The sequence below is a fragment of the Sus scrofa genome, chromosome 3 (assembly GCF_054392235.1).
Source record: "Sus scrofa isolate SSC_HxYL_T2T_F1_AM1 chromosome 3, Sscrofa_HxYL_maternal_Yorkshire_Landrace_v2.0, whole genome shotgun sequence".
NCBI lineage: Eukaryota > Metazoa > Chordata > Mammalia > Artiodactyla > Suidae > Sus > Sus scrofa.
In genome coordinates, this window is record NC_139385.1 from 29,001,324 (window position 1) to 29,145,502 (window position 144,179).

The 144,179-nt window shown below is 47.5% G+C and overlaps 1 protein-coding gene across 1 annotated transcript; it reads right to left on the reverse strand.

The window, feature by feature from the left end:
• Window positions 1-8,338: 8,338 nt before the first annotated feature.
• HS3ST2 (heparan sulfate-glucosamine 3-sulfotransferase 2) lies at window positions 8,339-118,731 on the reverse strand. The gene is made up of 2 exons (XM_003124544.6): window positions 117,792-118,731; window positions 8,339-9,748 (listed from the first exon to the last, which is right to left on the reverse strand). Exons 1-2 carry the CDS (start codon window positions 118,274-118,276, stop codon window positions 9,130-9,132), a joined length of 1,104 nt encoding a protein of 367 aa, XP_003124592.1. The 5' UTR covers window positions 118,277-118,731; the 3' UTR covers window positions 8,339-9,129.
• Window positions 118,732-144,179: the final 25,448 nt, after the last annotated feature.

The window sequence follows — 144,179 nt, forward strand, 5'->3', positions numbered from 1 at the left end:
TTTGGGAGCTGAGGTATATGTTTTCTTACTTCCTTTCCTTCCTCCCTCCCTCTTTCCCCCTTTTCCCCCCCACCTTTTCTTGTCTTTTTAGGGCGGCACTCTAAGCATTTGGAGGTTCCCAGGCCAGGGGTCAAATCGGAGCCACAGCTGCCAGCTTACACCACAGCCACAGCCACGCCAGATCCGAGCTGTGTCTGTGACCTACACTGCAGCTCACGGCAACGCTGGATCCTTAACCCACTGAGTGAGGCCAGGGATCGAATCTGCGCCCTCATGGTTCTTTGTCGGATTCGTTGCTGCTGCACCACAAGGGGAACTGCTGATTCCTCATTTTTCACATTTTATCTAGTAAGTGCTTCACTGAAATTTGAGAACCAGACCACACTATGTCCTTCTTGTTCCTGGGAGATGTCATGTCATTGCCCCCACAGTGTCTAATAAAAAGCTGAGCTTTATTCAAGAGATAGTGAGATTTGCTATAAGCGGAGAGGAGCTCCGCCTCATTTTCCATGAAGCCCTCGCTGATTGGGTTAAGCTTCCTCCTTCCCACCGCCTTCCATCCCGCATTCACTCCAGTTACTGCCCTTGACCCACTGTCTCTCAGGCTCCTGTGTCACTTACTCCAAGACTGCTTCCATATTGCAGTGATCGAGGGTGTGGCCTTAAGAGTTAAAGCCTGGTTTGGAGTCCCCATGGTGGCGCATCAGAAATGAATCCACCTAGGAACCATGAGGTTGCAGGTTCAATCCCTGGCCTCGCTTAGTGGGTCAAGGATCCAGTGTTGCTGTGAGCTCTGGTGTAAGTTGCAGATGCGGCTCAGATCCTGAGTGGCTGTGGCTGTGGCACAGGCCATGACTACAGCTCCAATTGGACCCCTAGCCTGGGAACATTCATAGGTCGAGGGTGTGGCCCTTAAAAAAAAAAAAAAGATGTCAGCTGAGGGGGGGTTGGTTCATGGGAACTGATGTCCAATCCACACTCTGTTCACTATACGGTGTACCCCAAAGGCTACATACATCCCAAAGGGGCACCCTTTTCTGATAGATCTGCCAAGAAGGAGTGCCTTTTCTAACGCTCACGAAGATGCTGTATAGGCTAATAATGGCAGTAAAGACCCCGAGAGACCTAGGTGATCTCAGGTGGAAGGCAGAGCTTAGGGAGAGCCTTCTGTCTGAGGGGTGAGCAATGGTCAAAAGAGCTTGCTTTCAGGGAACAGAGCCCCGGTAGTTCATTCATTTACTCAGATAACTAAAGTACCTACTCTATGCTGAGCCCTGTGCTGAAGATAGACTTGGTGTCTAAGCTGATGGAGCTTACAGCCCCATGGAGGCGACAGATCCCAACAAGTAAATTCACCCACAATGCCAGTTGGTGGTAAAGTGTTATAATAGAGGGGAAACAGAATCGCAAGACTGAGAATGACAGGGCCAAGGAGGGGCAACTCTAGGTAGGCATTTGAGCTGAGAATTGGATGATGAGAAGGAGCCAGCCGTGATCTCTGAAGGATCAGCCCCCTTTAGGAGGAATAAGCTGGTGCTGGAGTTCAGGGTAAGATCAGAGGGGGAGGTACAGCAAACCGTCCAAACCAGAGGCAACATAGGACAAGTCAGGTCGGGGGTCAGGCCGGCTTAAGCAGAACATTGAGACAATTTTGGCCTGGGGGCAAGAAGGACGCCTGGGGACTGACCATCCAAACTGGGGCCCTGTTGAAAGCTGGAGGGGCAATGTCAACAGGACAGCAGGTGTACACTGGGAAACCGGGTGAGTGATCACCCTACCCTGGGGTGATGGGTATTGGGTTTCTTGGGCCAGAAACTCTGCAGCTGATCAGTTTAGACTCCGCCACTCTCCACTGGCTCCTGGGTTTGAGAGTGACTTAAGTCCGAGGCTCCTGGGAAGAGGCAGGAGGGAGGAAATTGCTACGTGTTGGGTCTCTTAGAGCTGCAGTGGATCTAAACTGACGGGTGTAATAGCTTCTACCACCAGGAACAAGATAAGTGAAAATAAAGGGAGTACAAATGCACCTACTATGTGTCAGGCATGTCCTTTCTCACCTAATACAACAAACCCATTACCGTAGGTACAATTTCCATCCTCATTCACTGATGACACAACTCCCTCAAAGAAGTTAGATAACCTCGGAGTTCATGTTGTGGCTCAGTGGTAATGAACCCAACTAGTATCTGTGAGGATGCGGGTTCGATCCCTGGCCCAGCTCAGTGGGTTAGGATCTGGCATGGCTGTGAGCTGCAGTTTAAGTCGCAGACTTGGCTCAGATCTGGTGTTGTTATGGCTGTGGCTGTGGCCGGCAGCTATAGCTCTGATTTTTTTTTTTTCTTTTTTTTTAGGGCTGCACTAGCAGCATATGGAGGTTCCCAGGCTAGGGGTCTAATCGGAGCTATTGCTGCTGGCCTACACCACAGCCATAGCAATGCCAGATCCAAGCCCTGTCTGCAACCTAAACTGCAGCTCACAGTCATGCCAGATCCTAACCACTGACTGAGGCCAGGGATCGAACCTGCGTCCTCATGGATACTAGTCAGATTTGTTTCCACTGATCCGCTGAATCACGGCGGGAACTCCTGTAGCTCCAAGTTTGATGCCTAGTCTGGGAACCTTCATATGCCATGGGCGCAGCCCTAAAAAGCCAAAAAAAAAAAGGTTGAGACAATCTGATCAAGCTCATACAGGTAGGGAAGAGCAGAGTTAGGACCCAAACTCAGACCTCCTGGCCTCCCAAAGTTGTGCTTTCCTCCATGATAGAGTGTCTGTAGACAGAGGCAGGGCTGACCAGGTGTAGACAATTCCCAAAGGCACAGGGAAACACATCACAGAGCGACACTCAGACCCAGAGACTGTGATACACCTGGAAGCTTGGATGTGTGGATAAGGTCCTGTGCCCAGGACAACTAGCTCTCCCCCAATATCTGTTTTCCCCTTCTTCTACAGAAGCCCCACACACACCTTTTTTCGCTTTTTAGGGCTGCACATGCAGCATATGGAAGTTCCCAGACTAGGGGTCAAATCGGAGCTGTAGCTGCCAGCCTACACCAGAGCTCAGCTACTCAGGATCCGAGCCGTGTCTGCAACTTACGCCACAGTTCATGGCAATGCTGCATCCTTGACCCACTGAGCAGGGCCAGAGATCAAACCCACATACTCTTGGATACTAGTTGGGTTTGTTACCACTGAGCCACAACAGGAACTCCCCCTTATGCTTCTTTTACAAATGGATATTTTAATTCTTTTTTTTTTTTTTTTTTTTTTTTTTTTTGCTTTTTAGGGCTACGGCATTTGGAGGTTCCCAGGCTAAGGGTCTAATCGGAACTGTTGCTGCCAGCCCACACCACAGCCACAGCAACAACAGATCTGAGCCGTGTCTGTGACCTACATCACAACTCATGGCAAGATCAGATCCTTAACCCATTGAGGGAAGCCAGGGATCGAACCTGCAACCTCATGGTTCCTCATCAGATTTGTTTCCATTGTGCCACGACGGGAACTCCAAGAAATAGATAAAGTTGAGCAGCTCGTAGCCCTTCCTTGTACTTCTCCCTTGTTTGATTACACCCTAAACACAGTCACCTTCCTCCAAGCTAAAGATTAGGCACCTGAGCAAGGTTACCTGTGGGTTAAAGATTATTAGCACATGATGTTTTTCAGGAACTTTCCTAATTTGTTCTAATCTCTGATCAATATGCCCTTTCCATAAATACTGTTATTCCAGGCAATAACGCAGAAGACCACCCTCAGGACCAGGCTGAGAGCTCCTGACTCCAGCTGTGATGACCAAGACTCCCCCAAAGAAAGAAAAATGCATGTCAGCCCCCATCCTGATTCTTATCCGAAACCCTGTTTTTCTCCTTTGAGACTCTAACCCCCGCCCCTGTAATTCTCCAGTGGAGGGCACAGTCCTTAGGGCATTAGCCTCCTGTGACTTCCTTCGCCTGGCAAAGCAATAAAAGCTATTTTTTTCCTCCTTCACCCCAAATCCTGTTTCTATGTTTCTCTTTGGCACCGGTGGACAGAAGCTGAATTCTGGCAACAATTTTGGCAACCCCTACCCTTGCACAACCCTAGGGGTCACCGTTCACCCCTAGGAGGGAGCTGTGAGTACAAAGGATGTGGCAACCCTTTTTTTTTTTTAGGATGTTACAACCTTGAATGAAAAAGGGGTTTGTTTTGCCCGCTTCCTCTTTTGCTGCCAAGAGACGGGATTTTTGAATGGACAGTGGCCAGACCATACATGACAGGAGAACTCTGACCCACACCTTGAAGCGACTGGCCTGGAATGGTCAGGACCTGGTCAATGACTACTGACTAGAAGCAGGCATCCTATGTGATTGGTTTGGGGGCATATCTGACTTTCTCTGGTGAGTCCTGAGTTGGAAACATGGACACAAAAATAGAAAAGCTTCCAGTCTCCGTAGCCAACAACCTTCCTAACGCAAGACTCCTTGCTGGGAGTTCCCGTTGTGGTGCAGCGGAAACAAATCCGACTAGGGACCATGAGGTTGAGGGTTCAATCCCTGGCCTTGCTCAGTGGGTTAAGGATCCGGCGTTGCCGTGAGATGTGGTGTAGGTTGTAGATGCGGCTCGGATCCCGGGTTGCCGTGGCTGTGGTGTAGGCTGGCAGCTGTAGCTCCGATTTGAACCCTAGTTGGGAACCTCCAAACGCTAAGGGTGCCCTAAAAAAATAAGACTCCAGGAGTTCCCATCGGGCCTCAGTGATTAACAAACCCAACTAGCATCCATGAGGATGTGGGTTTGATCCCCAGCCTCACTCAGTGGGTTAAGGATCTGGCGTTGCTGTGAACTGTGGTGTAGGCTGCAGACAGGCTCAGATCCCATGTTGCTGTGGCTGTGGTGTGGGCTGGCGACTATAGTTCCAATTCGACTCCTAGCCTGGGACCCTTCATATGCCACGGGTGTGGCCCTAAAAGACGAAAAGACAAAAAGAAGAAGGCTCTGTGTGTTCTCTTTGAGGCGGTCTGTACTGATCTTCATACTTCTTTCCTGCAGGTGGAATGAACTGTTGTCAACTGTGAGCTCAAGGATAGAAGGAACCCGATTCTATGGCATTTTGGAATCACCATGCACCCTGGGTTGTTAGAGAGAGACACACCACACACACACACACACACACACACACACATGCATGAATGCCTGGCGGAGCCTTTTTAGTCTCAGGTTGAATAGTCAGATTTCATCTATTTAAACTGTACTAATTTGGAACTTGTGCAAGTTTGCCCTCGGGCAGCCTGGGCAAAAGGCTGCATTTGCTCTGGATTAAACATCAGGGTTTGCTGAGCAGATTCAAGTATCCTCCAGATTTCATTCATTTAAAGTAGGAATTTTTTTTTTTTTTTGGTCTTTTTAGGGCCACATCCACAGTATATGGAGGTTCCCAGGCCAGGGGTCGAATCAGAGCTGTGGCTGCTGGCCTTCGCCACAGGCACAGCAATACCAGATCTGACCTGTGTCTGTGACTGACACCACAGCTCATGGCAATACCGGATCCTTAACCCACTGACCGAGGCCAGGGATGGAACCCACATCCTCATGGATGCTAGTCAGGTTTGTTATCCACTGAGCCGTGATGGGAACTCCTAAACTAGGATTTTTTTAAAGGTACTTTAGCCTCTTTCATTTGCATGTGATGATGGATAGGCTAATTATGATAGACTCTGACCTATTCGCTAATACTGAGAGGCCACTTTGTCTGGGAGACCTGAGAATGCTTATAACGCAAAAGGATAAAACTTCAATCGTGCAGGCAATTCAGAATTTTCACCATTCTGACTAGATTCTCCCCAATCAGGATAAACAAGCAAATGACGCAGACTCTTTCCTGTGTCCCCAGGTAATTCTGTCTCCCTCTGGATACAGCTTTGGCCATCACATGGCCCAGGATCACAGGACACCAAATACTTTTGGATGAAGACTGTATAGGGCCATTCATTAATATCCACATCTTTCTTCTGGTGTCACCAGAGTTCAGGGCCCCGGCTTCTGGGTGGTAGCAGCTCCCACTGGCCTCTGTGTCCCTTCTCCATGCCCATGGGGGAAGCACAGAGCGGGCAGACCCCCTTAAACTGGATTCTTAGTATCATGGGCTCAGGCATTTGATTTCCTAAGATGCTTGGACTGGAAGCTGAGCTGAGACACAGAGCTGATGGAAGTCTTTAAAGCTTTTCTAAGTCTTGTTAGTCAGACTCGTGTTTTCAGAAAACTTTGATAATGCAGACAGAGGCGATGTGGCCCCTCGAGGTTCAACAATCCTTTCTAGCCACCTGTGGGTCCTTTGGAGCCATCTGGGAAGGGTCCTAGAGGTGCGGTTCCATGGGACTTTCTATCCATGCCACCAGACCTTCAACACCCATCCGCCCATTCACACATTCAGCCATCAAACTTTTGCCACGTGGGAGTTCCCATCGTGGGGCAGCGGAATCGAATCCAGCTAGGAACCATGAGGTTGCGAGTTCAATCCCTGGCCTCGATCAGTGGGTGAAGGATCCGGCGTTGCCGTGAGCTGTGGTGTAGGTCGCAGAGGCGGCTCAGATCTGGCGTTGCTGTGGCTCTGGCGTAGGCCGGCAGCAACAGCTCCGATTAGACTCCTAGCCTGGGAACCTCCATATGCCATGGGTGCGGCCCTAAAAAAAAAAAAAAAAAAGAAAAAAAAAAGACCCCAAACCAAAAACATTTGCCATGTGCCTAGTACATATCAGCAAGATACAATCTTGAATTCTCTGGTGGCCTAGTGGTTAAAGATCTGGCAATGTCAGTGCTGTGGCTCAAGGTCACTGCTGTGGTGTGGGGTTCAGTCCCTGGCTAGGGAATGTATGTCATGAGTGTATCCAAAAAAAAAAATAATAATAATATAATTTTTTTTTTTTGTCCTTTTAGGGCTGCGTCTCCAGCATATGGTGGGTCCCAGACCAGGGGTCTAATTGGAGATGTAGCCACTGGCCTATGCCACCACCATAGCCACGCCAGATCCGAGCCGAGTCTGCAACCTACACCACAGCTCACAGCAACGTCGGATCCTTAACCCATTGAGCAAGGCCAGGGATCGAACCCACACCCTCATGGTTCCCAGTCGGATATGTTTCTGCTGCGCCATGACAGGAATTCCAAAGAGATATAATCTTGACCCTCAAGGAGTTCATGGTCTGTGTTCAAGGCAGGCATTTACACAAAACAATGACACTCTAGTGTCATAAAAGCTGGAACTGCATACGAAGTACCAAGAGCAGAAGAGCGAGCAGTCACCCAGTGTGGTTGGGGAAGGCTTCACAGATAGCAAGTGAGGGACACTTGAGTGACGTCTTAGGGGACAAGGCTCCCATTAGCCGGGGACAGGTGGAGCCAGACATGGGGGCTTAAGAGGGTCAAGAAAAGGCACATAGTTCTGCGAGGCTGGAACTGAGGATGAGGAAGGACAAACAGCTTGTCCTTGAGGTTGTCTTGGGCACCACACTTTATTCTGAAGCCGCAGCACTCACGCAAAGCAGGGCTGTGAATGCAAAAGCCTTCTGGTGTCAGGCAGAGGATACAAATCAGTGAGGGAGCCAGACGGGGTGTCAAAACCCCAAGGCGTGCAGGTCCCATCCAAAGGTGGCCGCTCTTGTCCCCATGCTAGAACGTAGGCTTCACCTAGCCAAGTTCCCATTTTTTTTTGTTTTTGTTTTTGTTTTTCAAAGAAGAAGCTGGAGTTCTCCTTGTGGCTCAGTGGGGTAAGAACCCGTCAGAGTGTCCCTGAGGATGAGGGTTTGATCCTTGGCCTCGCTCAGGGGGTTAAGGATCCAGGGTTGCCATACGCTGCGTAGGTCACAGATGTGGCTTGGATCTGGTGTTACTGTGGCTGTGGTGTAGACCGCAGCTGCCGTTCCAATTCAACCCCTAGCCTGGGAACTTCCATATGCTGTAGGTGTGGCTGTGAAAAGGAAAAAAATAAAAACATAAAGCTGGAAATCCATACTATTATATGAACACTCCCAAGTTTTTTGAATGTTGGGAATGATCCCAAAGCATCATGCCGGCCAAGCAAAAACACGTCTAACCTCCTACGAGCCTCTAGGTCGGCTTTGCTTCAGAGGTCAAGCTTAAGCAGAGAGGTGACACCATAAGACGATGTTTCAGAAAGAGGAAGTCCCCACAGATCTCCTCGGCCAGCAAGACCCTCTTCTCTGTATTCCACCCCTTGCTTCTCACCCAGGCAGCTGTTGCACCCCTTCCTGGCCTCCCAGACCACGCTCAGGGTGGCCCCATCTTGCCTGGAGGAGCTGGATGAATGAGCCACACCCCAGGCCTGCCCTACAGAGAAAGCCCAGCCATAAGGACACGAGAGAGCCATATTTATTTCACATGGACAAGCATGATTCCGTTGCATGCTGAACATGAAAGCTCGCATGAGGAAAGTACCCGTAACAGCAGAAAATTATGTGCTTTTGTCCACAGGGAGCAGCGAGAGTCACAGACTGCTTTGCAAAGACAGTTCCCCTTCAAGTAGAGTTGAGCCCAGAGGCTTTGAAATCACTGATTTATTTCATTAGCAAAGGGTCTGTCTGCTGGGAATGGCTGGGGGTGGAGGGTGGGGAGGGGGATCCGTGGCGGGGGGTGGGGGGTGGTGTTGCTTCCAGCCCTCCTGTCTCCCCATGAGCTGCTAAGGTCAGGAGGGTGAGGCTGCTCTCCCATCCACCACCCAGAGCAGCTCTGGAGAGTGAGCTCAGAGGGAGGTACGTGCCACTCGGAATTAAACAAGCCCACTCCGGGGTGGACAGGGACCCGGACAGACTGCTGTGTTCATAGCAACAGAACCATCACCACTTATAATATGTATCATAGTCGGAAGATCCACTCTTCCTAAAGCAATTTCCCAGGACCTCTTATGAGCCAAGGGGAAGCCATCTGGAATTGCCCAGGGGTGCCGGAAACAGATCAATTTGCACTGGCAGGGCTAAGTGGCAGGGACCCCCGGTCTCCTGGCCTTCGCTGGGGGCTTCCCAGTTGCAGGATGATGGGACCCAAGATGGGAACCGGGGCTGGAGCCTGGCTTCGCCGGGGACAGAGGCTCTCGGGCAAACCCCATGGAAGAGACCAGCAGACACGCCCTCCCATCGCGGAGGCTCATTCCCATCGGAAGTCCTGCCCGACCGTTTCATAGAATTTAATATTATAAGGTCTATAAAATTCCCGCAGCTGGTCTATCACCTCAGGATCGATCTGTACATGAGTTCTGCCTTTGGATTTGCCCAGACATCGAGGCAGGAGGCTCGATTGGGTTTTTTTCAAGCAAGGGAATCCTTTGGTCTTGTTGAAGTAGAAGTGCTTGTCCGTGATGAGCCTCTTAATGCCCAGGAAGTCCTGGACGCGCCCCATCTCGCCGGCCGGGTCGGTGATGAGCCTCTCGCCGCTGACAAAGTGGATCTGGGCCAGCGGGAAGTACCGCAGCCAGCTCTCCAAGTGCAGCGCGTACATGCCGATGCGGATGGCGTTCCAGGACGCGTCCACCAGGCCCAGCGTGCGGTTGCGGAAGGAGAGGCCCTCGAAGGTCGGGATGTCGGGCTTCTTGGAGAGCGTCTGGGTGTAATCCGAGATGGCGCGGGTCACCGGGTTCCGCACAACCACGATCAGCTTGGTGTCCCGCGACATGTTGAAGATGCGGCGAGGGGCCTCTTGAGTGACGAAATAGCTGGGCGTCTTCTCCAGTGTGATCTGGCTCTCTAGGGTCCGAGGCATCAGGCTCCTGTGGGACAGAAATGCGCATGATCAGCCAGGGCTCTGCGGGGGGGGGGGGGCCTCTCCCCCCGGGGGGACCACGTCCCTCCGCCCCGCTCCCTAGGAGGGCCCCCTCTCTCCTCTGTGACATCTGAGTCTCACCTCTTCTCACCTGATGGAGGACCCACTTTCACTCTTAATTTTTTTTTTTTTTTTTGTCTTTGGTCCTTTTAGGGCTGCACCAGCTGCGTATGGAGGTTCCCAGGCTAGGGGTCGAATCGGAGCTGTGGCTGCCGCTCTATGCCGGGCCACAGCAACGCGGGAACGGAGCCGCATCTGCGACCTACACCACAGCTCAGGGCAACGTCGGATCCTGAACCCACTGAGCGAGGCCAGGGATAGAACCTGCAACCTCATGGTTCTTAGTTGGATTCATTTCCGCTGCACCACAACAGGAACTCCTCACTCTTGCTGATTTTTAAAAAGTCCTGAACAGGTTTGCTTTAAGACAGGAAACAACCTACACGTCCATCTGTGTGGGTTAAATAAATGATGGACTAGCCAATTCATAAATACAGTTTGGTAGATGTGAGCCTACCAGGACGGGAAAGATTTCCAAGATTTAGTGCTTCAATGAATAAAAGGCAAGTTACAACTTGTTTGTCTCGGGAAGGAGTCCAAGAAACCAATAAAAGTAGTTGCTTCTGGGGGAGGGGACGTGAGTGGGAGCAGAGCAGGAAGGTCAGGGATAAATGAGAATTACTTTTTATTGTGTAATCTGTTATGCTGCTTGAAATTTTTATTGCGTTATTACATATTCCAAAAATACAAAGGAAGCCCGCTGAATATTGTTCTGGCAAAAGATACTGCTCCAAAGATATTAGGAAAATCTTTTTTAGGGCGGGGAGGGCGAGGGATGTTTTGTAGGAATAGCAAGTGTTGTAGAAATTAGCTCTGATGTCTTTTCCTGCTGAAACACATCTGAAATACATCCTTGGTATAAGATTGAAGAGGCACAGGACTGCAGGCCAGTTGGGACCTGAGTGGAAGCCCAGTGATGCAACCTCTTGCTCCCCTACTTTTAAATTCCCTGGTTCTGCTTGAGATTGAAGGGGTGGTGGTAGGAGGAACAGAAGGCTCCTTTCTGGGTGTGTCTCTTTCACACCTCGACAAAGAGGAATGCCTCTGGCTCTCAGTCGCTACTTCTTTCTGAAAGGCTGCGCTTTGTCCTTAATTAGTTTTTCTTCATCCTGGTTGACCATGAGATCGCTCAAGAAATTAAAACAAACAAACAAACAAACAAAAAAAACCACAATGGGGAGTTTTCATGGTGTTGCAGGCAGAATCTGACTAGTATCCATGAGGATGCAGGTTTGATCCCTTGCTCAGTGGGTGAAGGATCCGGTGTTGCCATGAGCTGTGGTGTAGGTCACAGACACACAGCTCAGATCCCAAGTCGCTGTGGCTGTGGGATAGGCCAGGAGCTGTAGCTCCAATTCGACCCCTAGCCTGAAAATTTCCATAGGCTGCAGGTATGGCCCTTAAAAGCAAAACAAACAAACAAACAAACAAACAAACACCCCCCCCAAGTCCCCCCATGATGTCTGAGTCCTATCCTAGACCAACTGATGAAAAATACTCAGAGTGGGGGGCACTACTTCTTGGAAGCCCCTCAGATGATTCCAATGCGAAGATAGAGGTGAGAACCACAAATACAGCAACCATCCTTCCCCCACTCCTAGTACCACGGCTTCCCAAGCCCCATAGTGGGCATCCTCATATTTCCCCCAGAATGACAAGAGTAGATGAACTTATGTGTGTGTGATGGTGCATTTAAACTTAAGGACTTTTTCTTTTTTTTTTGCTTTTTAGGGCTGCACCCACGGCATATGGAGGTTCCCAGGCTAGAGGCTGAATTGGAGCTACAGCTGCCAGCTGACGCCACAGCCACAGCCACATGGGATCCGCGCCACGTCTGCGACCTATGCCACAGCTCATGGCAACGTCAAATCCTTAACCCACTGAGCAAGGCCAGGGATTGAACCCGCATCCTCATGGTTCCTAGTCGGATTCGTTTCCACTGCACCATGATGGGAACTCTCCTGAAACTTAACGACTTTCCACATGTGATGGAGGCTATTGATACAAAGGTCTCCAACACACAAAAAGTTGACCCGATAAGCTGTTAAACGGATTTCTCTGCAATAGCCTTTAATAGGCTAAGGAATATCTGAGTGAAGAATGCAGCGTTTCCCAAGCTTATCTGGCTAAGGAGCCAGATAAGCTTTTGCCCGGAGCACCAATTATCATCTCTCTCTGGTACCAGTTTGGAAACGTCTGACCAATCCCAGTGAACGTCAGACTATCTTGTCATTCCCCCCGCTATGTACCAAAGTGAAGTTCCACCTGTCTGATTCCTCATTAGCATATCAGCTGCAAAGCCAAGTTACAGATGCGAAGGAAGATGCAAACACCAGACTATAAAGAATCTTATACACAGGTCATCATACCAGGCGTCCAATGTGTTTGTCAAATGTTCCCCATCCCACCCAAGGACACCCTTACACATTTTCTCATTCAGTCCCTGGAATAGAGGACAGGAGGCCCACGTGAGGATCGTGTATAAGGAGACTATCGTGTCCACACATCTGTCTGCTCTGCACACGCGCGCGTGGCAGGAGGGGCCAATTAAGTGTTTCTTTAAAGGCTCATTTTTCCTCCTGGTGTTATTGCTTGAATGTTGCTGACTTGTTTCCAGCTGCTAACAAACAGCTGAACTTTTCTCTCACCCTGTAACCCTCTTAAGCTCCAGCCTCCGTTCGTTTCTGGGTTCTGCAGAAATGACTGAACAAATGGTCCGCTGCTCACCGTTTGGACGTAGCTCCCATCTGCTATTTTGACCTGCTCAGCAACCAACAATTTCTCCTACACCTGGTAACAGCCCTCAGCTTTTTTTTTTTTTAAAGAAACCACCACTCTTGCTTTGGATAATATCTTAGCAGCCAAGGGGAGGGTGCAAGACCGAAGTTAGGCTAATCAGACAAAAAATGTATCACAAAGACTGAAAGGGGACAGAATCTTCCAACCAGACCTAGGAGCCAGGGAGAGCCTCCTCATCAGTTTCTTCTGTCATTCTTCCTTCGTTTCTTCCTTTCTTGTTCCCAAGCCAGGAGTCAAATTGGAGCTACAACTGCTGCCCTACACCATAGTCACAGCCACACAGGATCTGAGCCACATCTGCAACCTACACCACAGCTCATGGCAACACTGGAGCCCCGACCCACAGAGCGAGGCCAGGGATCAAACCTGCATCCTCAACGGATACCAGTGGGATTTGTTTCCACTGTGCCACAACGGGAACTCCCTCCATCAGTTTCTTTTACCAAATCCCTTCCTCTCTCTTGGGTCTTGCCCTCTCTGAGACCTGGTTTTTTTCATTTTCCTCTGTATTCTGTGCGTTTGTCACACATCTTTCTAATTTTTTTTTTTTTTTTTTTTTTACTACTTATATTGGTCAAAGTCAGTTCCTGTTGCTTGCAACCCAAGGACTCGAATGTGCCTGATGTCTTGGCTTCCTCTCTGTGGAGGCTACACTCACCTTCACTCAATTATAAACCCCATGAGGTGGGCAGGGTGAACCTTATTTATACTGACATCTGCAAAATCTGCCACAGCCACGGCACAGGTAAGCTCTCCATGAATATTTCTTTTTATTTTATTTATTTATTTATTTATTATTATTATTATTATTTGCTTCTTAGGGCCCCACCAGCGGCAGAGGGAGGTTCCCAGGCTAGGGGTTGCATTGGAGCTACAGCTGCCGGTCTACGCCAGAGCCACAGCCACGCAGGATCCGAGCCCCATCTGGGGCCTATGCTGCAGCTCATGGCAACGCCGGATCCTGAACCCACTGAGCGAGGCCAGCAATTGAACCCGCCACCTCATGGTTCCTAGTCAGATTCGGTTCCACTGCGCCACAGGGGGAACTCCTCCATCAATATTTCTGAGGTTTAAATGAAGCCAACAACCTGTCTAATCCAAGCTCTGCATTAACACCTTCATCCCCCTTCACCTTCTCAGCTCTCCCCAGACCACTGCGACCCTTTCCAGAAATCTACCCCCCACTTCTCTTATTATTTTTCTTTTTTAACAGCTGCACCTGTGCCATATAGACGTTCCCAGATCCAGGGCTGAATCAGAGCTGCAGCTGCAGCCTATGACACAGCTCGGCAATACTGGATGCCAGCCACATCTTCAACCTCCACTGCAGCTTACGGCAACCCGGGATTGTTGACCCACTGAGCGAGGCCAGGTATTGCACCTGCATCCTCACAGACACTATGTCGACTCCTCAACCTGCCGAGCCACAGTGGGAACTCCCCACTTCTTTTATCCTACACAATCTTTCTGGATGACCTCATTCCTTCCCCAGGCTTTAGTACCGCCGTGCAGCTGTTGACTCCTCACAGGTCAGTGACTGTGTTTCCCACGTGCCCACACTCTGGGCTGCGATTTCCAACTATCCGTGGACTGAATACCTCATCTCAACAACAGAACTTGCCATTTTCCTTTTTTTTTTTTTTAGGGTCTCACATGCAGCACATGGCCAGTCGAATTGGAGCTGCAGCTGCCCGCCTACACCACAGCTACAGCAATGCAGGATCTGAACCGAGTCTGTTATCTACACCACAGCTCACAGCAATGCCGGATGCTTAACCCACTGATCACGGCCAGGGACTGAACCCGCATTCTCATGGATGCTAGTCAGGTCCATCACTGCTGAGCCACAGTGGGAACTCCTCAACTTGCCATTTTCCTCTCCCAAACTCCTCTTCCTCTCCTTTTGCCTGTTTCTGTAGATGATATCACCACTCCCAAAGCAGAAAAACCTCAGCATCATTCTTTTTTTTTTTTTTTTTTGTCTTTTCTAGTGCTGCACCTGCAGCATATGGAGGTTCCCAGCTAGGGGTCGAATCAGAGCTGTAGCCGCTGGTCTACACCAGAGCCACAACAACGCTGGATCCGAGCCGTGTCTGCAACCTACACCACAGCTCACGGTAACGCCGGATCCTTAACCTGCTGAGCGAGGGCAGGGATCGAACCCACAACCTCACGGTTCCCGATCAGATTCATTAACCACTGAGCCACAAGGGGAATTCCCTCTGTGTCATTCTTGACTCCCTCTCATATCTAATGTCTGTCATTCTTAAAAATTCTCAACACCTCCCCACACACACACACAGCCTCAGGCTCTTGTCACCGTTGCCTCTGACAATGTATTTCTCTCTGACCTCCAGGCTTCTGCTCTCTTCTCCCTTTCTTTTTTTTTTTTTTTTTTTTTTTGTCTTTTTGCTATTTCTTGGGCCGCTCCCGCGGCATATGGAGGTTCCCAGGCTAGGGGTCGAATCAGAGCTGTAGCCACCGGCCTATGCCAGAGCCACAGCAACACAGGATCCGAGCCGCGTCTGCAACCTACACCACAGCTCACGGCAAGGCCAGATCGTTAACCCACTGAGCAAGGGAAGGGACTGAACCCGCAACCTCATGGTTCCTAGTCGGATTCGTTAACCACTGAGCCATGACAAGAACTCCTCTCTTCTCCCTTTCAATCCGTTCCGCATTCTGGGTCCACCAGGGAAATCCTTCTAAAGCAAACCCAATCTCGTCCGCCATCAGTTATTCTTCAGAATAAACCCCACGTTCCTTCACTTGGTCCTCAAGGCAGCTGCCTACCTCTCCAGAATTAATCTCTTGCCACCTCCAGGCGACCTGATGCTCACAGTGTGAGGAACACAAAAACCCACTCCCCCAACACGTCCTGTTCTTTCATGTGCTTTGCACTTGCTGAATTTTTCTGTTTTATTTTTTAAGACTCTGGATCATCTTTCTTGTCTCTTTCACTCCGGGCACACATCTGCTCATCTTTCCAAGTCCAAAGGAAAAGTGAGTGCTTTCTTTCTTTCCCTCCTTCTTTCTTTCTCTTTTTTTTTTTTTTTTTGCCTTTTAGGGCCACACTTGTGGCATATGGAGGTTCCCAGGCTAGGGGTCCAATCAGAGCTACAGCTGCCGGCCTACACCACAGCCACAGCCACCCAGGGTCCAAGCCATGTCTGCAACCTACACCACAGCTCACGGTAATGCCAGATCCTTCACCTACTGAGCGAGGCCAGGGATCAAACCCGAAACCTCATGGTTCCTAGTTGGATTTGTTAACCACTGAGCCATGACGGGAGCTCCAAAAGTGAGCCCTTTCTTGTAATTACATGACACATTGTGCATCCAACGTCTAACACCTCATTCATCCCATTGGGTGAAACATACTAAGTGTGTTTCATCCATTTATAGCCCCAGAGCATCAGCATCGTGGGTGTTTCTTGTTCATTTTTGCCTTCCTAGTGCAATACCTGACATAGTATAGGTGCTGATACATTGGTCGAAGATCCAGTGTTGAAGGTAGGTGGCTGTTGAGAGGGTACCTCCTCTCTTCAGAAGTTACCAGCGTTGGAGTGTCCAACACAGTTGGATCTGGTGTTGCCACAAAGCTTCAGCTTAGGTTGAAGATGCCGCTTGGATCCCATATTCCTGTGGCTGCACCGTAGGCTGGCAGCTGAAGCTCTGATGCGACCCCTAGCCTGGGACCTTCCATATGCCACAGATGTGCCTGTAAAAAGGAAAAAAAAATTTCATCATGACCACACATGCTCAGGCTCAAAGACTGAGGGGGGTCCAAGCGCTGCTTTAACCCAAGGCTCCCAACATAAGAAGGTAAAGTGAGATGGAAAGGAACGCATCTCATGCCATTTCTCTTCTGCCATCTGCACTCTGCCCTTTGCCCGGGCTCCCTCTGATGTTGGAAGAGGACAGGGCTTTGGTTATTCTGAGCGTGGCTGGGAGGCAAGAGGTCGGGAAGTCACACTGGACGCTGGGGCCACCTGGAGGGCTTTGGAGATATGTAAATACCCCCCCCCCTACACACACACACCCGTATGATAAAGTCAGCAGCTCTGGGTGGGTGCAGAGGTCTGGGCACTTGCAACTTTAAAGCTCCCCAGATAATTCCAGTGGGTCCCCAGGGCTAAGAACCATGGGTGAGGACAGCGTGTGTCTTTAGCTGCAGAACCTTCAATCCATTACTCCGGGGCATCTCCTGGGGTGCGCCTCAGAGACGAAAAGTCCCTGTACCTTCGGATTCAGTGGGTTTGGGGGGGCAGTCTAGAAGCCTACACTTTTAACAAGCTCCTCCAACCCCCCCTACCTCCACCATGACCCATGATCAGAGAAGCTCAGGAAATGCAGCCTTAATTTTTTTTTTTTTTTTTTTTTTTTTGGCTCTTTAGGGCCGCACCCATGGCATATGGAAGTTTCCAGGCTAGGGGTCGAAGTGGAGCTACAGCTGCTGCCAGCCTACACCGCAGCTCACGGCAACCCCGGATCCTTAACCCACTGGGTGAGGCAAGGGATCGAACCCGCATCCTCATGGATCCAATGCAGCCTTAAATTAAACGCACCCTCGTAAGTATCACGACGGCGCTCATCACGGCCCAAGATGTTACTTATCCATTGGATGGACGTCTCTGCCCATCCCCGCCTGCCACCACAGACGGAAGTTCCAAGAGAAGAGCACATTGGTATCTGCCTTGTTGGCAGCTGTGTTCACAGCACCTGGGAGATGCCTGGCACTTAGTAGGGGTGCAGTGAATATTTGCAGAAGAGAAAAAAAAATAAAGTGATGTTTTAGTCTGGGAACAGCGAGGAAGAAGCAGGTTTGTGTGTGCTAGCGGAGATCTATGCCTCTTCCCCTACCACAAAAGTCTGTATTTTTTCTTCTCCCTGAGGGAAAAATCACAGATGTCTGTGCCCTTCCAAAAAAAAAAAAAAAAAAAAAAAAAGTCCAAATACTCACTTGTCAGCTTTCTGGAAATGGCATTTTTCTGACCCACCCAGTGGTGTAGAGCCAACTCCTGTAGCCCCACTGTCCACACGGGGGTCATGCTACATGGGTGTCAGGGAGAGGGGGCCGCTGAGCAGGGCCAGCACAGCTCAGATTATCAGCAGTAGGGTTCGCCAGAAGGTATCATTTCCTGCTAAATCAGTGCCCTCCATGTATGTATTCTGGAAGGCCTGGCTGCCTGGGGGACCTCGGTGATTTATGAGCTCCTGGCTGGGCAACCAGGCTCCTTTAAAAAAAATAATAATAATTGCAGTCTCCAGAGGGATAATTAGGAGCAGGAGAGGGGGAAAGAGGCTTTCTTATAAGAAACTGCTTCTTAAAACTAAACCTGCTAAGCCCGCTTACCCCCCAAGGGCTGGCTGAGGCGGGCGCTGCACCTGCGAGCAGAGAAATGAGGCCCTCTGGCATCGTGGGACTGCCTCCTTCTAAGACCCAAATCCTTGCACTGATGCGCCCCAGGAGGAAAACACGAGTCCCAGCTTGAACCCCATCAGTAATTCACTGCCCACAGGCTAAAGACCTTAACAGGATTTACGTGGCTCTTCTTCTTTTTTTTTGCTTTTTAGAGTCCCACCCGCAGCATATGGAGGTTCCCAGGCTAGGGGTCTCATCGGAGCTGTAGCCACCAGCTTAACGCCACAGCCACAGCAACACCAGACCCCAGCTGCGTCTGCGACCTACACCACAGCTCACGGCAACACCAGATCCTTAACCCACTGAGCGAGGCCAGGGATCAAACCTGCCACCTCATGGTTCCCAGTCGGATTTGTTTCCTCTGTGCCACGACGGGAATGACAACGTAGCTTTTCCTGATCTGGCCCGTGGCCCCTGTGGACTCTGGCCAGGCTGGATCATTCAGAGTTCTCCCCACCAAAGTGCATTTTTCATCCTAAGAGACCTCTTGTTGTGCCCTCTGAGTGAAGCCTCTGTAGCCTGCCTCTCTCAGCTCTTAGCTCATAGCCACCTCCTCCGGGGAGCCTTCCCTGACTGTGACCTTCTTATTTCCCCCTTCCCGAGAGCTAGACATTTGAGACCCTTAGATTCCATGGTCCTCACTACAGACAAATCCCATTTTTACCCATTATCTGCATCTGTCATCACTCTAGAAGGTAAGGCCATAGGAGGCTAGAATGACAATGCCTGTCCTGTACCTGGTAGGCGCTCGTGCATTCATTCATTGACCAAGCACTTATTGAGCGCCTGCTGTATGCCAGAGTACAAAGATAGGCATGGTGTGGTCTCTGTCCCCAAGGACAGGGGTGAGGGGGTCCCGTTTTCCCAGTGCGAGGGATGGCACGGAACTCTGCTTCCCACTAGCGCTGTGGCTAACTTCCTCTTCCTGCCAGGAGGGGCCATGCCTGAGCCCAGTCTCTGACAGTGATCAAGGTCCCCCAGGGCTGGGCACCTGGCACTTCCAGATAACTCCTATAAACAGCTGGCACCTCAGCCCAGCCTGCCTAGTGTCCTGGTCATTTGATTCACCCCTGCCCTATAGAAAGGGATGCTGATGGAGGTGTCAGGGCACAGTCCCTTCTCTGGAGCATGAACCCACAGTTGGTCCTGGCTCTGGCATTGTCCCCAAGGTGATGGTGAGAAGACAGAGCAACCCCATGCCTGCCTGTTCTACTGCACATTTCCCCGGTGATGCTGGTCACGTCACCCGTACCTTGTGCATTATGGAATAGTCTTGAGTCCTGCCATTGGACTGGTGGAGACCAGAAAGGGACCCTCCTTGCCTAATACAGCCGCATAAAGATGTTTGGAGGGCAGTGGCTACTTTAGTGGCTGGTTGGGACTGTGCGATGTGGAATCAAAGAGACCTATGTTTGAGTTCTGCCACTTGATAATCAGAAGAAATGAGCACACAGCCTACTCCAGCTCACATAAGGTCCCATGGGTTCATCCATATGCTTGCAAATGGCAGGTGTGCCCGTTTTTGGGGCTAGCACAGAAAAACAGATACTCCATGATTTCGCCTACAGGTGACATCTGTATGTTGAATTCATAGAACCAGAGAGTAGACTGGAGTTACCAAGGGCTCAGGGTTTGGGGGCAAATAAGGAGATATTGGTTGAAGGGTATAAACTTTCAGTCGTTAAGATGAGTAAGTGCTGGGATCTAATATATAGTATGGTGACTATATACTGTATACTTGAAATGCGCTGAAATGTTCTTATCATACACATTCCAAAAAGGTGACTATGGGAGGTGACAGATATATTAATTCATATAATGACCATGGCCATCATTCCACAGTGTAGACCTACATTCAATCATTATGGTACCGACCTTTAAAAAATGGATATAGCACAGGCAACTATAGCCAGTTTCTTGGGCTAGACCATGATGGAAGATCATAGAAGAAAAGGAATCACTTTTTCTGGGTGATTTTGGGTCCCTTTGCTGTATAGCAGAACTTGGCACAACCGCATAAATCAACTATACTCTAATAACAATTTTAAAAGAGCTGGCATTTCAAAACATTGCTAAAGATTAGCAGAGTTAACTCTTTCACACATGGTCCTAGAAAAATTGGCTATCCACATGGAAAAAAAATAAAGCTGTGTCGCCACTTCTCACCAATGAAAAAAGTTGGATAGGTTCAAAAAGCTGTATGTTAAATATGAAGTAAAAATATAAAATGTCTAAATGGAAAAAAAAAAAAGAGCATGCAGTATATGTCAGCCATACACATGGTCTGCTATGGAGTGAATGTTTGTGGTCCTCACCCACTCCTGCCCCCCAGATTCACTGGTTGATGCCCTAAGCCCCAAGGTCATGATATTTGGAGGTGGCGAATCTGGGAGAAATTAGGTCTTGAGAGCGGAGGCTTTAGTGCCCTTCTAAGAAGAGACAAGGGGGAGATCCCATGGTGGCTCAGCAGGTTAAGAACCCGACATAATGTCTGTGAGGATGCAAGTTCGATCCCTGGCCTTGCTCAGTGGGTTAAGGATCCAGGGTTGCCATAAGCCGTGGTGTAGGTCACACAAGTGGCTTGGACCTGGCGTTGCTGTGGCTATGGTGCAGCCCTCAGTTGCAGCTCTAATTCGACCACTAGCCGGGGAACTTCCATTTGCTGCAGGGGCAGCCCTGAAAAGAAGGAGAAGAGGAAGAAGAAGGAGGAGGAAGAGGAGGAGAAGAAGTAGTTCTCATTGCGGCTCAGCAGCCTAAGAACCTGATTAGTCTCCATGAGGATGCAGGTTTGATCCCTTTCACTCAGTGGGTTAAGGATATGGCGTTGCCACCAGATGTGGCGTACATTGCAGATGTGCCTTGGATCTCGAGCCTGGGATCTTCCATATGCTGCAGGTGCAGCCCTAAAAAAGGCAGGAGAAGGAGGAGAATAAGAAAAAAAAAAGGAGAAAAGAGACATGGAAGAGGTCCCCTTCTCCCGTGTGAGGACACAGTAAGAACGCTGAGTCCGTCTATAAACCAGGTTCCCTCACCCAGAACCAAAGGGGCTGGCATCTTGATTTTGGACTTCCAGCCTCCAGATTGTGAGAAATAGCTTTCTGTCCTTTAAGCTCCCCAGACTGTGGCATTTTTGTTAACAGCTCGAGCTGACTGAGACCTGGTCCTTGACGCCCTGGATGTACCCAAGCAAACATCTTGCACGCAGTGACCGGGGGCCAGATTCGGTTCTCAGCTCTGTGTCTGAACCACCTCCCTCTGTCTTCACGTGAACTCCACGAGCCAGCACTCTCATGCTTCCACTTAGGGCCGAGGAATCTGGGACACAGGGAACTGAAGTCAATCACCAGAACAACGCACGTGTTGCAAAATCTGGATGCAAGCCAGTGTGACTCTAGCACTAGAAGAAAACGTGAGAATATAAAATGACTCTTGGCACGAGGACAGCCTTTCTAAGCATGAGACAAAACGCATGCAGGAAAAGACTGAAAAGTTAGAGACATTCAAAAATGTAAGTCTCTGGCATGGAAAAATACCATAAATAAAATAAAAGGAAAGTGACTCACTGGAAAAATATTTGCCGCATATAAGATGGGGAAACAAAGGATGATTTCATATATTTTTAATATCTGTATAAATATTTATGTATTCTTTAAGTTTTTACATATTAATAAGAACTAGCTGGTCGAATAAAGGAACAGAGGCTTTGAGAAGTTAATAGGAAAAGAGCTACCAATGGGAAATAAATATATGAAAAGATAGTCCATCTCTCTTAAAATTAAAGATATGCAAATGAAAGCCAAGATGAGATAATATAATTCACCGGTAGGACTGGCAAATACATATCTTAAAATGATAACATTTATGGCTGGCAAGAATGTGTAGAACTGGAGTTCCCGTCATGGCTCAGTGGTTAACGAATCTGACTAGGAACCATGAGGGTGTGGGTTCGATCCCTGGCCTTTCTCAGTGGGTTAAGGATCTGGCGTTGCCGTGAGCTGTGGTGTAGGTCGCAGACTCGGCTTGGATCCTGTGTTGCTGTGGCTCTGGCATAGGCTAGTGGCTACAGCTCCAATTAGACCCTTAGCCTGGGGACCTCCATATGCCATGGGGGCGGCCCAAGAAATGGCAAAAAGACCAAAAAAAAAAAAAAAAAAAAAAGAATGTGTAGAACTAACTACTCACCAATATTGGAGGGAGGGTTAAGTTAACACATCATGGGACAATTAGATATTATGGACCCAAATGTCAAATGCACATACCCTTTAGCCCAGCAATTCCACTTCAGGAAATTTCATTGCGTAAGCGTGCAAAGACATGCAAGGTTTGTTGCTGTGTTTGTGGTAGAGCTGGGGAGGCAGCCCTCAAAGACCCCTGCCCCTTCCTCCTTAGTGCAGCCCTGCGTCTAGAGAGCAACTGCCCAACCATGGACTACATTTCCCAGCACCCTTTGCATCCAGCTGGGGTCGTGTCCGACTTCCAGGTCCAGGGGCTAACAGAGTAGGTGTGTCCTCTTCCTTGTCTTTTCCCTCCTACTAAATAAATGCAGAGAACTCTGAGACCCTAGAAGGGAGCAGGTCCCAAAGGTAGAAGGGGCATGAAGACCACTTACACCTGGGAAAACAATCCCCCCTTGGACTTTTGTGAGCAAGACACACACTTTCTCTTGGGGTGTGTTTGTTACAGCAGCTGGCAGGGACCTAATCGCTGAAACACTGTAACAGAAAGAGACCAGAAACCACCTACATGCCCATTGGTAGGAGGCAGGTTAAATAAGTTTTAGGGAGGCCAGGCAATCGCTGATTATGTGGCTGTTACAAACAAGTGAGTTGGATCTAGAGATGTTGACACGGAAAGGAGTCCAAGATGTATTATTAAGTGAAACAAGCAAGTTGCAGAACAGTGAGTCCAATATGCGCCTATTTACATAAAACTATACACACAGATGCCAGTACGGATATGCACACACCATCTCCAAAGAGATACACAGCAAACTGTTAACGGTGGTTACCTTGCAGGACTTGGATGGACTGTGCTGTAGTATGGATTTTATTCTCATTTTTATCTTTCTGCACTCAGCGGATTTTTTTTCTTTGCCATGAGCCTGCGTTCTCTTTTTTTCTTTTTTGGCTTTTAGGGCCTCACCTGTGACATATGGAAGGTCCCAGGCTAGGGATCCAATCGGAGCTGCAGCTGCCAGTCTACACCACAGCCACAGCCACAACCACTCGGGATCTGAGCTGCGGCTGCGACCTACACCACGGCTCACGGCAACGCCGGATCCTTAACCCGCTGAGCCAGGTCAGAGATTGAACCTGCGTCCTCAGGGATCCTAGCCGGGTTTGTTACCGCTGAGCCAGGGCGTGAACTCCAGCATGCATTCTTTATAATTAAGAAAAAAGCTAGCTAATCAAAAGGTATGTTAAAAAGTCTCCTTTGATGTTGTTTAGGGAGAAGAGAGCCTGCACGGAAGCAGCTTCAGTTTCTCAATTTCTCGAGGCGTGAGGGGGAGGAAGCGTGTCTGGAGGAGCCCGGGTGTGGGTGGGAGGCAAGGATCTGGGAGGCGGGGAAGGCACAGCTCTGCTCTCCAGAATCTTGGCTCAGAAGAGAGGAAAGGGGACCGTGGGAGTTGAATGAATGGATTTTGAGGCTGCAAGAACAGCTCTGATGTTTCCAGGCAACTGGACCTCAATTTCTCAGGCGCCATCTGTGGCTAGCCTGGCCTGACTGTGGGGACACTCTCAGAGTGGCTTCTGGGGTAACGCCTGGGGCTCCCACCTTCTCTCTGGATCTGGGCTTAGCTCCTCCCCCACAGGTAAGCCTGCCCTCCCTTTTTCCTGAGAGAGGGCCCTTTAAGTCAGCCCTTCTCACACTTTTTTTTTTTTTTTTTGGTCTTTTTAGGGTTGCACCCTCGCACCCTAGGCATATGGAAGTTCCCAGGCGAGGGGTCTAATCGGAGCTACAGCTGCCGGCCTGCACCACAGCCACAGCAACACAGGATTTGAGCTGCGTCTGCAACCTACACCACAGCTCATGGCAACGTCAGATCCTTAACCCACTGATCGAGGCCAGGAATCGAACCCACAACCTCATGGTTCTTAGTCAGATTCGTTTCCACTGCACCATGGAGGGGAACTCCCCTTGTCACACTTGAATGCAACTTTGTATTGCCTGGGGGGTCTTGTTGAAATGCAGCTTCTGACTCTGTAAGTCTGGTGAGAGGGAGCTGAGATACTGCATTTCTAACGGGCTCTGCAGTGAGGCTGACTGGCTGATCCATGGCCCACAGTTTGAGGAGCCAGGTCCTGGCGATCCTGGCACAAATCGCATAGTCAGTGAATGTTTATGCACTGAATGGAATTGGCTAATGGATGTGGGATGTCGAGCTGTAGGTGATGTGAATTCAGGAAACCCGGATGGGAGGCCCAGCTTTTTCATTTCCTGGCCTTGTGCCTTTCATAGCAGTTTCCTCAAAGCAATGTGTGGTGCACGACAAGGTGGGCGTCCCCTGGCTGTTGTGAGATCTAAGCTGGATAAATCTGGGAGGGGCCCATGCAAACTGTAAAGGGCTGTACTCAGCCCTCAGTGGGTTCCTCTTTCTCTACTTAATTTCCCTCCTTTAGTTTAAGTCTTTGCTTTTTGCATTTTTTTTTTTTTTTTTTTTTTTTTTTTTTTTAGGGCCGTACCCGCGGCAGCATATAGAAGTTCCCAGGCTAGGGGATGAATCAAATCAACAGCTCCCTGCCTACGCCAACACCACAGCCATGTAGGATCTGAGCCACATCTGCCACCGACACCACGGCCCAGAGCAACAGCGGATCCTTAACCCACTGAGCAAGGCCAGGGATCAAACCTGCAACCTCATGGATTCTAGTCAGGGCCATTAACTGCTGAGCCATGAAGGGAACTCCTTACGTCTTTTCTTTTTGGTTCTTGTATTTATTCTGTAAAACAATTGCCATGTTACAGTAGTTTCAGGTGTGTAATATATGACGATGACATAGGTATGTACGGTGACATGACCGCCACGCTAAGTCTAGTGACATCCATCAGCACACAGAGCTACACAATTTTTTTTTTTTGTCTTTTTTTTTTTTTTTGCTATTTCTTGGGCCGCTCCCTTGGCATATGGAGGTTCCCAGGCTAGGGGTTGAATTGGAGCTGCAGCCACCGGCCTACACCACAGCCACAGCAACTCAGGATCTGAGCCACGTCTGTGACCTGCACCACAGCTCATGGCAATGCCAGATCCTTAACCCACTGAGCAAGGCCAGAGACCGAGCCCGCAACCTCATGGTTCCTAGTCAGATTCGTTAACCACTGAGCCACGACGGGAACTCCTACACAATTTTTTTTTCTCATGATGAGAATGTGCAAGAGCTACTCTCATAGCGACTTACACATCCATTATACAGTATCATTAACTCTAGTTACTGTGTCGTAAAGTTTGTCTTTCTCGTTTTCAAAAAGCCAGCCACCCACTCTTCCATGCTCTCCTGATCCAGCTCTATATAGCTCTTCTTGTTCCCAAAGGTCTTGACCTAAAGCTCAATGAGTCCTCCCCTCACGTTCATTGTCATTTCACCTCAACTTGTCACATCTGCCTCCCAACCCCTCACTCTCTGAGGCAGCTCTCACTAAGCGAACCCCTAAATGCCAGTCCCATTTTGTCCTGGCCTTGTTTCTGTGGCATCTGAGGCGTCAGCCCACTCCCTACTTCTAAGGAGTGCATTGCTTTTTGTTTTTTGTTTTTTGTTTTTTTTTTGTCTTTTTTAGGACCGCACCCACGTCATATGGAGGTTCCCAGGCTAGCAGTCTAATTGGAGCTACACCTGCTGGTCTACACCACAGCCACAGCAATGCCAGATCTGAGCCCCATCTGTGACCTACACCACAGCTCACAGCAATTCGGGGTCCTTAACTCACTGAGCGAGGCCAGGGATTCAACTCACAACCTCATGGCTCCTAATCGGATTCGTTAACCACTACGCCACCACGGGAACTCCAAGAATACAATGTCTTGATTTCCTTTGTAACCCTCTTATCAGTCCTTCTCCATACATATTTCAGTGACTTCCCCCCCCCCAGCAACACTTACATCTAATCCCTAACAGAATCCAACTGGTAACCTCTCCCCCAGTCACTTCTGACATTGGTCCCTACCAGATCAGGACCCATCATCGCTTCCTCCTTCACAGCAGAGCTGCAGGAAGCAGCTCAGCATCTTTCTCTAGGTGGGCTCTGCTGTCTGGCATCCATCCTGAGCCAGCTTGCTCTTGTATGACACGCCTCGGTGACATCAACATCCAGGAAGCGAGATGGTCCCCGGGGCTATCTAGAGCTGGTCCCGAGTGGTGGCTTAGGGGACCTCCATCCTCCTAACAGTCTCTCAAAGTCAATTTAGGTGGAAACAGATGGAGGGGAGGAAGGGAAAGCGCTGCTGCAGAATTTCTAAAATGGGCAGGATGGCTCCATTACAAATACCTGTTTGCCGACACAAAGGGAGCCTCAGCACAGCCAGCGACTCTGCCGTGTTCCTCTGGCCAACTGGCTCTCCCATTCTGCACAACCACTACAGCCCTTTTCCACTCTCTGCACGTGATCGAAGCCTGCCCTCTTCTGCTGCTCTCAGCAGAGGAGCTCGCACCATAGAGAATAAAGAAACAGTTAGAATGAAACCTCCTCATTATCCTGTTGCCAAATACATAAAGTCTCCCACACGGACCAAGGATGGAGCTAGTTAACCCAGGGGCCTTCTGATCCCAATCCCCCACGCTTGGGCATCTCCACCTCTACCTCCTAGTATTTCCTGCCTGCAGTGTCCACGGAGGCCCCACCTTCCACATGTGCCTGGATACATGCTAAGGACCTGTCAGCCCCCCACCAGTTCTTTATTTATTTATTTTTGTCTTTTTGCCTTTTCTTGAGCCACTCCCGTGGCATATGGAGGTTCCCAGGCTAGGGGTTGAATCGGAGCTGTAGCCACTGGCCTACGCCAGAGCCACAGCAACGCCGGATCTGAGCCTCATCTGCGACCCACACCACAGCTCACAGCAATGCCAGATCCTTAACCCACTGAGCAAGCCCAGGGATCGAACCCTCAACCTTATGGTTCCTAGTTGGATTCGTTAACCACTGAGCCACGATGGCCCCGCCCCCAGTTCTGAGTGCTTCTCAGGCACCTGTAAACTCCCCAGCCAAAGACTGGATGAGTCAGGGAGTTTATTTTATCTTTGAAACCCCAAGCTTTACAATTTCATATTCCACAGTCCCCAGGGATACTAAATTTTTCAGGGTTGAGTTCTGCAAGCCTGCCCCCCACCACCCCGGCCCCGCCCGGGCCCTGCCCCGCCACCGCCCGGCAACTTCCTGCAGCGTAACAGTGCCCCCTAGTGGAAGGCGATCCAACTGCACCTGTTGGGGGCAACACCGCCTGCCTTGCCCTCCCTTGTTGCCACTGGGAGGAGTCCTTTCCATTTTGCCTTCTGAAGAGGCAGGTGTGTCAGAATACATAAAGCCAAAAGGTGGCAAGGGTCAGCAGGGATTGGCTTTCTGAACACACAAGGATTAAGGAGAGACGTGCCGTTGGCTTAAGTACCAGGGAGTGAGCTGCTCACATGTCATCCAGATCAAAGCTACATGTATGGTTGTTGCATCAATAGCACTTCTGCAAGGTCCAGGGCCCACCCAAACTGTCTAAATCTGAATTCTGATCCAGGCTGTGGTGGAGAAGGGTCCAGCTCTGCATTTCCAGTTTGGGGCGATGTGCGACACCCAAAACAGTGTCGCCAAAACAGTTCAGGACACCTGGCGAGATGAGCTCTCGAGCAGACACTCTCAAATCCTTCAGTCCTGCCCTCTCCTGCCTCCAGGCCTATACGGCTCTTTCTGCCTAGAAAACTTTCCCCCGACGCTTCCAAGTCTCAGTCCTTCTCATCCTCAGGTCTCTGTTCAAATGTCACCACTCTCAATTGTCACTGTCACCATGTTTGGTCTCCCTCGTCAGGCTAAGCTGGGAATCTGTAATTCTCTTGCATGTCTGTTGGTTTGTCTATTGCCCTTGCCCCTTTGTCTGCAAACCCCCTCAAGAAGGGATGGCGTCTTCCTTGCTAAGTGTGGAGTCTCCATCCTTGTCACCGGGTCACACCATCGCAGGCAGACAAAAACACATGACTCATGTTTATTGGATGAACAGCAAGGGGTGGATCACAGCCTCAAGCAAGAAGACCTGGGTCCCTTGAGGAAACGAAGGAGCCCGAGATCTTCAGCAAGGGTTTCCCAAAGTGCAGTCACGTGTCATCTCTGGCGTGCACGGGATTCACGGATGAAAATGACACTTTTCACAGTTTTGTGTTTAATACAGTTGAACATCAGTTTTAACAGACTGTATTGCTTAGGATGAGGCTTCTATGTAGTGAACATAGGAAAGGTGACTCCATCTAAGGACAAAGTAAGAAAATATACTAAGTAAGTAACAATACCCATGCTACATGGATATGGAAAAAAGGTGATGCTTACAACGACTCCAGTTTGGGAAGCTTTGGCTCAAAACAATGTTCGTTCGGCCAAAGGGAATCCAGGCGCAAGTAATGTGGACATAGACTCGTTCAACAAATAATTATTAAGCACCTACTGGTTGCCAGAGATTGTGATAACAGGGACTAAGGCCATCACTCTAAATAAAATAGACATAGCGCTTGTCCTCATGGAGCCTTTGGTCTGGCGGAGGAGAGAAGGGATCAGGAAACAAATATACAATTTCAATTGAGGGTGGAGAAAAAGAGCAAGCGTGATGAGGGAATTGAGTGGCTGGAGAAACCCCAGAGCGGACATCTGAGCAGACTGAGCACTGGCTTGGATGAAAGGCCACAGGATGCAATGAAAAGAGAGTAGGATACGACAAAAGCAGGTGTGGATGAAATAAGACGGTCCTGAAGAGAATCTAAAGATGCATTAGCAAACTGCACGGACAGCAGTCAGGACCAGAACTGGCAAGATGGAAAATAAACATCAGAACAAACTGGAGCCTGATCTTGGGCTTCTCAAGGAAAAATCCTCAGGATTGAACTGATGAGAAACAAAGTGACATGGAAGACAGAATAGTCATAGTCAACAGCGAGTTTGAGATGTTATCGAAGAGGGAACCTGAAATCAATTGGACAGAGCTATGGGCAAAGATTTCATGAAAGAGACATTTCCAGAGATACAGTGTAGGTAGATCAAAAGGTCAGCTGAGTCCAAACAAAACAAAACTCACATCCGTTCATCCATCCATCCATCCATCCATCTATCCATCCATCCAACACCTATCTATAAAAACATGCATCAGGACAAACATTTAAAATTACATAGGAGTTCCCGTCATGGCTCAGTGGTTAACAAATCCGACTAGGAACCGAGAAGTTGCGAGTTCGATCCCTGGCCTTGCTCAGTGGGTTAAGGATCTGATGTTGCCGTGAGCTGTGGTGTAGGTCTCAGATGCGGCTTGGATCTGGCATTGCTGTGGCTGTGGTGTAGGCAGGCAGCTGTAGCTCCAATTCGACCCCTAGCCTGGGAACCTCCACATGTCGCGGGAGTGACCCTAGAAAAGGCAAAAAGACAAAAAATAAATAAATAAATAATAAATAAAAAAAATTTAAAAATAAAATAAAATTCTACATAAACTACAAAAGTTCTCTAAGTGTGACAGATACCCCAGTTGAATAAAGGAAACGAAACAGTTTTTCTACAAATTCCAGCCAGACAAGGACTTTGTAGCAGCATGAAATGCTGGAGAGCATAGATCATCACCCATAGAGTTTTGCAGGAAAAAAAAAAGAACGTTGTGACTGCCAGCACTTAGTCCTTAGCCAATTCACTTGTGAAGGCCAAAGCAAAGCATTAAAAGATGTGCAACAGATTGAAAAGCATTCCACTTCATGCGCCAAAAAAGTTTTTTGAAAATAAAAGCAATGACCTGAGCGATGGTGTGAAGGAACCGGGGATCGGAGAAGTTGTTCATAAAAGGACAGTGGCTGGGACTGGAAAGAGCACGGCGTCCAAGTGACTAACACGTTCCGCTCCCAATGTCGAGATTTTTCATTACGAATGAGACACAAGCAAGTAATCATTTCTATCTCCATACACTTGAAAAATTGAATAATTTGGTCAACCAAATTCAAAAGCCCAGATTAAATCGACAAAGACTGGGAAGAGAAGTCAGCAATAGAGGAAGAAAAGGTGGGAAGGGGCAGAGGGAAAGCAAGTGAGATTCTATTTTCTTTTTTTTTTTTTTTTTTTTTTTTTTGCTTTTTAGGGCCCCACCCAAGGCATATGGTGGTTCCCAGGCTAGGGGTTGAATTGGAGCTGTAGCCGCAGGCCTACATCACAGCCACAGTCACACAGGATCTAAGCCATGTCCGCAACCTACACCACAGGTCATGGCAACACCGGATCCTTAACCCACTGAGCCAGGCCAGGGATTCAACCTGCAACCTCACGTTTCCTAGTCGGACTCATTTCCCCTGTGCTGCGACAAGAATTCCCACAAGTGAGATTCTTTACCAAAAGGTCGTTCCTACTCCTTTACTCTATTAGAGAAAAATGCAATGAGGAATTCAAAACAGGACATACATCTTTCAAAATACCGGAAAGTAAAAAAGCAATGTAAATGCAGCTCATACAACAAAAGAGACAGGAAAGGAAAGCAAGGAAAAAAGAGTTGAAATTGCCGGGAAAGATGCTAGCAAAGTGCAGAAGTGAAGATTGATTGTGTTAATATTAAAAATCATTGGAAATAGGCTAAACACCATTATTTTAAAAAATGACAACAATAAAGATTTCTCACTCTAACCTAAAACCTAGCCAGTCATATTTGCATTTACCACCGCAGAACAGAGAGATGGGGACATTTTATAGGAATGTGGAAAGGTTCAGCCACACTAGGAAAATGCCAGCCTAAAGAAAGCTAGGGTTGGGAGTTCCCATCATGGTGCAGCAGAGATGAATCCGACTAGGAACCATGAGGTTGCGGGTTCGATCCCTGGCCTCGCTTAGTGGGTTAAGGATCCGGCGTTGCCGTGAGCTATGGGGTAGGTTGCAGACGCGGCTCGGATCCCGAATTGCTGTGGCTGTGGCTGTGGCCGGCAGCAACAGCTCCGATTCGAACCCTAGCCTGGGATCCTCCATAAGCCGCGGGAGTGGTGCAAGAAATGGCAAAAAGACCAAAAAAAAAAAAAAGAAAAAAAAATCCTGCTGTGTAGCACTGAGCCCTATGTCTGGTCACTTATGATGGAGCCTGATAATGTGAGAAAAAAGAATGTATACATGTATGTATAACTGGGTTGCCTTGCTGCGCAGTGGAAAATTGACAGAACACTGTGAACCAGCTATAATGGAAAAAAAGGAAAATCATAACAAAAAAAGAGGCCAATACCTTAAAACCATCTCGTATGTATACAGACTCCTGTATCAAAACTTCAGGGTAACTGCAAACCCCAAATCTACAATACCTACACACAAAAATAAGAAGAAAGCAATCCAAACACAACACCAAAGATAGTCCTCAAACCACAAGAGGCGAGAGCAAGAGAAGAAGGGAAGGAAAAAAAGAAAGCTAAGGTCACGTTATTAACACCGGAAAATGTAGAGAGACCACGGGGACTATTTCATATTGATAAAGGGCCCGATTCAAGGTAATACTGCCACCTAATTGTGCTTGTGGAGGATCAAACGCAGGGTTCCTCTCTCCTCTTCCTCTGGTCACCACTAAATTGATAATGAATGGATACAAGGTATAAAGCCAAAACATCAAGAGAATGGGTGAAACATTGGTGGCAGACAATGAAGCGAGACTTAATTTTGAAGAAAGGAGGCCACCTTTGGAGGGATATTGGTCTTGGAAGAGGCAGCTGAAACTTAAGCGACTACTGAGAGAAGAGGGTGTCCCTGATGAGAAGAGAATGGAATCTTCCAGTCGCTCTGGAACTGTAGGCACCAGGGACCCTGGTGAGGTGAGAGGTGTGGGCAGAAGCACAATCAATGCCAGAGGTTTCTAGAAGGAGCAGCTGGACCTGCAGTGCTTCCCCCCAACCGGACAGCCAGGCTGGAGCCATTTTCCTAGTGGGGCAAAGGTGGGGACACTAGCCTTTGGAGCTATTGAAGCAGGCAAGTCCCCAGGCACTGGCCAAGGTGAAGAGGCGGGTGAGGCACCTGCCGGAATGCTGGCAGGTGGCTTATCTGCCTAAAGCTGACAAGCGGAAGCTCCTTCTTAGAGACACTGACCAGTCATGATTTCGAGGAATAGCTACCAAAGCATAATTTATTAAGAGAAAAGCTGCTACATCCCATTGAGATCCATATCATTAAATTTCATAGAGTCATAACTCAGTGCAGAAATAGGTCACAAGAAAAAACAGTCCTCTCCACAGCTTCCAAAAAGGCACATAGTAAATTCCACATCCATCGCTAATTAAGAAAAAAAAAAACTTTAAAGAAACCGGGAAGGCTGTCTCTTTAACAAGAAAGAGAGCAGCCCTCGCAAACCCATGGAAACTTGCATATTGATAGATGAAATAGTATCAGTACTAACCTGTATTGAGACCCTTGGGGGCAGGCACGATTCTAAGCATTTTTCTATCTAGCATCTCATTTAAACCTCCCCCCACCATCACTAGGTAGGTATGTGTATTAACCTTATTATTCACATAAGGAAATTTGGTGCAAAGGAATAATTTGCCAAAGACACAGGGTACGGATTGGGGAAGCCAGGATGTAAACCCAAATGTTACAACCCTGGTTCCTGTGCTGTAACCTCCAGGCTATGGGTCTCATTAAAGTCAGGCAAGACAAAGGTGCCTGCTAACACAATTAATATTTAATATTCTTCCATAATTTATAGACAGTTCAATTAAAACTTCAATAAACGGAGAGATGGGAAATCATCACACGAGAAAGACATCCATACTTCTCCAGTTACTCTATAAATCAAATGTAATACCAATCCGAATCCCAAGAGGATGTAAAAAATTGAATTGGATATTGCAATTATAAAGTTTCTTGTGGATGAATAAATGAAAGAGAAGAGCCAACACACTGTGTGAGAAGGAAGCATCATGGAGCAGAAGCTACAGGGTCATGAAATATATATGTTAAAGCCACCGTAATTGAAACGGTGTGGTTCTGGCTCAGGAATAGGCAAACGGATTAATGGAACAGAATATAAAATCAGAACTAAGCACAACTATTAAAAAACAAATGATGGAGTTCCCATCGTGACACAGTGGAAACGAATCTGACTAGGAACCATGAGGTTGTGGATTCGATCCCTGGCCTTGCTCCGTGGGTTAAGGATCCGGCGTTGCTGTGAGCTGTGGTGTAGGTTGCAGACCCTGCTCAGATCCTGCGTTGCTGTGGCTCTGGTGTAGGCTGGTGGCTACAGCTCCGATTCGACCCCTAGCCTGGGAACCTCCATATGCTGTGGGAATGGCCCTAGAAAAGGCAAAAAGACAAAAAAACACAAAAGTTAGAAAAATACCATATTATACATGATATCTGCTTTTCATGTGTGTGTGTGTGTGTGTGTGTGTCTGCTTGAATATCACAAGGGAGAACGTATGATGCCTTGATATGCTGCTGTCCCCACCTCCACCAGCTAGGTGTAAAAATACATGACCTGCTGTTCTTGGTGACTTTTCCTGAAAGAGGTGTAGATAGAACAGCCTGTTCTTCGTTATTCACATAGAACCCTTCCCCACTTTGCACCCAAAGCATTTATAAATTCTAAATAGGAAACGGTAGAGATAGAGTCCATTCCAGCCAAACAACTTATAATAGCAACTTCAAAGAAAAAAAACAAGGTATAGATGCCTAGTTATATTGAATGCTATGTAAGAGCAGGGGAGGGTGGGCTTTCGGGAAGGGAAATGAGGGTAAAGGCTGGAGGGAAACTCCGTTTTTACTATATATCCTTTTCCAATCCTTTGACTTTTAAAAAAAATTTTTTTTGCACCTGCAGCATATGGAGGTTCCCAGGCTAGGGGCTGAATCAGAGCTGTAACTGCCAGCCTGCAGCATGGCCCCAGCAATGCTAGATCCTCAACCCACTGAGCCAGGCCAGGGATCGAACCCGCACCCTCACAGATCCTAGTCAGGTTCCTTAACTGCTGAGCAGCAACGGAACGCTGACTTTTTTTTTTTGGCCACTCCCATGGCTTGTGAATGTTCCCGGGCCAGGGACTGAACCTGTACTACAGCGGTGACCCAAGCTCCTGCCGTGACAAAGCTGGATCCTTACTCCACTGCGCCCCAAGAGAATGCCTCCTTGGACTTTTTCTGTCAAGTGCATTTTCCTTTTTTTTTTTTCTTTTCAAATGAAGAGAGAAGAAGAGGAAAAATACAGCCATTGAAGGCAGACATGCTTCCCTGTTTTGCCACTCACTCCTGTACAGCCCTGGGCAAGTCACTGACCTCTCCGTGAGCCTCAGTTTCCCCATTCCGGGGGAGAAAGCAGACCTTCCTCTGCAGGCTTGTGGAAAGGATTGGAGGTGATGTGTGGAGGTGATGGCAGGTGCTTCGTAGGTGCTTGGTGGCTGTGGTTGTTTGGATTAACCTTGTCCCTGCCTGAGACTGCAAGGAGAGTTGAAGCAGAATGTAATTACCCGTGTTGGCGCAAAGCCAGGATACCTGAGTCGTGCAAAACACGCTGTTGAATGTTCCATCAAGATCTGTAAGTACACAGAGCCTCTGAACATACCCCGTGCTTTCCCCCAGGGTTCGGGAAGTAAAATGCATTTTACCATGGCGCATCTGCTCGTTTTTTAAAATTCCACAACTAATTAACCAGAATCCCCATCAGCCAGCTCTGTGTGGATTAACCAACCATGTCCGCTAACCCTGGCCCTTTTCTGTTCAACACAGGCGGTGTCTTCTCCCCGCCAGGACCTCTGGCGAGATGCGGGATGCCTGGGGCGGGGAACACAGACACCCGAAGTTTCATTAACCCACTGGAAGGCGCTTCTCACGCAACAGGTCCGTCCGACAGCTTTTTAACGTTGGGAAGGCCCAGGAACTTCGTGGTGAAGCCCAGCCTCTCTGGAGTTGGTCTGACCTGGCTTCTAATGCTGCTGGATCACCTCGTAACTGAGAAATCGTGGGTAAGGTACTTAACATCTGCAAACCTCTGTTTCCTCCTCTATTTAATGGGGCCAATGAGGGTGCCTACCTCATTGGATTAGTGTAATCATTAAGGGATGAGAGGTAAAGGCAGTTGGCCCCCCAGGGTTTGTTGCTCAGCAAGGCCTCAGAAAATGATACCCAAATAAAGAAAGACGGAGGTGTTTTTGCACGAGTCCAAAGAAAGATTCTGTCCTCGCGCAGACAATAGAAAAGCCACCTGTTGCAGAAAGATGTACAGACCTGAGCTCTCTTTAAGGATCCCCATTGTGGCCAGAAAAAGCAGTCACAAAGGACAGGCACAGTGTCCTTGGTGTTAAGCCTCTAAGTAATTTGCTTATCAACTACCCTCAAAAGGAAAATGTGGGGGAGGGCGAGCGAGGGGGAGGGACTGGGAGCCTGGGGTTAACAGATGCAAACTTTTGCCTTTGGAATGGATAAGCAATGAGATGCTGCTGTGTAGCACAGGGAACTCTATCTGGTCACTTGTGATGGAGCAAGATGGAGGATAATGTGAGAAAAAGAATGTACGTGTGTGTGTGTGTGTGTGTGTGTGTGTGTGTGTGTGTGTGTGAGACTGGGTCACTTTGCTGTACAGTAGAAAATTGACAGAACACTGTAAACCAACTATAATGGAAAAAATAAAAATTATTTAAAAAAAAGAGAATGTGGGTTTCCCATTGTGGTGCATTGGAAACAAATCCGACTAGGAACCATGATGTTGTGGGTTCGATCCCTGGCCTCGCTCAGTGGGTTAAGGATCCGGCATTGCCGTGAGCTGTGGTGTAGGCTTCAGACATGGCTGAGATGCTGAGTTGCTATGGCTGTGGTGTAGGCTGGCAGCTGCAGCTCCGATTAGACCCCTAGCCTGGGAACCTCCACATGCCATGTGGTGTGGCCCTAAAAAGCAAAAAAATAAAATAATAGTAATAAAAAAATAAAAACATAAAAGAAAAGAAGAAAAAAAAGAAAATGTGAGGAAAACCATTTAGAAGTATGATTGTAATATGGTCAAAAACAGTACGGTTTCAGGGGTTTTCAAAGAAACAAAAATAAAGCAATGCTCCTTTAAGAAGAAAATCCTTTTAGAAAATCCCAAAGTCTGGTTATTAATGCGATTACCTGATAGGATCTCTCATGTGTCAACATTTTTCAAGGGATGGGCTGTCATATAAACGTAACTAATTATTATTTAATTCTAAGCACTTAGGTGAAAAGTAATTTTTTGACTAGCAAGGTGGTCAAAGAAGAGACGTCAGAAGATTTTTTGTTTTTCCTTTCTGACTGTACAAAATTGTCATGGAGGAGACACGGATTTTTCCTCTTTTTTTTTTTTCTTTTTCTTTTTTTAAGGGCTGCACCTGAGGCATATGGAAGTTCTCAGGCTAGGGGTCAAATCAGAGCTTCAGCTGCCAGCCTACATATACCACAGCCACAGCAACGCCAGATCTGAGTGGCATCTGCAACCTACACCACAGCTCACAACAACGCTGGATCCTTAACCCACGGAGCAAGGCCAGGGATTGAATCCAAGTCCTCATGGATACTAGTTGGGTTCTTAAACCAGAGTCACAATGGAAACTCTGATTTTTCCTTATTATATTAAGAATCTTGACCTGGATGAAGGGGATCCCTATGTAGCTGCTACATTTTGAATCAAACCTAAGAATAGCCACTGCTCCAAAAGCTGCTCTTGAGCCTGTTTTTTTTTTCTTTTTAAGAAATATTTTTGTCAAAAGGCCATCATTTCCCAGAAAAAGGTTACAGATAATTTTCCAAATTGCAGGTCTTATCCCACCTCCTAGTTGTGGTAAAACCCTGCGGAATGCATCAAGCATGACCCCACAGGAAACAATGATTTTGGTGCAGTGAAAGCTCAGGCCTGAGTCGTGATCCAGTCTCCACCACACTGAACAAGTCACTTCAACTCAGAGTCACTTTCAGAGTTTCCGTTGTGGCTAGGCATGTGTCCATGAGGATGCGGGTTCAATCCCTGGCCCTCGCTCAGTGGGTTAAGGATCTGGGGTTGCCACAAGCTGCAGCGAAAGTCAAAGATGTGGCTTGGATCTGGCGTTGCTGTGGCTGTGGTGTAGACCGCAGCCACAGCTCCAATTCAACCCTTAGCCTGGGAGCTTCCCTATGCCACAGGTGCAGCCTTCAAAGAAAGAAAAAAAACCCAAAATACAAAACTCTCTGAGTCACTTTCTACACATGTGAAAGGGAGAAAAATATATATTTTCTACAATGGATCATTTTAACCCTAACACTAATTTGAAGTGTTGACAGGGCTTGGTGAAGCCCAGAGAGCTAGTAACACCTGACTTCTAGGTATTTCCCAGGGTGTGTTTCTGAAAGGAGATTAGCATTTGAATCAGCAAACCTAGGGGCCCTCTCTTTACTCTCAAAGTGCCAGGACCTCAGCACATCCCTTGAGGGAACAAAAAGCCAAGGAAAGAGGAATTCTCTCTCTTCTTGGGCTGGGACATCCCTCTCTTCCTGCCCTTGGACTTCAGGGCTTCTGGTTCTCAGGCCTTCAGACTTGGACTGAATTCCACCAGCCATCCTGGTCCCCCAGCTTGCAGACAGCAGACTGCGGGACTTCTCATCTCTGTCACCACGTGAAGCGATGCCTATAATAAATCTCCTCTAAGACATAATCTATATATATCGGATTGGGTCTGTGTCTCTGGGGAACGCTGGCTGGTACAGCCTCTGGCAGGGCTTCTTGTCAGGGCTAAATAGCTTGTCTGTAAAGTGTTGGCACAATGCCCCATGTGGGAGCGATGGAGGGGCTGGAAGGAGCACGGGGACCCGCTGCAGGGCGGGGAAGGGCAGGCCGAGGACAATGCAGGACAAAAGATTTGAGAGGTCTCCTGGGGGGATGGGGGGATGGAGGGATGTAGGGCACAGGCTGACACTCGAACCCCCAGAAGTTCCAGGGGCTCTGCTGACGTGCGGGGATCCGTGATGCAACGGTGGCATCACGGCCATCGGAACAGCTTTCAGATGGGAGGGACAAGCCAGCCAAGGAGAGTGGAGCAAGTGTCTCCTGGGCTTCTTGAGTTTGTTTTTTTGATTTTGTTTTGCAAAAAAAAAAAAAAAAAATCTTCGAAGCCCAGTTCACATTCTGGACAGCGTCACAGTGTCCTCATTGGGCCCACCACCTAAATGAGGGTCCAGCCAAGGGAGAAGTGGGGTGAAATCCACTCACCATGGGTTTTACTAAGTGTCTCCTGCAGCTGAGTTTACTGGGAGTGGTGCCTTTGCCTGTTTTATTTTTATTTTTATTATTATTTTGCTTTTTAGGGCCGCACCCGCAGCATAGGGAGGTTCCCAGGCTAGGCGGTCCCATCAGAGCTACAGCTGCCAGCCTATGCCACAGTTACAGGAATGCCAGATCCGAGCCGCGTCCATGACCTACACCACAGCTCATGGCAACGCCGGATCCTTCACCCACTGAGCAAGGCCAGGGATCGAACCTGCAACCTCATGGTTCCTAGTTGGATTCATTTCCTCTGTACCACAATGGGAACTCTGCCTTTGCCTGTTTTTAAAGAGGCTTTGTGGTGACCCTGCCTTCATACAAAGAATCCCCTTAACCGAAATCTGGGCCAAACGTGGCTCTCCAAAGGCTGGCCATCCAGACGCATGTCCAGTGCCGTGGGGTGACCTCACCCTTACTTTACGGCTCCCCTCCCCAAGTTGTGTGTCCCCAGAAAGGTTTTCTGTCGATCCGTATCAGAGAGAGAGAGAGAGAGAAAGAAAAGCTATATTTCAGTTTGTTTATGGCTCTAAAGCATCTGTTACTTTGCTGTGTTTTGCAGGGAAACTTGGCATCTCATATTCATAAACCCGGCTGCTTTGGGTTTAATTGTGTAGCTAACTCAAGCTATAAAGTGGGATCCGTGGTGGCCTGGAAAGATTTTTGAGGGAGAAGGAAGTGAGCCCCCAGGGCAGCTTGACTAAGAAGATAATCGTGTGTTAACGGCACCCCCTGTAAATGATGCATATGTATCTCTCAGTCTCAGGTGTGAAGAAGGCTGGGTCCCACATAAGCCACAAGAGAAAGGCTGATTTTTTCTTCCTTCCTTCCTTCCTTCCTTCCTTCCTTCCTTCCTTCCTTCCTTCCTTCCTTCCCTCCTTCCCTCCTTCCTTCCTTTTTCTTTCTAAGGCTGTACCTGCAGGACTGGGGGACTGGGGGTTCCATATGCTGGGGGTCACATCGGAGCTGTAGCTGCCAGCCTACACCATGGCCCCAGCAACTCGGGATCTGAGCCACCTCTGCAACCTACACCACAGCTCACGGGAATGCCGGATCCTTCACCCACTGAGCGAGGCCAGGGATCGAACCTGCATCCTCAGGGATACTACTAGTTGGTTTCATTACCACTGAGCTACAGCGAACTCTGGGAAAGGTTGATTTCTGATGACCTGACCCTGGGAGATGGCCAGGCTGGCCCAGAGGTGAGTGTGTTTTTTTTTCGGTGGGGGCGGGGGGAGGTCTTTCAAAATCTCTGAGTCCCTGGCTTATGGTAACTAATGACCAGATGGGACTTGTGTTATACCCAAGACCTCATCATTTCCTGATGCCACCAGGTCAGGTGGGTAGGTGCTACTCCTCTAAGGAAAGGTCTCCACTTTATCCCCAGTGCAGGAGCATCTCTGATAAACCTCTGGAATGACGTGGGATCTCCAGGGACGGGCAGCGAGGGCCCTCGGGTAGGAAGTGAGATTGGAGGGCAAGAGCCCCAAGTTCAAGGGCTCTGTTCTCCCGAGGGTTTTCGTTGCTTCTTTCAATTCCCTCTTCAGGGACTGTGCCTGGAGCTGGCCTCTGGGGGTTTCTTCCTGTATTGGAGGCTTAAGGGAACAAGGATGGGAAGGCTTTCTTCCTCCAAGCTACCTGTTGCAGATCCTGCAGTTAAAGAGGCCTAAATGGGGTAGGGGGTTGGTGCTGTGGTTGGGGGTGGGGTGTCACATAAGAGTGAAAAACACAATGGGGTCCATCTGAAGTTGTATGAGGAACAAGGAATGACAGTCAAAGTAGATGTCTAAGTGGGGTCCCATCCTGCCTCCGTTTTCACAGGGGATACAGCGGACAGTAAATATTTCTTCCTTCTTTCCACCCTACCCTCTGTCTTTCTTTCTTTTCCTTCTTAGGGCCGCACCTGCAGCATATGGAACTTCCTAGGCTAGAAGTTGAATCGGAGCTGCACCTGCCAGCCTACACCACAGCCACAGCCAACACCCGATCGGAGCTACATCTGTGACCGACACCACAGCTCATGGCAATGCTGGATCCTTAACCCACTGAGCGAGGCCAGGGATCAAACCTGTGTCCTCATGAAGACTATGTCGGGTTCTTAACCCGCTGATATATGTGAAAATATATGGGAATATATGAAATACATGGGAACTCCATTATCTTTATTTTTCTTCATGTTACAGATGGAAAACCTGAGGTCAGCTAAGTAACCTGAGGTCATCCAGCTCAAAAGTGGCAGAGGTTTGAACTCAGCTCTGGAGGGTGAAACTGGGACCTGGCACCCAGGGAGGAAATGTAGGATGTGCAGCCTCTTCTACCACGGAGTCCTGGGCCAATGGCCATGGTGACTCCTGCCAACGCTTGTCCTGTCGTGGAGAAGTATCGTGAATGAAGCTTCTGCATTTCCTTCTCTCTTGGCAGGAGCTCAGATGAACCTGCATTTGAAACTCAGCTTAACCTGTTACTAGGCTGTTCTTAGACAAGTTACTGAACTCGTCTGTTCCTCAAGTTACTTATCTATAAAATGGAGATGGTATTTCCGTCGTGGCTCAGCAGTTAACGAACCTGACTGAAATCCATGAGGATGCAGGTTCGATCCCTGGTCTTGCTCAGTGGGCTAAGGATCCAGCTTTGCCGTGAGCTGTGGTGTTGGTTGCAGACGTGGCTCAGATCCTGCTTTGCTCTGGCTTGTGGCATAGGCTGGTGGCTACAGCCCCGATTTGACTCCTAGCCTGAGAACCTCCATATGCTGTGGGTGCGGCCCTAAAATGAGAGAAAGACAAATATATATGTATATTATATTATATATATATATATTACTCTTACTGTCCTGATATATTATATATAAAATGGAGACAATAAGAGTAATACATCAGAGGGTTGTTGTTGCAAGAATTAAATGATATAATATAATGAAATAGATCATGTGAAGCCCTTAAACTGGTCTCTGCTACATAGTGAGCATTCTGTAGGTTAGATGTCAGAATTAATTCCATGGTGACATCTGGGTCAAGTATGGCTCAGTTTCTTCCCGGACCCTGTGTTTCTCCCTCTTCCACGGTCTCTGTGACTTGCCTAGAAATGGAGCCCTTATCCCACCGGCGCAGGTCCCACCGGTTCTCATTTCAGGAGACAGGGCTGGAAACCACCCCCTGGCTTTTCTCAACTCGACTCAGAAGGCAGATCCAGGTTGTCTCTGTGGCTGGCTGGTTGGCTGCCCTAACTTTTTCTGCAGTCTAAGGAGAGCACTTAGCCCCCAAAGTCAGGTTCAAGGGGTGGCAGGAACTCGTGGAATGCCTATTTTTGGTCTTGGGTTCAAGATGCCTTCTTCAATCTAGCTTCACTGGGAATACAGGGAGAAACTGTATTTTCACTTCCACCTACATCTATTTTGAAAATTTAGTTCAGGAAGTAAGCAGGGGTGGGTGTGATTACTTGCTAACCTCAAACCTCAACAGAAGGGAAGCATACAGTTCAATGATCATTTGCTATTTTATTCTTAAGCCAAAAAAAAAAAAAAAAAAAAAAAAGCAGAGAGAGAGAGAGAGAGAGAGAGAGAAAAAAAAAACCCAGTTAAGTGGTTATTGCAGCCATTCTGTGACTTCTTAAGAACCCCCCCTCCCCGCCCCAGACTAGGGGTCCAATCGGAGCTGCAGCTGCTGGCACAGCCACAGCAATGCCAGATCCAAGCTACATCTGCGACCTTTACCACAGCTCATGGCAAAGCCGAATCCTTTAACCCACTGAGCGAGGACAAGGATCGAACTTGTGTCCTCATGGATACTAGTTGGGTTCATTACCATTAAGCCACGATGGGAACTCCTCACTTCAAGTTTCAACTGTGCTAACTGTGATGCCTTGAACTTCCCATCCATCATCTACGGCACAGGCAGACCTTCCACAATCAGCTCTTCTATGTCGCAGCTTTTTATTTTTATTTTTGCCATTTTTAGGGCCACTCCAGCAGCATATGGAGGTTCCCAGGCTAGGGGTCGAATCGGAGCTACAGCTGCCAGGCCACACCACAGCCACAGCAACGTGGGATCTGAGCCGTGTCTTCATCCCACACCACAGCTCACGGCAAGGCCGATCCTTAACCCACTGAGCGGGGCCAGGGATCGAACCCGCAACCTCATGGTTCCTAGTCGGATTCGTTAACCACTGAGCCACGACAGGAACTCCAATGTTGCAGCTCTTCAAATACGTCTATCTTAGAAGTCTCTTGTCCTGGCAGAATTGCTCCTTTTCCTCCAGTCTTTGCCCATTGGACTACTTGTATTTTGTGTTGTGGTTTTTTAAGTTTCCTGTGGCCTCTCTGATATACCTAGCTCTCTGTTAAAAGGTATGAAATCCTCTGCATTGCCGGGCTGATCTGGGCAGCCCTTGCCCGACAGCAAGGCTGGTGAACATTCCCTCAGCTTCTTCTATCCCTTGTTTGTGTCTCATGACTTTCGGAGAAGGAAGCACACCTATTCAACGTGTTTGGGAATTGGTGTCTGTTTGCAGTTGATAATATTCTGCCAGCGCTAGCAAGTGATCTGAATTTGCCCCAAATGGAACATATGGTTCACAGGATTGTTGCTATGGTCTAGGAATGTTAACGCAGCCGAGTTCACCTCCTTTGCTGATCCCCAAGACTTTCTTTGGAAACCCCACATATGCTATTTTTTAAAAATGAAGTCAGCTATAAAGAGTTGCATGTGAAAGTTCGCACTTACAAACCTTTGGCAAGGGTTTTGAAACAACATCCACAGCCACCAAAACCACGAGAAGGACCAAATCAAATGAGTTCCCTGACCACCCCCCCCACCCAGACTACGGGCTGCCAGGGTGCCACCGGTGTGCCCCATGCCACTGGCATGTTCTGGAAAAGGTTTATGAAAGACCAATGAGATGGCGAGGGAGAAGAGAAATGAGCAAAGGACCCACGGTTCTTGCTATTGCAGGTCTTGCACATAATTAAGTTAAGGCAAATGGAATGGATGGAAAGCATCCATTCCCGAGATGCTAAGAAGTGTCTTCTCCAGCTTCCCAAGGTCCCTGGAATCTTCCTGTCCTCATTTGGTGGGCAGTTAGGATTCAGCCGTGGAAGTTAGCTGTCCTTAGGAAAACCTTCGTTCCCATGCCTGCTGGCTTCCTGCAAGCTCTGCTTTCTCTCAGCTTGGTTTCCTTTGACTCGTACCATTCTGACATGGCCAGACATGTGTTCTGGTGCCCTCTTTAGAGTATGGAGGGGAGGAGATAGATAATGTATGAGCAGTGCCCCCAGAGCAGCCCTTGGAGCCTGCAGGGTTCATGGGGATCCTGCCAGATCTCCTCCCAACAGCACCCGTGTCTGCACTGCCCACCCAGGAGGAAGAGCATTCTCTCAGGTCTTCCTTTGTGTCAGGGAAGGAAGGGACCCTGAACTGCCCCGAGCACCTGTTAATGCCACGAAAAGGTTAGAGGTGCAGATGCTTGCCCCTCCCCCACCCCAGCCCTATAAGGGAACATGCTTTATTATTCCCCTTTTGCAGATGAGCTAAGTAAATTCGTTCCCAAGATTGCAGTAGTAGTAGATGGCAGAGCTAGGGTCTGAACTGAAGTCTGTCCCTTGGCTGCAAGGGACAGAAACTCAACTCAATCTAGCTCAAACAACGGGGGAGCTTTTTGCTGCATGTTGTTTGGAAGGCCAGTGATTCATCTAGTCTCTGGTCCATCCTGGTCTTGGGGCTCAAATGTATTCTGGAAGCTCTCTGTCTCCAGCAGTCGGCTCTGCTGTCCTTGGTATGTTGGCTTCATGTTGTAGCCGCTTCTTCCCTGTGACTGCTAAAGAGGTCCACTGATCCCAGAGGAAGAGAGACTAATTTCTTTCTTTCTTTCTTTTTTTTTTTTTTTTGGTCTTTTTACCTTTTCTAGGGCCGCACCTGAGGCATATGGAGGCTCCCAGACTAGGGGTCTAATTGGAGCAGTAGCTTCTGGCCTACAACAGAGCCACAGCAACACGGGATTCGAACCACGTCTGCAACCTACACCACAGCTCACGGCAACGCTGGATCCTTAACCCACTGAGCAAGGCCAGGGATCGAACCCACAACCTCATGGTTCCTAGTCGGATTTGTTAACCACTGAGCCACGACGGACACTCCATGTATCGTATCTTAGGGAAGTGTTGATTGGTCCAGTGTGAGTCACATGACATCCCTGAGCAAATCATAGTGTTCAAGGGAGAGAGTTTCCTGATTGACCAGCCTAGGTCACATGCCTACCTCAGTGGACGGGGTGCAGTCTTATATACGCCGCATCCAGGACCACATGGCACGAAGGAGGTTCCCCAAAGGGAAATCAAAGTCTAGTACCAAGATTGGATGCTAGGCTAGAAAAATCAATAGATATTGTCTGCACTTTTTTTTTGTTTTTTAGGGCCACACCCATGGCATATGGAAGTTCCCAGGCTAAGGGTCTAATCCGAGCTGCAGCAGCTGGCCTATACCACAGCCACAGCAATCCGCAATGCCAGAACTTTTAACCTTCTGAGTGAGGCCAGGAAATGAACCCGTGTCCTCATGGATACTAGTTGGGTTCATTACCACTGAGAAACATTTTTTTTTTTTTTTTTTTAATGGTTGCACCTGCAGCATATGGAAGTCCCCAGGCTAGGGGTCAAATTGGAGCTGCAGCTGCTGGCCTATGCCACAGCCGCAGCCACAGCCACACAGAATCCAAGCTACATCTTCAACTTTTGCCACAGCTTGCTGCAACCCCGGATCTTTAACTCACTGAGCGAGGCCAGGGGTTGAACTTGTGTCCTCACGGACACTATGTTGGGTTCTTAACCCACTGAGCCACAACGGGAACTCACACACTTTCGGATATCACAGCGTTTCCCACACCTTTACAGAAAGAAGACAAATCAATATAAGAGACTTAGAAAATCAGAGCACTTCCTCATTCATTGGATTACTCTTCAATACCTAGGTTGGCAAAATGTCTTTAAATAGTCCCAGAGGCTGGGCTCTATGCTGTAGGGAGTTTTGTGGGGCTGAGAGGTGGGGGGCTCCTTGAGCTCTCGCATCCTGACCTACCCAGTCCATGGCTGGCAATTAGGGGCTCTGTCCCAGGCCAGCATCCCCTGAACGCTGTATGGGATGCTTGGCCATGGAAGAGCCCCAGGCCTTGGTGGCAGAAGATGTAAGTGGCTCCCTCAACCTGTCTGGGAGCCCAGGGGATGATTTCAGACTCACATACTTGGAGGAAGGATTCGGCCGTGGAGTCGCTACCTCCAGATTAATTTACACTCCAGCGGCCCCCAGAGAGGCTGACAGACTGATGGATAGCAATGCCTGCTGGGTGTGCAGCCGCATTAATGCTGCCACAAATGCAGCCTGTTAGCTCTGGGTTCCTCTCCTTTCCTTGCCACACCCTGGACACAGTTAATCTCATGGAAAATGGGGCCAGCTCCCAGGGCCATGTGTACTCTGTGGCAGATCCCTAGCGTGGATACCCAATGGGGCGACCGACAGAGCCCCCAGAGGATGCTCACCCCCTGCCTCCATCCATCATCTGCCTGCATCCTTCCAAGGGCACGGGACATGCCAGATTCTGCAAGAGGAGCTTGAGTACCTTCCCCTGGGGAGCTTGGTATCAGTTTGGAGGGCAAGAGAATCTCAGCATCACACCTCCACTCTGCAGGGGATCAGGCTATTGAAGGCTGCTCAGTCTACAACATACTGAAGCTCTTGTTGGATTCTGTTGGAACCCAAAGAAATAATCAGTCAGATGGGTTATTTGCTCAGAAAGCAGAGGCCGGGCGTATAACCAGAGCCCAGAGAACCTGTGCAGAGGGTCCTGGCACTGGCTGATGAAGGCTCGTGAGAACAGAGCCCCAAATGGCCAAGGGAATTTTTCACATATCCCCCCCCCCCAAAAAAAAAGACTGTCACGGGACTACATAGCTTGATTTGGGGCTGATGCCCAGGAGACCTTCTGCAACCCCCTCCCTTCCTTCTCTGCCTTGATCTCCCAGCAGTTCCCCCTTCCTCACGCCACTCCAGCTTCACTGGACACTGCAGTTGAACAGCCAGGCACACGCCCACCTCAGGACCTTTGCACGTGCTGTTCTCTCTGCATGGGAAACTCTTCCCTCGGAGCTCTATGCCTCCCTCACCTTCTTCAAGTCAAATGCACCTTCTCAGGAAAGACACCCACAACCATCTTAAAATTGCAACACCCCTCCCCCAGCCCTCCTTTTCATTTCTTATTTTCTTTTTCTTTGCCTCATTTACCACTTTCTAATATACTCTATAATGCACTTATTTCTGTTGTTCAGATCAAGTTCTGCCCCTGCTTAATATACAGCATTTCTCTACGGCTTTACGTGGTGATTGGGGTGGTCCTTGGGCACAACATGAATTACCATTGAGTCACAGACTAAAAAGCGTAACCCTTTCCAATCTCTCCTGCTTAATCAAAGACAAAATATTGGAGTTCTCTTATGGCACAGTGGGTTAAGGATCCAGTGTTGTCACAGCAGTGGCTCGGGTTGCTGCTGTGACACGGGTTTGATCCCTGGCCCAGGAACTTCCACGTGCTGCAGGTGCAACCCCAAGAAAAGATGGGGGGGGTCAAAGTCTCAGTTGCTGTCAGCCTGTCTCTAATATGCTATTCTCCATTTTTAACAAAAAGAGAGCAGGTCTCAGGCTCTGAGCTTCCAGCAGGCAACAGTGTCTAATCAGAATCCAAGAATATCATTTTGCGTTTGTTGTCTTTATTTCTTTGACAAAAGATACAAGTTTTCAACTTACCAGTGGTTAAAAAATTCACTTTTTTTTCCCTTTTTGGTCTTTTAGGGCTGCACCTGCGGCATATGGAAGTTCCCAGGCTAGGGGTTAAATCAGAGCTGTAGCTGCCAGCCTACACCACAGTCACAGCAATGTCAGATCCGAGCCACGTCTATGACCTACTGCACCTCACAGCAATACAGATCCTTAATCCACTGAGCGAGGCCAGACATCAAACCTACATCCTCATGGATACCAGTCGGGTTCGTTACTGCTGAGCCACAACGGGAACGCCACAAAAGTGCACTTTCTAAATAATTTAAGTAGAAAATCCAAGCACCTGATACTAGGAAAATCATGAAGGAGTTACGGGAATGTCAGGAGTTTTGGAAATCGTGATGTATACAACAGATTCGAAATATCCTTTCTTGGTGTGCTCAGCCTTTCACGATCGGGCACTTGGTGCAATCTCTTACTAACTCTCCCGAGGCACCTCGACTCTGGAAATACAGGAGCATCTAGGATTCTTTTGGCATTTTGTGCAGTTTCACACATCTGTACCCAGAAGGAGCATCCCAGCATTATCTTCCGGGTGAACTCTTGCTCATGCTTAAGGAATCAACCTCAGCATCACCTCCTCTGAGAAGCCCCTTGCAGTCTCTCTACGAGAGATGGAACGCATCCTTCGCTTCTCTCTGCCACCTGTCTGCCTCGTGTATCTCTGTGTTGTTGCACGAATTACAAGGCACTTACATAGGCAAGAGCTCCTTGAGAGCAGAGGCTGCCCTAGTCCGCTTCACAGCTGCCAAGTACAGTGACTACAACACATCAGGTGCTACATAAGTGCTCAGTAAAACACAAACTCATGGACCCTCCGCAGGACAATCTGATTGCCTGGCTCTTGGGGCTTAGGGTTAAGTCTGGAACGAAATCCAAGCGGATACTGGCCTGCACCCTCTTTGGGGTACATCCTGACCTTAGGATTCACTCAGGTTCCTGTCCTCTGTCCAAGTGTGACTCTCCCGGTCCAGCTCGAGGGAACATGCACTCTCCCCTGTACACTGAGTCACCTGGCCAACTGGATGTGTCAGAAGGGACCCCCATTTCCCTGTCCACTTATAACCACGTGAAAAGTCCTTAGTTGGGATAACACTTGTGGTCTCTCTCGCCACCCTGCACTCACTCCTCACGTTGACTTAATTAGCTGGTGAATTGGGAAGAAGTACCCAACCACAGCAACCGTCCCCAAGCCCTGCCAGAACCAGCTACCCCCAAACAAGGGCATTGCCCAACCCGCTGGGCCATCGAGGCCAGAGGGACAGCCCGTGGTGGGGCACCCACAGTCCCAGCTATGCTGATGACCCAGTGTGAGTCTAATTCAGCAGGACATCGAGCCTGCTCTGGTGACCCCATTCACAGCCACTTTCATCCGTGACAGAGCTGACATTCTGATCGCCATGTGTATGACTTGCTCTTGGTCTCCCTTTGACTCAGTTGGTTCTGCCCTTGGGAAGGGGAGAGAGGAATGCAAGCTTATGCATCGCCCTCCTCCCCGCCCCCACTTTCTTTTCCTTTTCATAGTCGCTCCCACACCATATGGAGGTTCCCAGGCTAGAGGTCCAGTCAGAGCTACAGCCGCTGGCCTACACCACAGCCCCAGCAACTCGGGATCCGAGCCACATCTGTGATCTACACTGCAGCTCATGGCAACCCTGGATCCTTAGCCCACTGAGTGAGGTCAGGGACCTAACCTGCATCCTCACAGACACTATGTTGGGTTCTTAACCTGCTGAGCCACAGTAGGAGCTCCCGCCCCAACTTTCAACCAGGGATAATGTCTTGGAAGTCTAGAGAAGCCAGGAGCCACAGGGTCATGCAGGGGACATGGGATGGAGTTGCCAGGGGTTCTGCAGTCAGGACCCAACTGGGGATATGCTATGGAAGACTAAGTGCCCTCAGAGGCTGTATTTTGCCCCCAACTGACACCTAAAGGTGGCTGCCAAAGCCCCAGAGTCCCAATTCCAAGAATCAAAGGGATCTGATTCGTGTGGGAATCCTACCACGGCAAGAACTCACCCTTCTGGGTCCGCTCATCTCCCTTTTCTGCTTTCATCTTTCTGAGCCCCCAGTTCCAACCACTCATGGCACCCTCACCCTTCTTGTCTTTGGCATCCAGGTGTAGTGATTAAGGGCCAGGCTCTCAGAGTCAGACAGACAGGCTGGAGTTTGATCAGAATCCCTTCCACTTACTGCAGCTGGACCAGCCCAGGGATGGCATCTCCAGGTGTCTCAGCTTCCCTGTCTTTTTTTTTTTTTTTTTTAATTTTTGCTTGTTTGCTTTGGCTACACTCAAGGCACGTGAAAGTTCCCAGGCCAGGAATCAAACCCACACCACAGCAGTGACCAGAGCCGCTAGAGTGACACCACCAGATCCTTAACCCAGGAGGTCACCCATCAATTTCCCCTTCTTAAGAAGAGCAATAGGAAGTTCCTGCTGTGGCTCAGTGGAAACGAATCTGACTAGTATCCATGAGGATGTGTGTTCGATCCCTGGCCTCTTGGAGTGGGTTAAGGATCCCACTTTACTGTGGCTGTGGGGTAGGCCTGCAGCTGCAGCTCCAATTCAGCCCCTAGCCTGGGAACTTCCATATGCTTCGGGTGTGGCCCTAAAAAGCAAAAAAAAAGAGTAATAACAATAATACTGACTGCAGGGTACCATCTCCGCATGATACCTGGCACACAGCAAATGCTCTGTCAATGTTGGCTGCTGTAACAATGGTCCCGCTAGCATGTTTCTGCAGCCTTGGCCTCTGACACCCTTTCTTCTTCCTTTTGGTACAGACCCCCAGACTTCAGCTGGAGGAAGAGTCCTGCCCACTGCATCCGCCCAGCCCTGGGGGACGGAGCTCACGTTGCCTCCTCACAAGGTACAAGGATCGGGCAGGTCTCAGACTATCCCGATACTGGCCAGGTTCTTGGGGGTGTAAACCCTGAAAATTTCCCGAGGATGAGGGACTCAGAACACTAGCCCTCTTTGATGCCAGTGGTCTAGGGACATAGGATCCAGGGACCTGAGAAGAACCAGCAGAGCTGTCATTAGTCCAGCTGGTTCAGCTTCCTGGGGCTCGTGGGTACAGCAAGTCCCAGGCCTTGTCTGGACGGTGACAGGTTCCAGCCCCAGCAGCTGCCTCTGCCAGTTCTCGGCAGTGCTATTCGCTGTGAATAATGCCTCTTCCCAGACAGCATATGGCCTTGGCAGAGTTTGGCATTCAAGAGGCACAGCCTCACAGCCCTGTGGGCCCACAGCCCAAGATACTGAGGCCAAGTCAGGCCACACGGGGAAGCATGGGTTGGGGGACCAGAAGGAGGATCACTGTGAACCAGCTCAAAAAGAGCAGAGCACAGGTCCCCCCAGAAGGCTGGCTGGTGTAGTCACTAAGGAACAAATTCCCAGCAACTCCAAAAACCTGGAGACTGGAAGAGTGACAGAGGAATACTCACATTCTAGATTTTTCTACTTATTAGAAGACGAGGGAGGAGTTCCCGCTGTTGGCTCAGTGGTTAATGAACCCGACTAGCATCCATGAGGACGCAGGTTCAATCCCTGGCCTTGCTCAGTGGGTTAAGGATCTGGCATTGCCGTGAGCTGTGGTGTAGGTCACAGATGCACCTCTGATCCAGTGTTGCTGTGGCCGTGGCGCAGGCCAGCAGCTGCAGCTCCAATTCAACCCCTACCTTGGGAGCCTTCATATGCCATGGGTGCGGCCCTAAAAAAAAAAAAAAAGACTTATGGTCACGGTAGATTGATGGTTTGCAAAAATGGCTACAATCACTCCCCTTCTGAACCCTCCCACAATGACGCTAAACTGGGTCACATGACTTCCTTAGGCCAATAGGATAGGAGCAAATGTGAAACATGCAGACACTTGAAAAGGCATGCCCTCTCGCTGCTCCTGGAACTCCATGGACCCCACTGAGTGCTCCCAGGCTAACCTGCTGGAATAATGGAAGGCAAAGTGAAGATAGGTCCCCCATTATCTCAGGTGTCCTGGACCAAGCCACTGTCCACCAGGCAGCCCAGTCCACCCACCAACTGGCCACCAGTGCATGAGCAAGTCCAGCCAAGTTCAGGTGAGCCTGGCCCAGACCAGAAGAACTGTTCTTGGGCCACAGTGCCAACCTGGAGAGTTGTTGAGCTTACGAAATGGCTGTTGTCTTAAGCCATGGAGTTTTGGAGTGGTTTGTTACACAGCAAAAGCAGGTTGAAACACAGGGACTCTGTGTTGTGAGAGATCACCAGAGTGGACGTGGCTTAATTCAACTAGACTCTGACATATCTGTTCAGAACATGGTGGGACGGCCATTGATAAAATTTAAAGAATGAAGGGAGTGATAACAAATTCAACATGACCTGTTCCACAAAGAAAAAGCCATCTCCCATGGCTCCCTCTCTTCCAGTCTGTATCTGTCACCCAAAAGTTTTAGTCGGACATAAGCTGAAATAAGCGAAAATGGTACAAGAAATTTGCCACTAAACTGAGATAGGAATTTTTTTTTTTTTTGTCTTTTTCTGTCTTCTCTAGGGCCGCACCCTGGGCATATGGAGGTTCCCAGGCTAGGGGTCGAGTCGGAGCTGTAGCTGCTGACCTACGCCACAGCCACAGCAACGTGGGATCCAAGCCAAGTCTGCGACCTACATCACAGCTCACGGCAACGCCAGATCCTTAACCCACTGAGCAAGGGCAGGGACCGAACCCGCAACCTCATGGTTCCTCGTCGGATTCGTTAACCACTGAGCCACGACGGGAACTCCAAAGTGAGATAAGATTTAATGGACATCGAAATGCCTACCATATGCCAGGCTTTGGACTTGGTGTTTTATTTTTTTATTTTTTTGTCTTTTTGCTATTTCTTGGGCCGCTCCCCGCGGCATATGGAGTTTCCCAGGCTAGGGGTCTAATCGGAGCTGTAGCCACCAGCCTACGCCAGAGCCACAGCAACGCAGGATCCGAGCCGCGTCTGCAACCTGCACCACAGCTCACGGCAACGCCGGATCGTTAACCCACTGAGCAAGGGCAGGGACTGAACCCGCAACCTCATGGTTCCTAGTCGGATTCGTTAACCACTGCGCCACGACGGGAACTCCTGGACTTGGTGTTTTAAACATGCTTGGTTGCCTTGGCCTCTACCGCCCCCGTAGAACAACCTGCTAGATGGATTCTGTTTTGCAGGTTCTGAAGCCCTGGATCAGAGAGGAGGTGGTGCTTTCCCTGGGAGTGGCGGAGCCAGGGTTTGGAATCTGCTCATTCAAAGTTCAAGTGTTCTCATGACACCATGGGATCCCTACTCCAGCGAACCCCTGCTGCCCACTACTTACGTTCCAGGTCCTTTTCTGAGTACTCTGCATAAAGAATTTATTCCAATGGAGTTCCCATCATGGCTCAGTGGTTAACGAATCCGACAAGGAACCATGAGGTGGCGGGTTTGATCCCTGGCCTTGCTCAGTGGATGAAGGATCCGGCATTGCCGTGGTGGGCTGTGGTGTAGGTCACAGACATGACTTGGATCCCGTGTTGCTGTGGCTGTGGTGTAGGCCGGCGGCTACAGCTCCAATTGGACCCCTAGCCTGGGAACCTCCATATGCTGCGGGAGCGGCCCTAGAAAAGGCAAAACAACAACAACAACAAAAAAAGAATTTATTCCTCAACTCTAACCCAGTGGGGTAGTAGGAATTATTGTTATCATCACGGTCCAGATGAGGAAGCTGAAAGCTTAAGAAACTTGTGCGAGGTCACATATCTGACACCAGGCCTTCTGCCTCCAGGGCTCCTTTTCGCCAGTGTGTTGAGCACCAGCGGCTGAATGGCTCAAAGTCCTTATATAAATAGCTCCTTCTCATTTTACCTCTTAGAAACCAACACGAAGGCCCTAGGCAGGGAAGCAGACCGCTTAACAAGTCCATGTTTTGGATTCTTTGGGATGAAGGTGGGGAGAATCTTACGATCAGGCTTCCAGAGCTGCCCCCTCCTTCATTCTCAACAGATCAGGTGAGTCACTGGTTCGGGCACCTCCCTGGGTCAGGCAGGTAACTGGTGGGGGCTGATGGGGCTGGTGGAGAATCCCAAGCTGCACACCTCAAGCTGAAACAAGGAAACCATTTCTTTCCAGCTGACTGTTTGCAAGCAAGGACTATGGGTCCACTGTTGCCCAATTTTCCCATTTTTCAAGACAAGACAGAAATTTAATTTTTCTGGTGTTTTTATGCTGAAGTTGGCACCCAATTAAAAAGAGGTTTGTTTTTTTTTTTCCCCTCAAAATCCCATGTGAGCCAAACAAAACTTCTTTGAGCCAAATATTGCAAACAAGAGCAGCATTTGCTATATTTGGTACAGGAGATAAAACTCAGAGTAAATGACAATAAAAATCAGGAGGAGTGTAAGGGGGAACTTATCTCCCGGAAAATAAGCCTGGAATAATCATCTTGAGGGTCGATAAGAGATGTGAAGGGTGGATTATTAATCTTTCGCTTGAGTTTATCTCCAGGGCTGCCACCTGACATCCTAATACTCAGTTCACAAATCACAAGACTGCCCCTCTTTTGGGTAGAGAGCAGATTTACAAGCCAAATTCTGGAATTTTTATCTCAGAGAGTCTGCTGTGCTCCTGGCTCGTTGAGTATCTACAGTATACAGATCTCATTTCCATCAACCGTAAACAGACTGTCTGCTTGGAGAAGTCCAAGCACCATCTCTATTTGTTCCACTGGCACCCAGTGAGATGTCTATATGCCTGGTCAGTTCCCCGCAGGGCTATCCCTGCCCTGTTTGCTCCTCCTGGGTGAGCTGCGGCCTCCGGCTCTGGAAATGAATCCCTGTCCCTGCCAACATAGGAGTCGGAGCCACACAGGTTTCTAGACCATGAGGCGTTGCCCGTAGTGGCTGCTCTCAATGGAGGACCCCTGCTGGCTTCCTTGGGAGACTTTGGCTCCAAATCTCAGGTCCCCTGTGGGTGGAAGGTTCATTCAGTCATCAAAGATTTATAGACTTTGGGCGTTCTCATCATGGCTCAGCGGAAAGGAATCTGACTAGCATCCACGAGGATGCAGGTTCGATCCCTGGCCTCGCTCAGTGGGTTAAGGATCTGGCATTGCGGTGAACTGTGGTGTAGGTCGCAGACCCGGCTCGGGGGATCCAGAGTTGCTATGGCTGTGGTGTAGGTCAGTGGCTACAGCTCCAATTCAACCTCTAGCCTGGGAATCTCCATGTGCCAGGGGTGCAGCCTTAAAAAGACAAAAAAAAAAAAAAAAAAAAAAAAAAAAAAGGTTTATAGGCTTTGAAAAACTTATGGTTACCAAAGGAGACAGGTGTTGGGAGGCAGATGGACTGGGGGTGTGGGATGGGCATATGCACACCAAGGTATGTGGAATGATTGGCCAACGGGGACCTGCTATACAGCACAGGGAACTCAACCGAATATTCTGTGATCATCTATATGGGAAAAGAATCTGAGAGAGAATGGATGTGTGTACATGTATAACTGACTCACTTTGCTGTACAGCAGAAACGATCACAACGATAAATCAACTATACTTCAATAAAACTTAAAAAAAAAATTGACTTATGGAGCATCTACTCCATGCCAGGCACTGTTCCAGAATCCAAAGGTAGACGGAACAACAGAGACAAAAATCATGGAGATGGTGTTGCTGGGGGGAGATGGGCAACAAACAAGATGCATAAGCAAAACAGACAGCGTGTAAGAACATAAATGGGCCAAGGAGAAAAATAAAGCCAAGACAGGAATGAGGAGAGGGTGAGGGAGGTGAAAATCTCAGTGTCTGGGGAAGGCTTTACTCAGAAGAGGTGTTCGAGCAGCGTTTTACAGCAAGTCAGTGAGGAGGGCACGAGGCTCTCGGAGGAGAAAGTAAGGTCCAGGTGGGACAAACGCAGATGCATGATCCGATCCCGGGGAGGGGGGCACGGCCCCTGGAGAAGCGGCCCCTGGAGATCAGAGGGACCAAAGCAGAAGAGGCTGGGGTCATTCTTGCGAATGAAATGAGAGGCAGAGGAGTGACCTAATCCGACTTAGGTTTTAGCGGATCTCACAGGCTGCTGGGCTGGGACCGACGGAAGACGGCAAAGGGCAGAAGCAAGAATCAGGAGGCAACGCGGACAGTCATTCACCAAAGTGTGAGTAGCTTGGCCAGAGAGAGTGAGATGCCATCAGACCGTGGATACATCCGAATCCCCTAATCTTTGATAATTCCCTCCACCATAAGCGTATGGGGCATCCTTGGGGGGTTTCGGCGGGGCCCATGGGATCCCCCGAAATTGTCTGCAGGATGCTGTTCCGTGTAGGGTATGTATCTGGAAGGGTCAGCATAGCACAATATGTCCTAGGGATTGTAAACTCTGCTCTGCAGACCGTGGGCCTGGGTTCAGATTCCACATAAGCCCTTTACTCTCTCAATAACCCTACACAAGCTTTTAAACCGTAGTAGCCTCACCTGCAGTCTCAGGGGGTATTAATAACTGAACCAACCTTACAAAGTTTTTTGTTTTTTTTTTTTCAGTTTTTGGCCACACCCACGGCATAGGGAAGTTCTGCGGGCCAGAGACTGAAGGCAAGCTGTAGCTTCGACCTGTTCCATGGCTGTGGTAACACCAGATTCGTAACCCACCGCATCGGGCCAGGGATCAAACCTGTGCTGCCAGAGACAATGCCAGATCCTTAATCCGCTGGGCCACAGTGGGAACTCCCCTACCTCACATGTTTTAAGAATTGAAGATTATGTTTGTATTTAATCTGCGTTAGCTATTTTTATCCATTTTTTCTCATGGTGTAAGTGACCCAAATAAGGTTGAGACTTTAAGGCATGGCCTTCAACCTGGGCCAGACCAAGGCTATAAAAGGCTATTTTATTTTATATAAAATAAAACGGCTCCTGGCATTCCCATTGTGGCTCAGAGGTAATGAACCTGAATGGTATCCATGAGGACTCGGGTTCGATTCCTGGCCCCGCTCAGTGGGTTAAGGAGCATTGCCGTGAGCTGCCATGCAGGTCACAGATGCACTCAGATCTGGCATTGGTGTGGTTGTGGCGTAGGCCAGCAGCTGAAGCTCCAATTTGACCCCTAGCCTGGGAACTTCCACATGCCATAGGTGTGGCCCTAAAAAGCAACCCTCCCCCAAAAAACCCCCCAAAACTAAAAAACAAAAAAAAAGTTCCTTTCACTCCCCTGGCTTAAAGGTTTCAAAAGTTGACGATCTTCAGAGTTTTAGTTTAGGCCTACTCTATAATCTTGAATAAAGAAGCTGAGTTTGGGCAGGTTAAGTCCTTAGCCATACCCTGCCCAAGATTACAGAGCTAGCAGGTGGCCAAGCTGGGTTCGAACCCCTAGCTATAAGACGCTAAGCCATACATATCTTTATGTTACCATGCTGCCTCCTGACTGTGATGGAAGGCCTTCTGCTCAAAGATCTGTCCAGCCCGGCTGAGGAGGGAGGCCTCTAACAGAAGGCAAAGTCAGCATCAGCCCTGCCTCGGAGGGCTGGTTTTAGAAAGATCCCCTTTCCAGCTTCCCCGGCCCTCCTTCTGCTCTGCCCAAGATATAAATCCCGCCGGCAGGTCTTGCGTTTAATAGCTGTCGGGAACATGCTCATTTCATTGTCGGTCCCGCTGCTGTTCAGAGGATCACAAACAGGTCCATCACACATCCTCAGGGGACAGCATTGATAAGTGATTTCCCCTGTAGACTCTCCTGGTGGAGCTTCCGAAAACTGCTGTTTCATTAATGGGCCATCTTCATACTCGTTAATGTCTAATTACTGACACTAATGGGCTCATGTATTTTAAAAATGAAATTATGGGTTTTATTCAATTAGGAAAAGCACCCGATAAACTGCTGAATAAATCTGGCGAGGGACACAAAGGACTGTAAGTTAAACAGACACCCCCAGCTCAGGAGACCTCAGAATGCTTGCGGCAGCAAAATGAACTCCCAAAAGAAAGGAATTGATGCCGGGGATTGAAAGATGCAGCACAGTTGTGGATGAATTCATCTCGAGATGCACAACAGTCGCGGGTACAGCCCAGGCTCAGCAATGGATCTGAAACTTAACGGCTGCTGACTTTAAAATATGTCCTCACGTTGCATTCTCTGGCTATTTACATGAAAATAACACAATGGAGAAGTCAAAAAGGAAACAGGAAGATCCTGTATAATCCCATCCTGCAGAAGTAAACATTATTAACCGCATGTTGTATATTTCTTCCAGGCTCTTAATGTGTCTGTTTGTACGCTTCTGTGGGTATAATTTCAAAAAGGAAACAGACTCCCACGAAATGAATGTGCTGTAACTTCGTAAAACTTGTCAATATACCGCAGCTATGATTCTATGTTAATAGTTTACATTTTTCTGTCCTTCGTCTCTCTAAACAGTTGTGTGATATTCCAGAGCAATTTCCTAGACTGGATATTTGTTCGTTTGCATTTTAGGAATATTCAAACAAGACGAATACCGTATGATATCGTGGATATATGGAATTCAAAATATGATACAAGTGAAGTTATTTACATAAAACTTATTTCTAGGTATTCACAGACGTAGACAAAAAACACTTATAGTTTCCAAAGGGGAAGAGGAGTAGGGGAGGGCTAAACTAGGAGTTTGGGATTCGCAGAAGCAAACCATTCTTTCGAGAATGGATAAACAACAGGGGCCTACTATACAGCGCAGGGCACTGTATTCAATATCCTACAATAAACCATAATGGAAAAGAATATGAAAAAGAATATATAAATGTATAACTGAATCACTTTGCTGTACACCAGAAACAAACACCTTGTAACTCAACCATAGTTCAATAAAAATAGATACAATATTAAAAAACTGTATTTAACATCCTTGAAGTTAAAAATGCATTTACCCTTTATTTCCTTGAAACTCTTTTCTCAAAAGCAGTTTCTGAATGTGACTGACTCTAAGGCTTTTCAACAAATCGCCTAATTTCCTTCCAGAAGCGTTATACCAATTGACACTCCTAAGAGCACTGAAAAAGAGGGTATTTCACCCAATTTCATAGGTGAAAAAAGGATGTCTTTATTTTACTTCATTTTTTTTTTTAATGCCCCCTGAGTGGAGCCCTTTTCTTTCCTTTGTAAATTATCTTTTTGAATTTCTGCTTTACACATTGCTTTTTCATTCTCATTGCTTGATTTGCTGTTAGGGTATCTGTCTCTTATTTCTACCTCATAAATCTTTACAAGTAAGATGGTTAATGCTTGACTATATGTGTTGCATATACCGTTATCTATTTTTGCTTCTGCTTTCCCTTTATAATGTTTAAATAAGTTTTTTTTTTATAAATACAAGTTTTTATAGATGCTTTTATATTTTTAGGCAGTCTAATTTCTTAGTCTTTTCCTTCATATTCTCTGTCTTGGTGTCATGCTTAGAAAATCTTCAACATTCCACAAGCATGAAGTGGTTTTATTTTTAACATTAAAATCTGTAGTCATGTTGAGACATTTGATATATGTGAGGGAAGATTTATTTTCCAAATGGTTACCCAGTTGTCCCAACATGATGTCTTGAATAAGTCTTTCCCACTGATTCAAGTACACCTTATCACATAATACACTCAAATATTTTATGGATTTTCTATTTGACTGATCTTTTTTATAGCAGTTCCATACTTTTAATTATTTTAAATGTAGGTATAATAATCTTACTCTCCAAATGCAAAATTTTCTCCATTGTTCTCATCAATCACCAGATGGACCTTAAAAGTCAAAGTTTTTCTTATCTTTGGTGTTTCCGCTTAAATGAATAAAAGGAATAGATTAAACTGAGGACAGGTGACATCCAAGGACATGCCACTCCCTCCACTTGCTCAGGCCTTTGTTTACATTATCTGGTAAAGTTTTATGGTTCACACACATTCCTGGCATTTATTTAAGTATTTAACTTTTTTTTTTTCTGTTATAAGCAACCTGCTTCCCTGACATACACAATATTGTTAACTGGTTATTGTGTGTGTGTCTATGTGTAGGTATTTTCCTCTCTGCCAAACTCTATTAAGCTCTCTTGTTAGTTCCTATAGACTGTCAACTGATTCTCTGGTTTTATGGACAGACAATACCATCATCTGCTAATCACGAATAAAAATGACTTGTTTTCAGAATTTGCATCTAGTTTGATTTTTTTTTTCTTGTCATATTGCAGTGGTTATACCTTGCAGAACTATACTAAGTAACTGCAGTCATTATAGTGTTATTTTGAGCTTTAAATGCCACCCAGCCATAATGTAGGAAGCTACTCAGATAAATAAAAAAGACCATCCACGAGTCCTAATTTAGTATCTTGTTTTCAGAAATGACCACTGCCTTTTTTAAAATTAAAGTATAGTTGATTTACAATATTTCTTCAATTTCTGTTGTACAGCAAAGGGACCCAATCACACAGTTCCCTGTGCTGTACAGTAGGACCCTGTTGCCCATCCATTCCAAATATAACAGGTTGCATCTAAAAACACCCAAATGCCTGTCTATTACAGCCTAATTTAAAAGCCATCTAATGGAGTTGCCGTCATGGCTCAGCAGTTAACGAATGTGACTAGGAACCATGAGGTTGCAGGTTTGATCCCTGGCCTTGCTCAGTGGGTGAAGGATCCGGTGTGGCCGTGAGCTGTGGTGTAGGTCACAGACACGGCTTGGATTTGGCGTTGCTGTGGCTCTGGTGTAGGCTGGTGGCTACAGCTCCAATGAGACCCCTAGTCTGGGAACCTCCATATGCCTCGGGTGCGGCCCTAGAAAAGACAGAAAGACAAAAAAAAAAAAAAAAAAAAAAGCCATCTAACTAATGTGAATTTTTCCTTCTTTTTACCCACTATGGTACTTTAATTGTATTGTTAAGCAACCTAATAGCAAGCTGTATTCCTACCATTCTTGGAATAAATTTTTCTTGGCTATCATAAATACCACCACCTCCAACTCTCTAGATATATATTTCTTTGAGCTAATTTAGCTGAATACTCCTTCATCATTCAGGTTTTCTGCATCTGTGTTCATATGTTAGTATTGGGGAAAACCAGTTGTTTGCTAGTAAAATAAACAGGGAAGTGTGTTTCTTATATATCTGGAATAGCATAAATAAACAAGCTCCTCAAAGATTTGATTAAATTCATACATGGAATCTCTTTGGTTTAGTGGGTTTCAAGGGATATTAGTTTCAAATACATTCATGGTTGTTAGCATATTTTCAGTTTTTCTACATCTCCTTGAATCAGTTTTTTTTCCCTGGGAAAACTATCTGCTTAAGTGATGTTTTACCTTTTAATAAATGAAATATATATATTTTAAAATCTGTTTTGTCCTTCTCACATTGTGCATTCAAGTTTTCTGTCTTCTCCCTTTGATTTACTTACCTAGAGATCTATTTTGCACTTTTAAAAAAGTAGCACTTGGATTTATTTCCCAATTATAGTGAATTGAGAAGAAGTGGTAAATGTGTAATTTGTGTGTACTCAGGCACTGGAATAGATGAACCCAGGGCTGTCTGCTCAATCTACATCTTTCTTTTTTTTAGGGCCACACCTGTGGCATATGGAGGTTCCCAGGCTAGGGGGTCTAATGGGAGCTACAGCTGCGGGCCTACATACACCATAGCCTCGGCACTGCCAGATCCAAGCTGCGTCTGCACCCTACACCACAGCTCATGGCCATGCCGGATCCTTAACCCACTGAGCGAGGCCAGGGATCGAACCCACAACCTCATGGTTCCTAGTTGGATTTGTTTCCACTTCGCCACAATGGGAACTCCTACTCTCCTTTTCTGCAAGTGATTCCTTCACCCACAAGAGTGGCCCCTGCAGCCATGTTCATACTGAAGAGCCTGACCTCTTGACTTGGACGGGACCAGCTGCAGACACTTGGCTCGCGTACAGCAGTCAGGCAATCTTGGGAACTTGGAACTGAGACTCAGACATACTAGTTAATGGTTGCCATTTTCTCAAACAGACAATGACTGTCTTGGTTCCTGGCTACGGTTCTTCATGAGGTTCTGCCATATTTCCTACATGTGGTGCCATGAAGCATTCTCGTAATGCTATGGTCAGTCTCCTTTTCCTGCTTTACCTACTTTGAATAAGTTTCTGCTCTTTGCAAGCAGATGATCCTTGATTAAGACAGTCACTGAGGGTCAGATATCCATCATGTCATCACCTCCAAAAGGAGAGAGATGAAAAGTTGGTCACATTGGAGTGGCCTCAACTGAAGAGATGGTGTGGATCAGAGGACTGTCAGTCCCTCTATAGTCTTGCTTTTTTTGGGCCACACCCGTGGCCTAGGGAAGTTCCCAGGCTAGGGGTCGAATTGGAGTGGTAGCTGCCCACTACAGCCACAGCCACAGCCATACGGGATCCAAGCCACACCTGCGACCTACACCACAGCTCATGGCAACGCCAGATCCTTAACCCACTGAGTGAGGCCAGGGATTGAACCTGCAACCTCATGGATCCTAGCTGGATTCGTTTCCGCTGATGGGAACTCCAGTCAGAGATTTTTGAGTGTTTCTCAGAGGAAGCGGGGCCTTGAGTCAGGGGACCCGTGTGGGGAATGACATCAGTGAGTGCGATGGCTATTTCCACGAGCACATCAATGAGAATTAGAACAACTTTGTGGCCCCAAGGTGGAGACAAGATGGTAATCACATCTAAAGATGCGACATCCCAGAAGGCAGGATTCAGGAGGCACATCATTTCCAAATGGGTACCATGAATCCTATTCATCTGGGGGCACTAGTGGGGCAACCGGGGACCCCAAAAGAATATAGAGAAGGTCCTTGGCACCTTCTAGTGCCTCACTGGCAGCATAGCACACCTAGGAAGCCTGCGTGTGGTCGGCAGAATAATGGCCCCAACGGTACAAGGGCCTAACCCCTGGAATCTATAAATGTGACCTCATTAAGAAAAACAGTCTTGGGGTGGTTGGGGAGCTTGGGGTTCAGAGATACCAACTATTGCCTTTGGAATGGATTAGCAATGAGATGCTGGCTGTGTAGCTCTGGGAACTATGTCTTGTCACTTATGATGAAGCAGGATAATGTGTGAAAAAAGAATGTGTACATGCATGTGTAACTGGGTCACCATGCTGTACAGTAAAAAAAAAAATTGTATTGGGGAAATAACTATTAAAAATAATAATAAAAAATAAAATAGAGCAAATAAAAAAAACCCAATCTTGACCTACAGACTGAAAGAAAATATTTGCAAATGATGCAACTGAGAAGGGCTTCATTTCCAAAATATGAAAACAGTCCATACAACTCAACGACAAAAAAACAAACAACTCAATCAAAAAATGGGTAGATGACCTAATGGACATTTCTCCAAAGAAGACATGCAGATGGCCAACAGGCACATGAAAAGATACTCAATGTTGCTAATTATTAGAGAAATGCAAATCACAATCACAACGAAGTACCTCCTCACACTGGTCAGAATTGCCATCAGTAAAAAGTCTACAGATAACCAATACTGGAGAGGGTGTGGAGAAAAGGCAACCCTCCCACACTGTTGGTGGGAATGCCGCTTGGCGAAACCACTATGGAAAACAGTATGGAGGTTCTTCAATAGACTAAAAATAAAGTTGTCATATGATCCAGCAATTCCACTCTTGGGCATGTATCTGGACAAAACCATAATTCAAAAAGATACATGCACCCCTAGGTTCATAGCAGCACAATTCACAATAGCCAAGACACGGAAATAACCTAAAAATCTATCAGCAGATGAAGGGATAAAGAAGATGTGGTATGTATACTCAATGGAATACTACTCAGCCATGAAAAATAAAAATAATGCTATCTGCAGCAACATGGATGGACCCAGAGGGGACCATACTAAGTGAAGTCCGAAAAAGAAAGAAGAATACCACGTGGTATCACTTATATGTGGAATCTAAAAGACGACACGAATGGAATTTATCTATGAAACAGAAACAGACTCACAGGCATAGAGAACAGACTTGGGGCTGCTAAGGGGAAGGATGGACTGGGAATTTGGGGTTAGCAGATGCCAACCATTATTTAGAGAATGGATACACAACAGGGTCTTACTGTACCACACAGGGAACTACATTCACCATCCCATGATGAACCATGGTGGAAAAGGATGTGGAAAAAGAGATATGTACCTGTATAACTGAATCCCTTTGCTGCACAGTAGAAATGAACAACACGCTAAATCAACGACACTTCAATAAAATACATTTTTTTTAGAAATAGCAGTCTTTGCAGATGTGATAAAGGTAAGGCCCTTAGATGGGGGAGGTCTTCCTGAATTATTCGGGTGGCGGCTAAATGCGATCACAGGACTCTTTGTAAGAGGGAGGCGAAAGAAGAGCTGGCACAGAGAGGGGCGGGCAGTGAGAAGACAGAGCAGAGAGAGAGAGATGAAGATGGGAGCCATGTGGCCACAAGCCAGGGAATGCTGGCAACCACAGACGCTGGAAGAGGCCAGACCAGATTTTTCCCCAAGAGCCTCCAGGAAGAGCACAGCCCTGCCAACGCTTTGGCTTCGGCCCCGTGCTCCTGAGTTTGGACCCTGGCTTCCGCTACGTAAGAGGATAATAAACACTCATTGTTTTAAGCCACCGACTTTGTGGTGATGGGTTATGGCAGCTGTGAAACCGACACGCCGTACTTGTGGCTTGCTCACGCGCACCCATGGGAGGCCATTCTCAAGACCATTCTGAGTTGGTAGGCAGAGAGCCACTTGTGGGCACCGCGTAGATTCAGATGGCAAGCAGGCACGATCTCAGGGCAAAAAACCACTGGCAGGTGCTAGTGGACCCGTGACTTCATAGAGGGTGAGAGGACTTTTGGCTCTCAAACAGAAATCAAATCAAAAAGGGCTCAAATTGGAGAGAGAATTTTTTTGTCTTTTTTTTTTTTTTTTTGTCTTTTTGTCTTTTCTAGGGCCCCTCCCGTGGCATATGGAGGTTCCCAGGCTAGGGGTCTCATCCGAGCTGTAGCCACCAGCCTACACCAGAGCCACAGCTGCGTCTGTGACCTACACCACAGCTCACGGCCACGCTGGATCCTTCACCCACTGAGCAAGGCCAGGGATCGAACCCGCAACCTCACGGTTCCTAGTCAGATTCGTTAATCACCCCGAGCCATGACGGGGACTCCCGAGAATTTTTTTTTCTTTTTAGTGCTGCAACTATGGCATGTGGAAGGAAGTTCCCAGGCTAGGGGTCGAATTAGAGCTGCAGCTGCTGGCCTATACCACAGCCACAGTAACACAAGATCCGAGCCCCGTCTGTGACCTATGCTGCAGCTTGCAGCAACACTGGATCCTTAACCCACTGAGCAAGGCCAGGGATCGAATCTGCAACCTCATGGTTCCCAGTTGGATTCATTAACCACTGCGCCACGACAGGAACTCCCCCCACTGCATCTTTAAAGGCATCTCCAGACACCAAGTCACTGTTATCTGTCTTTTTTGCCCTTCTTACCAGGCTGATAGGGAAAGTAATAAAACCTAACTAAATGGGGATGCTGTACCTTCAAAAGTAAGCACTGTCACTTCAGCCAGAGCCATTTAAAAAAACTTAACTCAAACATGTTCTTAGCATCCACTAGTTTCCAAGCTGTGCTAAGTGCTGAGGATATTAGCATTCAGCAAAACACAGTGGAATACTACTCAGCCATAAAAAAGAATGAAATAATGCCATTTGCAGCAACATGGATGCCACTGAAATTCTCACACTAAGTGAAGGGAGGCAGAAAGAGAAGGACAAATACCATATGATACCACGTATATGTGGAATCTAAAATATGGCAGAGATGAACCTATCTACAGAACAGAAACAGGCTCACAGACATAGAAAACAGACTGGTGGTTGCCAAGGGGGAAGGGGGCAGAAGGATGGACTGGGAGCTGGGGGTAGCAGACACATACTATTATATTTAGAATGGATAAGTCATGAGATCCTGCTGTATAGCACAGAAACCTATATCTAATCACCTGGGATAGAACATGATGGAAGATAATATAAGAAAATGAATGTGTGTGTGTGTGTGTGTACACTGAACCAGTCCTACTGGTTCTTTTTGCCATACAGCAGAAAATGGCACAACACTGTAAATAAACTATACTTTAATTAAAAAATAATTTTAAAAATACAGATCAAATTTCCTGCTCTCGAGGCTGTCACCTGCATCCCCATTAGATGTTTCAAACCTTTCCTCTCCTTTCCTCTTGGCTGTCAACCTTGCTCAACCCCTCTGGCAAGATGAACACCAGAAGCCACACTTTGCTACTCCCCCAGCCTGGACTCTTCAGATAGGTGTGCGAAGACTGGTTCCCCAGCCAGCTTCCTGAGCACAGATTCTGATCCACGAGGCCAGCAGGAGAAGCCATAGATGTCTGGGGGCTCTACGTCCCAAATGAGCCAACAGTCTAGAGCAGGTAAGTGCACAGGCTACAGCAGGAGTCAGGCCAGTGTCACAGATGTGTGAGATGGGAAGAGTCCCGGACACTCGATGCTGAACCACCGTGATTGCAGGAATAACTGGTGCCTGGTGAGTCTGCCTTTCAAACTCGGAGGGAGGCCAATCAAACCACTTGGACAGATCCAGAGGATGCAGCTAGCTCCGCTGCCTACCAGTATGCCCCTGTGGCTGCCGATGCTGTTCAAAGACACGGAGACACTTGCCTCATGAATGAGACACACAGCCACACCAGGGGCCTTTAGATCCGTGAACAAGAAGTAAGTCTGTTGGTGCACATGCTGCTTCATCTGACAAATGTTTACTGAGCATCTATTTAGTGGAGGGTGCTGCGCTAGGCATTTTGGCTATGGTAGCAAATGAAATCCCCTCCTATTCCCCCCACACCACGGCGCCCACGTTCCCAAGTTGGGGGTGGAGAGACAAGCCGTGGAAAGTACATGAGTAAGTGAAATATGTTATGAAGAGACAGGATGGAGGTCCCGTTGTGGTGCAGCAGAAACGAATCCCACTACCATCCATGAGGATGCGGGTTCGAGCCCTGGCCTCGCTCAGTGAGTAGAGGATCTGGTGTTGCTGTGGCTGTGGGGCAGGCCGGCAGCTATAGCTCTGAGTTCAGCCTCTGGCCTGGGAACGTGCATATGCCATGGGTGTGGCCCAGAAAGCAAAAAAAAAAAAAAAAAAGAAAGAAAACAAGAAAATAAACAGGGTGGGAGAGGCAACTTTATTTTCTGATGTTGTTATTTTTCTTTTTTTAAATTTAGTGAAGCATAATTGATTAACAACATTGTATTAGTTTCTGCTGTACAGCAAAGGGACTCAGTTGTATCAGTTACACATATATACATTATTTTTCACATTCTTTCCCATTATGGTTTATCACGGGATTTTTTTTTTTTTCCTTTTTGGCCATGTCCATGGTATGTGCAAGTTTCCAGGCCAAGGATCAAACCCAGGCCCCACAGCAGCAACCTGAGCCACAGGAGTGATGGTGCTGGATCATTAACCTGCTGAGCCACAAGGGAACTCCTATCACAGGATACTGAGTATAGTTCCCTGTGCTATACAGTGGGGCCTTGTTGTTTATCCGTTCTATGCATAATAATAATTTGCATCTGCTAACCCCACACTCCTAATCCTTCTGTCTTCTATCCCCCCACCCCTGGCAACCACAAGTCTCTTCTCTATGCCTGTGAGTCTGTTTCCGTTTCACAGATAAGTTCATTTATGTTACATTTTAGAATCCACATATACATGATGTCATATGATATTTGTCTTCCTCTGTCTAATTTACTTCATTCAGTATGATAATCTCTAAATCTATTTCGTGTTGCTGCAAATGGCAGTATTTTGTTCTTTTTTATGGCTGAGTAGTATTCCACCATTTACATGTACTACATCTTCTTAATCCATTCATCTGCTGATGGACACTTAGGTTGTTTCCATGTCTTGGCTATTGGGAACAGTGCTGCTATGAACAAAGGGGTGGATGTATCTTTTTGAATTACAGTTTTGTACGAATATACGCCCAGGAGTGGGATTGCTAGATCATATGGCAATTCTATTTTTAATTTATTGAGGAATCGCCATACTTTTTTCTATAGCAGCTGTACCAATTCACATCCCCACCAACAGTGTAGGAGGTTTCCCTCTGGGAGAAGCTACTTTAGACAGTATATATACTGGGCTCAAGTTTGAATGAGCAGGAGGGAGCAGAGCCCTCACGCAAGGAATCAGGTGCAAAGGCCCTGAGGCATGGAAGTAGTTCTGTATATTCAGGAAACAGGATCCCCGTGGCTCCAGTGAGTGTCTGAGTGCCTCAGAGGTCAGCAGTGGCCAAGGTCCTGGAGGCAATGGTAAGAGGTTTGTGTTAATATAAGTTCCACTGACCCAAGACTCCTTGAAGCAGCCTCCCTCCCCAGCCGTGGATTAAAAATGAATGTGCATTTTGAACCCAACTAGTATCCTTGAGGATGCGGGTTTAATCCCTGGCCTTGCTCAGTGGGTGAAGGATCCAGCCTTGCCACGAGCTGTGGTGTAGGTCGCAGACGTGGCTCAGATCCAGCAGGGCTGTGGCTGTGATGTAGGCTAGCAGCTACAGCTTCTCATTCAACCCCTAGCCTGGGAACTTCCATAGGCTGCAGGTGCAGCCCTAAAAAGACTTAAAAAAAATAATAATTTGTATTCAGATGATGGTTCTGAGGCTTGCCTAGGAGAGGGGACCAAGGCTGGTCTGAAGATTGCCGCTTCTCCAGCTCCCCTGTGACCCAGCCTCCCACAGCCATCCCAGGGCACAGCAGGGATGTGAAATAAGACCCACCTCTGAAATAAGACCCACCTTGCCAGCAGGTACAGGGGTCCACGCTCTCTGCACCCGCAGCCAGCTGGGCTCAGCTGAGTTCAGATGCAGCTGGGGCAGCTGCCCCCAGACCACAAACAGAGACAAGGTGAGGAGAATGGTGGCTGCAAGCCTCCCGCCTCTGATGGACCCCGAGAGTGGGCTGGAGTTCTGGGGGCAATTTATGCATCCAAAGCCCATGACAAAACTATAGCGGTTTCATCCATTCTTTCTTCAAACAGTTACTGGGAGCCTACAATGTGCCAGGAACGGTTCTGGGTGCCGGGAACTGCAGCAGTGAACAAAACAGATGACAATTTCTGCCTAGACAAGGAGAAACACTCCCCCCAAAATGAATTACATAGTATAAAGTGATCATTGCTATGAAGGAAAATAAAGCACAGGAGTAGGATGGGGAGTTCCCGTGTGTATGGGGGGGAAGGTGCTTGTAATTTTAAATAATGTCTAGGGAGAGTCTCACATTGAAGCAGAGTGTGAGCAAAATAGGGGAGCAAGTCACGTGGCTAGCTGGGGGAAGAGAATTCCAGTGCAAAGAGCCAGTGTGGGGGTTCCCATCATGGTTCAGCGGAAACCAATCTGACTAGCATCCATGAGGATATGAGTTCGATTCCTGGCCTCGCTCATTGGGTTAAGGATCCAGCATTGCCGCGAGCTGTGGTGTAGGTCGCAGATGTGGCTTGGATCTGGTTGCTATGGCTGTGGTGTAGGCCAGGCTACAGCTCCAATGAGACCCCCTAGCCTGGGAACCTCCATATGCCATGGGTGTGGCCCTAAGGAGACAAAAAAAAAAAAAAATCCAGTGTAAAGTCTTGAGGCAGAAGATGGGCTGGGTGGAGCTGGTGCACATATTATCTCCAGGTCTGCAATCACTCAGGGGCTCACTCATCACCTGCCCAAACCCCACCTCTCCATCACGTTTTAGTTCAAGCATCCATCCCCTCCCCAACAAAACCCTGGGGTACAGACCAGTTCAAAGTGGGTCTCCTCCTGGGAAATAAGGCATTTGTTTCCTGCTGCCCTCATTGGAGACTGCTCAGTTACTGCCAGAGATTAGGGTTTGTGGGTTTAATTCAGCTATAAATCACAGGTTACAGATTGCTAGAATTTTCCATCAAGATTGGCAGGGACTATTTTAAAGGGAAATAGAGATTTCCTTGAAGTTGGGCTAAGAGGGGACCACTCTGGCCCAACAAGGATGTCTCTGAGACGGGGCTGGGGGGCGGGGGGTGGTGGTGGGGCACACCCTGGAAAAGATGTCAGGAGTCTGGCAGCTGGAATACTGACAGTGAGAATGAGTAGTAAATTGCTGATGCAATTATATATTCAGCAAAGAATCACAGAACATGTACTAAATTCAGTTATCCAGCCTTCTGCAAATGTATGAGTCACCAATATCTTTTCTCAAACTTCCCCTTTGTGTTAAGAATTATTAGAGGCAGTTTCATTGTTTGCAAACAAGAGCAAGAACGTGGAACATGAATTCTGCACAAATACTTTGTACCAGTCGTGAATAGGAACGTTTGGGTCTTTCCTGAGTGTGGGTAAATTTTGACTGGGGTCATTGGGTAGGGAGGCAAGATCAAAACACAAGGACAGAGTAGTGTTCTGACTGTGGTACAGTGGGTTAAGCGTCCACCTACAGTGGTTCAGGTCACTGCAGAGATGCAGGTTCGATTCCAGGCCTGGAACTTCCATATACTTCAGGCGGGGCGATTAAAAAAAAAAAAAAAAGAAAAAAAGAAAAAAGAAAGGAAAGAATGGCAAGAATGGCTTTATCATATTTCTTTTTCTTTTCTTTTACTTTTTTTTTTTTTTTGTCTTTTTAGGGCTGCACCTGCAGTACTTGGAAGTTTCCAGGCTAGGGATCAAATTGGAGCTGTAGCCACCGGCCTACGCCATAGCCACAGCCACAGCAATGCCAGATCCGAGCCACGTGTGCAGCCTCTACCACAGCTCATGGCAACACCAGATCCCCAACCCAGTGAGTGAGGCCAGGGATCTAACCCACATTTTCATGGATACTAGTTGGGTTCTTACCTCTGAGCCATGACAAGAACTCCCTGGTTTTACCATATTTCTGATGAGCAAGACTTTGGGTTTTCTTTATTATACTGATATAGTACTTTGCAGTTCATGCAACGTATTTCTGTACACCATCACAGAGACGCCCAGCCAGGGAGGCCTTTCCTTTGTTTTGCAATGCAGAAACAGGCTCCGAGAGGGGAAGGAACTTTCCTAAGGTCACACAGTACAAAGCAGGGACTTGAACCTTTAAAGCTCTTCCTACGCTAGCCTCCTGCCTGAACTGACTACCTCTCCAGGATAGCCCACCCCCCGACCCAGAGCAGAAATTGATTCCAAAGGAGGCCTTCCTAGAATTATATTTGTAATAATATAGCAATCTAATTACCCTATGCTTCATAATTTGAGAACATAAAGCACTTTGGTCATCTCAGCAGCTGAAGTTTCTCGTTGAAAAACAAGTGCAATCCACACCACAAACGCACGTCTGCATGCATCTTCCCTGACAGCCCGGGAGCTGCCCAAGACGGCCACAGCCCATGTTATTCTGCGACCTCTGGGCTCTAGCACGGCACCTGGCACGTTGTAGATGTCAGGAAAGATTTGTAAAATGAACGAATGAACAACAGTGGAAAAAACGCCCCTACTTAAGAACCCCTCACACTTCTCCTTCAGCTCCCCTCCGATGCACCGAGTGGCTTATTAATTATGGATAGAAATGGAAGCTCTGAAACAGAAGCCGATGTGGGTATAATCACACCCTGTGTTTGCATGATCATAAGTAGATTATTAAAAATGGATAAGGCAGCCATAATTGGGCTCCAGCCTACCAGAAATCTTAGAGGAAGCAGATGGAACATTTGGGCATTTTCAGTGCTTTAATCTAAACTAGCAGGAAAAAAAAATTGATTAGAAGATTGTCTTTCACATTCTATTATTGATGTCCAGGCTATCATCAGCAAATGTGTCGTCGCTGGAAGAGCGCTCCCCCAGCGCAGAATCAGACGTGGGGCTTTTATTTAGAGAGAGTTAAACTTTGCTCTTGTTGATCGGTTCTTTTGAGAGGTTGGGCATCCGGCCAAAGTTGTGAGTGAATTTTTCCCCAAGCACATTTTCCTTTCATTTTTGAAATGGGGCTGGAAAGGAACTGATATTAACACGCTTGCCCCTGTTTATGCTTTAAGATCATCTCAAGGATGCATCAGGAGGCTCCAGTGGAAAGAACAAGAATTATTATTATTATTATTATTTTTTTGTCTTTTTGCCTTTTCGAGGGCCGCTCCCGCGGCATATGGAGGTTCCCAGGCTAGGGGTCTCATTGGAGCTATAGCTGCCAGCCTATGCCACAGCCACTGCAACGTGGGATCCGAGTTGCGTCTGCAACCTACACCACAGCTCATGGCCACACCAGGTCCTTGACCCACTGAGCAAGGCCAGGGATCGAACCCGCAACCTCATGGTTCCTCGTCGGATTCGTTAACCACTGCGCCACGACGGGAACTCCAAGGAGGGGGAGTTCTTGAGTCCTTTCTACCATTGCCAAATGGTCCTGTGGACTCATGTCCCCCTGCTGACCATGAGGCAAGGGTTATTATCTCTACTTGACAGAAGAGAACATAAGCGCGAGGTCAAAGAGGTATTAAGGAACAAAAGCCAGTCTGGACGCAGCTCTGTCTGATCCATATCACACGCTCATTCACACTTGCTGGAGGGATGTGAGTCCTTCAAATGAATATTATTTTTGTTACTAGTGCACATAAAGTCGTGGCTAGAAGAGCTAATTGAGTTTTTGTTATACAAACAGGGGTCATTCACTCTGAGCCTCGCATTCGTCATCTATAAACCGGGGTCGTTGCAAGGGTTAAATGACACAGCATATATAAGACACCTAGGGCAGTGCCACATAAATCATATACTAGCATCGAAGAAGGGGTTGTTCTTGGAGTTCCCACTGGGATGCAGTGGGTTAAGGATCCGGCCTTGCTGCAGCTGTGATTCAGGTTGCAGCTCTGGCTTGGGTTCGATCCCTGGCCTGGGAAACTTCCATATGCTGTGGGTGGGGCCAAAAAAGGAAGAAAAAAAGGGGGTTTGTTCTTGAGATTACATAACATCTGTTGAAATGTTTCTACTGTTACATTTGAATGACACCCCCAGGCATCTGCTGAGAGTTGGAAAAACCTTCAGAAATGATCCGGCTCTCATATGAAGGCCTGGAGGGGGGACATGACATGCCCAAGGCAGAGAAAAATCAGGATGGCTGCTTCCTGGGACACTTTAAGGTCACTTACCAATGTGATGACACATCAGCTACCCAATAGAAGCAGATATGGACCTCTCCTTCTCTTTCTGAGCCTAATCCACCTACTGCAGAATGGACTTCCCACCGCACTTTTGTTTTTGCTTTTTGCGGCAGCACCCATGGCATATGGACATTCCCAGGCAAGGGGTCGAATCAGAACTGCAGCTGTCAACCTACGCCACAGCCACAGCAACACGGGATTGGAGTTGCATCTGTGACCTACAGCACAGCTCTCGGCAATGCCGGCTCCTTAACCCACTGATCGAGGCCAGGGATTGAACCTGCATCCTTTATGGATGCTAGTCGGATTCGTTTCCCCTTTGCCACAATGGGAAGTCCCTTCCCACCACTCTTTACCACTAGAAGTGCTCAGAATTTAAGAGGTAAGGAATGGGGAAAGCTTTGGTTACTTAGTGGAGGTATATGTTTTGGGGCTAGGCACGGAGGCAGGAAAGATGAATAATCCCATATTAGCATATGAGATTTCTATTTCTGGGAAATCACACAGGATTGAGGACTTATATACTTAAACAGGCAAAAATAAGCTGAAGAAACTGCATCAGGACTGGCAGCTTAGGAAAAGCAATCACGGCTTATAGAAAGAACCACTGAGTCAACTGCACCTTGAGAGGCCTCCTGTTTGATATCAGCCTATAAAGCACTTTTATGCAGTTAATAAAAGAGGCCCCATCTGATACGCCCATCTGTTGGGGAACTGGCAAAAGTTATACAAATTTATAATGTCAATGATGTGACTTGAGCCCCTTTAAATGAGGCATGGTTGTGTGGTGCACAACCTGCCCAACTGAACACTGCATCCTTGCTGGGCCAATTCACTCCTCACCACTCTGAGGAAGAACAGTGGTTTGACAGAATGAAGTGGAGGAGTTTTCTATGATACACATCTATTGTTTGTGCTACTACCATCCATTCATACTTTTCATCGCTGTTGTACCCCAACATTTCTTTTTAGGATTTGGATGGGACAGATTCCAAACCCTGCTTGAAAAGTAGGACTACGACCCATGCCTAAACAGGCAGAACATCCCACCTCCTAGATGTGATGAGTGGTTCAAAGATGAGCATGTGATTCAATCAGAGCCAAGGAGTCTACAACCACTTTTCCTGGGGAGGCTGGGAGAGAAGCAAATATTTGTTCTGGTGTACTCAGAATTGTGAGGATGTGAGTGTGGAAGCTGTAGTGAGCATCACGCCACTGTAGGGAGCCTGAGAATGAAGTCAACACACAGAGTGGAGAAAAGAGGGAGACATGATGCATTGTTTCTGGTACCCTTGAACCAGCCAGACCTGAAGCCAGATGAACCCCTGAATTTTTCAGTTATATGAGATAAAAACTTCTCTTTTGTTTAAGCCAGGCTGTGTGTGTTTTAATGTCATATGCACACAAAAGAGTCCTGAGTCTCACAACCCTCCTCCCCCGTGACTTGAGGGGCCTGGACATCTGGAATGTTTGAAACCTGCAACATGGCCTGGTCAAAATGTAGAAAAGGCACAGTCCAGTGCTGGGATTATCTGTGACCACACTTCTGTTCTCAGTCCCCCAGGACATTCAATCTGGGAACTTGCAAAGTCTTCCAGCTCATATGGGAGAAAATTATTTGAAGAATCCACTTGCCTTCTACTCAACAGGAAATGCCAGACCTGGATGGAACTCTCATCAATTAAAAATGATACAAAGGAAAAAAACGATACCTATGAAATTTATGTCATAAAATGGACAGAGGACAAAAATGCTTTCAGAAATGATTTACCAAAGGAAATAGAAGTAAATTCCAATAGCATTTGCTTTGTACTTTCAATAAATTAAACCAGACATCCTGAGACAAAAACATAGATGAGATGAAAAGAAAAGGAGATGGAAATGATTACAGTTTAGAGGAGAAAGAAATTAAGCCATTAAAAAAAATGCATTGGAGAAGTTCCTGTGGTGGCTCAGCCGAAACGAATCTGATGAGCATCCATGAAGATACAGGTTCGATCCCTGGCCTCGCTCAGTGGGTGAAGGATCCGGCGTGCCGTGAGCTGTGGTGTAGGTCGCAGACATGGCTCAGATCTTGAGTTGCTGTGGCTGTGGTGTAGGCTGGCAGCTACAGCTCTGATTCGAACCCTAGCCTGGGAACCTCCATATGTCACAAGGGCAGCCCTAAAAAGACAAAAAAAAAAAAAAATGCATTTGACACAGGAAGAGCCAAGTGAATAGTGCAGAAAAGTGACACCGTGACAACAGGGCAAGTGTGATTCAGAGGAGGAGGACAGAGGTGAAAACTGGGAGAGATGGGAGATGGGAGATAGTCAAGACAGGCAGCGTGGCGTAGCACCAACAAAACCTGTATCTGTGAACAAGACACCAAAACAAATGTAACAGAAACAATGTTTGCAGTAAGGAAAAAAAAAAAAAAAAGCTTCTTGAATGAAAGAGAAAACAAATCTGTGTTTCAAAAGAATGCAAATTCTATCAGGAAAAAAATTCGTAAGAAGACACCAAAACCTAGATGGGTATCTTGGTAAAGTTCTCTCTTCAAGGGAAAGAAATCTACAGATATTCAGGAGACAGCTTTCCTATAAAGGATGAGTCAGCCTGGCCCCAGACGTCACCTCGGCAGCATCAGACAAAAGACAATGAAGAATTTAGGGGGTTCTGGAAGGCTGCAAGCCCAGGTCTCTGCACACACAGCCAAGTTGCTGTCCCCATGGGCAGCAACAGGAAGCTATTCTCAGCTATTCAAGGCTCGGCAAGTTCAATAGGCATATTCTACACTCCACTGGCTGATTCAAAATACAATTGAAATAATACTCCAGCCAACCAGGGACTGATTCAAAATACAATTGTGAGCCCATGTGTGTCTGTGCTTAGAAGCTAAAAAGCTGGATGAAATGGATGCTCTTCCAGGGAAAGATAAATCACCGAAATTGACTCAAGAAGAGTCCACCTGCTTAGACCAATAAGGGTGCCAGGCTTCTCGCTCCACCAGACAAGGAGCCTTGGAGGAGGATGCCCTGTCTCAGTGGATTTTTATTTGCTTTGGCTGCCAGTACCAGAGAGATGCTGTCCGTGGAGCTTGTCTGCGCACGGCAGCCTTCCAGTCTTGGAGGAAACCCAACCACCACCCTGGCTTCTGCTTTAGGGATCTCTAGTCTGCCCATGGCCCTCTTCCCTCCTCTCTGGGTGGGGCACGTGAGGCTACTTTCCAAGGCATCTTCAGACCAGCCTCTTTGGTAACTGATCTAGCAGAAGATTCTGGAAGTGTCTGCCAAATGGGTGAAGCTATTCTTAATATCTAAAACCAGTGCATTGATGCGGGAGGGACTGGGATGATGGAGAGTTTGGGGTTAGGAGATGCAGACTATTACATTTAGAGTGGATAAGCATTGAGGTCTGATCATACAGTACAGGGAACTATATCCAACCACTTGGACGAGAATATGATGGAAGATACTATCAGAAAGGAAATGTGAATATGTGTACAAATACATATAAATGTGAATATGTGTATAAATACATATAAATATATACATCTATGACTTTACGGTACAGCAGAAACTGGTGCCACATTGTAAATCAACTATATTTTAAGTAAAAAAATAAAACCAATGAACTGGGATTAACAAACTATTATACAGAAAGATAAACAATAAGGACATATTGCATAGCAAAGGGAATTATATGCAATGTCTTGTGATAACTGATAATGGAAAAGAATTTGAAAGAGAATTTGGTGTAGGAGTTCCCATTGTGGCGGCGTGGAAACGAACCTGACGAGTATCCATGAGGATGCAGGTTCGCTCCCTGGCCTTGCTCAGTGGGTTGGGGGAATCCAGCATGGCCATGAGCTGTGGCGTAGGTTGCAGGCAATGCCTCGGATCCCACATGGCTGTGGTTGTGGTGTGGGCTGGCAGCGGCAGCTCCAATTCGACCCCCTAGTCTGGGAACTTCCATGTGCCTTGGGTGGGCCCTCAAAAGCAAAAAAAGAAAAAAAGAAAAAAGAAAAAGAATTGTCTGTACACCTGAAATGTTGTACATCAATGATACTTCAATAAAAAAATTAAAATGACTAAAAAGCAAAACCAATGCAGATCTCCCTCCCATTGTGTTGACCGTTGTCATGGACACGAGGGGAAGAGGAGAAAGACGTAGAGGCCCATATTCTTTTTTTTTTTTTTTTTTTTGTCTTTTTGCCTTTTCTTGGGCTGCTCCCATGGCATGTGGAGGTTCTCAGGCTAGGGGTCGAATCGGAGCTGTGGCCACCGGCCTACGCCAGAGCCACAGCAATGCAGCACCCGAGCCACGTCTGCAACTTACACCACAGCTCACGGCAACACCAGATCCTTAACCCACTGAGCAAGGCCAGGGATCGAACCCGCAACCTCATGGTTCCTAGTCAGATTCATTAACCACTGAGCCACGACGGGAACTCCAAGGTCCATATTCTTCAGAGGTCCCTTAAGCCTCTCTGTTAACCCCTCATGGACTCCTGAAATAGTAGTGATAGAAATTTTCCAGACTCTGTCCTCTTCCCTACGGAAGAAGCCATTTAGAATCCTCTTCATAATCCACCCTACCACATGGATGAATTTCCAAACATCGTGTGGACAGGAAAAAAGCCAGACACAAGTGACTAACTAGTACGTGATGCATTGTGTGATTCCACCTTCGAGACGTTTGAGAACACGTAATCTTTGAGGACAGAAGACTGAAGAGTGATGACCTCTGTGGGGAAGTGATTGCTGGGAAAAGGGGCTCAAAGGGACTTTCTGAGGGCATGGAATGTTCTAGATCTTGACGTGAGTAGTGGTTACACACGTGTCTCCAGACATAAAAAAATTGATCAAGCTGTACCCTTCAAATGGGTGTGTTTCACTGAATGCAAATTACTTGCCAATTACCAAAAAAAAAAAAAAAAAAAAAAAAAAAGAGTCATCTTCCAAGTGGATGAGGAAGGGGAGCTGGCATAAAATGGGACTGTATGTTCGGTAGGTGAAAATATTTCTCTAATTTCTCCTGTGCAGATTAGTCAGAATTAGATTCTTTTCTCAGTTTGAGAACCAAGACTACAGAAAAAGATCCCACGGGAGGCAGGGATTTTATCAAGGACCAAAAGAAACATTTTTTTCATCTTTTTCTGAAAAAGGACAGAATGAATGAAGTTCCTTGGGGATACACGTCCCCATCAAATGCGCTTAGTCGTCAGGGCTGGAGAGTCTAGCCTGGAAGGAGGAGAGACTTAGGCGAGCTTTTCTGCCAGAGAAAACAAGCATTCATAACCAGCTGGAGAAAATTCTTCAGACAAATTGAATGTGACAGAGAGGGGAAAGGGGCAGGCCTTGGGAGGCAGGGTGTCAGCAAAGGCTTCGGGAGGGAAGACAGAGGATGACAGGAAGCTTGAGGGAGGAATCTTTGGGGCCTAAGGTAGTGCCTTTCTTCCCCAGGAGGTCAGAGTCCAGGGCTGCCCTTGGCCAGAGGAAATGCCTGGGAACGGGAGCCAGCAAGGAGCTTGCAAAGCTTAGCTGGGAGGAACCATTTGCAAGCTTGCCTCATAAAACATGCTTCTCTCATGTGCCATCCTATCTGCCATTTCTTACTGACAATGCAGTATGAAAACCCTCCCTCCACAACAACTCAGAGGTGTCAAATAATAATCACTTATTTGGGCTCACGTGTCTACAGGTAGGCTGGAAATATGCTAAGGTAGCCCAGGGTTTCTCAACCTCAGCACGGGTGACATTCTGGGCCAGATAATGTTTTGTCATGGGGTGGCTGCCCTGTGCCTTTAGAGGATGTTCAGCAGCATCCCTGGCCTCTACCCGCTAGATGCCCATGGCACCCTCCTCTTCCTTGCAACACTGAAAAATGTCACCAGACATTGCTCAGTGTTACCTGGTGGGCAAAATCATTTTCAGTGGATGACCACTGGTCCAGGCTGTGCTCACCGGAGCTTGAGTCTAAGCTTCTGGTTGCATCCAGCAGACCTGTGTCCATGTGTCTCCCATCCTTCTAGACCAGCTGGGGGTCATGGAAGCACAAGAGAGCAAGCCCAATGACATAAGTACAGGTCAAACCTTCAGTCATGTCACATTAGCTAACATCCTGTGGAGCCACAGCATGTCCCACGGCCAAACCCAACACTAATAGAGGGGAGACAGAAGTGAGTATTTATGGAATAATAATCCAAACTGTCACAGTAATCAATACCCCAACTGGTTGAAAATTATATTAGTCTGATAAGTTTTTTACCTTTTATCTTAAATTATCCTAGGGGAGCCCCATGGAATGTGACAGAACAAGCAGGGAGTAGAACATTCCCCTGAGTCAGGCAATAGGGATCAGAACCTTCCTCAGGAGGATGGGTTTTCATCTTTACTCTTAAATCTATGTCCAATAGCCATCCCACACAAAAGAAGAGATAAGCAGGCTTCAATAGAAAAAATAACTTTGGGACTTCCTATTGTGGCTCAGCAGAAACAAACCCAACTAGTATCCATGAGGATGTGGGTTTGATCTCTGGCCTCGCTCGGGGCGTTAATGATTGGGTGCTGCCGTGAGCTGCAGTGTGGGTCAAAGATGCTGCTCAGATCTGGCATTGCTGGGGCTGTGGCATAGGCTGACAGTTGCAGTTCTGATTCAACTCCTAGCCTGGGAACCTCCAGATGCTGCACCTGTAACCTTAAAGAAGAAAAGAAGAGAAAAGGAAGAAAACAACTTTGACTTGGAAGACCTGATCGCTAGTCCTTGTCTCACCACTTACTAGCTGTCTGACTTGCGGAAAGTCGTTGACACCACTGAGACTCTGCTTTCCTCATCTATAAAATGGGGCTACATCAGTGTCTACTCAATAGGGCAAGGGTTAAGTTACAGAACACACATAAAATACATGTGGTTGACAGTCTCCAAAATGATGCCATCTCCTTTCCTCCCTAAACACACATGCTGCTCCTCTCATAAGAGATGGAATCTAATTCCTTTCTGTCCTTGAGTCTGGACCAGCTTCAGTGACTTGCTTGACTATCAGAAGCCAGCAAAAGTGACATTCTGGAACTTTGGAAGCTAAATCCTAACAGGTTCCAAGAGGCTTCTTTCTGGATCTCTTGGAACCATTGCTCTTGAGATGCTTCATCTCAGCACCCAGCTGCCATGCTGCTGGAAGCCCAAGCCAGGTGTAGAGGCCACACATCATCCTTCTGGTTGACAGCCCCAGGTGACCTCACAGCCAACAGCCAGCATCAACTGCCAGCCATGTGAGTGAGTCATCCTGAACCTTCAGATGATAAAACAGCTCCAGTAGAATCTTCAGATGTTAAACAGCTCCAGGTGACATGTGACTGCAGCTGCATGAGAGAGGCTGAGTTAAGAATCACCCTGCAGAGCCCAGTCAGCCATGCAACCATGAGAGATGATAATAAATTATTGGTTTAAGTGATTAAGTTTTAGGATTGTTTGTTACACAGTGCCATGTGATTGTAAGCTGTTACATCATACCCATACACCCATACATCACACCCATTCAGCGCCAGAAGAGTTATTACAGGTAGACAACTGTGGTTTATGACACTCAGTAGACATTGTCTCTTATTTGATAGTACAGCATCCCAATTTTGAAAGTTTGGGAAAGGGTTCCCATAGGGAGTCACCAGTTTTAGCAAATAAAATATAGGCTATCCAGTCACATTTGAATTTCAGATAAACAATGAATGATTTTTTAGTTTAAGGATGTCTCCCGAAATAGCTAGGATTAACTTGTACTAAGACAATTTTGTGTTTATCTAAAATTTAAATTTCACTGGTTACATTGTATTTTATTTTGTGGGAGCAACCCTACTCCCAGCCCCAGTCCCAGGTGTGGGGATGACTACCCGAAGCTGATAAGGCATAGTAGTGCCCTAGCCATGGTCATCGTGTGAAAATGGCTCTATTACTGAAACCAGGACAGCAAGAGAGGGCTTTCAGGGTTTTGTGTGGGAACTATTTGAGGGGACCCTGTCTCTTCTGCTGAAATGGGTGCTGATGTGAAGCCTGGTCCTGCCAAAACCTGTCAGTAACCCATGTCCAAAGTATAGAGTATAATGGCCTAGTTTATGCCCTTGATCAAGCCTTTCCTGAAGCTGCTTCCAGGCAGAGATGGTAAGAGCCAGTGCCTATTATTCACCACATTCCCTCTCCACTTCTGTGAGCTTGGAAGCTTGGAAGGCCAGGTTGAGATGACGTCTCCATGAACTGGGTCCCTGAGTGACCACAATGAGAAGAGGTGTCCTGTTGACACTTGAAGGACACAGAGCACGAGCAAGAAAGAAACTTTTATTGGGCTGAGCCTAATGGTATACTGGGGTCGTTTGTTATGCAGCACAACCTAGCCTATCTAAATCGAGTTAGAATGAGAACTAGACAATGAAATGGATGGTACTCTCACATATTGAAGTTGAGCTTAACTTTTCCATACAGCAAGCATTTTAGTAAAAGACTTTTTTCTCCTTCTTCATTTATGGTCTTCGTATCTGAGTGGGCGGGCTTAATTTAAAGAGACAGAGGACCCAGTTCTTCCAAAGAGGTAAGTGTCTATCTGTGAGCTTCTGCTGGCTGGCAGTGGTGAAATAACACCCGTGGGCAAGGGATAGGTGTCAGAAAGCGAGACCCCCTCTGTTAAACCTGCCACGTAGGGCACATGGCAGGCATCGCATCCCTCTGGGTGTTGAAACACAACATGCTGAAAATCATTCCCGTTTCCTAGATGAGAAAAACAAGGCATCGAGAGGTAAAAAAAAACAAAAACAAAAAAAACAAACAAAAAAAAACCCCAAATCACAAGTGAGTCAGTCGCATTGTCCAAACCTGCTGGATTTAAAATGTTCCAAATGTGAAAGCTTTTAAAGACTTTCAGGTTGAATGCAAGAGTTTTAGAAAGCAGCTGGATAATTTCAGAGCGTGTGTAACCTGCTGCTAAGATGAATGCCATCAATCTAAAGGGCTCGGAAAATCACCCACAGTCCAGGGTACAGTGTCAGGCTTTCTCGACGCTACGGCAGGCGTGGGGATAATCATCCAGCCTCACGTGAAGTTATGGTCTTTCTAACAGACGGCAGAGAACAAAAGGGGGAGAGCAATCAACTTGAACACACAGAGTGCTTCTCCCCAAGACCAGAGGGGAGGAAGGGGAGTGAGAAGTCACAGAGTCCTCAAGCCTGAAACAGAGCTGTCAAGTGGGATGGCGGAGGCGTGTGTGAAAGCAGAGATTTCCTGCCGAAAGGTGCACAAAAAAGGATAGTTCGCAACTATGCTCAGAAGCAACCCGGATGCTTTCCAACAATGCCGTCCCAAAGCTCTGTTTTAGCTACATCAAAAGCCACTATCTTTGGCTCCAGTCGATGTTCAAATAATCTTGCTAGAACACTGAGGATGTATTGGGGGTTATAGAAAATATCATCGGAGTTCCCAACGTGGCTCAGTGGTTAACGAATCCGACTAAGAACGATGAGGTTGTGGGTTCGATCCCTGGCCTTGCTCAGTGGGTTAAGGATCCGGCGTTGCCGTGAGCTGGGGTGCAGGTCGTAGACATGGCTCAGATCCCGCATTGCTGTGGCTCTGGCGTGGGCTTGGCAGCTACAGCTCCGAAGAGACCCCTAGCCTGGGAACCTCCATATGCTGCAGGTGCGGCCCTAGAAAAAGACAAATATATCTATATCTATCTATCTATCTATCTATATATATATAGATAGATATAATATAATTGATTATATACAATATATATATAATCAAGGAAAGGGTACTAGGATTTACTGAATATGCACTGCAGGCACTGTCCTAGGAACAAAAGTTTTTATGTCCTCATTTAGTCCTGGTAACAATCCTCAAAGGTCTTTTTGTTTTTCTCTTTTTACGGCCGCATCCGAAGCATATGGAAGTTCCCAGGTTAGGGGTCCAACTGGAGCTGCAGCTGCAGGCCTATGCCACAACCACAGCAATGCTGGATCCGAGCCACATCATTGACCTATGCCACAGCTTGTGGCAATGCCAGATCCTTAACCCACGAGTGAGGCCAGGGATGGAACCCACATCCTCGCGGTCGCTATGCTGGGTTCTTAACCCACCTTGCCACAGCAGGAACCCCAAAGTCTTTTTGCCCCTGTTTTCCAAATGAGGAAATTGAGGTTCCATAAGATGACATGACCTTGCCCAAGGTCACAGAGTCAGTGGAAGCGGCTCATCTGACTCCCAAATCCTTCCTATTTCAACTATATCTTACTGTTGCTCTGTAACAACAAATAAAAATCAATTCCTGCAATGAAAGAGCTTATCAATGAGTTGGCGGGAAAGGACATACATTAAAATAATAATTACAGGGTTCCAGAAAACACACAAGGCTGGCTCCATCTGGCAAGAATTCGAGAAGAAAATGAGATGGCCAACCGAGCAAACGTTTCTTTCTTATTTATTTTATTTTTGTCTTTGTTATATACATATGTTTTGCTTTTTTTTTAGGGCCGTATCCATGGCATATGGAAGTTCCAGGCTAGGGGTCGAGTCAGAGCTGCAGCTGCTGGCCTACGCCACAGCCATAGCAATGTGGGATCTGAGCTGCGTCTGCGACCTATACCACAGCTCATGGCAATCCTGGATCCTTAACCCACTGAGCAAGGCCAGGGATCAAACCTGCGTCCTCATGGAGACTGGTCAGGTTCGTTTCCACTGCAGCACAATGGCAACTTCCTTATTTATTTTTTTTGAAGGTCATATGTTGGGGTTATCATCCTCCTTGCTCTGTGACTTGTCATCACCATTGGTCTGTGGTGGCCCCTTTCTTATGTATTTATAAATGAATGTACTCACGTTTCCCCTCATTCTCCTCTCCCACAGGTAATCCATTTTCCTATATTTAATGTGTATCTTTTTGGCTGGAGTATGTTTGGCAAAATGTATACTGTGTGCCATACAGGTTTTAAAAAATTTATATAAAGAAGTTTCCCTTGTAGCTCAGTGGGTTAACAACCCCAGCATAGTATCCACAAGGATGTGGATTCGTTCAGCAGGTTAAGGATCTGGGGTTATCACAAGCTGTGGTGCAGGTCACAGATGCGGCTTGGATCCCCTGTGGCTGTGACTGTGGCTGGGGTGTAGACCTACAGCAGCAGCTCTGACTGAACCCCTCGCCTAGGAACTTCCATATGCTGTGGGTATGGCCTTAAAAAAAAAAAACAAAATAAATCAAGCAAAATAAAATAATAAAATAAAAATGTACATAAATGGTATTATGTTGAATAGCTCATCCCTTTCCCTGCATTTTTCACTCTCAGTGCTCAGCTTTTTTATTTTTATTTTTAGTTATTTACTATTTATTTATTTATTGCTGCTTTTTAGGGCCACACCCACGGCACATGGAAGTTCCCAGTCTAGGGGTCCAGTCGGAGCTACAACAACTGCTGGCCTTTGCCACAGCCACAGCAATGCTGGACCCAAGCCGCGTCTGTGACCTACCCCACAGCTCATGGCAATGCTGGAGCCTTAACCCACTGAGCAAGGCCAGGGATCGAACCCGCAACCTCATGGTTCCTAGTCGGGGTCGGTAACTGCTTAGCCATGAAGGGAACTCCCTTGGCGCTCAGCTTTTATGGTCTATCCATGCTGCTTCATGTCCATCTAATCTGCTGATGCTAAGGGCTTCAGAGAACCCCATCTGTATACCTCCATCCCTGCCCACCACCTTCTCAAGGATGCTCATTGAAGTGGGGTCCGACTCCCCTCCTCTATGACTGCAATTACCCTCCTTGTACATGTCTTTTTGGGGAGCTCTGTGAGAATGCCTTTGGGCTATCTGCCCAGGAGTGGAACTCGGGAGGTTGATGGGTTTAATGTGACAGTAAAGTCGGATTGCTCTTCAGAATGACACTGGTCTGCCTTCCCATCCGCAGTGCATGAGAGTTCTTGCTCCCTCTTATCTACCCTGACACCTGGCGTTTTTCTTATTTTTGCTAGTTTAATAGGTGTGAAATGACATCTCAAATTGTCTTAACACCTCCAATTACAAAGCAGTTGATATAAGGCATGCTGTGGTTTTTTGCTTTTGTTTTGTTTTTTGTTTTTGCTTTTTTGAGGGCTGCACCCAGGGTATATGGAGATTCCCAGGCTAGGGGTTTAACCAGAACTACAGCTCCCAGTCTACGCCACAGCCACAGCCACACAGGATCTGAGCCGCGTCTGCGACCTACACCACAGCTCACGGCAATGCCGGATCCTTAACCCACTGAGCGAGGCCAGGGATTGAACCCGCCACCTCATGGTTCCTAGGTGGATTTGTTGCCGCATACAGGCTTTTTTTTAACTGCCTACTATGTGCTTGGCACTGACGGTGATATGGGACAAGTAGATGACTTGATCCAGGATCACACTAAGCTTACATGAGGGCACGAAGTAAGAGCAAGCATATAAGGGCAGCATTAGAGGTGGGAAGACAAAATCCACATTGAAATTGGGACCTTCTCTGTCCAACACTGATGAAACCTTAGCAAGGGCTGATTGGACCTCTTGGCCCAACGCAGCAACCAACCTGAATCACCAGCTTATGTCTGACCATCCTGAAATGAAGTCAGACAATCAAAGTCTTGTTAGGAGTTCCCGCTGTGGCTCAGCAGGTTAAGAACCCCACAGAGTGTCCGTGAGGATGTGGGTTCAATCCCTGGGTCTGCTCAGTGGGTTAAGGATCCAGCGTTGCTGTGGCTGTGGCATAGGCCTCGGCTGCAGCTCTGATTTGACCCCTCGCCTGGGAACGTCCATATGCTGCAGGTGCAGCCACAAAAAGAAAATGTATCATTACTACTCAGCCATAAAAAAGAACGACATAGTACCATTTATAGCAACATGGATGGAACTAGAGACTCTCATCCTGAGTGAAATCAGTCAGAAAGAGAAAGACAAATACCATATGATATCACTTACATCTGGAATCTAATATACGGCACAAAGGAACCTTTCCACAGAAAAGAAAATCATGGACCTGGAGAATAGACTTGTGGCCGCCCCGGGGGGAGAGGGAGGGAGTGGGAGGGATCGGGAACTTGGTGATATTGGATACAACTTGGAATGGATTTACAAAGAGATCCTGCGGAGTAGCTTTGAGAACTATGTCTAGATACTTATATTGCAACAGAACAAAGGGTGGAAAAAAATGTATACATGTAAGTGTATCTTGGCCCCCATGCTGTACAGCGGAAAAATAAATAAATAAGTTAAAAAAAAAAAAAAAAAACTCCTGAAGGGCACACTTTCATAGGCAGCAAGTGAACGCAGAAGGAGGAAGTGGGTGAACGATGCAATGGTGACCAAAGGAATTAGGAAAGCTCTGGAGAGATCTACAGAGACATTCGCTGCTTTTTTTAAAAAGGAGATAATCATGATAATAGGGTGTGGGCTGGTAAAAAACCAGGGGTTAACTAAAATCCTAGACAAAAACTCGGTAGAAGGGCGTGGGTGATGGGGATTAGTACGCTCAGGTTCCAGTATTTGGGGTGGGGGAAGAAGGCAAAATATTGCTCGATTCAAGACAGCGAAGTTCCAGTGGGAAGGGTAACCCCTGAAAGAATGTACGTATCTCGAAAAACATCCACAGTGGCTGAAGGAGAGGACTCTGTGTGACGTGTGAGCTGGCGGGCTGCATGGAGCAGAGGCAGAATCCTAAGAGGTGCCTCTGGGTGTTGTCATCTGCATCAGAACCACTCACGTCTCTCCCCCCCCCCTTTTTTTTTTTGGCTTTTTGGAGCTGTACCCATGGCATAGGGAGGTTCCCAGGCGAGGGGTCCAATCAGAGCTACAGTTGCCAGCTGACACCACAGTCACAGCAACGCGGGACCCGAGCCATGTCTGTGACCTATAGCACAGCTCATGGCAACGCTGGATCCCTAACCCACCGAGCAAGGCCAGGGGTCGAACCCGCGTCCTCATGGATGCTGGTCAGGTTCATTTGCATCGAGCCACAAGGGGAGCTCCCCATCTCTCCTAACGGCGTGAGGAAGGTCACGAGGGACATGATAACTGCGCCATTCTTTCTGGCACTGCCTCGGGATGAACTCACATCACGGCGGCCAGAAGCTCGTTTTCACCTCTTCTGTGCACCCTTGACACCATCAGAGACTTCCTATTTTGTGAGCTCCTTTGGGTCATTGCAAAAGCAGGTGACATCTCTGAAACTATAAAGTTCCTTTGCTAAGCAAAGAAGACACACACTGGGTTGGAGGTGACCTCCCTGGCACAGACACAAAGGAAGTGATGTGGCATGAATGCAACTTAAGGAGCCTTGGGGGAAACCTTGGACTCTTTGACCTCTAGCCCCTCTCCCTGGGCAAAGCGACCCCTGGACTCGCCGATTCCATTCGCTTCTACTTAGCTTTGGAAGGAGGTGCCCATCGGCCTCAAAACCAAAAGTCAGAATTGATTTTATGTCAAAGATGACATGTGCATTGCACCACCATCTCAGCTGCCTATACCAGCTCCGTGCTGGCAGCAGCATCGTTGAAACTTCTTTTTGAGTGAAGTTCAAGGCTCCTTTTTGTCTTATTCTGCACAACTTGGAGAATTTTCTTTTTCCCTAGATAAAGGGTCATGTATTGTTATATTAAAAAGCTAAGGTAGGAGTGCCTGTTGTGGCGCAGAGGAAACAAATCTGATTAGTATCCATGAATGAGGAGGCAGGTTCAATCTCTGGCCTTGCTCAGTGGGTCAGCGATCTGGCATTGTCATGAGCTGTGGTGTAGGTCGCAGATGAGGCTCAGATCCCGTGTTGCTGTGGCCGTGGCTCCAATTAGACTCCTAGCCTGGGAGCTTCCCTACGCCGCAGGTATGGCCCTAAAAAAAAAAAAAAAAAAAAAAAAAAAAAAAAAAAAAAAAAAGCATAACTTTTGCAAGCCTCACATTCATAGAGCATAGATTTGAAGGCAGCCAATTTCCATTGCAACAAGATGGATTCAGCCAAATGTTGCATGTACATATTTATAAACTGGAGGGCGATGGTTCCACCATGTTCTTAGAGACCAAGCTGAGCAAAAATGAAGCTAGAAGCACCTAAGACATTAATTCTAAACTCACACGAGGGGTGGGTGTTTAAAAAGGGGAAAAACTGTGTGTCATCTAAAAAAAACACCAAAAAAGCACAGAATACGCTGCCTTGAGTGGAAAACAAAAGAGTGGAGTGGCTTCTACCCTGGCAAGAAAATTGCCCATACCTCGCAGACGTTACCTATGCAACAGCTTTTGTGCCAAGAGGAAAACAACGTTGAGAAATTCTGCTCTGAGGTATGATTTAATTTATCAAATGTGATTGACGGGCCATTTACCATTACAACTATTCTAAAGCCATAGGCAGAAAGGAACACTGTTCTTTGCCTCCTGTGCTATGTACACTTTTGTTCTTTTCAGGAGCTCCCTCCAGATTTCCTGAGAAGCTTCTCGGTCAGGGTGGTTTCAGTGGGTGCCTGTGAGGCACACTGGTAGTTTCATTCAACCAACAGGTGTCAATGGCATTAGGGGCCAGGCGCTTTTCCAGGCACAGAGGAGATGGCCAGGGACAAGGCTGGGCTTCATGTCCCAGCCACGCAAGGACATGGAGGGTGTTTCAAAAGTGTGTTACCCAGGGTTGCCAAGGTCAATGCTGGGATGCACCGTGATCATTACTGTTGAGCGCAGTTCACCGAGGGGGTGACAGGGTCGGCTGCCCTTGTACAGGGAAGTGTAGGGCTGGGCATGTGTGGCTGGACCGTGAAGGGCAGCATCCAGCCAGGCTGGGCAGCATTGGGACTAACTGGTAAAAAGAAGTAGCTTAGGAGTTCCCGTCATGGCGCAGTGGTTAGCGAATCTGACTAGGAACCATGAGGTTGCCGGTTCGATCCCTGGCCTTACTCACTGGGTTCAGGATCCAGTGTTGCCGTGAGCTGTGGTGTAGGTTGCAGACGCGGCTCGGACCCCGCATTGCTGTGGCTCTGGCATAGGCTGGCAGCTACAGCTCCGATTGGACTCCTAGCCTGGGAACCTCCATATGCCGCGGGAGTGGCCCAAAAAATGGCAAAAAGACAAAAAAAAAAAAAAAAAAGTAGCTTAGTATAGCCATATCTGCATCCTAGGTAATATGATCAAGGCAGGCTCTTCTAGGAAGAAAAGCATCCCCTGGATGCTTTCGCAGGCGGCATATGACAGTAGGGCACACCCAAGGAGAACCTGTACCACCCACCCTGCCACGTGGGAAGAGGAAGAACCACACATGCACTGGCCGCCTGCATGCACACGTCATTGTCCTTTCCACAAACTGTCTCCTCCCTCCATCCCATTCTTGCCCTTCTCCAGGACCCCTGCCCTTGCACAAATGCAGCCGCTGCTGCTGGGTTTCAGCAGCTGCAGACACCTAATCAATAGCTTCTCGTAACGATTTTTCTCCCCAGCAAGGACTCTGGCCCGAACGCTTCAGCTACAACACACCTGGATTGACGTCAAAGCAACCCAAGAGACAATTCATTGTTTATGATTTTAAAAGAGCCATTCGGCAGCTGCTGTAGGAGAGAGGGGCCTCCCCCAACTGTCAAAAAAGCTTCTTTGATCCAACGTTGTAGAAGGATATTGCACCTGATGGAGGGTGCTTGGTGGGGGTGCTGAGAACACACTCCAAAGGAATCCAACATGGATCCTTCAACAGCCCAGGCCATGGAATGTTGCATCCTGAGTCCAACTGCATGATGGATTTTTGCTCAAAGAGATTCTAGAGCAAGACAAAGGATCTTTTAGTCTGTTTTTCCAAATTCAGTCTTTCACATATAATATACCTTACAATACTGGTCATATTCTTGCACTAGTGTTTACCTTATATTACTCTTTAAAATCCACTCACTTTTTTTTTTTTTGCTTACATAAGTCTTTTGTTTGTTTGTTTGTTTCTTTGCTTTTTAGGGCCACCCTTGTGACATATGGAGATTCCCAGGTAGGGGTCTAATCGGAGCTAAAGCTGCCAGCCTACACCACAGCCACAGCAACGCCAGATTCAAGCCACATCTGTGACCTACACCACAGCTCACGGCCACGCCGGATCCTTAACCCACTGAGCGAGGCTAGGGATCGAACCCGCAAGCTCATGGTTCCTCGTCAGATTCGTTTCTGCTGCGCCATGACAGGAACTCTACATAAAACTATTTTTTAATTTTCAATTTATTTTTATTGATGTCCAATGCTGTGCTAGTTTCAACTGTACAGCAAAGTGATTCAGTTATATACATACATGTGTATCTCTTCTTTTTCAGATTCTTTTCCATTAGAGGTTATTGCAAGATACTGAGTATAGTTCCCTGTGCTATACCGTAGGTTCTTGTTTACCTATTTTATATGTAGTAGCATGTAAATGTTAATCCCACCTCCTAATTTCTCTCTCCCCCCACCCTAGCTATCCCCTTTCGTGACCATACATTTGTATTCTATGCCTGTGATTCTGTTTCTGTTGGATACATAAGTTCATGTGTGTCATTTTTTAATATTGCACCTATAGGTCACTTTGCTGTAGAGTAGAAAATCGACAGAACACTGTAAACCAGCGATAATGGAAAAAATAAAAATCAAATCTAAAAATGGACTTCCCATGTGGCTCACAACAAAAATCAAATATAAATAAAAGAATGGTGGGATTCCCGTCGTGGCGCAGTGGTTAACGAATCCGACGAGGAACCATGAGGCTGCGGGTTTGATCCCTGGCCTTGCTCAGGGGGTGAAGGATCCGGCGTGGCCGTGAGCTGTGGTATAGGTTGCAGATGCAGCTCGGATCCTGCGCTGCTGCGGCTGTGGTGTAGGTCGGTGGCTACAACTCTGAATGGACTCCCCAGCCTGGGAACCTCCATATGCCGCAGGAGCGGCCCCAGAAAAGGCAAAAATACACACACAAAAAAAATTGGTGTTAAAGACCCATGAACACCAGGCAGACCCTCTCCTTGACTCAAGTAGAATGAAGGAATAGATATTGAAAAAGGAATGTTTTCACCACATGCTTTGATGTGTATAACATGAGGATCTATCATCCCAAATTCCCTCAAACCACCTAGTAGCAACATGTTCTTTACTCAGCTTACACAGACCTAGTCTAACTCTCTGATTCTACAAATGCAAACACGGACACTATGTGAGAAAAAGAATGTGTCTATCTGTGTGACTGGGTCACGTCGCTGTACAGCATAAATTGACACAGCATTGCAAATCAACTATACTTTAATACAAATTTTTAAAGATGAAAAAAAAAAAAGAAGAGAAAACACGGACACCAAGGGCACGGAAGTCATCCTCCCAAGTTCAATGGTAAGTGGATACAATTATGGGAAATAGAACTTGGGGTTTTTTTTAACCCAAGACCAGAGCTCTTCAGGCACCACTATTGAACGAAGCTTTCCTTCCTTCAAAGCTCCGGATCTCTGGGCATCACACACTGCCCTTGGCAGAACTAGGCTGGTGTCATGTGTCTAGGAAGACTCAGCCACCCGAGGGCAGCACGGCTTGGACATAGTGGGGAACCGAGCCCTGGCAATGGTTAGCTGCCCTGGTGCTGGGTCTCAGGGGCTGTCCTGAGAAGAAGGATGGCATGAGGGATTCAGAGCAAATGAAGGCCTGATGGGCACCTTTCAGCAGGAGACCCTGATGGGACTGAGAGCTGAACCCTCCATCTAGACCAAGCTCGGGCTGAAAAACTGGGGGCCTTGAAGGTCATGGCTGACTTTCAATACTGAGCAGCAAAGTAGATCCTTGGTCCTTGGGGGGGTTCTCCAGGTCTGCTTCCAGAGAGAGGACTTTGGAAGAGAAATTCTGGAGAGCTTGGCTTCTTTTTGAGCTCAAGGGCAAGAGTGCAACTGATACGGAACGGATGTATTCTGTGCCCTGTTTCCCCCCTCTGCCCACCTTGGACTTTGGCAGCAGCTGTAGTAAGTAGACAGTTTCTATGAATGCAGCCAGCACCCTTTCTTAAGTACTGGTTGAGTCTCTTTGATGCTCTGTTCCAGTGTTTTTCACCCGCATCTGTGGGTGCTGGCTTTCCCCTCACCCCAGAGAGTCCAGAAAGCACAAGGAGGCAACTACCCCTTGGAGAAACTCTGAGCCAATGGCTCTCCTCTAGAGAGACAATTCCGAGGCACCGTCTAGATGATTCCTTAGGATTCCTTGGATTTCCCAGCAGAATTGAGTCCAGGTCACTACCATGACAAAGAGCAATTTATAATTGACTCCCCCCCCCCACCCTTCCTGTGTCCCTCTATCTACTCTTATTCCTGCTTTCAGGATCGCCTCTGAAACAGGTCACCTGTCTGCCTCTGGAGGAAAAGAGAAAGATCCCAGGTGTATGGAAGGGTACGGGAACTCCTAACTCAGTGTCAGGATAAGAGTAAATGTTAACAGAGCAGGACAGTTGCTGCGAGAAACAAAAGTAGAAAACCACCACTTGTGTTCTCAACAAGACTCAAGAAAATGCTTCATCCGTGCAATACTACACCCGTCCATTTGTGTGGAGAGCGAATAATCTGAGGTCCATAAGGGATGTACGGAGAAGACTGACTGGGAAAGGAAAAGCCAAAAATGGAGATGGGACTCCAGATGTCACCTTTCAAACCACATTATCCGTGAAGAACTCGACTCGAGAGACACTGACGGAATTCAGAGGCAAAGGAGAAAAGTGATAAAGCGAAAAGATCTGTAGGGGACAAATCTTTAAAGTTTATTAAGAATTTAATGGAAAATCCAGATAAACAGAGAAGATGGATGCTATGGATCAGACTAGAAATTCTAGTAAGGAGAGAGGTAAAAAATTCATGAACCCACCTAAACATATCCTGATGCACTGTATTCACTTAAACAATAGAGGAAAATCTCAAAGATCCAGGCAGGGGGAACCAAAAGAAACAAAATGAAACAGTGTGTCTGCAGAGGAAAAAGGTGAATCCAGCTGACATCAAACTTCTCCTCTGTTACACACACACACACACACACACACACACACACACACACGCATGCATGTGTACCCTAAGACAACAGAGCTCTGTTTTCACAGGGTTGTTTTTTTTTTTTAAAGAGTTTTTGCCCTAGAAATTTTAATTCAGCCAAATTATTGCTCATGGGTGAGAAAAGCAGAAATATACTCTTAAGCCTACCAAAGGGCTCGAATTAAAACACTAACTGAAAAAAGACGTTAATGATACACGGTCTCCAACTGGTTGAGAGATAAATAAAAACAACCAACCAAAGAAAGGTATGAATTAATGGAGAAAGCAAGATGAGGAGCAGAACTAGTAAACACAGACTTAGGTTGTGAATATAGCAACGAAGGTTATGGATAGTATCAAATATAATATTTGAAACAGGAGAGGGGTTCCCGTCATGGCGCAGTGGTTAACGAATCCGACGAGGAACCATGAGGTTGTGGGTTCGATCCCTGGCCTTGCTCAGTGGGTTAACGATCCGGCGTTGCCATGAGCTGTGGTCTAGGTCGAAGACGCAGCTCAGATCCCGCGTTGCTGTCGCTGTCGTATAGGCTGGTGGCTACAGCTCCAATCGGACCCCTAGCCTGGGAACCTCCATATGCCACGGGTGCAGCCCTAGAAAAGGCAAAAAGACAAAAAAAAAAAAAAGAAAAAGAAACAGGAGATACATTATATGAGATGATTTAATAATAATAGAGTAAATCCTCAGCCACAGTAGCTGCCACTTAGCATCTGCTCTCACCCTCCGTGGCCCCCAGGAATGTCCTCTTCTGCAGTGTTCAGGGAAGCTTCTTGTTTTTAGCTGTTTATCGATTATCTACTCTTCACCTAGCACTTCTGTGACTCATCAGCAGTTCGGGGGAAATGATACCCACAGGACTTCAAGATGTCATGTTGAAATTCACTATTATTATTATTTTTGTCTTTTGTCTTTTTAGGGCTGCACCCGCAGCATATGGAGGTTCCCAGGCGAGGGGTCCAATTGGAGCTGTAGCTGTAGGCCTGCACCACAGCCACAGCAACGCAGGTTCCAAGCTGCATCTGCAGCCTACCCCATAGCTTATAGCAACGCTGGATCCTTAACCCACTGAGCGAGGCCAGGGATCGAACCTGTGTCCTCATGGATGCTAGTCAGATTCATGAACTGCTGAGCCATGATGGGAACTCCGTGAAAATTCTTTTTAAAATCATGCTAAGAAAATATCAAAAGGCGCTGAGTGTTTTCTGGGGATTAAATATGAATTCAATTCTATCGAGTTCTTTTTTGGCATTATAAAGATGCTGGAGCCCTTTGCAGGTTTTTTGAAATCTTTTAGCTATATTCTTTTTCTTATTTCGAATTTTACCTCTTTGTGTTCTTTTTTGTTCATGATTAAAGGCCATAGATGTTTGCCTATTTTCCTTTTGTTTTTTTTTTTTCTTTTTTCTTCAAAGAATTGGTCCTTGGGTTTTTTGGTTTACACCAAGGTTCCTGTTTCCCTAGATTTGTTTTTGATTTTTATCTTTCTAAATTATTTTCTCCTTCTTTCCTTGTGTTTGTTTTTTCATTCATCTAGCTTTTCAGGGGGAATCCTTAGTCAATTCATCATCTCCATTTAATAAAGAAGCTGGGCTGCCATGGAGTAGAGCATGGGCTACATCTGATGAGTTTCAATAAGTTTCAATACCCATTACTATTTTTTTTTATTATTCTTCTTATTTTTCACATAAGGCACAAGTACAGTCTGGAAATCGATCTTAGTAATTGAGAGGTGCAGTTTTAACTCCCCAGGTTATCCTTTTTGGGATGTTTAAGATACAGCAATAGAAATATATGCCACTTAGGAATATGGACAGACAGAAAGAGAGGGAGCCAAGAGAGTCAAAATCGGGTGCCTCCACTACATGGAAATCAGAATGTGGGGAGATGGGCAGCGGGCTGCTGTTTTGGTGATAAGCCTTATGACAGCATTTAACTGTTTAAAGGAGGCAGAAATATGACTTCGATAAACATTAAAACCACAAAAACAAGTGGAGTAAAAAACTAGGCAAACATAACAGGGCCAGTTGGGGCGGGGAAGGTCGGGAGTCATGGCCTTCTAAGTTATTCTTTGTTAAGGCTTCATTTGGTCAGATGTAAAGGTAACTATTACACCCAGAATTAGCTTGGAGAACTTCCAGCCCCATCGCAGGAAGAAAAAGAATAATAAAGAAAGCTCCAACCACTCAAAGAGCAGAGAGTCAGGAGAGGAGGACAAAAAAGAAACAATAAAAATAAACAAAATAAATGATAGAAAAAAGTCCAAATATGTCAATAATTGGAACACACAGAAATGGAAACTTTCTTATTGAAAGATGATTATCAGACTAGATAAAAACATAGAAGCTGGACAAATTCTATTACCCCACTAGAAACACACCTGAAATAACTTGGAACTACAAGTCCGTCGTCAACCCATTGTAAGCATCGCTAATTACCATTGCATCCTCTTTTAAGAAGAAAAACATCCAATGGAAAAAAAACAAGTAATAAAAAATTTCCGAAAGTAAATACAAACTGATAAGAGTTAAAAATAGCTATCAAACTTTTCAAATTAAGGTTTTTTTTTTGGTCTTTTCAGGGCTGCACCTGCAGCATATGGAAGTTCCCAGGCTAGGGCTTAAATCAGAGCCTTAGCTGCCAGCCTACACTGCAGTCACAGCCAAGCCAGATCCAGACAGCATCTGCAACCTGCGACCTACAACCTACGACCTATGCCGAAGATTGCAGCAACACCGGATCCTTAACCCATTAAAAGCGACCCAGGGGTTAAACCCACATCCTCATGGATACTAGTTGGGTTCTTAACCCACTGAGCCACACTGGAAACTCCAAAAGGAGAATTGTTTTCAACTTATGGTTCTCAAAGGGGAAGATGGGGGGAGGGATAGACTAGGGTTTGGGATTGGCCACATGCACTCTGGTATATGGAATGACAGGCCAACGGGGACCTGCTGTATAGCACAGGGAACTCGACCCAATATTCTGCGATCGTCTACACGGGAAAAGAATCTGAAAAAGAATGGCTGTGTGTACATGTGTAACTGACTCACTCTATTGTACAGCAGAAATGATCAGAACCTTGTAAATCAACTCCACGTCAATAAAACTTTAAACAATGGGGAAAAAAAAAAGGAGAGTGTTTTCATGCCTTAGGCTGGCAAAGGCCAAATAGATTGTTAATAGCATTGACAAGGTTGTGCAAAAAAGCCGTTTTAGGCTCTGCTAGTGGAATAAAGATGCCTCACCTATGTTATAAGAGGGGAAGAGGAAAGTTAGCAATTCGTATCACAAACTTTTTCCTTTTTCTCTTCCTTCCTTCCTTTCTTTTTTCCTTTCTTTCTTTCTTTCCTTCTTTTTTGCATGCTTATTATCAAACCCTAAATTCTTCGGCAAGAGATTTATCCTGAGGGGGATAAATGGAAAACACATCAGCTGCTACCCTTTTAATAAAATAATACATAATAAAATGTGGGGACCATCTAAATGTCCACCAAGAGATTTGGTTAAACAGATAATGATACATCTATGCAACTAAACACTATATGTAAGCGTTGCAAATAATTTCGTAGATCCCCACTTATTGACATGGAAAGACAGCCATGTCAAATTGTTTAAGCAATTGGTAAAGGTGATAAAAAGCAAAATTCTAAGAGTGGTTTCAACCAGAAGTACAATTTTGGGTGACTTTTTAATCTTTTATCAGTTTCCTGAGTTTTCTGCAATGCACAATTTTTACTTTAATTTTTTTTCCCTTTTTTTCCAGCCACACCCACAGTATATGGAAATTCCCGGGCCAGGGATTAAATCTGAGCCACAGCTGCAACTTACGCCAGCGCTGTGGCAATGCTGGGTCCTTAACCTGCTGTGCCACAGTGGGAACTCCCTTTATTTTAATTTTTCAAAGAATATTCTCACATAGTTCAAAATGTAAAAAATAAAAGGTGCATAGTGAAAGGTCTCTCTCCTACCCTGTCTCCATCTACGTAATTTCACCCCCAGGAAACCACTGGCATTAGTTTCTGTGTATCTTTTCAGAATTTATTTATGCATATATAATAAAATTTAAATATACATTATTCCTTCCCCTTTTGCACAAAAGGTAATATACATTTTAAACCTTGCTCTCTCTCTCTCTCTCTCTCTCTCTCTCTCTCTCTCTTTTTCTTGGCCACACCCATGGCATGCAGAAGTTCCTGGGCCAGGGATCTAATTCAAGCCACAGCAGTAACAATGTCAGGTCCTTAACCCACTGAGCCACCAGGGAACTCCCTCACCTTGCCTTTTATTTTTTTTAGGGCTGCACCCACAGCATATGGAGGTTCCCAGGCTAGGGGTCGAATCAGAGCTGAAGCCGCTGGCCTACACCACAGCCACAGCAACGCCAGATCCAAGCTGCATCTGCAAACTATGCCACAGCTCACAGCAACGCCAGATCCTTAACCCACTGAGCGAGGCCAGTGATTGAACCCATAACCTCATGGTTCCCAGTCGGATTCATTTCCGCTGCACCACGATGGGAACTCCTCACCTTGTATTTTTTTTTTTTTACCTGAATAATATATCTTGACAACTTTCCATATTAGTCCCATTTTTCTTTATCTGCTACGCTGAATTCCACCAGGTGGATATATCTGTATTTGCTTGTCTGCTTCCTTATTTTCTTGTAGACGAATTATAATCAGCAAAAATAAAAGCATTTCTATGTTGGGGGCAACAACGACGTAACAGATGCCAGATGTCTTGCTGTGTGTGATACAATCACCAACATATCTGAAATAGGTGAATATGAAAAACCGCAGCGGACCATGGAAAAGGCCAGGTAGACCCATAGCCATGGTAAGGTTAGAAAATACAAACCATCTTTCCTCAGGGGGCAGCACAAACTGAGATGTTGGAGGGGTGGACCCTGAAAACACATCTGGTGCACATACCCTCCCTGCTCCGCTGGGGTCCATGCACGACTTGTCCCATCTCCCTCCCTCCCCGTCACTGCGACAATTTACTTCCGGGTCACGCCCCACCTTGTGACTTCCCTCTGCAGCTATACCCGCTCCTGAGTTATTGCAGCGCCTTCCGCAAATTCGATCATCAACCACAGGCTGGCTGGCAACACTCACAATTTTTGCCTCTAGCCCAGGTGGCTTTAGCAATAACCACCCAAGCAAGGTCTTTATCACCCACAGGAAAAGAAACCCACTCAAACTAACCCCAGGGGGAAATAAGGTTGCAAAAGGGTTCAGGGGTGGGTGCCTTGTAGAGAGAGAGACAGTGCAAGCAGTGCAGTCAGGCGTTAATGGCCTCTGTCTATTGTACACGTGGTCTCTGTGCCCAGGTTCAGATGCCACCGAGAGAAACAGAACACGATGGGTGGCCCAATTCTGCAGCAGCGGCTGGGGAATGCATTGGGTTCTGGGAAGCCTGAGATCTTCACCAAGCTTGGGAAGAGGGAGCTGTGGGCATCTCCAGTCCAAGGTGGGGGGGTTCTCGGGCTGGAGAGGGTGCATTAGGGAGCTTTTTGTCCCTGCTGAGTTAGCTCAGGATGGAGGGAGCAGGGGGTGTTTCTAGCTCCATCCTTAGGCTGTCTGGTACTCAGCTGGTCAGACGTGCTGTTAGTAGGTTGTGAATCATTTTGTTTTGGGTGGAAATCCTTGGATGCCTCTTCCGCTGTGGTTTGCCATCCATTTTTCCCCCTCCCACATGTGCCTCCAGCTCCCGACAGGACCTTAGGCAGCTCTTATCCACCAACAGGCACTCGATTATGAGATGCATTTCTGCTGCTGCATCCACCCCCCCACCACACCCCCCACCCTGTCCTGATCTCAGATCTTTAGGCAGAAGCCTGGCTGGATGTTTGTGTTGGTCACCATGACCTCAGACCACAAACTTTGCATCAGATCCCAGCATCATTCAGAAATGTGGGTGTGGGAAGATTTAAAAGCTACCCAAGCTCTTGATTCTAACTCACAACAAAGATGGAAGTTGGGCTTTTGAATTCCAAAACATGGAGCTTGTTCCTTTTTTTTTTTTTTTTTGCTGTGCAGGTGGCACACAGAGCTTCCAGGGCCAGGGATCATATCCGAGCTGCAGCAGTGACAATACCAGATCCTTAACCCACTGAAGCCACCAGGGAACTCTGGGAGCTCCTTCTCTGTGATAATTAGGAATTAGGGATATAGGCTGCCTTTTAGGAGTGAAAGTCTACAATCATGAGTATGTTAAAAATTGTTTGGAGTTCCCATTGTGGCGCAGCGGAAACGAATCCAACTAGAAACCATGAGGTTTCGGGTTTGATCCCTCGCCCTGCTCAGTGGGTTAAGGATCCAGTGTTGCCAAGCACGGTGGTGTAGGTCCCAGATGCGGCTTGGATCCCGCGTTGCTGTGGCTGTGGTGTAGGTCGGCAGCTGTCACTCCAACTGGACCCCTAGCCTGGGAACCTCCATGTGCCGCAAGTGTGGTCCTAAAAAGCAAAAAAAAAAAAGTTTTATTTTCAATTTTACGTTTAAAAAAGTATTATAGAGTAGAAGAGATTTCTTAGTGGTAAGCTGTGTGCATTTTTACACATGTATAGATTCACGTGACGACCACCACAATCAGGACACACAACAGTTCCATCCTCCCCCCCAAGGTCTCAGTTCTCGTGCCTGCCTCTGTACGATCACACCCTCCCCCGCCCTGAACCCCAGCAAACACCGATTTGTTCTCCATCATTTTAGTTTTGTCTGTTTGCGAGCGTCACATAAATGGCACCATACAGTATGTCACCTTTCTTTCACTCGGCATAATGCCTTTGAGCCTCATCCAAGTCACAGGGTTTTTTTGGTTTTTTTTTTTTTAAAGCATCAATAAATAAAGGTTTTACATAGGTCATTTAGACTAGAAGTGTAAAGAAACATTAAGTAGCCCTCGGGTCGTGTATGAGAGAGCACACGTGGGTCTTATCAAAGCCAGAGTCCAGAAAAAAAATGATACAAAACAGGTCCATAGAAAAAGATCTAAAAATACCGCATAGCTGGATCTTTTCCTTCAGTTCTTCACGTCTGCATTCACTTTTCCCATGATGCCCCTTCGATTTGCAATTTAAATTGAAATCACAGCTTTTTCAACCACCCAGACTTTGTAATGTCAGCCAGTCCCTCCCAAGCTGTTGATGGACCATGACAACCATGTATGATAAGATAATAAGATCTCTCTTAAAGCAAGAGAGATCTAGGTGGGTAAGTCAGCATCTGCCAAAGGGCAAGGTATCTGCCACTAGTGGTTAAAAAAATACATCATTTCAGTGGCCCTTGGACATGACTTTAGATGCCATCTAAACATCTCATTCCAAAATAATGATCTCTCCTTTTTCGTTCTATACACATCTTTGGATTACATCATGGAGAAAGTCTCCGTTAGATGCTAAGATGTTGTTAACACCTCCCTAACAGGGTTTGATCTCTCTCTTTAACAGGGGAAAGAAAAAAGGGGGAGGGGGGAGAATATGACACAGGCAACAGGATTGGGCTAGAATCTAACTGCACTGTTTGGTTTTTCACTGCATTGGTGTTTATGGTCTCTTTGTATTTCTGGCAACTGATGATTCTCATTTGAGATCGTGATAGAAAGTTTCATGTTTAAGTTATTAGGTGAAAACTAGCATGATGAGTGGACTTTACCACCAGGTAAAGGATATAAACATATGCGGAGATGTGTATACCCAAAAATAACCTGTGGGGATGGCGCCCAAGTGACTGAAGACTGGAAACCAACATGTCCAATATTAGATAGACCTTTGAGGACTATGACCAGAGAGGTTTCCTGACAGACTGTCCCAGGGGCAGGACAAGGCTGGGTGACTGCCCAGCCCTTCAACCCATGGCTCACACACGCAGGCTCTCAATCCTAACAATGTAACCAACCCCAATGGAGTGCCCACAAATGGATGCTTTGCTTGGCTTTAAAGGGAACTGTGGGAGTTCCCCTCGTGGCGCAGTGGTTAACGAATCCGACGAGGAGCCATGAAGTTGCGGGTTCGATCCCTGGCCTCCCTCAGTGGATGAAGGCTCCAGCGTTGCCATGAGCTGTGCTATAGGTCGCAGACGTGGCTCCGATCTGGCATTGCTATGGCTGTGGTGTAGGCTGGCAGCTGTAGCTCCAATGAGACCCCTAGCCTGGGACCTTCCATATGCCGCAGGAGCGACCCTAGAAAAGGCAAAAAAAAAAAAGAAAAAAATGTTCTGCCTGTTGTGCAGGTGCCAACTGCTGATCAAGGCTGGAGACAAGTCCTTCCAGGCTGATCTTTCTTGCCCAAAATAATGATCTTAGTCTCTTCGTGTCAGCAAAGACCGCACTCTCCAGGTTGGGCTTCCATCTGCACCACATCACTGAATCCAGAGAGGCGCTTACCTTTTGTGCCAGCGAGGTGATCTCTAAAACACGAATCGCTAAGCATCTCCATTCTATCCAAGTGGCTGGTGCCCAGGGACGTGTGGAGAAGGGTGCAGAGCTCTGAGCCGTTCTGAATAGGGTGCCAGGAGCTGGGGGCAGGGACCCAACTGCAGAGAGAGCATCTCTATGCCCCCAGAGAAGCGGTTTGGAGCAGTGATGGCCTCACAGACTCCAAATCCTTAGGCACTCTGTGAGCACATTCAAGGATGCCAGTGAGAAGCAGGGGGGAGTACTGGCTCCTCCCCTGGGGGCCGGTTCCACAACCAAATGGGTTTCTCCAACCTTGGGGCATCCTGGCTCCAGATTCTTCACCTCCCTGCTGGCCTCTAGCTTTCATCACCTTGACAAAGCTGCACATTATGCCTCTCGCCCTCGAGGCAGGCCCATCAGCCTAGTGAGAGTCAGACCTCCTCCCAGACAGTCCAGGAAGGAGGCTCCTCAGCAGTATGAAGATTTAACACGTGGAGTTCCCATCATGGCTCAATTAACAAATCCGACTAGGAAGCATGAGGTTGCAAGTTCGATCCCTGGCCTCGCTCAGTGGGTGAAGGATCTGGTGTTGCCCGTAAGCTGTGGTATAGATTGCAGACCACAGCTCACAGCAATGCTGGATCCTTAACCCACCCAACGCTCAGACCTGGCATTGCTGTGGCTGTGGCGGAGGCCGGCGGCTACAGCTCTGATTAGACCCCTAGCCTGGGAACCTCCATATGCCGCGGGTGTGGCCCTAGAAAAGACCAAAAAAAAAGACAAAAAAAAAAAAAAAAGATTTAACATGCGCTTATGACATTGAATCACTGCAGCAACTGAGGAGGAAGGGATACTAGATAGCACCATCCTTTTAAAATTTTTTTAAATTTTTATTTATTTATTTATTTGCTTTTTAGGGCCGCACGTGTGGCATATGGAAGTTCCCAGCCCAGGGGTCGAATCGGAGTTGCAGCTGCCAGCCTACACCACAGCCACAGCCACGTGGGATCTGAGCCACATCTGTGACCTACACCACAGCTCACGGCAAGGCCAGGGATCAAACCTGCATCCTCATAGACACTAGTCAGATTTGTTTCCGCTGAATCACGACAGGAACTCCCTGCTATCATCACCTTATAGAGAAGAAATCAAAGCTTCCGAAGGTAGCAGCTAACCCCACAGCAAAGTACCTGGCAGAGGGAGGATTCAAATGCAGTGGAGCCTCTAGGGCCCACCCGCTCTCCGTGATGAAAGGACAACTGATGCAGCCCACACACATGTTGTGTGGTCCATGAGTGTTCGCCCTAAGACACAATTAGACACTGAGGGTTCACATTTTTAAATACCACACTTCAAGCTTTTTTCTAAAAAGAAGGGAAAAAAAAACTGCAGAAGATCTGGCCATACAGGGATGATACAAGGTCTGCTGGGATTGACTAGGGGGACAACTGTCCCTCCACATTTTGGCCCCACAGCCTGCTTCGTGTATTCCCATTTGTGCCCACGATGCAGGAGGCTGAGGCTGGGAGGCCATCACTGCTCCCAACAGCTTCTCCAGGAGATAGAAATTCTCTCTCCACAGCGGGGTCACTGCCCCCAGCTCAGGGGCCCATCGTCAGAGCAGCTCAGAGCTTCCCCTCCTTCTCCATATTTCTCCACACCTGGGCAGCAGCCACCTGGATAGGGCCAAGGTGCTCAGAGGTTCATGTTTTATTTTATTATCTATCTGTCTGTCTGTCTATCTATCTATCTATCATCTATTTATCTATTTTATTGAAGTAGATTTATAATGTTGTGCTAATTTCCGCTGTAGAGCCAAGAGACCCAATAATATATATATATATTGACTTATATTATCTTATATTCTCTTCCATCATGCTCTATCTCAAGAGATTGGATAGAGTTCCCTGTGCTGTACATAGGACCTCATGGCCCATCCATTCTACATGTCATAGTTTGCATCCGCTAACCCCAAATTCCCCGTCCATCCCACTCCCTCCCTTTCCCCCACGGCCACCCCAAGTCTGTTCTCCATGCCTGTGAGTCTGTTTCTGTTAGAGGGTCATGTTTTAGAGACCCCCTTGCTTGCAGAGTTGCCGTTCGAATGATGTCCAAATGTGAGTGCCTATGAAAAAATAGCTTTGACCTAAGTACCTTTCAGAATCTTTGTGCCTATTTCTTCTTTGTCATCCTTGGTAGGAACGAACCACTAGATCAGGTCAAGTTCTTTCCCTCCTGGCTAAATGACTGTCAGTCAGAGATTTGGCCCAGCTGCCTGGGACTTTCTGGTTCACAGAGGTAGGTGTTCATGCTAGAGAAAATACGAGAAGGAGGCCTTGAAGGAGGGATGTTGCCACCACAGAGCATTGCAATGTTAAGTCGTTTCTCACAGAATTAATAATTCAGATCCCACCCGGTTTCAGCCAGAAGTGGCCATACACGGCAGAGAGTTTAACCAACCACGTCTAAAAATGGGGATTGATCCTGGCAAATGCTACCTCCACTTTAAGCCATCTCACTTGAGCAAAATGAAAGCTGTTAGATGATTTCATATCTTCATTAAAACCACCAAAGCAGAAATGCACTGCAACGAGGCTACCAAGGCACAGAACACCTCCCCGTGCTCCGGTGGCCTTGGGGAAGTTGGGGAGATTCAGGTCCCGATTCCCTTGCAGGAAGGAATTACTGTGTTGAATTGTGTTTCAAAGAACCCCCACGGAAGTCCCCTAAACCTAGCAATGCTGTCAAGGCAGCTCCCTCGCCAGGCATGTTGATGAGCCTGGAACAAGAAGGAGAAGCTGGGTGATGCCCAGACTGAGGGTTGCCTTTTCTGGGTTGGAGCAAAGCAAATTCCATCTTCAAAAATCTCAAAACGTTAGCTCAGAGCATAGAACGGACAAAAAGGACCTCCAAGGCTTCTAGAAAGACAGGCTCTGCCATCTCTCACCAATCTGGGGTGGTGGTGGTGGACCCTGCAGCCTCCAGGCTGCACTGGAACGTGACTGCATGTTCCCTGCTTTTGTTAGGTCAAAGTCACCTACGGGGGGATACTTGGCCCATCAAGCCAGGGGCTGTGCTGGGAAGCATGTGAGGGTCAGACCCCAGCCTGCTGTCACTTGTAAGGATCTGAAAGCCAGCAAGCCCTCACTCGATGTCCTCACCACCATCACACCTCCGTCTTCCCTGACTTTCTGGTTCACCGAGGTATCCGCGATAGAAAAAATATGAGAAGGAGGCCTTAACATAGGGACCCCTCACCCCACGCCCTGGAGTCATCAGAAAATCCCACAACTGTACATTCAGAAGGTACCCAGCACCTGCCCACCTCCCACACCTCCTCCACTGCCACTGCCAAGCCTCCTGACCAGCGTCCCTGCTCCTGTCAAGCAGCCCAAGGGATCCTCTTAAAATGTAAGGCAGGCGTTCCCGTCGCAGCTCAGTGGTTAACAAATCTGACTAGGAACCATGAGGTTGTGGGTTCGATCTCTGGCCTCATTCAGTGGGTTAAGGATCCGGCGTTGCCCATGAGCTGTAGAGCAGGTCACAGATACAGCTCGAATTCTGCGTTGCTGTGGCTGTGGCTGTGGCCAGCAGCTACAGCTCGGATTAGACCACTAGCCTGGGAACCTCCATATGCTGCTGGTGCGGCCGTAGAAAAGGCAATATATATACATATATGTCAGACGATATATAGGAATGGATATAGATCTATGTGTGGCTGAATCATGTGGCTGGACAGCATAAATTTTTGCTTTATCTTTTTTTTTTTTTTTTTTTTTTTTAGGGCTGCACCTGCAGCATATGGAAGTTCCCAGGCTAGGGGTTGAATCAGAGCTGCATCTGCCAGCCTACACCACAGCCATAGCAACACGGGATCTGAGCCGCAGCTTTGACCTATGCTGCAGCTCAAGGCAATGCTGGATCCTTAACCCACTGAGGGAGGCCAGGGATCGAACCTGCATCCTCATAGACACTGTGTCCATTTCTTAACCTGCTGAACCACAATGGGAACTCTGTGTACAGCTGAAATTAACGCAACACTGTAAATCCACCATACTTCAATAAATTTTTTTTAAATGTAAGTCAGATCATAGAACTCCTTAACTCCAAACCATCCACTATATCTCCTCATTCTCTCATAGAAGCTAAAGTTCTTTTATTTTTTTTTCTTTCTTTGCCATTTCTTGGGCCGCTCCAGCGGCATATGGAGGTTCCCAGGCTAGGGGTCCAATTGGAGCTGCAGCTGCCGGCCCACACCACAGCCACAGCAACACGGGATCCGAGCCGCGTCTGCAACCTACACCACAGCTCACGGCAACGCCAGATCCTTAACCCATTGAGCAAGGCCAAGGATCGAACCTGTGTCTTCATGGTTACTAGTCGAGTTTGTTTCCACTGCACCATGACAGGAATTCCTGATTTACTTTTTTTTTTTTTTTTTTTTTTACTGACTTTCGTGCCCAGAAAGTAAACACCATGGGGGGCAGGGATTTTTGTCTGTTTTTTTTTTTACTGCTCTCTTGGCAGGGACTATCACGGAACCTGACACAAAAGAGACACTCAATCGCTACCTGTTGAAGGATTGCTGAATCAGCAGATGGTATCCTGCACTCTCTCACCCAGCATCCCGAGACCCAGGCATGACAAGCCTCACGAAGGGCATGTGCCAGTCTGTGGTCTTGGAACAGACTCACCAATTCCTGGTCATCCCTCACACCGAAGCACAGTCACTCAGCGAGTACTTATCAAGCACCTACTGCGTGCCAGGCACCAGCTCCCAGGACACAGCCATGCACAAGACAGACCAGATCCCTGCTGTTCCGGAGTCTTCCCTTTGGTCAGGGAGACAGCAAGTACAAAGAAAAATGAATAAGATCATTTCAGATTTTTCTTTCTCTCTTTTTATTAGGGCCGTGCCTGCAGCGCAGGGAGGTTCCCAGGCTAGGGGTCGAATCAGAGCTGCAGCTGCCAGCCTACATTGCAGCCACAGCAATATGGGATCCAAGCCATGTCTGTCACCTACACCACAGCTCACAGCAATGCTGGATCCTTAACCCACGGATGGAGGCCAGGGAGCAAACCCGCATCCTCATGGATCCTAGTCGGGTTTGTTTCCACTGCACCACAAGGTGAACACCCCATTCCAGATTTTCAGTGAGAAGAAAGAAGTGAATAAAACGAGGTGGGGATGGGGGATGGAGGGTAATGGGGGAGGTGAGTCAGCTTAGCCTGGGCAGCTCAGGAAGGCATCTTCAAGGTGACAATTTAGCTGGAACCTGCATGATGAGAAGCAGCCAGACCTAGGATGCTCTTCGGGAAGAGTGATTCAGGCAGAAGAAAGAGCCCATGAAGATGTCCTAAAGCTTAGGCATCAGCTCCCTGGCAAGGCTCTCTGGGTGGGGACCCCTCTCTCCCCTGTGACCCCACAAGCTAGGAGCACTTCTCTTCCGTCCTGCCTTGCTATTAGATTTGTCTGCCCCTTCAACTCTTTAAAGGGGAGGTCTTTTTTTAAAATTTATTTTTATTACATTTTGAATTAAAGTATAGTTGATTTATAGCATCGTGCCAATTTCTGCTGCACAGCAAAGTGACCCAGTCTCACACGCACACACACACACACACACGTATATACCTATACATTCTTTTTCTCACACTATCTTCCATCGTGTTCCACCCCAAGAGAATGGATAGAGTTCCCTGTGCTATACCGTGGACCTGATTGCTTATCCATTCTAAATGTAATAGTTTGCACCTGCTAACCCCAAACTCCCCATCCATCCCCCCCCCCTTGGCAACCACAAGTCTGTTCTCTATGTCTATGAATCTGTTTCTGCTTGGCAGATAGGTTCATTGGTGCCATATTTTAGATTCCACATATAAGTGACAGCATATGTCTTTCTCTTAACCTACTTCACTTAGTAGGAGAATCTCTAGTTCTATCCATGTTGCAGCAAACGGTATTATTCTGTTCTTTTTTATGACTGAATAGTATTCCCTTGCATACATGTACCACACCTTCTTAATCCATTCATCTGTCAATGGACATTTAGGTTGTTTCCATGTCTTGGCTCGGAAAATTAAATGTAGAACTACCATGTGACCCAGCAATCCCACTCCTGAGCATATATCTGGACAAAACTATAATTCAAAAAGATACATGCACCCCTATGTTCACAGCAGCACTATTCACAATAGCCAAGAGCGTTCTTTCTTAACTTCATTCTTCTAGGACTTAACACAGTGCCTGGCATGCAGCAGAGAGTCATGAAAAAGTAAAAGGATTTGAAAAAAACTTCATGTTGTGATTTGACTGACTATAATCAGAGGTGAAATCATGGATGAATGTACTTCGAAATCGCATCCCTATCGGACCGTCCCATAAAAATCCCATCTGCTTCTTGAGACCCAAATAACATACCACCTCCTCCAGAAAGCCTTCCAGAAGTCTCTCGATTGGATTTCACCTCCTGACCGAGCTGCCATAGCTCTGCCTTGTATCTCTGTTATGGTTCCTATCATCAGCTGACTTGTGTAAAAATCTCCCATGACCATTTCATAACCCATCCAACTGTGTCTCATCCACCAGCAAGTCCTTAGCACGGAGCTCGGTAAAGGAAGAAGGAGAAAAATCAATAACCGATGCATGACAACCAACACTTGCTGGACACCTTCCAAGGGCCAGAAATTTTCTGAGCCCTTTGCACACTATCACTCGTTCAGTCCTCACAGCAACCCTACATGTAGGCAAGAGGATTTGTTCCCAGAGACAGACAACAGGGGCAACAGAGACGGTCGCCTGACAGGTGGTAGCATCGAGATGTCAACTCGTTCCTTCTGATTCAAGAACCCAAGCTTCTCCCCACCCCCCACCCCAAAATAGGTTGAATGAAGCACAGGTGATTTATAACGTTGTGACCACTTCTGCTGTACGACAAAGTGATTCAGTTACTCAGGTACACCCATCCTTTCTCTTGCAGATTCTTTACCCACATAGATGATCACAGTATGTCAGGTAGAGGTCCTTGGGCTATAGAGCAAGTCCTTGTTGGCCAGTCATTGCACAGACCTCAGCATGCATACGCCCCGAGCATCTAATCGCTGTGCGCAAACTGTCTTCTAATCTCCACGTGGAGTTCATCTCATCCATGACCTCAAGGCTGCCCTCCTTCCCTCTTATCGGTGCCCCTTGAGGCACTGCTTCAATGCCAGCTCACCTCTCCACCAGCCCCAGGGTCCACTGGGGATTCCTTTCCGCAGCAGGAAGCAAGCACCAAGACAAGACGGAGTTGGTGGGTGGGACAGAGAGAGCAGGCAGTCCCCTCCCTTATGAGTACTGAGGACTGCCTGCCCAGCTGCAGGCAAGCTTGGGAGCCCCACTCTCACAGACCCCCCTCTAAATTGCTCCTGTGGACCACATCTGGGAAGTCCCCGGGACAATTTTCCCCAGCAGAGCTCCCTTGACGCAGCTAAAAAGTAGGTACCCAGACCTGATGCCTCCCCCCCTTTAATTGGTGAGATCCAACTGTCCAAGAAAGCAGGAGTGACCCCCTGCCCCTGCCGTTATGTAGAAGCCTTACGTCCTGCACCACAGAGGGGAGGAAAAGCATAGTTCCCTTTTGCATCCTGGGAGATTTCAGAAAGACCTCCTGTCCCGCAGGAGCCTCAGAATTTCAAAAACAAAAACCAACCACCTCAAAAAACTCTGAGCCCCTTTCCTCTTGGAAACAACTTCCTCTCTGACTGTGGCAACACTCACGCCTGCAGATCTGGAACCACCGATGGAGACTGGATATTCACAAGGGAGGCCCCTGATTTTCCACCAGCCGAGAAGAGTGAGGCAACCATTAAGGAGCCTTGTGGGCGTTTTTGTTTTTTGTTTTTCTTTTAAAGATCTACTCTACCCTTTATGCAGGGAAGGCTGTTCTTCTGAAGGCTGGACGGCTTTGTAAATAATGCCAGTCACAATCCTTGTCTGAATGCTCATATTTGTTCTGGGTTTTCCTTGGGCTTGTCTCTTTCAATCAGGAACACATCAAAGGCATCTGAAAGCTGGAAACGTTACTGGATTTACTTGCACTGGATTTTCTGCCAACGCGGCAGTGTTTTCCCTGAGGTCCACGCCTAACCCATCTTGGTAATTTCAGGCACTCCACAGACCTTCTAAATGTCACTCAATCACACGAGGAGAAAATGTATTTTCTTTCCCACTTAGTCTCCATTCCTTCTGATTACCAGGAGAAACATTTCTCCATCGATAGTAGTATTTCTTTAATGCGTCTTCCCAATATCCCCTGATCCCCTCTTTTAAACCAAATAGTGCAGGCTGCAGTCTAGGAACACTCTAGCCACCTTTGGTCGCAGAAATTCAATAGCACTGTTTTGTTTTGGTTTTTTCCATCTATTTATTTTTATGATTACTTTCTAATGATGGCAGGTGACACTGGTTTTCCAAGTAGGGTGGTTTTCAAATAAAGTTGTTTTTGAAAAATAGGTATTTCAACGACATTTGCATCATGGGTGTGAGGCTGACAAAAGCAACCTCACCAACTCCAGAAGGATGTACAAAAAAAACGGATCCTGTGATTGCTTCTGGGAAGAGGAGGTGCCTGGCGGGGAGATGGGGCGGGAAGGCGGAGAATGGTTTTCCTCGAATATCCTTTGTCACTTTTGATGTCTGCATCATGGGAACACACTAGCTATTCTAAAATGTGCCCACCGAAGGAAAAACAAGCCCAGTTCTTTATGAAACAAATGATCACTTTAAATGTGTTAAATAAAACCATTAGGAAAATAATAGTAGCGGTCATGCCAGGTTTGGGCAAGTATGAAGGTGTGCAGAAAGTGTCTGAAGCCTGGAAAATGCTACTCTCGGAGGATGTAGGTGTCCTGTGTCCCTCAGAAGATGGCAGTGGCAGTTCCCGCCATGGCACAGTGGGTTACAAATATGACTGCAGTGGCGCGGGTTGCTGTCAAGGTGCAGGTTTGATGCCCAGCCCGGCACAGTGGGTTAAAGGATCTGGGGTTGCCGCAGCTATGCCGTCGGTCAAAGCTGAGGCTTGGATTTGATCCCTGGCTGGGGAACTTCCATATGCCATGGGTGTGGCCATAAAATAAAATAAAATAAAATAAAATAAAATAAAATAAAATAAAATAAAATAAAATAAAATAGATGACAGTGAGAAGTCCTCAGGCTTCCACCCAGAGCAGACACCCTGGTTTTCTTACTTATGGGAGCTGGTGGCCACCGGCACTGAGAAGGACCCACAATTAGTGCCGCAGATTTCAAAGCGTGGGAAGCCCCTCCCCTGGACTGCAGCCAGGAAATCATGTGATGCTCAAGCCCCAGATAATCCAACCCGGACGTCCAGCCCACGTGTCTTGGAAGCACACGCCCCATAGTAAGCCCTCTCCCTACACCCCGATCCTCTGAGTAAGCCCCAAGAGCATAGCAACGGACCGAAAGCCCAGCTGTGTAGTTTGACAGGCAGTGATTACCTCTGACGTGCTAAGCTATTTCACTGCCTGGTGGCTTTCCCCCACCTCCTCAAGCTGCCCCTGGATGACAAAGCCACTCCAGCCCATCCATACAGCCCATGAGGAGGACAAAGTGGCAGCAGAGCCAGCCTACAGCAGCTTGGCCCTCATGGGGGCACATGGTAGGCATGTGACAAAGAAATGGGTTAACCCGCCCTGTGGGTTGGTTCTGGAGGGGAGAGAGAATCCCACAGGTTTAGGGAGACTGTGTGGTCTTACAGACCCTCCAGCCTGCCTCAGAGCCAGCGTGGTTCTCTACCCATCGCCCACCCCCTCTCGCTGCCAAGCCCGCCCCCTCATAGAGTCCCTGATCAATGGGGAGATGCCTGCCTCCACCCCGCCCCCCGCCCCACCCACTCAGTCATGCAATCATTCAGGAATGACTAGCCGAGGTCTAACCCACAGGAAGAAAGTTATCATACAGCCTTGCCCACATGAGGCGTGGGACATAAGCAAGCATGCAGGTAACAGCACCTGTGGGGCATCGACCCCACCCTGAAGCTGTTAGGGACTCTCAAGATGTGACTCCAAATATCTGGGCAGAACAGCAGCACATGAAGAATAGGTCCCCAAGGCATCTGGCTGTCTCCGGGTGGCTATCAACCTGCACTATCCCCCATTTCAGCCAAGACAGAAAAGGCCAATGGGTAATGATCACAAATCTAAAATGGGGATGGGAGTTTCCGTTGTGGCTCAGTGGGTTAAGAACCTGACTAGTTTCCATGAGGATGCCCGATCGATCCCTGACCTGGCTCAGTGGGCTAAGGTAAGGACCTGGAATTGCCACAAGCTGCATGTAGGTTGCAGACGGCAGCTCAGATCGGGCGTTGCTGTGGCTTTAGCTTAGGCTGGCAGCTGCAGCTCCAACTGGACCCCTAGCCCAGGAACTTCCGTATGCCACAAGTGTGGCCGTAAGAAGAAAAAAAGAAAAAAGAAAACAGAAAATAAAACGGGGACAGCTCCTTCACCAATGAGAGGAGACGCCTGCTGGATACAAAGACAAGCAGGGTGTCGGGGGCTCCCTGCTGGGCCAGGCATTTGCCACGGAGTCGCTGGCCCTGTGTGAAGTCCAGTGGGTTTCCAGAGCAGGAGGCGCCCCCCGGGGGAAAGAGTTTCCATCCCATGTGTTGGAAGCATCTGATCTCATGGAATCTAAGACCCCATCTGTCGTTAGCCACATCCTAATGTCAGAGACGCTAAATCGCCCAGGGAATCCATGTCATATTTTGAATCCGTGTCATATTTTAATATCGCAAAAGACGTGTACTGGCTGAATAGCCCTGGGCTTGTCAGGTCTTTCTTTCCTAAATAGCCAGATACCAAAGGCTAAGGGGAAGAGTCTTCATCCCAAGCTCCTCCCACTGTCTCAGCTCCAGGGGGAGACGAAGCCAGCTCTTCAAAAAGCCTCCTTGAGCGATGACAGTGCTGCACGCCCATCCTGAATGTTCCTTGGTGCCTGACAAGAACTGTACACGTGCTGGAACTAACTACTATATCTCCAGCGGCCGTGGGGCTGACAGAGACCCACATGGTGGACAGGGGATTTATGGACTCACCAGTTCATGTAATCAGCGTGTGTGACACCCTCCTGGACTGAGGCAGGAAAACTCCCTATGAAGACATGTCTGCACTGACATGGAAATCGTGTGTGCCGATGGCCACGTGTGAGCTGTGTGTGCACACTCGACAAATGTGGGTCCATCTGTGCCGGGTAGCCATCCATTAAAGATGGCAAAGCCTTCTTCATCCATTACCGCTCCTGCTTTCTGCCTTTGGTTTTATTTTTTCTTAAAATTTGCCTCTAGAGTTTGGCTTCGCTAGTGGAATTTTTTTTTTTTAAACTTTTTGTCTTTTTAGGGCTGCACCCACGGCATATGGAGGTTCCCAGGCTAGGGGTCAAATCAGAGCTGTAGCCGCCAGCCTATGCCACAGCCACAGCAACGCCAGATCCTTAAACCACTGAACAGGGCCAGGGATCAAACCCATGACCTCATAGATGCTAGTCGGGTTCATTAACTGCTGAGCCACGATAGGAACTCCTGCTATTGGAACTGATTTCTTTTCTTTTCCCCCTTTGGTTGCGCCCGTGACACATGGATGTTCCTGGGGCAGGGATCGAACCTGTACCACAGCAGCGACCTGAGACGCTGCAGTGATGACACCAGGTCCTTAACCCGCTGAGCCACGAGGGAACTCCTGGAATTTGATTACTTGATCGAAATGAGCTGGATAAGGCGACAGACCTTATCCTGTGCTTTTTATTCTCTCTCTCACTTAGACTGTTGCCTCCGGGGCAAACGCTGCGTCTTCTTTGCTTTACACCCTCCCCAGAACACCACTGCCACTGAAGAAATAAATAACTGGAGTTGTGAAGTGGAGTCTAAAATTTACAGAACAGGCTCATCTATCACAATTTTGACATCAGAGCACAGAGTCAATTATCACATATTAACTTGCTCTTGTTGGCATTTCAGTGCATTTAGAGAAGATTCAATGCCTCTCCACACTGGCTCCCCCTCCCTCACTGCTGAAAACTAGCAAAAGGGAGAACATTTGACACAGAACGCAGCTTCCCCTAAAAACTACTAGACAGTGCACCACTTAGAGTTCCTTATAAAAGATGAAAACCCTGAATATTCTGCCCTCACGCCCAACCCTTGTTGCATCCCAGTAATAATCTTAGGTTGGGAGAAGCATTCTCACATACCCTGTCAAACGTCATTTTCATATTCGATTAGATTCAATTCGATTTGATGTTGCTTTTTAGGGCCACACCCACAGCACATGCAAGTTCCCAGGCTAGGGGTCTGATCGGAGATACAGCTGCCAGCCTACGCCGCAGCCACAGCAACTCTGGATCCCAGCTGAGTCTGTGACCTACACCACAGCTCACAGCAACGCCGGATCCTTAGCCCGCTGAGGGAGGCCAGGGATCGAACCTGCATCCTCATGGATCCTAGTCGGGTTCGTTTACTGCCGCGCAACGAAGGGAGTTTACAGCCCATTTTCATTTTAAAGGTGAGCAAACTGATGCCCAGAAATGAGAAGTGACTATTTAGCAATGCAGAAGGAAGGAAAGAGGGGAAAATGGAAAATTAAAGCCGAGCTGAAAGTGGAACTTGAGCCAAGGAGCTTTCCTAGTCTATCAGGGAACTATGTTTCCAGCAAATAATTAATTCCTCAGCCTCATGTTAAGAACAGCAGCAGGGACGGAACCCAATAGTTTTAATACTAACAAGTGTCGGTAGGGAAGGAGTAGGAGCAACTGTGGCAACAGTGCTAGCGCTACTGCCTTATCTTTACGTATCAGAGACTTTCCTGGGGCACCTTCCTATCCTGTGGTTCTTTCTTTCTTTTTCTTAATTACTCAGTGAATTTATTGCATATACAGCTATACAAGGATCATCACAATCCAGTTTCACAGTATTTCCATCCCACACCCCCAGCGCATCCCCCTATCCCCCAAGCTGTCTCCTTTGGAAACCATAGGTTTTTCAATGTCTGGGAGTCAGGATCTATTCTGCAAAGATGTTCATTGTGTCCTTTTTTCAGATTCCACATGGCAGTGAAAGCTTTTGATGTTGGCATCTCATTGTCTGACGGACTTCGCTTAGCGTGGCCATTTCTAGGTCCATCCACGTTGCTACTGATGCCGTTATTTCGTTCTTTTTACCGTGTTTCATTCTCCAAAACACCCTTCTGTGATAGTTACTAGAGGGCACGATCACGTGACAAGGAAGCCAAGCCTCAGGAAGGTCCCTCTGCTTCCAATCACACAGCATCCAGGGGACTGTCTCCAGCCTTCTGCAGGAGGTCCTATCCTGGGTCCCTTGGCAGTGTGGCCTCACTCTGCCCCCCTGACCCAGCAGCTAGCTGACCCCACCCTGCACACCCAGCTGCTACTTTGAGGAGGAAACTGGGAGCAGGGAAGCTGGCCAGCTGCAGAGGTGAGGTCAGCGGCAGTGAGGGGGTCTCAGAAAAATATCTAAGGGAAGAGATCCCGCCGCAAAGGGCTGGGCGATCTCCTAGGGTGCACAAGCGGGGGCTCAGGATGGGGGGCAAGGAAGGTCTCTCCTGGGATCTCTGGCCAATGGTGCCTCTCTCTGGCTGCATCATTCTACCTTCAGGCACTGCTTGCCACCTCCTGATTTATCTCCACCTACCCACAGGAAGAAGTCTCTCCTTTTGACTTTTGTATTGTCTATCTGATTAGGGCCTTCAGACCCAGAAAGTTATTTTATACCCAGGGACTTCGAGGTGGGCAGATCATAATTAGATCCACCGCCTACAACTCTGCAACTCCACCTTTGGAAAACAAGTCCTTTCCAATAGATGCAAGGGCTCTCTGGCCATGTCTGCCCAGTGGACACTGGCTTTATGGTGGCCAGCTGTGTAGAACAGTGGTTAGAGCATAGTTGGCTGCAAATGCACATGTGTGTGTATGTGTGTGTGTGTGTGTGTGTGTGTGCGCGCACGCGGCAGTGTCTCCTGGCCCTAAATTCCACCAGTTTGCTTTGGGATCTCATTCCAGATGCTGTCCCTTTCTGGGCTGCAGCTTTCACATCTGTGACATGATAAGGGCAGCGGGCAGAAAGAAAAGCATCTCATCGCCTGCCATCCTAACTCATGGAATTCAGACAGAAAGTGAGAAAGACGGGTTTTAAAGGACACCAGATAGCCCCATCATTTCTGCAATTAACGCATATTCCTTGCATGATAATAAAGCATAAGATACACACAGAGAAATGTCCTGGAAATTATGGGAATGGCATCCAAATGGGGCAGAATCAGCTCGTGTGGAAACAATAATCCCCACCTGAAACCCTTGACTCCGGGGGTGGGGGGGTGTATTTGCAAGCAAAAAGAAAACACAAACCACACAGCCCCTCCTGATGCTGTGCGCGCCTCGCTTTCCCAGGGGAGGTGACGAGGAAGGGGCAATTAGTACCAGATCCATAGGTTAATATCTTTTTACAAATAGAAAGGGGGAAAGGGACGGTAAGTCAGACCCTGGGATGTGCAGGGTGGGGGGGAGTAGAGAAAGAAGGGGAGCTGTCAGCCTGCTTGATGTTAAATAAAGCCTACCAAGACTCAGCTGAGAATTTTAGCAGAATCCAAATGTGCTATATATATATTAAAAAAAGGCACGGCTCCCATCGCTCAGGTTCACAGCGAAGCTGGCTTAGAATCACACATGCCAAGGTTAAAAATAAAAAGCAGCCATCCCTGAATGACACCGGCTCCGAGCAGGAAGCCTGAAGTATGGTGTTTGGTGGCAGAGCACAGGAGAGGGTGTGCAGAGGCTGGGTGCAGGGATGAGGTGTTTACTGGAGGCTACAATAAAAGCCAGATGCTCAGAATTTTGCCATTTTGCACGTAAAAGGCACCTGGGTTTGGCAAAGGGCTTCAGAATGATGTTTAGATTTTTCCATCGAGGAAACCCCACCACGCAGGAGAGGGTGGCCGTGGCAGACACGGGCAGCGTCTGCCTTCCCCGCCCCGAGGTCTGGCTCTGATGCTGTCCTAGTACACTGCCTACCCCCAGTTGGGATGCCTGTGGGTCACAGCTTGAAAAGCATCAGAGCTGCCATTCTGTGCCATCCTATTCCATTGAGCCCACACCATGGTCCCAGGGCCACCCCCAGGCCAGCTGTCCCCTGATGCACTCCACTGGAGATGGACTGTGTCCGTTTTCTGAAGACAGGGCATGTCCCACCTCTGGGCCCCCCAGTGACCACTGCAGTCCAGGGCTCACTGATAAGGGGACAAGTGAGCCCTAGTGCCCACCCCCTTCTTGCAAATCCAGGGTCCCTATTAGGAGCCCAGTGGTATCCTCTTTCTAATGAAGCTGTCCTTTACTCGAGTATACTTACGACTTTCTACCCCCTAAAGAGTTTCCTTATTTTTTTTTCTGCCTTTTTAGGACCACACCCAAAGCATATGGAGATTCCCAGGCTAGGGGTCATATCAGAGCTGAAGCTGCCAACCTATGCCACAGCCACAGCCACGCCAGATTCGAGCCATGTCTGTGACCTACACCACAGCTCACAGCACTGCTGGATCCTTAACCCACTGAGCACCGCCAGGGATCAAACCCGCGTCCTCGTGGATCCTAATGAAGATCCTCTTTAACCGTTGAGCCACAAAGGGAACTCCCAGGGTTTACTTTTATAATTTTTTTTGTAATAGCCTCAGCTACTGTGCCAGCTACCATGTTTCGCTTTCCCAGGTCCATTACCACGCAGACATTTCTAGCAAGTCTTTAAGAGGTCGGGTGAATGGTGAGAATTCTGGGACCCGCATGCTGGGAGGAACCCATACATTGCACCACCGCCAGGGGTGCCCAGCTCAGTCCACATGCGGGCCAGTCCTACACCTCAGCACCACACAGGGCTTAGGAGGTAAAGGGGCATTTGAACAGTGGAGTCTGCGCCCTTCTAGAAGCTTCAGGCTATCCCCCAGACACCCACCCGCCTGTGAGACTGTCAATCCCGCCAGTGAGAGGGGTGGGGGGTAGAGAGTCTGTCTACGACTGGATGCCCCTAAGACCCTAGCCAGCCTTCCACTGAGTTGTCCACAGAATTCCAAATTCCACACCCTGGCTGCTGGTTTCCAAACATCCCCCAGTGTCTTTCTTACACGTTGAAAGCACTTAGAAAGGCCTGGAGAGGCAGAGAGGACAGGGACCATCCCTGCTCCTTGTTGATGGATAAGAAAATCAAGGCCCAACGAATTTTAGGAATTTTGCTCAAGCTAAGCGACAGAGCCAAGGCTCCAAGCCAGGGGTCCTTGCCACTACTCGAAAAACAATTCGGGGCTCCGAGTGACTGGGATCCTCGGCCCAGATGCAGCTGCAAATACCCGGAGCTGAGAATGAGACTCCTCCGGAAGGGACCTTTCCCGCTCCCACCCCTCCAAGGACGCCCTCTCTTTTGGCCTCAACTCCGAGGACCTCGCCCCAGCGCCGAGCCCTGCCACCAGGGGGCCCTGGTCGAACTTTCCCTTCTCAGGGTCTCTTAGAGGCCAGGAAAGATCTGGCGAGGCTCCGGAGAGGGCTGTGTTCAGGCCGCCCCTGTCCCGGCTGCCCCTTCCCTGGGCGCCCAGCTTTCTCTCCCCCAGAGGCTGGACACGGAGCCAGCTCTCCAGCTCACCTCCAGAACCCTGGCAGAGACCTCCCTTCCCTGCCCGCGACTTCAGAGCCAAGGGTCGTTCGCCATTCAAGAAACCGCGCACCGATCTACACCGTCACCGAGAAGTTCTGGATTGATCCTTCCGCTAGAGTCCCCCCACGGGTCCGCCTGAACCCCCACAGAGAGCCAGGTTAAGGGGAAGCGGAAGCGCAGGCGATGGCTCAGAGGAGCGAGCGGATCGGAGCGGGCGCGCGGAGTGAAGCTCCCCTCCTTACCTGTACCAGTCCAGCCCGCGGCCGTAGTTCCTGTCGAAGAAGTGGGGCTCGGTGCCCAAGGCCCGCACGTCCGGGTGCACGCGGATAAACTCCAGCACGGCGCGGGTGCCTCCTTTCTTCACGCCCACAATGAGGGCCTGGGGCAGTCGCTTGGTACCCAGCTTAGGCGAGCCGGAGTGGTTGACACCGGAGAGGCGAGAGGCGGGCGCGGCGGCAGCAGGCGCGCTGGCCGCGCTGGGCTCACTGGGCGTCGGGCCCGGGGGATCGCAGGGGCGGGACTTCTGAAGAAGTTTCTGGCCACCCGCGCCGGGGCCTCGAAGGCAGCGAGGCGCGCCGAGGAGGCGGCTCTGACCCAGGTCGTCGCAGCAGCACAGGAGGCTGTAACACAGGTAAGTGCAGGAGAGCGAGAGCGTGAAGGCGAAGAGCAGCCTGCGCGCCCTCCGCGGCTGAGGTGGCCCCGCGCGGCCCAGGACCCTATAGGCCATGGCTCCATGGGCCCGCGCCGGGGGTCATGGTTTCCGAGGGAGCGCCGGCGGTGGAGCAGCTGGGGCCCTGCGGCCGCCTAGAGGGCTCGCGCGGCGCGGCCCGGGCCACGCGGGTGGTCGGGCGTAGGGGGCGCCGTCTGCTTCGGGCGCTGCGGGCCCGGGCGCGCACCATGCCCGGGGATCCCGGGGGCGGCGGCTCCTCGGGGAACGGGCGGCGGCGACTCCGACATCCCCGTCTCCTGGGCGACGGGGCTCCGGGCAGCGGGGCGGCTCCTGGCGCTCCTCGGCTCTCTCACGTGCGCCGGGTTCGGAGCGCGCCCAGCGCCCGAAGCCCCATCCCGGCTCCTCGCGGCGCGGCGCCCCGAACGCTTGGCGGCGGCGCAGCGGTGCTGACTGGCGGGCGGGCCGGACGGTGGCGCTGGCGCCGGCCGCGTTCCGGCTCCTCGAGAAATGCCGAGCCGAGCGCGCTGCCGGCTCTATTTAAGGAGTCGCCTGACGTCAGCCGCGCGGGTCCCCCGAGCCTGCGCCCCGCCCGGGGACCCGGCCCGCCCCCTGCGCCCCCACTCTCTTACCCCTCCCAGGGACACACCACCCCCTGCTCTCCCCACGCGGGCGGCTCCCTAAGGAGCCAGTTCGGGGTGATGAAGGGAAGGTGTCGAGGCATGTGCTCCTCCGGGAGGCTGGACACTCCCTCCACGCCGGCCTCCCGACACCCAGGGGTGGGAGCCCGGGTCGAGATTGCGCCAACATCCAGACCCAGACATAGACCCGGACGCAGACGCAAGCACCCTGCACTGATAAAAGGTCCCACTACACTGACACACGCACGCGCGCACACAGGTACACACGTACCTGAGCGGGACACACCCCCACACCTCACATGCGGCGGGGAGGGAGAAACCTCCTAACCTGGGCATAGAAACACCCACAGGGACACTCCCTCTTCCCACCCCCATTTCACCCAACAGTCACCCAGAGCCAGGAATCGGGCATCGTGCTGTGTGCGCACGCAGGCGCGGGACTGGGACACACACGTTCTAGACGGGATGGGTGGAGGAGCAGAGCGTGAGTGAGATTCCGTGACTATTCATGGAGCTCCTTAGCCCCCCGCGCGCTGACTCACATCCAGGCGGCTCGCTGTGTCTCGCACCCTTGAGGCACGCACCCCACCCACCGTCGCTCCACCTTTCCCCGGGCCTGGCTGGAGAGTGAGCCCCAAAGGAGCGGACTCCTCGCGGCCGGGTTCCTTCTGCCGCCGCCCCCTAGCGGCGGGCTGCTCCGCGGGGACCTGACCGGGGTCCCACAGTGTCCCTAAGATCCACGACTTATTCACGCAGTGGCACGAGGGGGAAGCCAAGGGCGGGGAGAACTTATCCAGGAGCAGTTCCTCTTGGAATGATTCCTAGGTGACTGCCCCTTGGACCATTCTCAGGGACTGTGCCCAGAACAGGCTTGAGTGACCAACCCCAGCACTGCCCTGCGTGACCACGCTGGCGGGTCAGAACTGTGCATCAGAGAGGGACCATGGCCAGGAGTGCAGCTAAGTTATCACTCCGCAGTAATGCCATGTCATCCTGTCCAGGTGTTCACCAAGTGGGTACCGCTATAGAATGAGTGACCATAATCGCACCCACTGTCCCCCTCCTCTCTCCCCAAAGTGAGCATCTTTCAGGGTCCTTCTTCCAGGAATGACCTGATCGGCTTCTGTGGACCTTAGCCCCAGCCAAGGACTATTTTGACCCTCCCTAGAAACCTTTGGCCAGTCCCTCTACGACGGATAAGAGTAACTACTACCAAGTTGGTTTCAAGCACTGGGAATGTGTTGGGTCATTTAATATTCACTAAGACCCTTGAGATGGTTACCATTATCCCCATATCACGTTGCTTCCTTCATCCTAACATGTATTGCGTGCTTGTTTGGGGCCAGTAATGTGCAAATCAGTTGGCATGCCCTGCCTCATATATCTTCAGAGATAGGTGCTCTTATAATTCCTAATTTACAGACAGTGAGATTAAGGCTTAATGAACACATACCGAGTACTCGACAGAGCCTGGATGAAAAACCCAGGCAGTCAGACTCCAAGATTCAAGCTCTTAATTAGAGTACTTCGCAGGTCCCTAGCTTCCTTCGACCATCCCTCACTGAATTCCATCCTAGAGCTGAACTAAGGTGTCTCTATCACTTCCGAAATCTGACACCTGGGACTGGTGTCAGTTCACCAGGACTCGCCTCGCCCTTCTGTAAACTCTACTTCTAATAATGCCACCCTGACTCCATTAGCTTTTTCTTGTAGCTGCATCACACTGCTGACAGCTCAAGCTTGCAGCCAAGTAACATCTCTAAGCGTTTCTTACAAGTGCTACTGATTAAGGCACATCTACCCCACACTGTGCTTCTACAGTGGGCTTTTTTGGCCCCAACATGTAGGTCCTTATACATTTGACCTGATTAAATGGTCTCTTGTCTCATCAGCTCCGGCCTCCATTTTTTTTTAATGTCCACTTGAATCTTGAATCATGACATAGCTTTCATTATTCAAGAAAAAGTAGAAAGATGGAATGCCAACAGCTTTGCCCTTGATTCTGGCTCTGCCTTCAGCAAGGGGGTTGACCTCTCTGGGCCTCAGTTTTCTTAGCTATAACATGGGGAAGGGGGATCAACTTAAACCTCTTGGGGTTCCCCCGGTGTGTGATTCTGATTCCGTTATTCAAGGCATGAACCGTTCTATTGGCATCGTGTCATCGTCGCTGTGTTTGATTACAATTTAATTAATTCCTCACTCAAATTCTTAATAAAACTGTCAAAACAAATATGTCGAAAGAAGTTCTAATATGTACTTTCAGCAGTTTTCACATAGTGAACTTGCTATTTCTACACTTCATTGTTAAAATTGCAAGGTTAAATGTAGATTAATCCACTCTGACAAGTGCTTTTTTTCTCAGGGGGAAAAAAAAAACCTCACGTATATAGTAATTTCCCATAATGCTGTGCTCGGCTCAATTTAAAAATTAGTTTCATCTTTGAATTCATAAACTCTGAGATTCCTGGATAGTTAGATACATCAGAGGCAGGCAGATCTACATCTTCAAATGTCCAACCGGAATAATGACAATGACTGATTGACAGAAAATTTCTCAGGTTGTGAGACAGGGGACATGCCTGCCTGTCATATCTACCCCCGTCTTTTTCCAGAAGCCCCAGGATTTTCCTTACGGGGGACTGGGTGCTAGTAGGATTATGTTGGGTTGTGTGGTCTGTTGAGTAACACTCACTTAAACAAGATATAAGATGTACGTTTACTTTTTTTTTTTTTTGTCTTTTCTAGGGCCACACCCGAGGCATATGGAGGTTCCCAGGCTAGGAGTCTAATTGGAGCTGTAGCCGCAGGCCTACGCCTGGGCCACAGCAACGTGGGATCTGAGCCGAATCTTCGACCTACACCACAGCTCGCGGCAACGCTGGATCCTTAACCCACTGAGCAAGGCCAGGGATCGAACCCGCAACCTCATGGTTGCTAGTCAGATTCGTTAACCACTGCGCCACAACGGGAACTCCAAGATATATGTTTACTTTTCTATCATGTGAAACAAGGCGAAGATGATTCAGGGCTGCTATGTCTCCACCATGTGCTTCCTTTATACACAAATCACTGTGTAGTCCAAGACAACCTTTTGTTTGTTTGTTTTAAAATGTACATTTTTAAAATGATTTTTATTTTTTCCATCATAGTTGGTTTACATTGTTCTGTCAATTTTCTACTGTACAGCAAAGTGCCCAAGACACACACACATATATACATTCTTTTTCTCACATTAGCCTTCATCATGTTCCATCACAAGTGCCTAGATATAGTTCCCTGTGCTACACAGCAGGATCTCATTGCTTATCCTTTCTAGAGGCCATAGTTTGCATCTATGAACCCCAGATTCCCAGTCCATCCCACTCCCTCCCCCTCCCCTGTGACAACCACAAGTCTGTTCTCCAAGTCCATGAGTTTCTTTTCTGTGGAAAGGTTCATCTGTGCTGTATATTAGAGTCCAGATATAAGCGATATCATATGGTGTTGGTCTTTCTCTTTCTAACTCACTTTACTTAGTAGGAGAGTCTCTAGTTCCATCCATGTTGCTGCAAATGATATTGTTTTGTTCTTTTTTATGGCTGAGTAGCATTCCATTGTGTATATTTACCACATCTTCTCAATCCATTCATCTGTCAATGGACATTAGGTTGTTCCATGTCTTGGCTACTGTGAATAGTGCTGCAATGAACATATGGGGGCATGTGTCTTTTTCAAGGAAAGTTTCTTCCAGTGGGATTGCTGGGTCACATGGTAGTTCTATATTTAGTTTTCTGAGGGACCTCCATACTGTTTTCCATAGGAGTTGTACCAATTTACATTCCCACCAACAGTGTAGGAGAGTTCCCTTTTCTCCACACCCTCTCCAGCATAAAATGTACATTTTAAAAATGATTTATATTTTTTCCATTATAGTTGGTTTATAGCTTTCTGTCAGTTTTCTACTGTACAGCAAAGTGACCGGGTCACACATACATATATACATTCTTTTTCTCACATTATTCTCCATCAGGCTCCATCGCAAGTGACTAGATATAGTTCCCTGTGCTAGACAGCAGGATCTCATTGCTCATCCACTCCAAAAGTCAACTTGTTTATCTCCAGCCACCCTGTCCACATTCTGGACAGAGGTAAGAAAAAAAGGATAGAAAAACATGACATATCCCTTTGAGGACATTTCCTGGAAGTGGCCTGTGTCACCTCCACCTGTAATCGGTTGGTCAGATCTTTGTCACCTGGCTTGCCAGCTTCAAGAGATCCTTTGCAATGTAGTCTTGATTCTGGGCGGCTATGTTCCTGGCTACTGTGTGGATGTTTTGTTACCCAGAATGAATTTGAAGGAAACTTATGGAGGGCAATTTGTAATCTCTACTCTTCTGGGAGAATTTCCCCTCATTCTTTTCCTATGTGGTTTGGTTGAGCTGAGCCTCATTCAAGGGTTGGGGTATGACCAAGCCCAGTCACTTCACAACTTTCTAATCATATTTCAGTGATTGAAAGCAACTCGACTCTTCTTGGTGAGCATCAACCATAGAACTTTTGTTGAAACTATTGGGAAGAGAAACATTTTCTTCTGAGATGATGAATCAGTAGAAAATAAGCCAGAAGCTTCCAGTGGCCATGTCTGCCATCAGGAGGAGAAAGAAGCAAGAGTCCCCATGGTGGCTCAGCAGGTTAAGGACTTGACATTGTCTCTGTGAGGATGTGGGTTCGATCCCTGGCCTCGCTCAGTGGGTTAAGGATCCAGCATTGCCACAAGCTATGGTGTAGGTCGTAGATGCGGCTTGAGTCCAGAGTTGCCATGGCTGTGGCAGAGACCACAGCGACAGCTCTGGTTTGACCACTGGCCCTGGAACTTCCATATGCTGCAGGTGCAGCCATTGGAAAGGAGTAAGACGGAAACACAGGAAAGCAGGACTGAACGATGGAGAATCAGATTCTTTTTTTGTGTGTGTGTGTGTGTTTTCTTGAGCCGCTCCCACAGCATATGGAGGTTCCCAGGTTAGGGGTCAAATCGCAGCTGCAGCCACAGACCTACAGCAGAGCCACAGCAACGCAATATCCCAGCCGCGTCTGCGACCTACACCACAGCTCACGGCACCGCCAGATTCTTAACCCACTGAGCAAGGCCGGGGATCGAACCCGCCACCTCATGGTTCCTAGTCGGATTCGTTAACCACTGCGCCACGATGGGAACTCCGAGAATCAGATTCTTGATGGTACCTGAATCCAGCCATGCTGGAAGTATGGTCCCTGGCCCTTTTGCTCCAAATGGGTCATTACTTTTCTGTTACTTGCAATTAAAAGAGTCCTGAGTAATACAAAAAAAACAGTTGCTACCTCAGTTACCAGGAACAGGGACCTTTTAATTTTGTTAAAAGGGCAGAGGTGGGTGGAGACTTATTTTTAAGAACACACACAGACTAGGACTGTTTATTTATATCCTTAAAATAAGGACTGGAATCCTTCAAAAACTGAACAGTCTTAGGATCCAGCTACTTTTTCCATCTTCTCTGTTCCTCTTTGCTTTTTTTTTTTTTTTTTTTGGCTTTTTAGGGCCACACCCATGGCATGTGGAGGTTTCCAGGCTAGGGGTCGAATCAGAGCTGTAGCTGCCAGCCTACACTACACCACAGCCACAGCAACATGGGATCCAAGCTGCGTCTGCGACCGACACCACAGTTCATGGCAACCCCGGATCCTTAACCCACTGAGCGAGGCCAGGGATCGAACTTGCAACCTCGTGGTTCCTAGTCGGATTTGTTAACCACTGAGCCACAACGGGAACCCCTGTTTTCTCTTTTCATCAGCAGTATCTTGAGTCTTTCTTCCCACTCTAGTATGCTGGGTCTAAGACCTTGAATTCGAAATTATAAACTAAGGACACATTTTCTTTCCCTTAAGTCTTTGGACTCAACCAAGCCTTATTATTCAGTTTTATTTCAGTGTCATTTTCAACATTTTTCCCTAGTGCTGAGTTTTGTCAAATGGGAGAAAATGTTCCGAAGATGGTGATTCTTACGAGCAAAAGACTGTGAAATGAAGTCACATGGTCTACAGGTTGTGTGAGTTGCAAAGTTCATGTCTGAGCCAAGAGGGTTGGAATGAATAGTCTACATTTAAGAAAGAGGTTGGGGGAGTTCCCATCGTGGCGCAGTGGTTAATGAACCGGCTAGGAACCATGAGGTTGCGGGTTCAATCCCTGCCCTTGCTCAGTGGGTGAAGGATCTGGCGTTGCCGTGAGCTGTGGTGGAGGTCGCAGACACGGCTCGGGTCCCGTGTTGCTGTGGCTGTGGTGTAGGCCGGCAGCTACAGCTCCGATTGGACTCCTAGCCTGGGAACCTCCATATGCCGTGGAAAGCAGCCCTAGAAAAGGCAAAAAGACAAAGAAAGAAAGAAAGAGGTTGGGAGTGAGGATGAGAGAAGATTTTTATGCATGTTCTCTTCTCTGGATAAAATCAAAAGGGCAAAAGGTGAAGGGGCCAGATACTGCCTGTAGAAGGGAACCGAATCTAGAAGACCAGGAACCATGGTTGATTTTAGGGACTTTGTAAGATTCCAAGCCTTTTGTCACTCTTGGTGTTGGTTTACTTCTGCCCTTGGCAATTATCATCATTGTCATCCTAATAGGCACTACTTAGTGAGCCTTTCCTCAGCATCAGGCCCCAGGCAAAGGCATCTACATACATTACCTAATCTAATCCGCTCCACAAACAAGACTGAATGTTACTATCCCTCTTTTTAAAATAAGGAAATAGGGAGTTCCCTGGTGGCCTAAGGGTTAGGATTCTAAATTGTCACTGCTATGGCTCAGTTTGATCCTTAGCCCAGCAAGTTTTGTGTGCCACTACAGGTGCAGCCAAAAAAAAAGTTTTTTTTTTAATAAATAAAAAGAGGGGAGTTCCCATTGTGGCACAGCAGAAACGAATCTGACCAGGACCCATGAGGTTTCGGGTTTGATCCCTGGCCACGCTCAGTGGGTTAAGGATCTGGTGTTGCCATGAGCTGTGATGTAGGTCGCAGATGCAGCTCGGATCCTGAGTTGCTGTGGCTGTGGCTGTGGTGTAGGCTGGTGGCTGGCTACAGTTCCGATTCGACCCCTAGTCTGAGAACCTCCATATGCCTCAAGTGCAGCCCTAAAAAGCAAAATAATAATAATAATAAATAAATACAGGGAAGTGTCAAGTAGGTTAAATTTTCCATTTCTCACAGATGCTGCCGGATGAAAAAGGGAGAAACTGGTGCCAAAAAGCACGAATGGTGAGAAAGTTCCCTTGTGGCACCGCAGGTTAAGAGTCTGGTGTTGCTGCAGCTGTGGCTTGGACCACAACTATAGGGGCAAGTTCGATCCCTGGCCCAGGAACTTCTGCATGCTATAGGTGTGGCCAAAAAAAAAAAAAAAAAAGGCATGAATGGGGTGATGGACGGATCAGCTTTACCCATAATCTTCCTTTAGGTCAGTGCTATTACATGCCTGACCTCCTATCCTGCATTATTTAACCAAACCACACTGTCTTGTGTCTACCCTGTCTTACCATCTTGCCTTCCTAATAAGAATGTAGACTCCTTGGTGGCAGGGATGAAACAGCTAGTTTCAACTCAGCCTGGTACTTGGAATTTGGGCTGCATGTTCACATTGGGACTCCGTCGGTGTGTTTATCTCCTTCCTCCTTCTTGATGGACCACTAAATAGTCTCTCATCAGGACTTGCCAGAAAGAACGAATATTTCCTTTCAAAAGTTATCCAAAGAGAGTTATTTGTCGTAGCAGGAAGGATATGGAACCTGTTCAATTGTACAATAATATGGTAGAGCTGACCTGCCAGTACTCCCGCTGGTCGTTGTCATTAACCAAATGGAAGCAGATGAGACCGCCACTACTAGTGTGTCATCACCCCCAATTTATCAATTTCCTGTGATAGATTTTAATGATAAAGGAGTGGAAGAGCTACCTAGGTAGAAAGAGATATATTTGTCAGCTTCTATTGGGTTTTTTGTTGCCTTTCAACATTTTTATTATACGGGTAATATATTTTCAATGTAGAAACAAATGAAAATACTGAGAAGCAAAAAGAAAAAAGTCCCCCAAATAATAACACTCAGAAATAACTATCATTAATTTTTTTTACATCCTTGCAATTATAAATGCATTTGTTTGTTTGTTTCTGGGTCAGCCCATAGCTACAGTCTTTTTTTTTTTTTAACAACAATATTGTGAATCTATTTTATATTATTAAGTACAGTGCCATGTAGGCCTATCTAGTACTTTGAGAAAGAAAATATAACTTTCTTTTGGAAATGCTGGAGGCAAGGATGATGTAAGCCAGCTGCTACCATGAATGGAGGGAACCTAGCAGGCATGTGAATTAATTCAGCACAGAGGGGAGTGGGAATGAAGGACTGAGTCCTGATAATAATATTTGCACTCCTGGATCCAGCTTTGCCTGAAGCTATCTCATCAAGGGTCAGTAAAACATAGTGGCTAGGAGTACAGTGTCAGGAAGCACACTGCCTGAGTTCAAATCCTGGCTCTGCTAGTAAGATTAAACAATATTATAAATATTAGAACACAGCCTCGATCCTGATAAGCCTTCAGTAGACATTAGCCATTATTATGCTGCAAACATTTCAATTACATCCATCAACAAATTCTCTTTTTGACGCAAGCTATTTTTTTTTTTTTTCCCTTCCATGGCCAGGGATCGAACCAGAGCCACTGCAGAGGCAATGCTGTGTAGTTATGCTGCAGGCCACAGGGGAAGTCCTTAAGATACTTTGATTGATATAGATATGTACTTTTCAACTAGATATGCATCTTTCAACCTACTTGAAAGTTTTATTGACAATAAAGTAGAATCAACCTCTCTCCTCAGTAATCACCTAAGACCCTCCCTGCTCTGGATCCAACTTATCTCCCTGATATTTTCAGTGTTTCTCGGAAGTAATCAAATATCCTTTTTAGACAATTCATGGCAAGGTGTTCAATAAATGCTTATTGCAGGAGCTCCTGCTGCGGCACAGTGGGTTAAGACGCCAGTGTTGCCGCAGCTGTGGTGTAGGTCACAGCTGTGGTGTAGGTCACAGCTGTGGCTCAGATTTGATCCCTGGCCTGGGAACTTCCATATGCCATGGATACAGCCAAAAAAAAAAAAAACCCACAAAACAAACAAACAAACAAAACGAAAACAACCACCTTATTGTATAAACTGATACGTGATACCCTCAAAGACCCCCTTGCCTGGAGGACAATAATTTTAGCCCTAAGGACATGGGACAACTTAAAGGACTGAATTCTCTGTTTATTGATTACCTCTTTCCTGCCCTCTCTTCCCTCTTTATTCAGTCTAAATTCCATGGATAAACACAGTAATCCCTTTTATTGCTTATGTCATCAACTCCCTTGACTCTCTCTCACTGTACTGTATTTCCCAGTTAAAATCAACTTTTTAGAGGTAACAAGGACCTACTGTGTAGTATAGGGTAATCTTACTCAATACTGTGTAGTAACCTATACGGGTAAAGAATCTGAAAAGGAACGGATATATTTATACGTATAACAGACTGGCTTTGCTGTACGCCTGAAACTAACACAACATTGCAAGTCAACTCTACTCCAATAAAATTTGTTTCAAAAGAAAGCAACTTTCTGGGAGTTCCCGTAGTGCCTCAGCAGGTTAGGAACCCAGCTAGTATCCATGAGGATGTGGGTTGGATTCCTGGCCTCGCTCAGTGGGTTAAGGATCCGGGCGTTGCCATGAACTTTGGTGTGGGTCGCAGACTCGGCTTGGATCCTGCATTGCTGTGGCTGTGGGGTGTCGGTCACAGACTCGGCTTGGATCCTACATTGCTGTGGCTGTGGGGTGTCAGTCACAGACTCGGCTTGGATCCTGCATTGCTGTGGCTTCGATCCTGGGGTAGGCTGGCAGCTGCAGCTCTGATTCACCCCCTAGCCTGGGAGCTTCCGTATGCCACAGGTGGGGGGGGACTCCATGCCCACTGCCTGCACCCACACAGATGAACACAGAAAATGCACTGGCACGATGACTAATCTCACTTGAAATTCACCGTTTCTAATCTCAAGTGGATCCTTAACACTTCCTAGCGGTCACACTATTTCTGTAGTCCATTCATTCTCTCATTCCCTTACATAATCATTTAGTTCCTTCTCTCTTCTTAAACCCCTGACACTTCCTCCCCATCTCTGTCAGCTAATGGCCTTGCTTCCTACTTCATTGGTAAATAGAAGCAAAGAGGACATTTACCAGCCTCTACCCACCTGTCTGTAGCTATGTTCATATACTTTATTCATTCACCTATTGCTGTGATGTTATGGTCTATGTTTTTAGGTGACACCAACCCCGCCACTTGTGTACTGTATCCAATCCACTCTTGTCTAGTCAAGGACCTGACTCTAGCATGTCCTAGCATTTCCTTTCTCCCGCATCATCAGTTTTCTCCCTCCCCACTGGGCCCTTCCCATCAGCATACAAATACATTGATAATTTTCTTCCATCTTGAAAAGGAAAGTGAGAAATAATCCTGTCTCGACCTCATCTCGCCTCCAACTAGAATGCTATTTTTATTCCTTTGACTTCACAGCTCCTCAAGACAGAGCTCTCCTCACTGACTATGCATTCTCTCCATCCACTCACCCTGGAGCCCATTCCACTCTGGAGATCCCACCTCTCCCCTAAAACTGTTCTTCTCAAGGTCACCAGCAACATCCATAGTGCAAAACTCAGGTCAATGCTTAGTCATTGACTCAAGTCAATTGACCCTGACATATGAGCCGCATTAAATTCTGTTGACACTCTTTCCTTCTTAAAACTTTTCGTTCACCAAGATTTCAAGACACCACATTCTTCTGGTGTTTTGTTTGTTTGTTTTCATCTCTCTGCTTCTCCTTCTAAGCTTCCTTTGCTGGTTTCTTTTTGGTTCCGAGAGCTCTCATTTCATGTATCCCAGGGATTAGTCCTTGGCCATCATCCCTTTTCTCTCTCCGTGTATCCCCTTAGTGAGATCCTAAGTCTCATGCCTTTACATACCATCTATAAACTCCTGTGCCTCAAATGCATATCCTCTTTTCCCTGAATGGTTTATTCAGACATCTCTTCCTGGACATCAAAGAGGCATCTCCAACCAGACATGTCCCAAACTGAACTCTTACCAGTTCCCTAAACCTACTTTTATCATAGTCTCAATCATCTAAGTCAATTCCAATTCTCCTCTTCCATGGTGAAGACAAGACTAATCTAGATCTAGCCTTGACTCTTCATTTTCTCTCCTACCCCACATCTGACCTGTGAGCAAATCCTGTTGATTCTCCCCCCAGAGTGTATACTGAATTTGACTGCCTCTCACCCCCTCCATTGCTATCCTCTTGGTCCAAGCTACCATTCATTCTCACCTGAATTCCCTCGGCAGTGGCTCCGTCATGTCTTTGCTCTCATTTCTTATCCCGACTCTTCCATGCTTGCCTTAGGACGGCAAGATGCTGGAAGCCTGAAAACTACACTTCCCAGAATTCCTTGCCGGCTGGCTTCCAGTTAGGTTTACCGCATGGGAGTTCCTGGCAGGAGACTGGAAAACAAATAGAAGGGAGAAGCCACGCTTTGCTTCTACAAGTGTCTCACACAGCGTTAGCCGTAAAAGATGTGTTGGTTAAATGTAGGTTTCTAATGTCTTGTTCATGTAGTGTGGAGGTTGAAGTGGGTTTCCCTATAACCTCAGCAGCACAGAACTCATGGGTGTAGCACCCTCCACCTCTCAGCCCATGTGGGGGCCCCAGAATCCTGCAGTGTTAATGGGAAGGGCACCCCCTGGCTTCTTGCAAGGTGGATGTGGCTGTGGTTCCTAAGGCAACAATATCCGTAATAGCTGCTCCAGCAATCACCATAAAGTAGCAGTCATGGGTTCTGGCATCATCCTTTTTCCCTTTTGCTCCTACAGCCTAGGGGTAGTTCCTGCAGATGCCGAATTTCTCAGTAACTTTACCCTTTTCTTTTTGCTTCTCCTACTCTTTCAGAACCAATCTCCTGTATTAAATTCTTTCTGGGTGAAATACCTCGAATATTTTGTTTGCCTGAGCAGACCCTGCTACACCCGGAACAGGTCTTCCTAAAGTCATCTCAACAATGACAGGGATCCTTCCGCCTAAAGCCGTCTGTGGCTTCTGATCTCCCTCAGAAAGAAGAGCTGCTCCGGGGCTAAAGACGCGTCAGCTTGGTGACACCTGTTTGGAGATAATAAAACCAAAATAAAACTGCCACCTGCCCAGATTGCTCCCTTCTACCCTGCCCCTACCCTGTTCTCAAGCACAAGCAGACTAAAACTAGCCTCATTCACAAAGGAGAAACAATCGGAAAATTCTGGCAGGGATGCAGGAATAAATACCAGTTCGGAGGATGACTTTTGCCTAATTCCCCTTGGTTCATATTCCAATGCTCCTCCCCTTTTCACCACTATGTCTGAGGTCTCCCCGCCTGAGGTCATCTTAGTCGACTTTTCCATAGGATAAGTGACTAAGAGAGCAGGCAGCACAGTTTCACAGGCGTGTACATGGCAGGAGCTACCTCCGGGTGCAACTGATCTTGATTAAACCTTTTTCCTGCTTTCTGCAATACCTGGTGACTCCAAGCACTCAGCCTTTTGAAGATTCTCTTGGGCAGTATTTCCTATGTCAGGGGTTCAGTGCAGCTTTCTCAGCTCTGCTGTCTGGATGCTGCTTCCAATTTTTTATTGTAATTTCTCATGGTGTCCTCTCACGCTCTTTGTCCGTGTAGATTAATACTTGCATTGCATTCCTTTGGACACAGTGGTCGTGGAAGAAATACGGTCTGTGTGACAGAGGGGTTCTGATAGAACCTTGAACTTCTCCCACAAAAAGCACTCGGGGAGTTCCCATCGTGGCGCAGTGGAAACGAATCCCACTAGGAACCACAAGGTTGCAAGTTCGATCCCTGTCCCTGCTCAGTGGGTTAAGGATCCGGCATTGCCGTGAGCTGTGGTGTAGGTTGCAGATGTGGCTTGGATCTGGCATTGCTGTGGCTGTGGTGTAGTGTAGGCCGGCGTCTACAGCTCTGATTGGACCCCTAGCCTGGGAACCTCCATATGCTGCGGTGTAGCCCTAAAAAAGACAAAAAAAAAAAAAAAAAAGCACTCAGGTGGTGGCTCTTAAACCAATCTGTGTGCGGAAGAGGCTGCTCCTCCAGGTCTGAGTCTTACGCTCTGACAGTCCTCAAATGTGGACCCTGCAGGGGGGCAAGCAGCAGGCAAGTAAACAGTTTAAGAAGATCAGCTGGTGAGTAAGTGGGAAATCGAATGAATTTGTACCAAACAGGTGGTACATGAATCGTTCCTTTTGTAAAAATGGAGAGTAGTGGAGCCAGAGATAAGATGCCACTTGACCATCCCCCAGCAATTTTTGTCCTCTCCGGAAGTTACTAACATTATCACAGTTTAGGTAACGTATATCGGTCTTTCTTCTGAGCTTTGATGTGTAGAAAAATAGGAAAAAAACAGCATTCCTTGCTGGGGGTTTGGGGAGTACCGCATACATAATTATGATACTCTGTAACTTGCTTTTTTCACTCAACATGTTGGTGCCTGTATTTAACTCAGTCTTTGGAAAGTCTCTCATCTATATATGATGCCTTGAGTTGTTTCCAATTTGCATTTTTTGTGGGTCAGGGTTGAGTTAGCCATTTCCCTGTGAATAGGCATTTAGCTTCATATCCATTGTAAATTTTTTTTTTTTTTTTGTCTTTTAGGGCCGCACCCAAGGCATATGGAGGTTCCCAGACTAGAAGCCTAATCAGAGCTGTAGCCCCCAGCCTACACCACAGTCATAGCAACACCAGATCCTTAATCCACTGAGCAAGCCCAGGGATCGAACCTGAAACCTCATGGTTCCTAGTCAGATCCGTTAACCACTGAGCCATGCCGGGAACTCCTCCATTGTGATTTAACGTGGCTGCATAGAACGGAGAAACGGAAAGCAACAGCCGTTTGAATTTGTCTCATTAAGAGTCCAGAAGTAGGTGGTCTGTGTTTAAATGGCAGCTCCATGAAGGTACCAGGCACCCAAGCCTCTAGCTCTCCATAGCCTTGCAGATGTCCCACCTCCTTGTGGTTGAAAATGGGTGCTGCAGTTCCCACAATCACATCCCAACAGCCAAGACGACTGCAGGAAGGAAGGGAAGAAGGGTGCCCATCCTAACTTGTAAGATTTCCCTGAAGTCCCCCACAAATATCAGCTTGCCGTTCACTGGCTGGAATTGAATCACATGGCTGCCTGGCGGCAGGGAAACCTGGGACATGTATTCTTCTGATGGGCTGTGATGTTAATAGGTTCAGTTATTTTGAAAGAGACAGGGATGTTGGCCGGCAGAAATTTCTGCCTCAGGTTGTTTTCAATCTGTGGTTCTTACAAGGATGCTTCAATGAGTATCTTTGAACACAGGGATCAAATATCCCCAGCTACCTAGAGGGGACCCTGGGCAAGGGCTGGAGGGCAGTCTCAAGCTCCCGCTGTGTCCATGAAATGATTAACTCTTTAGTGGCTGGATCACGGGCTCATACGGGGCTAAGGGGGAAAGGGTAAAGTGGCCTGGGCAGTGGGGGTCCAAGGCAATTGTAGGACTTGAGGTGGGGCTATCTACCAACTCAAAGAGAAGTATTTCAGTATTTTAGCCACTGGTACAGCCCAGCTTTTCCTTGCTCTTACTGTGTGCACATGCTAGTATCACTTTGGATGGATTCGCTGGGTCCTTGGATGTGCGTGTTTTAAAGTTTAATAGATCCTCCCCAGTTTCCCTCCAATGTGACTATGCTAATCCCTACACTCCCCCCCCCCCCCGACAATTCTTCCTGTGAAAGAAAATTCAGGAGTTCCCGTCGTGGCTCAGTGGTTAACGAATCCGACTAGGAACCATGAGGTTGCGGGTTCGATCCCTGGCATTGCTCAGTGGGTTAAGGATCTGGCGTTGCTGTGAGCTGTGGTCTAGGTCGCAGATGCAGCTCAGATCTCATGTTGCTGTGGCTCTGGCGTAGGCTGGCAGCTACAGCTCCCATTAGACCCCCTAGCCTGGGAACCTCCACATGCCGTGGGAGCAGCCCTAGAAAAGACAAAAAGACAAAAAAAATTTCGTATTTAAATATAAAAATTCTTCTCTGTCCTTTGGCCTCCCCCTCTCCCCTCTACTGCACATTGTGCACCTGCATTCTGAGTCAACCAGACCTCCCCCATCAGCAGGAATACCTGCTCAACTACAAAAAGCAACATTCTCCCAGCACCAATAAGACACGTCCTGAAAGACAAGCTTCCTTCTTGGTTTTGTCGGAGGTCACGTGACCCACCCTGAGGATGCTTCCATCTGGATTATGTGTAAACTGTCAATAATATGTCCTTTAATGTCCAGCCCTCTGTCTCAATAACTGGACTTGGACTTCTCACGAGTGGACCAGTTCTCAGAGCTTTGTGAGATGCTCTTCCCAGGTGATAATTTGGTGCCAATAAAATTTTCCAGTTCTTTCTCAGATCAGCTGATTAATTTTTCAGGGATACTCCCAACCTCATCAACTCTACATTTTAAGAAATTATAGTTTAAAAATAATGTTGCCTCTCATATCATATCAGAAAAATGGTATCTAATTATTTTTGTTTGCATTTCCCTGAGGGTGGAAAAACTGCTTCTATGTTTCTTGGCCATTCAGGATTCCTTGTCTGTAAATTGACTGTTGGTGGACTTTGCCAATTTTCCTGGAATTTATTTTTGTATCTAGGGAAGCATTCTAGTGTTTTCCAATTGAATAAGCATTTGTCCAAAATCAATCATTGAATAGTTGTTTCCTTTCTCACAGATATAAAATACTGCATTTAGCATTCCCAGACTCTCTCTTTGGATCCGTAGACCTATTTGTCAAAATTTTCAAACAATTTTTGTCTTAACATGCATTAATTTTGTCATAATTTTCCAAGGCCTTTCTAAAAGAATATTCTAATGAGAATCATAAAAAAATCGGCCGAATGCTTTTAAAAAATAAAAATAAGAAGAATGTACTTTTTGTGAGATCTCAAAGGATAAAGTTATAAATGATTTATAAATGATAAAATTAAAAGTGTGTTAATAGATCAAGACTGAACAGACAGATTGATCAATGAGGCAAAAAAGAAAATTCACAAACAGACCCTCATTTTCAGTACGTGAGGGAGTTGGCGTTTGGGTTTTGGGGTTAAGGCACTCTGTTAGCCAAAACAAATTCCAGATGAATCAAAGCATTTTAATATTAGAAATCAGGTCATAAAATAATTACAAGAACATTTTGAGATAAAAAGAGAACTTTTAAAACCTAAAAGCAGTGGATAATATCATAAAGTCATAAAGGATACGACTATGTTAAGGTACTTTTTTTTTGTTTTTCTTTTTATTTTGCTTTTTGGGCCGCGCCTGCGGCATGCAGAAGTTCCCAGGCTAGGGGTCGGATCGGAGCTGCAACTTCCAGCTTACACCACAGCCTGAGCAATGGGGGATCCAAGCCGGATCTTTGACCTACACCACCGCTCACGGCAGTGCTGGATTCTGAGCAAGGCCAGGGATCGAACCCGCATCCTCATGGATACTAGTTGGATTCATTCTGCTGTGCCAGAACTGGAACTCCACAACTGGTAGTTTGGCTAGACAATGTTTACACTTGTATATCTAAAAATTGTCCAATAAAATGAAAAAAAAAGACGCTAAGAAAAATATTGGCCATGTACACAACATACACATTTTTATGTCTTTAATATACAGGTATGTATAGAGAGGTATATTAAGAGTTTCATGCCTCTTCTATAAAGAGTATATACCTCAAGCGAAGGTATAATAAAGAAGAGTAAGGAATTCTCTGTGGCCCAGCAGGTTAAGGATCCAGCCTTATCACTGCAGCAGCTCAGGTCGCTGCTGTGATGTGGGTTGGATCTCTGGCCCAGGAATTTCTGCATGATGGGAAAAAAAAAAAAAAAAAGAAAGAAAGAGAAAAAAAAGAGCATTAAAACATCAGTAAGAAAAGATGAACATTGCAATGGAAAAATAGTCAAGAGACATGAATAGCCATTTCAGAAAAGAAGAAATACACATGACTAACATACAAATGGAAAAACTGAAGATTAAAGAACAAAACAAAATCATGTTAAACAGAATTTATTTATTACCCATTGAAACAATGGCAATTGGAACAATTGTTATGGAAGACCGTTTGGCAACGTGTATTATAAACTTTAGAAAGCACTCCTGTGGAGGTCCCGTCGTGACTCCGTGGTTAACGAATCCGACTAGGAAACATGAGGTTGCAGGTTCGATCCCTGGCCTTGCTCCCTGGGTTAAGGATCTGGCGTTGCTGTGAGCTGTGGTGTAGGTTGCAGATGCGGCTTGGATCCTGCGTTGCTGTGGCTCTGGCGTAGGCTGATGGCTACAGCTCTGATTCAACCCCTAGCCTGGGAACATCCATATGCTGCGGGTGTGGCCCTAGAAAAGGCCAAAAGACCAAAAAAAAAAAAAGTATTCCTATGTTTTTACTCAGGGTAGAAATTTATCCCAAGAAAACAGATGAGGGAGGGAGTTCTCTGGTGGCCTAGAGGGTTATGTCTCCTGTGTTTTCACAGCCGTGGCTTGGGGCAGTGCTCTGGTGCAGGTTCGATCCTTGACCTGGGAACTTCCACATGTTGTGGATGTGGCAAAAAAGAAAAAAGAAGAAAAAGGAAAGAGCGCGAGAACCTGAAATTAATGTTACAACTCTCATTAAAAGAAAGAAAATAGATAGTGGACACGGACGTACACAGGTTCGTGCATAAGGTTGTTGGCTGGTTACATCATTATTCATATGAAATTGGAAGCAGTCTTAAAACTGCATGAATTGGCTTTTGCTTAAATAAATTACCGTCTCGGAGTTCCCATCATGGCTCAGTGGTTAACAAATCCGACTAGGAACCATGAGGTTGTGGGTTCAATCCCTGACCTCGCTCAGTGGGTTGGGGATCCGGCATTGCCGTGGGCTATGGTGTAGGTCGCAGACATGGCTTGAATCCCGCGTTGCTGTGGCTGTGGTGCAGGCCGGCAGCTGTAGCTCCCATTGGACCCCTAGCCTGGGAACCTCCATATGCCACGTGTGCAGCCCTAGAAAAGACAAAAAGACAAAAAAAAAAAATTACTGTCTCTTGCTCTCTCGATGCCAATCCCCTCTCTCTACCTCAATGCAAAGTGTACTCGAAAGGGGTAGGAGGTCACAGCCTAGAGAACGAAAAAGACTGGCATTCCCTGTGTGTCTGACCTTGGCCCCTTAATGATCTAGTCTCGTGGTTCTCAGTCCTGACTGCACAGGAGAATCAGCTAGAGCACTTTTTAAAAATGCCGACCTCCGAGGCCCTACCGATTGGTCCTGGGTGAGGTCTAGGACTGGTGTTATTTTTAAAGCTCCCTAGGTGATTCCAGTGTGCAGCCAGGGTCAAGAACGCTTGCTAACAGCCCTCCCTTTAAGTTGATTAATTACATAGGTTATTGACCAAAGCTGGAACTAACAGCCTCCAGCCACCCCAGGGAAGTCAAACCATTGCTTGAGCTGGGCTCATCACAAGTGGGCAGCGGCCAACCTCATGCCCCCAAGAGACTGGCCTCCCTGGCCTTGCTGCAGCCCAGCCAAGCAAGCGTCTATTAGATTTAATACCAAAGAGGTCACGGGTGACCTTGACAAGCACACTTTACCAGCGAGGGATTCTTGACTCTTCGTGACAAACGGCCCCAACAAAGCTACACACCAGCTCGTGTTTCCATTTTTAGCCTCTTTTATTACCTCCATCTGTTGATGGAGATGCGGCAGCAAACACACAGAGTGTGAGCTGCAGCGTTATCTGGTATCATCAGGGCAGCCAAACTCTGACCGTCTCCCACTTGCGGTGGGGGTTAGGGCTTCCTAAGTGGGTCCCTCCTTCTGTCCGCACCTCCCACACCGACCCCTCCTCCATCTCCGCTGCCTTCTCCTCCACCTCAATAACACGTTTGCAGTTTACACTCCGTTTCACACCAAACAATGTTCTAGCACAGGGAGGGCTTGGGGCTTGGCTGCAGACCTGGAAAATGCTTCTTTATTTTCATCAGCGACGGCCCCTGCCCTCATCCCTCCCACCGCCGGGTGTCTGCCTCTCAGCCACCCCAACCCCCAATCGAATGATGCTGTGAACTGCAAGGACTCCTTTTGGGTCTAAGACATGATGTATTCCCGCCTCTAGGTATAACATGAATGAATCAAAGAGAAGGGGAAAAGATGTGGATACTATGTATTGATACTATTATTTATTAGGGTGCCTTAATTTCTGGTGCCCTTTCCACCAGGCTTACGTTCCCAAGAGAGGAAATAGGGAATGAGAGATGTTTCGGGGTACCATTTGCCAGATTTCAGTCAGGTACCTGGTACCTTCGTGATGTCTGCCCTACCAGCCATATGATACTTTCTATAACATTTCTTTATATCATCTCACCTTTTATACTCAGATATTTCTAAAGTGAGCCTGATCGGTACCCAAAGTAAAACAAACAAACAGTATCATTTCCCCAATTTGAAGGAAAGTTTAAGAATATATACAGTAAGGACAGGTGTTCCGTTTGTGGCTCAGCAGTTAACGATCCCAACTAGGATCCATGAGGATGTGGGTTCGATCCCTGGCCTTGCTCAGTGGGTTAAGGATCTGGCATTGCCGTGAGCTGTGGTGTAGGCTGCAGACACGGCTCAGATCCCGTGTTGCTGCGGCTGTGGTGTAGGTCAGCAGCTGGGGCTCCAATTCGAACCCTAGCCTGGGAACTTCCTGTGCCATGGGTGAGGCCCTAAAAAAAAAAGTGGAAAAAAAAAAAAAAAGGAATATATACAGTAAACATAAAACACAGATATTTTATTCTTTGGGGATTGTCGTCTGCTAAACACTGAGTTTGAGACGTGCTGTCTTTTGTTCAAAAGGTGAATAAACAAGAAAAGCGTTAAGGACATTTTAGCACCAGACGGAAAAGACTCGATGTAATCAAAAAAGAATTGGAGTTGTTTGGAAAAGAATAACTTTCTTTGTGAGCTGCGTTGACACCTGAAATGATCTTGACACGATCACTAAATAAACACCCCACGCTGGGAAAGGCACTGCTGCAGCTCAGTACTTATTTTTTCTTTCTCGTGGGATCCTCTGTCAGCCTCCTTTGCAATAGTAAGCCCCAACTCCATTGTGGACCATTTTTCCTTTAAACTAGGCCAACCATTTATTGGCCACATAAAACTCCCGGAGAGATTCTAATTTGGTAGGTCTGGGTTGCCACTCAAAAGCCCAAATTCTACAGAGTGCACCAGGAGTTCCTGCTGTGGTGCAACAGGATCGGCGGCATCTCTGCAGCACCAGGACACAGGTTCGATCCCCAGCCTGGTACAATGAGTTAAAGGACCCAGCTTAGGTTGCAACTGTGGCTCGGATGTGATCCCTGGCCCAGGAACTCCATATGCCATGTGGTGGGTGCCCCCTCCAATAAAATAAAATAAAAAATAAATAATGCACCAGAAGATTCTGACGGTAAGATAATTTGGGGGAGCTTTTGCTGTGAGCTACTTTTTTTTTTTTTTTTTTTTTTTTCAGGGCTGCACTTGTGGCATATGGAAGTTCCCAGGCTAGGGGTCGAATTGGAGCTACAGCTGCCAACCTACGTCACAGCCACAGCAACACTGGATCCTTAACCCACTGAGCAAGGCCAGGGATCGAACCTGCATCCTCATGGCTAATAGTCAGGTTCATTAGCTGCTGAGTCATGAAGGGGACTCCCGCCAGGAGCTACACTTAAACAACAAAGTACTTCCAATACTTCCCCCACAAACACCTGCATTATCTCATCCTTCTCTCCGCCACTCCGGTCGCAAACTAAATCCCCCCAAAACTCTTCAGCCAGCAGGCGTCCTCGCATCTCTTACCTTCCCACAAAACTGAAAAATCTTTCCTTTATTCATAATCCATGACATGATCCCATGCCAGCCTTACACCAGGGGTGCAGCGAGAGAGAGAGGCGAAAGAGACAGGGGGGGTTCTGCCTTCCCCCCACCCCCAGGAGGACACGTGCTTCCCCTCTCAATCACTTCTTGAGTCCCGTCTCTACAACTTGGACCCCTGGGAATTTCTGGTCTGGTGAGAGCAGAGAGCATCTGAGCAAACAGTGCTAAAACATCCTTGAACTCAGCTGGATGGCCTTGCCTCAGGGGACACACCTACAGTGAACACACCCTAATAGGTGTCCCCATTCAGAGTCAGACGTGTATGGGGTGTTAGTTAGGTTTCCTGCAGTCAAAGCAAAGAGCTAATAGCACACATTTTTGATTTTTAGCTTCAAAATCATCTCTCCCGGTCTGCTCTATTGAGGATACCCAGTGGGGGGGTAAAGCCTGTAGACCCTGGAGCTGGGTGTACTTGAGTTCAAAGCCTGTCTTTGCTGCTAGCCACTCCAGTGACTTTGACCAGGGGATCGAACACCCGGATTATCTTATCCTTCTCTCCACCACTCAGGTCCCAAACTAAATCCCCCTAAAACTCTTCAGCCAACAAGAGCCCTTGCATCTCTCACCACCTCCGCGCAAAACTGAAAAATCGTTCCTTTATTCATAATCCATACATGATCCCATGCCAGCCTCACACCGGGGGTGCAGCGGAGAGAGAGAAGAGGCGACATCCTTGCATGGCAGGTGTCTTAACATCTGTTGGAGATGTCCCTTCCAAAAGGGGCTACAGCTTAGAGGAGGAACTCCTGGAAGGAGATTAGCATAGTGCCTCGTAGACCGAATACTCCATCATTGTTAGCTTCTATCATCCTCGCCCTCAGCATCATCCCCAGCCTCACCACCTAGAAATCTCTGAGATGGTAACAGATTACATCTAAGGGCTAAAGCATCAGAGGAGACATTGGCTCTGCTCTTAGGCTGCCCAGCTCGGAGCATCTTTCATATGTTTGCAGAATTCCCCACACTATGAGGCTGGGTAGCTGGCAAGACGTGGCCTCTCTTAAGAAGCTGAAGGCATCAGATCTCACGTTCCTGGACGCCCTCGCGTCAGGAGACCCAGACTCTGGAGGCGTCCCTTCCCGTGGAGTGAGGAGTCCACAGGAGATGTGCTTACTCCCCCTTGTAGAACACCTTCCAGCTATCCCGCATCTTGGACAATCTGGTCAAACAGCCCCAACCCATTTCCAAGTCCATGCAGATCTCGTCCCCAAGTTTGTCCTTCTGAGGGTGGACTGCATGAGCAGTGGGCACCCCCCGTGGCCCAAAGGGTAGCCAACAACTGACTCTTTACAGGAGAGGATGTGGATGGAGCTTGGATGTCTACCTGCTTGTGTGAAAGATGAGCCAGAAGTAGAAAGAAGGGTGGGGATTCAAGTGAAGAGCTCTGAGGACTTAGAATTCTTGGAAGTTCCCGTCATGGCTCCATGGTTAACGAATCCAACTAGGAACCATGAGGTTGCGGGTTCGATCCCTGGCCTCGCTCAGTGGGTGAAGGATCTGGCTTTGCTGTGAGCTGTGGTGTAGGTTGCAGACACGGCTCAGATCCCAAGTTGCTATGGCTCTGGTGTGGGCCGGCAGCTACAGCTCCAATTTGACCCCTAACCTGGGAACCTCCATATGCCGTGGGTGTGGCCCTAAAGGGATAAACAGACCAAAAAAAACTTGGCCTTCCAGGATGCTCTGAAGGAGTACCTATCAGGAGTGAATGATAGAACATACTTTAAGAGTTCTTAGGTTTGGCTCATAACTTTTAAAGGTTTAAGTACATAGTTGGTGGACCTCCAGTTGTGTTCTTGCTCCAGATCTGGAAAATGATGAGATTTGCTTGTCACAATCTCCAGGCTTTGAGTCGGGAGCAAAGGAATCACAGAGATCTCCCTGTCTTGGCCTCTCTCTGTCTCTGTGTGAGTGTGTGTGTGTTTGCGGCAAGAGAGGTTATAGTAAGACTGATGTTTTGTAGGCTGAAAGCAGGTCAGATGGGGGCACCTGTGATTGCCTGTGATGCTGATGGGCAAATCACTGCATCAGAGCAGCTGCGGGCAGCATCTGAGGGGACTTGACCAGAGCTTCCTACCACCCAGCTCCTCCTGGTCCTTCCCCACTTTTCTCTAACTCTAGGCATCTCAGTGATTCTTGGAACTATTTACCTTTTATTTTTTGTCTTTTGGCTTTTTAGAGCCACACCCTTGGCATATGGAGGTTCCCCAAGCTAGGGGTTGAATAGGAGCTGTAGCCATCGGCCTACACCACAGCCACAGCCACGCCAGATCCCAGCTGCATCTGCAACCTATACCACAGCTCACGGCAGCACCAGATCCTTCACCCACTGAGCGAGGCCAGGGATCAAACCTGCAACCTCATGGTTCCTAGTGGATTGGTTTCTGCTGTACCGTGACAGGAACTCCTACCTTTTATTTTTATTTTTTCAACGTGTTTCCATATTTTCACCCCACCAACCCGAGTGTCCACTAGAAAAAAAATAAAACACACACACAAATAAACAGGTGACGTTACCCATAGCCCCTCTACCCAGAGGAATTCATTATTATCACCTCAGCATCTATTCCAGCTTTTATATCTAACGATTCATTTAAATACACAAATTATCTAAATAAATTGACGTTATTGTAGGTAGTCTTTATTCTATTTTGTAACCGAATTTTCTCATAAACCCTGTACGGTGGATGTCTTTACGTGCTACTGCATTTTTCTTTTTCTTAATGAAACTTTTAATTTTGAGATAGTTACAGATTTCCATGCCGTTGTGGGAAATAACACAGAGAATAATTCAGAGAACTGAATCCTCATTACCCAGTTTCTCCCAATGGTAACGTTTAGCAAGACTCTGGTGCAAAATCACAATGAAGATATTGTCATGGATACAATACACTGATCTTATTCAGATGTCACCAGTTTTAGTTGTACTCGTGGGCGTGTGTGTGTGTGTGTGTGTGTGTGTGTGTGTGTGTGTGTGTGTTTAGTGCTATACAACGTTATCACATGTTCGTTTACCCATCAGCACAGTCAACATAGAGAAGAGTCCATCATCACTTGGGTCCTTATATTGTCTTTATTATTTGATTTTATTTTTTGCTTCTTAGGGCCACACTCACAGCATATGGGGGTTCCCAGGCTGGAGATCGAATCAGAGCTACAGCTGCCGGCCTCCACCACAGCCACAGCAACGCTGGATCGGAGCCACGTCTTCGACCTACACCACAGCTCGTGGCAATGCCAGATCCTTAACCCACAGAGTGAGGCCAGGAGGGATCGAACCCGCGTCCTCATGGATGTTAATCAGATTCGTTTCCACTGAGCCACGATGGGAATGCCGCATGTTGTCCTTTCTTAAGGGCCCCTATGTCTCCCTCACCCCACACACCACCCCTAACCCCTAATCTGTTCTTCTCTTCCAGTAGTGTCTCTCTTCACAAAGGTTACATCAAAAGAATCGTACACTTGTAACCTTTGAAGGATGGCTTTTTTCACTAGCATGATTCCCTGGTGATCCAACTAAAGTGTTTTGTGTATCCATAGTTCATTCCTTTTTATGTCTGAATAGTAGTTCGTGGTAGGGATGCATCACAGGTTCTTTCATCATTCACCTGTTCAAGGACCTTTGGGCTCTTCTCCATTTTTGCCGATTTCAAATGGGTCCTGTGAATATTCATGTATAGCTTTTGTATGGTTGTGTTTTGTTTTCTTTGTTGTTGTTTTTTTTTTTTTTCTGGTCTTTTTGCCTTTTCTAGGGCCACTCGCCTTGGCATATGGAGGTTCCCAGGCTAGGGGTCCAGTCGGAGCCATAGCTGCCAGCCTACAACCACAGCCACAGCAACTCAGGATCCGAGCCGCGTCTGCGAACTACACCACAGCTCACTGCAACGCCGGATCCTTAACCCACGGAGCAAGGCCAGGGATCGAACCCGAAACCTTATGGTTCCTAGTCCTTAACCACGGAAGCATGAAGGGAACTCCTGGATGTAAGTTTTCATTTCCTTGGGAACAATGGCCAAGAGCTCAGTTGCCAGCTCACATGGTAATTGCACATTTCGTATGTAAGAAACTGTAAACTGTCTTCCAAAATAGCTGCATCATTTTTCAATATATAAGTGATCCAGTTTCTCTACATCCTCACCAGCATTTGGTGTTGGCACTTTATTTCAGCCATCCTGATGGGTGGGCAATGATACCTTACTGTGGTTTTCACATATGTTTCCTTGGTGGCTGATAATGGAACATCTGGGTTTTTTTTGTTTGTTCGGTGTTATGTTTCGT

Excerpts from the sequence above, each read along its gene's own strand:
- HS3ST2 (XM_003124544.6), bottom strand. The coding sequence starts at position 118,276 with ATGGCCTATAGGGTCCTGGGCCGCGCGGGGCCACCTCAGCCGCGGAGG. Across the intron at positions 9,749-117,791 it reads CGCGGGCTGGACTGGTACAG|GAGCCTGATGCCTCGGACCC; the intron begins GTAAGGAGGGGA and ends TCTGTCCCACAG.